Source organism: Tachyglossus aculeatus, chromosome 19 (genome assembly GCF_015852505.1).
Source record: "Tachyglossus aculeatus isolate mTacAcu1 chromosome 19, mTacAcu1.pri, whole genome shotgun sequence".
In the NCBI taxonomy this organism is placed as follows: Eukaryota; Metazoa; Chordata; class Mammalia; order Monotremata; family Tachyglossidae; genus Tachyglossus; species Tachyglossus aculeatus.
The window spans coordinates 27,032,424-27,175,457 of NC_052084.1; the positions used below are offsets into that span (position 1 = coordinate 27,032,424).

General features: G+C 48.4%; 4 protein-coding genes across 6 annotated transcripts in view; 3 read left to right on the forward strand and 1 right to left on the reverse strand.

Moving 5' to 3' along the window:
• Positions 1 to 7,606, reverse strand: part of LCA5 (lebercilin LCA5) — an 18,374-nt gene extending 10,768 nt beyond the window's left edge. For all 3 annotated transcript variants that reach the window (XR_005455067.1, XR_005455066.1, XM_038761312.1), the window contains exons 1-4: positions 7,290 to 7,606; positions 4,140 to 4,669; positions 2,212 to 2,349; positions 298 to 394 (exon numbers count right to left, since the gene is read on the reverse strand). Coding sequence is in view for 1 of the 3 variants with exons in the window: in XM_038761312.1 (XP_038617240.1) it covers positions 298 to 394; positions 2,212 to 2,349; positions 4,140 to 4,669; positions 7,290 to 7,509 (985 nt within the window). In the remaining 2 variants the exon portion in view is untranslated. The remainder of the gene's footprint in view (positions 1 to 297; positions 395 to 2,211; positions 2,350 to 4,139; positions 4,670 to 7,289) is intronic.
• Positions 7,607 to 27,738: 20,132 nt separating this feature from the next.
• Positions 27,739 to 51,031, forward strand: SH3BGRL2 (SH3 domain binding glutamate rich protein like 2). Its single transcript, XM_038761150.1, has 4 exons — positions 27,739 to 27,983; positions 40,447 to 40,632; positions 49,116 to 49,196; positions 50,253 to 51,031. The coding sequence occupies exons 1-4, from the start codon at positions 27,939 to 27,941 to the stop codon at positions 50,262 to 50,264; spliced, it is 324 nt and encodes a 107-aa protein (XP_038617078.1). The 5' UTR covers positions 27,739 to 27,938; the 3' UTR covers positions 50,265 to 51,031.
• Positions 51,032 to 58,702: 7,671 nt separating this feature from the next.
• On the forward strand, positions 58,703 to 82,739 carry UFL1 (UFM1 specific ligase 1). The gene is made up of 19 exons (XM_038761024.1): positions 58,703 to 58,781; positions 61,939 to 62,084; positions 63,409 to 63,437; positions 64,723 to 64,820; positions 65,374 to 65,488; positions 67,618 to 67,748; positions 69,466 to 69,524; positions 71,462 to 71,608; positions 73,330 to 73,505; positions 74,224 to 74,403; positions 74,981 to 75,101; positions 75,540 to 75,662; positions 76,118 to 76,238; positions 76,776 to 76,942; positions 77,163 to 77,293; positions 77,562 to 77,642; positions 78,177 to 78,262; positions 80,355 to 80,535; positions 81,999 to 82,739. The coding sequence occupies exons 1-19, from the start codon at positions 58,705 to 58,707 to the stop codon at positions 82,215 to 82,217; spliced, it is 2,388 nt and encodes a 795-aa protein (XP_038616952.1). The 5' UTR covers positions 58,703 to 58,704; the 3' UTR covers positions 82,218 to 82,739.
• Positions 82,740 to 100,525: 17,786 nt separating this feature from the next.
• On the forward strand, positions 100,526 to 121,219 carry FHL5 (four and a half LIM domains 5). The gene is made up of 7 exons (XM_038761160.1): positions 100,526 to 100,645; positions 101,106 to 101,277; positions 104,402 to 104,576; positions 107,200 to 107,369; positions 110,129 to 110,315; positions 111,226 to 111,383; positions 121,124 to 121,219. Exons 2-6 carry the CDS (start codon positions 101,119 to 101,121, stop codon positions 111,375 to 111,377), a joined length of 843 nt encoding a protein of 280 aa, XP_038617088.1. The 5' UTR covers positions 100,526 to 100,645; positions 101,106 to 101,118; the 3' UTR covers positions 111,378 to 111,383; positions 121,124 to 121,219.
• Positions 121,220 to 143,034: the final 21,815 nt, after the last annotated feature.

A 143,034-nucleotide genomic window follows, 5' to 3' on the forward strand; every position in this document is an offset into this window, starting at 1 on the left:
CACAATACGCGCTCAATAAATACAACTGAATGAATGAATGAATGAACGAACTCCTTTTTACCTAGATGGGGTGTTCTGAGGAGTATCCCGGGAAGTTCCTCCCGTCTCCCTCAGATTTTCTGTGCTCTCAAAGGAAAGACCCGAGACAAACTGAACCGCGATTTCACGCCTTTATCCTTCAAGCGAAGACGAGATTCGGGGGAAAGGGAGTGTTGCTTTCCCGATCGTTAAAACATGCTTTCCGACCTAAATCCGATCGCCGCCTGCTCCTACCGTCGGAGGATTCGAAACCGTTACCTCTTTTCCTCGGGGAGAGGTCGTGGTCCCTCTTGGGAGACGCTTTCGCCAGTCGGTTGGAGTAGATGTTTTTTACATCCAGTTCCCGCTCTTTTTCCTGAAAAGACGCCAGGGGAGGGGTCAGGAGAGGCAGCACATGATGATGATGATGATGATGATGGCATTTATTAAGCGCTTACTCTGTGCAAAGCCCTGTTCTAAGCGCCGGGGGGGATACAAGGTGATCAGGTTGTCCCACGGGGGGCTCACAATCTTAATCCCCATTTTACAGAGGAGGTAACTGAGGCACAGAGAAGTGAAGTGACTTGCCCAAAGTCACACGGCCGATAAGTGGCAGAGCCGGCATTCGAACCCATGACCTCTGCCTCCCAAGCCCGTGCTCTTTCCACTGAGCCACGCTGCACATGGCGAGAACCTGTCTCTGTGTCGTAGCTCGGCTCTCACAGGCGTCGATTTGTTGCTGAATTGTACTTTCCAAGCACTTAGTACAGTGCTCTGCACACCGTAGGCGCTCCACAAATACCACTGAATGAATCAATGGCAAGAATAATCACGGTGCTTACAACATGCCGATCCCTGGGTAGATATAATGCCATTATTATTATTATTATTATATACATAGATACACTTAGCATGTAGTAAGCCCTGAACGAGCACCATAATAATAATAATAATTACTATTACTATTACCATAGTGAACATGTTTCCTCATCCACAACAATCTCACAACCACTCCATCAGTGACAGGTATTTATTGAGCGCTTACTGGGTGCAGAGCACTGTACTAGGCGCTTGGGAGAGTACGGTACAATCGAGTGGGCAGACGGATACACGGACACAACATTCCCATCCACTCATTTATGAACTTCCCACCAACATATATAGATGACCCGGGAAAAAGGAAGGCTCCGGAAGAATCCCGGGGCCCCTCCTTGTCGGGAAAGAGGGCGTCTACCAATTCCGTTGCATTGTCCCCTCCCAAGCGCTTAGTACAGTGCTCTGCCCACAGTAAGCGCTCAATAAATGAGCGCTTGTCTCCCCCTTTTAGACTGTGAGCCCACTGTTGGGTAGGGACTGTCTCTATGTGTTGCCAATTTGTACTTGCCAAGCGCTTAGTACAGTGCTCTGCACATAGTAAGCGCTCAATAAATACGATTGATTGATTGATTGATTGAATAAATACCACTGATTGACCGACGAAGGGTTCCCGGGATTTAGAGAGGGGAGTCAGGGGGAGAGGGGGACTTTTTCCACTCCCCCTCTCCAATCAATCCATCCATCAATCGATCAGTTGTATTTACTGAGCGCTCACTGTTTGCTCCAATGGCGGAGCGGATAGAGCCAGAAGGTCACGGGTTCTAATCCTGGCTCTGCCACTCGTCTGCAGGGTGACCCTGGGCAAGTCACTTCACTTCTGTGGGCTTCTCATCTGCAAAATGAGGCTCGAGACGGTGAGCCCGGTGTGGGACAGGGACTGAGCCCAAGCCGACTGGCTTGAATCTACCCCAGCACTTAGTACAGTGCCTGGTACCTAGTAAGCGCTTAACAAATCCCGTAATTATTATCTGCCCAGTCCCATTTAAGCCCGTCCTTGGCTCAGGTTTCCCAGCGGGGAGACTGGGGGGTGGAGGGGGGTGGTGTTTGCAAGCCTGTTTGAGGCCCGGTTATATTTATTTTACAATAGGGGGTGAACCTTGTGTGAACAAGGAAGAAAGGCATTTTCCAGGTTGCTTCGGCCCTGGCAGGGGGAAGTTCAGTTTGCAGCCGATTCACTCACGTCGCTCGGAAAACAGGCTTCACGGTGGGGTTTTTTTCGGGAGAGCAAATACACCGAGATCCAGTTGAAAACGTGCCAGCATTTTCAGACCGGAGCAACTGCCCTGTTATTTTAACTCCCTATTCAACAGCACTTGCCTTGAGTTTTTGACAGAGCCGCTGGAGCTCCAGTTTGAGGGTTTTATTTTCCTCCTGAGCCGACTGGGTCTTCCTCTTTTCGGAGTGTAACTGTCGCTGGAAACTGCTATTGCTCAGCTCAAGGTTCTTAGCCATCTCCTACAAGCCACATATCCCCAGAAGAGAAAAAAAGGGTCAGTTCGGGAGCCTCCACGGATGGAAATGCTAATTTAAAAGAACGCTTCGAATAATGTTTTATTGACCTCCCTTCAAGGCCCGGCTGAGAGCTCGCCTCCTCCAGGAGGCCTTCCCAGACTGAGCCCCTTCCTTCCTCTCCCCCTCGTCCCCCTTTCCAACCCCCCCATCTTACCTCCTTCCCTTCCCCACAGCACCTGTATATATGGATATATGTTTGTACATATTTATTACTCTATTTATTTATTTATCTTACTTGTACATATCTATTCTATTTATTTTATTTTGTTAGTATGTTTGGTTTTGTTCTCTGTCTCCCCCTTTTAGACTGTGAGCCCACTGTTGGGTAGGGACTGTCTCTATATGTTGCCAATTTGTACTTCCCAAGCGCTTAGTACAGTGCTCTGCACATAGTAAGCGCTCAGTAAATACGACTGATGATGATGATGACCTCCACGACGGGTCCTAACTCCCGTTGGTCCATTGTTTATTTATTGCCCTGCTGCAGTGAGTGTGTTAGGGCTCTGCACACAGTAAGTGCTTGATAAATATAACTGAATGAGTGCCAGCGCTTAGAACAGTGCTTTGCACATAGTAAGCGCTTAATAGATACCATTATATATGAACGTGTGGACGGCCCGTGTCTCAACAGCCCCCACGTGGTTTGAGAAATTCACTCAATCGTATTTACGGAGTGCTTACTGTGTGCAAAGCACTGTACTACGAAATGCGCTGCTCTTAGCCTGGGGAGACCGGGGCTTAATCATCATCATCATCATCATCAATTGTATTTATTGAGCGCTTACTGTGTGCAGAGCACTGGACTAATCGCTTGGGAAGTCCAAGTTGGCAACATAGAGAGACAGTCCCTACCCAACAGTGGGCTCACAGTCTAAAAGGGGGAGACAGAGAACAAAACCAAACATACTAACAAAATAAAATAAATAGAATAGATCAATCAATCAATCAATCGTATTTATTGAGCGCTTACTATGTGCAGAGCACTGGACTAAGCGCTTGGGAAGTCCAAGTTGGCAACATATAGAGACGGTCCCTACCCAACAGTGGGCTCACAGTCTAAAAGGGGGAGACGGAGAACAAAACCAAACATACTAACAAAATAAAATAAATAGAATAGATATGTACAAGTAAAATAAATAAATAGAGTAATAAATATGTACAAACATATATACATATATACAGGTGCTGTGGGGAAGGGAAGGAGGTAAGATGGGGGGGATGCAGAGGGGGACGAGGGGGAGAGGAAGGAAGGGGCTCAGTGTGGGAAGGCCTCCTGGAGGAGGTGAGCTCTCAGTAGGGCCTTGAAGGGAGGAAGAGAGCGAGCTTGGCGGAGGGGCAGAGGGATTGGGGGCATTCCAGGCCCGGGGGAGGACGTGGGCCGGGGGTCGACGGCGGGACGGGCGAGAACGAGGGACGGTGAGGAGATTAGCGGCGGAGGAGCGGAGGGTGCGGGCTGGGCTGGAGAAGGAGGCAAGGGAGGTGAGGTAGGAGGGGGCGAGGTGAATAATAATAATAAGTGTCGGACAGTCACGGGTTCTAAATACCGGCTCCGCCACTACTTGTGTGATTTTGGGCAAGTCGCTTCGCCTCTCTGGGCTTCTGTTACCTCATCTGGAAATCGGGGATGCAGATCGCGACCGCGTCCAACCCGATCTGCCGGTACCCACCCTGGTGCTTAGGTCCGCAGTAAGCGCTGAACAAACAGCACCATGAGGATTATTATTATCACTCACCTTAACCCTCCTCTCGGTATCGTCTAACTTGGCCTCCGCCAAGGCCAGTTTCCTGGCCAGCCGGTCTCGTTCCGGGAGATGCCTGGCCTCGGACAGCTTCTTCAGCTTCTGCAGGGCTCGTTTCGTCCGGTACAGCTCGCACTCCGCCTCCTTCACCCTCCTCTCCGTGGCCCTCTCCTTCTCCTGCGACTTCCTCAGCTGCTCCCTCAGCGCCTTCGCCTCGTTGCCGTGCCGGGCGAGCAGCTGCGAGATCTCGTTCTCCGTGTCCTCGAACCTGTCGAGGGCTTTCTCCTGGCGGTACTGCAGCCTCTTCAGGGCCTTGTTCTCCTTCTGCAGCTCGGCCAGCTTGACCCGCAGCTCGGTCGCTTCGTTCTGCAGCTGCCCGATCCGCAGCAGCCGGGCGGACAGGACCCGCCTCGTGAGGAGATCGATCGCTTTCGGCGGGGGCTCTCTGCCGAGGCTCTGGGCCCGGCGACCCGGCCGGATCCCCCTCCCGTTGGCCGGACATTTCAAGGTGCTTTTCCTCGGAACTGCGCGGAATCAAAAAACGACATAATAATAACAGTTATTTGTTAAGCGCTTACTCTGTGCCAAGCGTTCGTTCATCCGGTCGTATTTATTAAGCCCTTACTGTGTGCAGGGCACTGTACTAAGCGATTGGGAAGTACAGAGACGGTCCCTACCCAACAACGCGGTGTTTTAAGAGTCGTCTCCCGTGGGGCTCACGGTCTTCACCCCCACTTTCCGGAGGAGGCAACTGAGGCCCAGAGAAGTGAAGTGGCTTGCCCAAAGTCACACAGCAGACGAGCGGCGGAGTCGGGATTAGAACCCCCAACCTCTGACTCCCAAACCCGGGCTCTTTCGCCTAAGCCATGCTGCTTCTCAATCATCATCATCATCAATCATATTTATTGAGCGCTCACTATGTGCAGAGCACTGTACTAAGCGCTTGGGAAGTACAAATTGGCAACACACAGAGACAGTCCCTACCCAACAGTGGGCTCACAGTCTAAAAGGGGGAGACGGAGAACAAAACCAAACATACTAACAAAATAAAATAAATAGAATAGATATGTACAAATAAAATAAATAGAGTAAAAAATATGTACAAACGTATATCCATATATACAGGTGCTGTGGGGAAGGGAAGGAGGTAAGATGGGGGGGATGGAGAGGGGGACGAGGGGGAGAGGAAGGAAGGGGCTCAGTCTGGGAAGGCCTCCTGGAGGAGGTGAGCTCTCGGCAGGGCCTTGAAGGGAGGAGGAGAGCTAGCTTGGAGGATGGGCAGAGGGATTGGGGGCATTCCAGGCCCGGGGGATGACGTGGGCCGGGGGTCGATGAAAATGTAGCGTGAGAGGGGCTTTTTTCTTCTCCCTCTCCCTTCTGGGTCGCCCCCATTTGCTCCCTTTATTCATCCCCACTCCCCCAGCCCCACAGAGCTTATGTCCCTATCTGTCATTTATTGATTTCTAGTAATGTCGGTCTCCCCCTCTAGACTGCAAGCTCACTGTGGGCAGGGACTGTCTCTGTTACATTGTTGTAGAGTCATTCATTCATTCATTCAATCACATTTATTGAGCACTTACTGTGTGCAGAGCACTGTCTCCCAAGTGCTTAGTACAGTGCTCTGCACTCAGTAAGCGCTCAATGACTGGCTACCAAATGTGGCAAAAGTTACAGCACTTCCTTCGGCCAAGTTGGCTCAATTTCTCTAGTTTTTCCTCTCGGGAAAGAATTTGCCAAGGTTTTCTCCATCACCGGCAGTTTCCAAAGACCTGTGAGGGATTTGTTTTCCCTTACTTCCTCCGCATCATCATCATCAATCGTATTTATTGAGCGCTTACTGTGTGCAGAGCACTGTACTAAGCGCAGTAAGCCCAAGGTACATATGAAGCAGGGAATAAGGGGGGAAATGTGCAAATTGGGAAAATCGTGACTTTGGGCAAGCGACTTCACATCTCTGTGACTCGGTTCCCTCATTTGTAAAATGGGAATTCAGTACCTGCTCTCCCCTCTACTTAGACTGTGAGCCTCAGGTGGGACCTGATTATTTTTGGTCTGCTTTAGTGCTTAGTACAGTGCCTGGCACTTTTGTAATGGGATTTCTTAAGCGCTTACTATGTGCCGGGCCCTGTAATAAGCTTTGGAGTAGATATGAGCTAATCAGCTTGAACACGGTCCATGCCCAAGCAGTGTGGCTTAGTGAAAAGAGCCCGGGCTTGGGAGTCTGAGGACGTGGGTTCTAATCCCGGCTCCGCCGCTTGTCTGCTCTGTGACCTTGGGCAGGCCACTTAACTTCTCTGGGCCTCAGTGACCTCATCTGGAAAATAGGGATTAAGACTGTGAGCCCCACGCGGGACAACCCGATTCCCTTCTATCTGCCCCAGTGCTTAGATCAGTGCTGGCACATAGTAAGCGCTTAACAAAGTTCATTTTAATTAATAAACACACACACACACACTCTTCACTGTTCAAAGTGCTGGGGTAGATACAGGCTAATAAGGTCGTCCCACGTGGGGCTCACAGTCTTAATCCCCATTTTCCAGATGAGGGAACTGAGGCCCGGAGAAGTGACTTGCTGAAGTCACACAGCGGACAAGTGGCGGAGCCGGGATGAGAACCCATGACCTCTGACTCCCAACGCCCGGGCTCTTTCCACGACGCCACGCTGCTTCTCTAGACCCCGAGCTCTCTAGACCCTGAGTAATAGTATTTTACTTGTCCGTATCTATTCTATTTATTTTATTTTGTTAGTACGTTTGGTTTTGTTCTCCGTCTCCCCCTTTTAGACTGTGAGCCCACTGTTGGGCAGGGACTGTCTCTAGATGTTGCCAATTTGTACTTCCCAAGCGCGTAGTACAGTGCTCTGCACATAGTAAGCGCTCAATAAATACGATTGATTGATTGATTGAGCTCGTCGTGGACGGGGAATGCGTTCGTTTGTTGTTGTATTGTACTCTCCCAAGCGCTCAGTACGGTGTTTTGGGTGCAGGAAGCGCTTGAATGAATGAATGAGGAGCGAGCACTCCGCTCACGCCAAGTCACGCCCACCTCACGGCCTAAACCCGACGATGCCCACGCATGCCCCGGGACGGGGTCTCGGCCGAGCCCACCCGCCTCCTCCGCGAGCGGGTGTCCGGCGGGCCTCACCCGCGTAAGGGCCGGGGGAAGCGCCCGGAGTCGCCCGCCTCTGGCTTTGGCCCTCTTTCTTCGGGCCGGTCCCGCCCGGAGAGGGGCAGGTCCGCAGGAAGGACCGGTCGGACGCGGCCGACGAGTTTTCGAAGTCGTCGGAAAAATAGGAGTCGCTCTGCGGCTCTCCGTCCGAGCTCCTGTCGGGAGGACCCTCTGGACTCCTGCCTCTGTCTCCCATGGTTGGCGGGGAAAACGGCTCCCTTTTTCAGGGAGTTTCGCGGAGGAGGCCCGGCTCCGCGAGCGACCCAGACGAGCCCGGAGGGCGCTTTAGTAGCTTCCTGAGTCTGGTTTCTTTGCGATTCCTTCTTCTCCTCATGCTCGGCGCTTCCGATTCCATGGCGAGAGTCATCCGGGTGACATTCTGCCTACGGTTTAGGAGACGGAGAAGATCAAAAAAAACCCCTGCAAACCCACCGTACCGTCTGTGAGAAGCGGGCTTTGGGAGTCAGAGGTCGTGGGCTCTAATCCCGGCTCCGCCGCTTGCCAGCTGTGTGACTTTGGGCAGGTCACTTGACTTCTCTGGGCCTCAGTTCCCTCATCTGTAAAATGGGGATTAAGACTGTGAGCCCCCCGTGGGACAACCTTGTATCTACCCCCAGCACTTAGAACAGTGCTTCGAACATAGTAAGCGCTTAACAAATGCCATCATTATTATGTCTGTCTTCCCCCGCTCTAGACTGTAAGCCCGGTGTGGAGGGGATCGATCAATCAATCAATCAATCGTATTTATTGAGCGCTTACTGTGTGCAGAGCACTTTACTAAGCGCTTGGGAAGTACAAGTTGGCAACATATAGAGACGGTCCCTACCCAACAGTGGGCTCACAGTCTAAAAGGGGGAGACGGAGAACAAAACCAAACATACTAACAAAATAAAATAAATAGAATAGATATGTACAAGCAAAATACATAAGTAAATAGAGTAATAAATATGTACAAACATATATACAGGTGCTGTGGGGAAGGGAAGGAGGTAAGATGGGGGGATGGAGAGGGGGACGAGGGATTGTCTCTATTGTTGAACTGTACTTTCCAAGCGCTTAGTACAGTGCTCTGCACACAGTAAGTGCTCGCTAAATACGATTGAGTGAACGAATGAATCCACTCTCTTTTCCTACCTCCCGCCCGCCCTCACGCCCTGACCCTGACAACCGGACGGCCACGGATCACGCTTCCTCGGACTCTCGGGGGCAGGAAGGACCACCGAAAACAGCGACTAAGTGCAAAAAGCTTCCTTTATATAGAGAACCTGATTCAGCAAGGCTAGAGGTGGTCCGTGTTCACTCTGTCTCCACGATGCAGCGCACAACCACAAAAACACTCACTGAGGTATTTGCTAAGCGCTTACTATGTGCCAAGTAGTAAGTAGCTCCCTTCAAGGCCCTGCTGAGAGCTCACCTCCTCCAGGAGGCCTTCCCAGACTGAGCCCCTTCCTTCCTCTCCCCCTCGTCCCCCTCTCCATCCCCCTCATCTTACCTCCTTCCCTTTCCCACAGCACCTGTATAGATGTTTGTACATATTTATTACTCTATTTATTTATCTTACTTGTACATATCTATTCTATTTATTTTATTTTGTTAGTATGTTTGGTTTTGTCCTCCGTCTCCCCCTTTTAGACTGTGAGCCCACTGTTGGGTAGGGACTGTCTCTAGATGTTGCCAATTTGTACTTCCCAAGCGCTTAGTCCAGTGCTCTGCACACAGTAAGTGCTCAATAAATACAATTGATGATGATGATATGTATATATGTTTGTACATATTTATTACTCTATTTATCTTACTTGTACATATCTATTCTATTTATTTTATTTTGTTAGTATGTTTGGTTTTGTCCTCCGTCTCCCCCTTTTAGACTGTGAGCCCACTGTTGGGTAGGGACTGTCTCTAGATGTTGCCAATTTGTACTTCCCAAGCGCTTAGTCCAGTGCTCTGCACACAGTAAGTGCTCAATAAATATGATTGATGATGATGATATATATATATATATGTTTGTACAGATTTATTACTCTATTTATTTATTTATTTATTTATTTAACTTGTACATATCTATTCTATTTATTTTATTTTGTTAGTATGTTTGGTTTTGTTCTCTGTCTCCCCCTTTTAGACTGTGAGCCCACTGTTGGGTAGGGACCGTCTCTAGATGTTGCCAATTTGTACTTCCCAAGCGCTTAGTCCAGTGCTCTGCACACAGTAAGCGCTCAACAAATACGATTGATGATGATGATATGTATATATGTTTGTACATATTTCTTACTCTATTTATTTATTTATTTTACTTGTACATATCTATTCTATTGATTTTATTTTGTGAGTATGTTTGGTTTTGTTCTCTGTCTCCCCCTCTTAGACTGTGAGCCCACTGTTGGGTAGGGACCGTCTCTAGATGTTGCCAACTTGGACTTCCCAAGCGCTTAGTCCAGTGCTCTGCATACAGTAAGCGCTCAATAAATACGATTGATGATGATGATATGTATATATGCTTGTACAGATTTATTACTCTATTTATTTATTTATTTATCTTACTTGTGCATATCTATTCTATTTATTTTATTTTGATAGTATGTTTGGTTTTGTTCTCTGTCTCCCCCTGTTAGACTGTGAGCCCACTGTTGGGTAGGGACTGTCTATGTTGCCAATTTGTACTTCCCAAGCGCTTAGTCCAGTGCTCTGCACACAGTAAGTGCTCAATAAATACGATTGATGATGATGATATGTATATATGTTTGTACATATTTATTACTCTATTTATTTATTTATTTTACTTGTACATATCTATTCTATTTATTTTATTTTGTCAGTATGTTTGGTTTTGTTCTCTGTCTCCCCCTTTTAGACTGTGAGCCCACTGTTGGGTAGGGACCGTCTCTAGATGTTGCCAACTTGGACTTCCCAAGCGCCTAGTACAGTGCTCTGCACACAGTAAGCGCTCAATAAATACGATTGATTGATTGATTGCCAAGCACTAGGGAATAATAAAGCAGACCCGACCCCTGCCCCTTGTGAAGTTTATAGTCTAAGGGGGGTGGGAGGAGTAAGTGGGTTCTAATCCCGGCTCCGCCGCTTGTCAGCTGTGTGACTTTGGGCAAGTCACTTCACTTCTCTGGGCCTCAGTTACCTCATCTGTAAAATGGGGATTAAGACTGTGAGCCCCACGGGGGACAACCTGATTATCTGTATCTCCCCCAGTGCTTAGAACGGTGCTTGGTACATAGTAAGCGCGTAACTAATACTATTGTTATCATTATTATTATTATTACCTGGTCCCTTTTCCCCCCTCTAGACTGTAAGCTCGTTGACGGTGGGGAATTTGCTGGTTATACCGTAGTCTCCCAAACGCTTAGTACAGTGCTCTGCACACAGGAAGCGCTCGATAAATACCACTGATTGGTTGATTATTTATTATTATCATTATTACAGTGCTTTGCACATACTAAGCGCTTAATAAATGCCATTATTATTATTATTATTACTATTTGGTATTGGTCTTAATCCCCATTTTACAGACGAGGGAACTGAGGCTCAAAGAAGTGACAAGTGGCGGAACCGGGATCAGAACTCACGTCCCCGGACTCCCAAGCACCGAGATGGGGGCAAAGTGAGGTCCCCCAAGAAGTGAAGTGACCCGTCCAAGGTCACGCGGAGCCAGGATTAAGTTCCAGATCTTCCGACGACGACCAGTCCCGAGTTCTTTCCCCCGCCAGGCCACGCTGCTTCTCGCTAATGATGGCGATGGTCCTGAAACCGCACCAGCGCTGGGCATCATCATCATCATCATCAATCGTATTTATTGAGCGCTTACTATGTGCAGAGCACTGTACTAAGCGCTTGGGAAGTACAAATTGGCAACACATAGAGACAGTCCCTACCCAACAGTGGGCTCACAGTCTAAAAGGGGGAGACGGAGAACAAAACCAAACATACTAACAAAATAAAATAAATAGAATAGATATGTACAAGGAAAATAAATAAATAGAGTAATAAATCTGTACAAACATATATACATATATACAGGTGCTGTGGGGAAGGGAAGGAGGTAAGATGGGGGGTATGGAGAGTGGGACGAGGGGGAGAGGAAGGAAGGGGCTCAGTCTGGGAAGGCCTCCTGGAGGAGGTGAGCTCTCAGCAGGGCCTTGAAGGGAGGAAGAGAGCTAGCTTGGCGGAAGGGCAGAGGGATTGGGGGCATTCCAGGCCCAGGGGATGACGTGGGCCGGGGGTTGATGGCGGGACGGGCGAGAACGAGGTACGGGGAGGAGGTTAGCGGCGGAGGAGCGGAGGGTGCTGGGTGGGCTGGAGAAGGAGAGAAGGGAGGTGAGGTAGGAGGGGGCCAGGGGATGGACAGCCTGGAAGCCCAGGGTGAGGAGTTTCTGCCTGATGCGCAGATTGATTGGGAGCCACTGGAGATTTTTGAGGAGGGGAGTGATATGCCCAGAGCGTTTCTGGACAAAGATAATCCGGGCAGCAGCATGAAGTATGGATTGAAGTGGAGAGAGACACGAGGATGGGAGATCAGAGAGAAGGCTGATGCAGTAGTCCAGACGGGATAGGATGGGCATGTAGTGAGCGCTCCCCGAAAACACCCTCACTACGACAACCCGGAAACCCATACCTGTCGGAGGCTCGGAGAAAGAGCTGCAGGGGAGATCCTCCTCCTCCTCCTCCTCTTCCTCGCCCGACCGGTCCCGCCGTTTCTCTCGGTTCCCTCGGCAGCGTTTCCTCGGGTAACGGGCTGCTGCTTGGCTACGGCCGCGGCCGAGAAGACTCTGAAAACAAAACGAAGCGGCAGAGCGCGAGGGCCGTAAGAGGCGGAGATGGGCAGCAGAGGTCAAACGGGACCGGGCGGGCGGGGAGGAAATTTTGAGGGCACAGTACAGTGCTCTGCACACAGTAAGCGCTCGATAAATACGATTGATTGCCTGCTGTGTGACCCTGGGCAAGTCGCTTCACTTCTCTGGGCCTCGGCTACCTCATCCGTAAAATGGGGATGAGGACGCCCCATCCCCATTTTAGACTGTGAGCCCACTGTTGGGTAGGGACTGTCTCTAGATGTTGCCAATTTGTACTTCCCAAGCGCTTAGTACAGTGCTCTGCACATAGTAAGCGCTCAATAAATACGATTGATGATGATGATGATGACTCTATTTTACTTGTACATATCTATTCTATTTATTTTATTTTGTTAGTATGTTTGGTTTTGTTCTCTGTCTCCCCCTTTTAGACTGTGAGCCCACTGTTGGGTAGGGACCGTCTCTAGATGTTGCCAATTTGTACTTCCCAAGCGCTTAGTACAGTGCTCTGCACACAGTAAGCGCTCAATAAATACGATTGATGATGATGACTCTATTTATTTTACTTGTACATATCTAATGTATTTATTTTATTTTGTTAGTATGTTTGGTTTTGTTCTCTGTCTCCCCCTTTTAGACTGTGAGCCCACTGTTGGGTAGGGACCGTCTCTAGATGTTGCCAATTTGTACTTCCCAAGCGCTTAGTACAGTGCTCTGCACATAGTAAGCGCTCAATAAATACGATTGATGATGATGATGATGTCTGTGAGCCCCACGGGGGACAGGGACTGGGCCCAACCTAATCTGCTTGGATCCACCCCGGCCCTTAGAACAGTGCCTGGCACATAGTGAGCGCTTAACAAATGCCATCGTTATTATTTTTATTATCCCGTCTTCTGGCAACAAGAGCTACAGGGGACAAGGCTGGAACCCGGGCTAGGAACTGGAGAGGCTCCAGTCAGCCAAGCGTATTTATTGGGCGCTTACTGTGGGCAGAGCACTGTACTGAGTGCTTATTTGCTTTGATGTCTGTCTCTAGGCTGTGAGCCCGTTGTTGGGCAGGGATTGTCTCTATCTTGTTGCTGAATTGCACTTTCCAAGCACATAACAAGCTCTCCTCCCAACCCATCCCAGCGTGGCCCAGTGGAAAGAGCCCGGGCTTGGGAGTCAGAGGATGTGAGTTCTACTCTCGACTCTGCCACTTGTCAGCTGTGTGACTTTGGGCAAGTCAGTTCACTGTGCCTCAGTTACCTTGTCTGCAAAATGGGGATGAAGACTGTGAGCTCCATGTGAGACAACCTGACTGCCTTGTATCTCCCCCAGCGCTTAGAACAGCGCTTGGCATAATATAAGCGCTTAAGAAATACCATCATCATCAACCTCATTCCACCCCATCCCACCATCTCCATTCCCCATTGTTGGGTAGGGACCGTCTCTATATGTTGCCAACTTGTACTTCCCAAGCGCTTAAGAAATACCATCATCATCAACCTCATTCCACCCCAACCCATCCTCTTCCACCCCATCCCACCATCTCCATTCCCCATTGTTGGGTAGGGACCGTCTCTATATGTTGCCAACTTGTACTTCCCAAGCGCTTAGTACAGTGCTCTGCATGCAGTAGGCGCTCAAAAAATACGATTGAATTGAATTGAATCTCCTACTTCAACGCACCCCACCTTCTCCCATACCATCCCTCATTCCACCCCATCCCCACCATCCTCTCCCACTCCATCCCATCCTACCCCATTCTCTCCCACCACAACCCACCCTCTCCTCTACCTCATCCCACCCCATCCCATATCCCATCCCACCCTCTCCTACCTCATCGCACCCCGTCCTCTCCCTTCCCATCCCACATCCCACCTCATCCCCTCCCTTCCCATAGACCTGCAGTGTGGCTCAGTGGAAAGAGCCCGGGCTTTGGAGTCAGAGGTCATGGGTTCAAATCCCGACTCCTCCAATTGTCAGCTGGGTGACTTTGGGCAAGTCACTTTTAACTTCTCTGGGCTTCAGTTCCCTCATCTGTCAAATGCGGATTAAGACTGTGAGCCCCACGTGGGACAACCTGATCACCTTGTAACCTCCCCAGCGCTTAGAACCGTGCTTTGCACATAGTAAGCGCTTAACAAATACCATCATATTATTATCCCACATCCCAACCCATCCTCTCCCATCCCATCCTGCATCCTACCCACTCCTACCTCATCCCATCCCACATCCCACCCTCTCCTACCTCATCCCACCCCATTCTCACCCTTCCCATCCCACCCCATCTTCTCCCATCCCATCCCACATCCCACCCCAGCTTCTCCCATCCCACCCCATCTTCTCCCATCCCATCCCACATCCCACCCCAGCTTCTCCCATCCCACCCCATCCTCTCCCTTCCCATCCCACATCCCAACCCATCCTCTCCCTTCCCATCCCACATCCCACCCCCTCCTACCTCATTCCATCCCATCTCACATCCCACCCCCTCCTACCTCATCCCCCCCCCCCCATCCCACCCCATCCCACCGTCTCCTACCCCATCCCACGGTCACGGGTCCAAATCCCCGCTCCGCCACTTGTCAGCTGGGTGACTTTGGGCAAGCCACTTCACTTCTCTGGGCCTCAGTTCCCTCACCTGCAAAATGGGGATGAAGACTGCGAGCCCCACATGGGACAACCTGATCACCTTGTACCCTCCCAGCACTTAGAACAATCAATCAATCGTATTTATTGAGCTCTTACTGTGTGCAGAGCACTGTACTAAGCGCTTGGGAAGTCCAAGTTGGCAACATATAGAGACGGTCCCTACCCAACAGTAGGCTCACAGTGTTTTGCACATAGTAAGCGCTTAACAAATCCCATCATTATTATCATCCCACCCCCTCCCCCTGTCTGCTGTGTGACCTTGTCCAAGTCCCTTCACTTGTCATAACAAATCCCATCATTATTATTATCATTCCATCCCCTCCCCCTGTCTGCTGTGTGACCTTGTCCAAGTCCCTTCACTTGTCATAACAAATCCCATCATTATTATTATTATCCCCTCCCCTCCCCCCGTCTGCTGTGTGACCTTGTCCAAGTCCCTTCACTTGTCATAACAAATCCCATCATTACTATTATCATTATCATCCCACCCCCTCCCCCCGTCTGCTGTGTGACCTTGTCCAAGTCCCTTCACTTGTCATAACAAATCCCATCATTATTATTATTATTATTATCATCCCCTCCCCTCCCCTTGTCTGCTGTGTGACCTTGTCCAAGTCCCTTCACTTGTCATAACAAATCCCATCATTATTATTATAATTATCATCCCCTCCCCTCCCCCTGTCTGCTGTGTGACCTTGTCCAAGTCCCTTCACTTGTCATAACAAATCCCATCATTATTATTATTATTATCATCATCCCACCCCCTCCCCCTGTCTGCTGTGTGACCTTGTCCAAGTCCCCTCCTCTGAACACGGTGGGCGGGGCAGGACCGCGTCCAGCCCGGCTACTTGGTCGGCGCCCCAGCGCTCAGTACAGTGCCTGCCCCTCAGTCAGCGCTGAACAAATCCCCTCGTTATATTAGCATCGTCATTATCGCCATTATTATCGTTATTGTCGTTGTTGTTTGTTGTTGTTGTTGGGCACCTGAGGGAGGCTCGGCGGGCGGGTGGGCCAGGGGTCAGAGGTCAGGGGGCGCCGACTCCATCCCCGTCTCCTCAGCGGCTCCGCGCCTCCCCATTGGCTGCCCGCCCGGGCCCCCGCCGCCCCTTCTCCCCTCCCATTGGTCCGCGCCGGACCGGAAGGGGCGGGACCCGGCCGGGGATTGGCTGGCGCCGCGGCGGGCGGCCTGGCGGGCGGGGCCCCTCAGCGCGGCCCCCTCAACCACCACCACAGCCGCCATCATCCCCATCACACAATAAGGAGGAGCCCATTGGCTAAGCGCCTGCCGTGCGCCAAACACTCTCCTAAACGCTGGGGATAGATCCAGGCTAATCAGGCTGGCCCCCCTTGGGGCTCCCAGTCTTCATCCCCATTTGACAGATGAGGGAACTGAGGCCCAGAGAAGTCAAGCGACTTGCCCAAAGTCTCACAGATGACAAGTGGCGGCCATTTTGCAGATGAGGTAGCTGAAGCGCAGGGAAGTGATTTGCCCAAAGTTGTGTCCCTTCTAATAATAATGATGGCATTTCTAGACTGTGAGCCCACTGTTGGGTAGGGACCGTCTCTATATGTTGCCAACTTGGACTTCCCAAGCGCTTAGTCCAGTGCTCTGCACACAGTAAGCGCTCAGTAAATACGACTGAATTTATTAAGTGCTTACGATGGGCAAAGTGCTGTTCTAAGCACTGGGGATAGATCCAGGCTAATCAGGCTGGCCCCCCGTGAGGCTCCCAGTATTCTTCATCCCCATTTGACAGATGAGGGAACTGAGGCCCAGAGAAGTCAAGCGACTTGCCCAAAGTCTCACAGATGACAAGTGGCGGCCATTTTGCAGATGAGGTAACTGAAGCGCAGGGAAGTGGAGTGTTTTGCCCAAAGTCGTGTCCCTTCTAATAATAATGATGGCATTTCTAGACTGTGAGCCCACTGTTGGGTAGGAAACATCTCTTTATGTTGCCAACTTGTACTTCCTAAGCGCTTAGTACAGTGCTGTGCACACAGTAAGCGCTCAATAAATACGATTGAATTTATTAAGTGCTTATTATGGGCAAAGCGCTGTTCTAAGCACTGGGGATAGATCCAGGCTAATCAGGCTGGCCCCCCTTGGGGCTCCCAGTCTTCATCCCCATTTGACAGATGAGGGAACTGAGGCCCAGAGAAGTCAAGCGACTTGCCCAGAGTCTCACAGATGACAAGTGGTGGCCATTTGGCAGATGAGGTAACTGAAGCGCAGGGAAGTGAAGTGATTTGCCCAAAGTCGTGTCCCTTCTAATAATAATGACGGCATTTATTAAGTGCTTACTATGTGCAAAGCACTGTTCTAATAGCTGGGGGTAGATCCAGGCTAATCAGGCTGGCCCCCCGTGGGGCTCCCAGTCTTCTTCATCCCCATTTGACAGATGAGGGAACTGAGGCCCAGAGAAGTCAAGCGACTTGTCCAAAGTCACACAGATGACAAGTGGTGGCCATTTTACAGACGAGGTAACTGAAGCGCAGGGAAGTGGAGTGATTTGCCCAAAGTCGTGTCCCTTCTAATAATAATGATGGCATTTATTAAGTGCTTACTATGTGCCAAGCACTGTTCTAAGCACTGGGGACGTTACAAGGCGATCAGGTTGTCCCACAGAGGGCTCACAGTCTTCATCCCCATTTTACAGATGAGGTAACTGAGGCCCAGAGAAGTGAAGTGACCTGCCCAAAGTCACACAGCTGACAATTGGCGGAGCAGGGATTCGAACCCATGACCTCTGACTCAAAAACCCGGGCTCCTTCCACTAAGCCACGCTGCTTCTCCAGTCTTATTCTAGACCGTGAGCCCATTGTTGGGTAGGGACCGTTTCTATATGTTGCCGGCTTGGACTTCCCAAGTGCTTAGTACAGTGCTCTGCACACAGTAAGCGCTCAATAAATACAATTGAATGAACGAATGAAGTGGCAGAGTGGGGATTCGAACCCACAACCTCTGACTCCCAAGCCCGGGCTCTTGCCACGAAGCCACGCTGCTTCTCATAGGATGAGGGAATTTGCTAGGCGCTTACTCTGCACCAGCGCTTACTACAGTGTCTGGCACAGAATAAGCACTTAAATACCATTATCATCATTATTATTATTATTATTATTATTATTATTATTACCAGGCACTGTATTAAGCCCTTGGGGTGATGATGATGGTGGTATCTGCACTGTACTAAGCATTGAAGTGATGACGCTGATGATGGTATATGTTAAGCACTTACTATGTGCCAGGCACTGTACTAAACACTGGGGTATGATGATGATGATATATGATAAGCACTTACTATGTGCCAGATACTGTACTAAGCGCCGAGGAATGATGATGATAATAGTATTTGTTAAGCACTTACTATGTGCCAGGCACTGTACTAAGTACTGGGGTGGTGGTGATGATGATGATGATCATCATCATCAATCGTATTTATTGAGCGCTTACTATGTGCAGAGCACTGTACTAAGCGCTTGGGAAGTACAAATTGGCAACATATAGAGACAGTCCCTACCCAACAGTGGGCTCACAGTCTAAAAGGGGAAGATGGTATTTATTAAGCACTTCCTATGTGCCAGGCACTGTACTAAGTGCTCAGGTGATGATGATGATGGTGGTGGTGGTATTTGTTAAGCACTTATTATGTGCCAGACACTGTACTAAGCACTGGGAATGATGATGATAATGGTATTTGTTAAGCACTTACTATGTGCCAGGCACTGTTCTAAGTACTGGGGTGGTGGTGATGATGATGGTGGTATTTGTTAAACACTTAATATGTGCCAGGCAGTTACTGTACTAAGCACCGGGGTGATGATGATGGTATTTAATAATAATAATGATGGCATTTATTAAGCGTTTACTATGTGCAAAGCACTGTTCTAAGCGCTGGAGAGGTTACAAGGTGATCAGGTGGTCCCACGGGGGGCTCACGGTCCCCATTTTACAGATGAGGTAACTGAGGCCCAGAGACGTTAAGCGACTTCACATGTGCTCTGCACATAGTAAGCGCACAATAAATACGATTGATTGATTGATTGACTTAAGTCACCCAGCTGACAAGTGGCGGAGCCTGGATTTGAACCTGTGACCCCTGACTCCAAAGCCCACGCTCTTTCCCCTGAGCCACGCAGTTACTCTATGCCAGGCACTGTACTAAGCACTGGGGTGATGATGATGATGACGATAGTATTTGTTAAGCGCTTGCTATATGCCAGGCACTGTACTTAGCGCGGGGGTGAACGCAAGCAGATCGAATTGGACACAGTCCCCGTCCCGCATGGGGCTCACAGTCTCAATCCCCATTTTCCAGATGAGGGAACTGAGGCCCAGAGAAGTGACTTGCCCGAGCGGCGGAGCCGGGATTAGAACCCAGATCCACATGACTCCCGAGCCCGGGCCCTTTCCACTAGGCCACGCTGCTGACTCCCGGCATCAGCACGTGGAATCGAAACGCTGGAAAATATCAAAGAGGACGGGCGGATTATGTGGTCTGGCACCCCAAGAGACATTCGAGGGAGAGTCACAGTCCTGAAGGGCTCTAATCATCATCATCATCATCATCAATCGTATTTATTGAGCGCTTACTATGTGCAGAGCACCGTACTAAGCGCTTGGGAAGTACAAATTGGCAACATCTAGAGACAGTCCCTACCCAACAGTGGGCTCACAGTCTAAAAGGGGGAGACAGAGAACAAAACCAAACATACTAACAAAATAAAATAAATAGAATAGATATGTACAAATAAATTAAATAAATAGAGTAAAAAAATATGTACAAACATATATACATATATACAGGTGCTGTGGGGAAGGGAGGGAGGTAAGATGGGGGGATGGAGAGGGGGACGAGGGGGAGAGGAAGGAATCATCATCAATTAATCATTTAATCAATTTAATCATTTAATCAGTTAATCATCATCAATCGTATTTATTGAGCGCTTACTGTGTGCGGAGCACTGTACTAAGCGCTTGGGAAGTACAAGTTGGCAACATATAGAGACAGTCCCTAATCCCTTTCCCAAACTACCAGCCGCTCGCCCACAGACACGGAAGGGCAGGGCCCCGCTTGATCCCGAGACTCGACGAGACGGAACAAAATCGTAGGTTCGGCCGTATTTGTTTCTCCTGCTGTCTTGGAATTGCTCCCGGGAAATTTCAGGACGGGGAAAGCGCCGGTCTAAATGCCGACGGGGTCAGATATTGAATCCCCATTTTACAGATAATAATAATAGTGATGGCATGTATTAAGCGATGTGCAAAGCACTGTTCAGGTTACAAGGTGATCAGGTTGTCCCACGGAGGGGCTCACGGTCTTAATCCTCATTTTACAGATGAGGTAACTGAGGCCCAGAGAAGTGAAGTGACTTGCCCAAAGTCACCCAGCTGACAGTTGGCGGAGCCGGGATTTGAACCCATGACCTCTGACTCCAAAGCCCGGGCTCTTTCCACTGAGCCACGCTGCTTCTCTTAAGCAGCAGATGAGAAGCAGCGAGGCCTAGTGGGTAGAGCTCCGCTATTTGTCTGCTGTGTGACCTCGGGCAAGCCAGTTAGCTTCTCTGTGCCTCAGTTCCCTCATCATCATCATCATCAATCGTACTTATTGAGTGCTTACTGTGTGCAGAGCACTGTACTAAGCGCTTGGGAAGTACAAATCGGCAACATATAGAGATGGGGATGAGGACCGTGAGCCCCATGTGGGACGGGGACTGTGTCCAACCCGATTTGCTTGCATCTAGCCCAGCGTTTAGAACAGTGCCTGGCGCATAGTAGGCGCTTAACAAATACCAATAATAATAATGATCATGATGGTATTTGTTAAGCGCCTGCTATGTGCCAACCACTGTTTAAAGCGCTGGGGTAGATACAAGGCAATCAGCTTGTCCCACGTGGGGCTCACAGTCTTAATCCCCATTTTACAGATGAGGGAACTGAGGCCCGGAGAAGTGAGGCGACTTGCCCAACGTCACACAGCTGATAAGTGGTAGAGCCGGGATTAGAACCCACGACCACTGTTATTAGGATTTTTAGATGAGGAAACTGAGGCACGGAGAAGTTAAGGGCCTGCCCAAGGTCACATAACAGGCAAGTGGCAGAAGGAGAATTAGAACCCAGATCCTCTGTCTCCCAGGCCTGTGCTTTATCCCCTTCCTTCCTCTCCCCCTCGTCCCCCTCTCCATCCCCCCATCTTACCTCCTTCCCTTCCCCACTGCACCTGTATATATGTATATATGTTTGTACATATTTGTTACTCTATTTATTTTACTTGTACATATCTATTCTATTCATTTTATTTTGTTGGTATGTTTGGTTTTGTTCTCTGTCTCCCCCTTTTAGACCGTGAGCCCACTGTTGGGTAGGGACCGTCTCTATACGTTGCCAACTTGGACTTCCCAAGCGCTTAGTACAGTGCCCTGCACACAGTAAGCGCTCAATAAATACGATTGATGATGATGATGATGATCCACTAGCCAACCAGGCTTCCCTGCCTGCCTTCCTATCGATCAATCAATCAGTGGTATTTATTGAATGCTTCCTATCTACAGAGCACTGTACTGAGTGCTTGGACCTAAGGAGCTAGGTCCGCAAGCCATCCAGTTAAAGGATTAATAATAAAACCGCCAAAGATAATAATAATAAAATAATAATAATAATAATAATATTTTTTTAAAAAGATGGTATTTGTCAAGCATTTACCCTGTTCCAAGCACTGTTCTGAGCGCCAATGTCATTCAGAGCATCTGGGAATCCGAAGCCTAAGATAGAAATCAGGCAGGAGGAGGTAGATATGAGGGTCACAAACCATTTCTCTTTTCCTCTTTCGCCTCAGACAATGGCGCCTTTGCCTTAGGTTGCTCACAATGTCAAACCTGACCCAGAAAACAAGCCCAGCTCTGGTTGCCATGGCAATTTCTGAACCAGCTGCGCTTCCTTCCCCACCACAGAGTGCAGAATTATGTAACCCAGAACCACTGACCTCCGAGTAAAACCTTCTTTTCTGGTTATTTTTCAGGCGGGCTGGCTTTAGAAGACTCCCGCGTGCGCCCGTGTTTCATCTACCCAGGGAGACGGGCGAGACAGGACAAAAAAAGCCTAGATAATTATCCTATCCCGGCTTAATGACCGCAACAGCCTCCTTGCCCACTTCCCTGGCTCCTGTCTCTCCCCCTCTGGCCATTCTTCATTCAGCCATACTTATCGAGCCTGCGGAACACTGTACTGAGCGCTTGGAAAGTACATTACAGCAAAAAAGAGAGACAATCCCTGCCCACAATGGGCTGACTTTCCCAAGCGCTTAGTACAGTGTTCTGCACCCAGCAAGCGCTCAATAAACGCGATTGAATGAATGAATGACCTCAGCCAAGTCTCTTCACTTCATTCATTCATTCAATCGTATTTATTGAGCGCTTACTGTGTGCAGAGCACCGTACCAAGCGCTTGGGAAGTACAAGTTGGCAACATTATAGAGACGGCCCCTACCCAGCAGCGGGCTCACAGTCTAGAAAGGGGAGACAGAGAACGAAACAAAACATATTAACAAAATAAAATAAATAGAATAAATATGCACAAAGAAAATAAATAAATAGAGTAATAAATTCATACACATATATACAGGTGACTTGATACAGGTCATTCAATCGTATTTATTGAGCGCTTACTGGGTGCAGAGCACTGTATTAAGTGCTTGGGAAGTACAAGTTGGCAACATATAGAGATGGTCCCTACCCAACAGTGGGCTCACAGTCTAGAAAGGGGAAACAGAGAACAAAACAAAACATATTAACAAAATAAAATAAATAGAATAAATATGCACAAATAGAATAAATAAATAAATAGAGTAATAAATTCATACAAATATATACAGGTGACTTGATACAGGTCATTCAATCGTATTTATTGAATGCTTACTGTGTTCCCTTGTCTAAAATGGGGATTAGGACCCTGAGCCCCACGTGGGACAGGGACCATGTCCAACCCGATTAACTTGTACCTATCCCAGCGCTTAGTACAGCGCCTGGCACCTAATTAATACTTAACAAATACCATTAAAAAAAATGAGGAAGCCACCAGAGAGCACGGTTACTGTGGCATGAGGATTTGGAGCGGCTGAGACAGTGTCAGGTTGGCTTTTCTGTGCCCGAAGAGAGGGGATAATCTTTGCCAGCGCTTAGAACAGTTCTTTGCACGTAGTAAGCGCTTAACAAATGCCATCATTGTTATTATTATTATTCGCTGGGCTTTGTTCATTTTTTTATTGCATTATATTTATTGAGAGCTTACTGTGTGCAGAGCACTGGACTAAGCGCTTGGAAAGTACAATTCGGCAACAGAGACAATCCCTACCCATCAACAGGCTCACAGTCACCTCTGTTCAATCCCAGGCCTCATCTAATAATATAAATAAATGATGGTATTGGTAAATGATGATCATTTACCAAATAAGTGATGGTATTTGTTAAGCGCTTACTGTGTGCAAAGTACTGGCTCAGAGGCAGACCCGTCAAACATCCCCTCCTCTTTTAAGAGGGAAAATTGGCCAGGCCAGTCTTAGACGTCTCCCTTAATCATCTGGAGTGAAGTGTAGTGAACTTTAAAATCGCTGGCGCCTGAAAGGAGGTTTTGTCTGATTCAACTGAGACTTCACCCAATCAACCAATCGTATTTATTGAGCGCTTACTGTGTGCAGAGCACTGTACTAAGCGCTTGGGAAGTACAAGTTGGCAACATATAAAGACAGTCCCTACCCAACAGTGGGCTCACAGTCTAGAAGGGGGAGACAGACAACAAAACCAAACATATTAACAAAATAAAATAAATGCAATAGATATGTACAAGTAAAATAAATAAATAAATAGAGTAATAAATATGTACATACATATATACAGGTGATATATTTCCCATGAGGGGAAATCTCGGGGTTTGCTTCAACCTGAAATCTCACCACGCTCTAGGGTTACTTGATCCAGGTGTCTTCTTCGGCTTTCCGTCGATCCCGCTCAGAAAACAGGGCTGCCACTGGGAGGGGGGAGTCTATGTGTGTGTGTGTTTTCGTTTATTGTTAATTATGATGATATTTGTTCAGCGCTTACTATGTGCCAAGTGCTGTTCTAAGTGCTGGGGTAGATGCAAGGTCATCAGGTTGTCCCACGGTGGGACTCAGTCTTCACCTGTATATATGTTTTGTATGTATTTATTACTCTATTTATTTATTTATTTATTTATTTTACTTGTACATATCTATTCTATTTATTTTATTTTGTTAATATGTTTGGTTTTGTTCTCTGTCTCCCCCTTCTAGACTGTGAGCCCGCTGTTGGGTAGGGACCGTCTCTATATGTTGCCAACTTGTACTTCCTAAGCACTTAGTACAGTGCTCTGCACATAGTAAGTGCCCAATAATAAATACGATTGATTGATTCACCCCCATTTTCCAGATGAGGGAACTGAGGCCCAGAGAAGTGACTTGCCCAAAGTCACTCAGTTGACAAGTGGCAGAGCCGGGATTAGAACCCATGACCTCTGACTCCCAAGCCCACGCTCTTTCCACTGAGCCATGCTGTTGTATTATATTCTCCCAACTACTTAGTTCATTCATTTATTCATTCATTCAATTGTATTTATTGAGCGCTTACTGTGTGCAGAGCACTGTACTAAGCGCTTGGGAAGTACAAGTTGGCAACATATAGAGACGGTCCCTACCCAACAGTGGACTCGCAGTTCAGTGCTCTGCGAACAGTAAGCACTCAGTAAATACGATTTAATGAATGCTTTGTACACAGTAAGTGCTCAAGAAATAGGATTTGACTCAGTGTTTCATTCATTCAATTGTATTTATTGAGCGCTTACTGTGTGCAGAGCACTGTACTAAGCGCTTGGGAAGTACAAGTTGGCAACATATAGAGATGGTCCCTACCCAACAGCGGGCTCACAGTCTAGAAAGGGGAGACGTGTGTGTGAGTTTAGTTTTGTATTCTCCCAAGATTTTAGTACAGTAAGTGCTCAAGAAATATGAGTGTGTGTGTGGGGGCATTTATTGTTGTACTGTTGTGTTGTATTGTTTTCTTTCAAGTGCTTAGTACAGTGCTCTGCCCACAGTAATAATAATAAATGCTTAGAACAGTGCTTGGCACATAGTCAGTACTTTTAGACTGTGAGCCCACTGTTGGGTAGGGACTGTCTCTATATGTTGCCAACTTGTACTTCCCAAGTGCTTAGTACAGTGCTCTGCACACAGTAAGCGCTCAATAAATACGATTGATTGATTAATTAATGCCATTATTATTATTAAAAATAATAATGATGGTATTTGTTATGCACTTACTACATGCCAAGCACTGTTCTAAGCGCTGGGATACAGCGTAATCAGGTTGTCCCCCGTGGGGCTCACAGTGTACCTCCCCATTTTCCAGATGAGGTCACCGAGGCCCCCGAGCAGTCACCCAGCGGACAAGCGGCGGAGGCGGGATTCGAACCCACGTCCCCCGACTCCCAGGCCCGGGCTCTTTTCCGTAAGTGCTCAGGAAATCTGACTCGTGTGTGTGTGTTTATTGTCGTACTGTACACTCCCCCAAGCGTTTAGCGCAGTGTTGTGCGCACGGGATGTGCTGAAGCACTTAGGCTGGGGTGGGGGGGGCTGCTGGGGGGAGGGGCCTGATTGAGAAGGGGCGGGGCCTGACTGATAAGTGGGCGGGGCCTGATTGGAAGGGGAGGGGCCTGAGGGGAGGGGCAGGGCACCAATCAATCAATCAATCGTATTTATTGAGCGCTTACTGTGTGCAGAGCACTGTACTAAGCGCTTGGGAAGTGCAAGTTGGCAACGTATAGAGACAGTCCCTACCCAACAGTGGGCTCACAGTCTAAAAGGGGGAGACAGAGAACAAAACCAAGCATACTAACAAAATAAAATAAATAGAATAGATATGTACAAGTAAAATAAATAAATAAATAAGTATGTATAAACATATATACATATATACAGGTGCTGTGGGGAAGAGAAGGAGGTAATATGGGAGGGGATGGAGGGGGGGAACGAGGGGGAGAGGAAGGAAGGGCATGACTGTGAGCCCACTTGTTGGGTAGGGACCGTCTCTATAGGTTGCCAACTTGTACTTCCCAAGCGCTTAGTACAGTGCTCTGCACATAGTAAGCTTGCTCTAAATACGGTTGATGGATTGCTTGGCGAGAGGGAGGGGGCGGAGCCTGACTGAGAAGGGGCGGGGCCTGAGCGAAGGGGCGGGGCCTGGCGGGAGGGTGGGGCCTGAGGGGAGGGAGGAGCCTGAGGGGAGGGGCCTGACTGAGAAGGGGCGGGGCCCGAGGGAAGGGGCGGGGCACGACGGGAGGGAGGGGCCGGAGAGGGAGGGGAGGGGCCAGGCTGGGAGGGGCGGGGCCTGACCAAGAAGGGGCGGAGCCTGGGGGAGGGAGGGGCATGACGGGAGAGAGGGGGCGGAGCTTGAGGGGACAGAGGGGCCTGACGGAGAAGGGGCGGGGCCTGAGTGAGGGGGCGGAGCCTGACTGGGAGGGGCGGGGCCAGAGGGGAGGGAGGGGTCTGAGGGAGGAGGGGCGGGGCCTGACTGGGAGGGGGCGGAGCCTGACCGGGAGGGGCCCGAGGGGCGGAGCCCGACGGGCAGCTCCTGAGGGACAGGGGGCGGGGCCTGAGGGGAGGGGCTGACGAGCAGGGGGCGGGGCCTTCAGCGATGGGCAGGGCGTCCTAGGGCGGGGCTTGGGGCTGGGGGGGATTGGGCGTGTCCGGCGGGGGGCGGGCTCGATCGGCTCCGGGACGGGCTGGGGGCGCGGCCCTGGGGGCGGGGCCTGCGGGGGGGACGGGGGGCGTGGTCTTCAGGGCTGGGGGCGGGTCCGGGGGGAGGGGCCTGCGGGGGACGTGGGCGGGGCCTTCGGGGCTGGGGGCGGGGCCTTCGGGGACGGGGGCGTGGTCTTCGGGGCTGGGGGCGGGGCCTGCGGGGGACGTGGGCGTGGTCTTCGGGGCCGGGGGCGGGGCCTGCTGGGGACGTGGGCGTGGTCTTCGGGGCTGGGGGCGGGGGCCTGCGGGGACGTGGGCGTGGTCTTCGGGGCTGGGGGCGGGTCCGGGGGGCGGGGCCTGCGGGGCTGGGGGCGGGCCCGGGGGGCGGAGCCTTGCCCCGGAGTTTGTTCTCGGGCTCCGGGCGGCGGGGCGCACAGCCTGAGGGCGACCCACCTGCGCTGTGCCCTGTGCTGCCGGCTCTGCTCCGCCCTGCCCTGCGCCGTGCCCTGTGCTGCCGGCTCTGCTCCGCCCTGCCCTGTGCCCTGTGCTGCCGGCTCTGCTCCGCCCTGCGTCCTGCCCTGCGCTGTGCCCTGCGCTGCCGGCTCTGCTCCGCCCTGCCCTGCGCCGTGCCCTGTGCTGCCGGCTCTGCTCCGCCCTCCGTCCTGCCCTGCGCTGTGCCCTGTGCTGCCGGCTCTGCTCCGCCTTGTGCTGTGCCCTGTGCTGCCGGCTCTGCTCCGCCCTCCGTCCTGTCCTGTGCTGTGCCCTGTGCTGCCGGCTCTGCTCCGTCCTGCCCTGCGCTGTGCCCTGTGCTGCCGGCTCTGCTCCGCCCTGCGTCCTGCCCTGTGCTGTGCCCTGTGCTAACGACTGTGCTCCGCTCCGCCCTGTGCCCTGTGCTGCCGGCCCTGCTCCGCTCCGCCCTGTGCTGTGCCCTGTGCTGCCAGCTCTGCTCCGCCCTGCGTCCTGCCCTGCGCTGTGCCCTGTGTTAACGACTGTGCTCCGCCCTGTGCTGTGCCCTGTGCTGCCGGCCCTGCTCCTCCCTGCCCTGCGCCGTGCCCTGCGCTGCCGGCTCTGCTCCGCCCTGCGTCCTGCCCTGTGCTGTGCCCTGTGCTGTGCCCTGTGCTGCCGGCTCTGCTCGGCTCCGCGTTGTGCCCTGCGCTGCCGGCCCTGCTCCGCCCCGCCCTGCGCTGTGCCCTGTGCTGCAGGCTCTGCTCCGTCCTGCGCTGCGCTGTGCCCTGCGCTGACGGCTGTGCTCCGCTCAGCGTTGTGCCCTGTGCTGCCGGCCCTGCTCCGCTCCGCTCCGTCCTGCTCTGCGCTGTAGGCTCGGCTCAGCCCTGCGCTGTGCCCTGTGCTGCCGGCTGTGCTGTGCCCTGTCCTGCCGGCTCTGCTCCGTCCTGCCCTGCGCTGTGCCCTGTGCCCCGCGCTGTGCTCGGCCCTGTGCCGCGATGGTCATCCGAGTGTTCATCGCCTCCTCCTCCGGCTTCGTGGCGGTGAGTGCGCCTGCCCCGGGCGGCTGATCGATCGACCGGTCGATCACAGATAGATAAACAAGATACACCTTCTAGACTGTGAGCCCGGCGTTGGGTAGGGACCGTCTCTAGATGTTGCCAACTGGGACTTCCCGAGCGCTTAGTACAGTGCTTTGCGCGCAGTAAGCGCCCAATAAATACGATGGAATGAATGAATCAATGTACTTCCCGAGCGCTTAGTACAGTACAGTAAGCGCTCAATAAATACGATTGAATGAATGAATGTACTTCCCAAGCGCCTAGCACAGTGCGGTAAGTGCTCAATAAATACGATTGAATGAATGTACTTCCCAAGCGCTTAGTACAGTGCAGTAAGCGCTCAATAAATACGATTGAATGAATGTACTTCCCAAGCGCTTAGTACAGTGCAGTAAGCGCTCAATAAATACGATTGAATGAATGAATGTACTTCCCAAGCGCTTAGTACAGTGCTCTGCACGCAGTAAGCGCTCAATAAATACGATTGAATGAGTGAATGAATGAACTTTCCAAGCGCTTAGTACAGTGCAGTAAGCGCTCAATAAATACGATTAGAATGAGTGAATGAATGTACTTCCCAAGCGCTTAGTACAGTGCAGTAAGCGCTCAATAAATACGATTGAATGAATGAATGAATGTACTTCCCAAGCGCTTAGTACGGTGCTCCGCACGCAGTAAACGCTCAATAAATACGATTGAATGAGTGAATGAATGTACTTCCCAAGCGCTTAGTATTCCCAAGCGCTTAGTACAGTGCAGTAAGCGTTCACTAAATACGATTGAATGAATGAAATACCACCGGCTCCCGGAACGGCCCCCCGCGCCCCCGGATTCATTCAATTGCATTATTAATAATAATAATAATAATAATGACAATAATAATAATAACTCTGCTACTTGGTAATATGTTGCCGACTTGTACTTCCCAAGCGCTTAGTCCAGTGCTGTGCACACAGTAAGCGTTCAGGAAATACGATGGAATGAATGAATGAACGGTGGGCGCTTCCTATGCGTTTGGTAATGGGATCGACGAAGCGCCGAACTCTGTGCCAAGCGCTGGGTAACCCCCCCGCCCCCCCCGGAGCTCGCCGTCTCCATCCCCATTCTACAGGTGAGGAAGACTGAGGCCCTGAGAGGTGCAGCGACTCGCCCAAGGGCACCCAGCAGCCGCGGGGCGAGGCCGGGATTCGAACCCGGGACCTTCCGGCTCCCAGCCCCGGGCTCCGTCCGCTCGGCCGGACTTAGGGAGCGCCGACTGGGTGCGGAGCACTGCCCTAAGCGCTGGGGACCGAAGGTCCTGGGAGAGGACACGGTCCCTGCCCCCAACTCCCCTCACCCCCTTCCCCTCCCGCCCATGGGGCAGGCAGTGAGGCAGTCCGTCCTATTTAGTGAGCGCTCACTGTGTGCAGAGCGCTGCGCTAAGCGCTTGTCCTCCTCCCCCTTCCCCACCGGGGTCTTCCCTCATCTCCCCTCATCCCCCCTCTCGGGTCTCCCCTCACACCCCCCTCGGGGGTCTCCCCTCATTCCCCCCCCCCCCCCGGTCTCCCCTTATCCCCCCACCGGGGTCTCCCCTAACCTCCAGGGTCTCCCCTCACCTCCTCAGGATCTCCCTTCATTCCCCCCAACCCCGGGTCTCCCCTCATCCCCCCTCTCGGGTCTCCCCTCACCCCCCCCTCGGGGGTCTCCCCTCATTTCCCCCCCCCCCCGGGTCTCCCCTCATCCCCCTCCGTGGTCTCCCCTCACCTCCTCAGGATCTCCCTTCATTCCCCCCAACCCCGGGTCTCCCCTCATCCCCCCCTCTCGGGTCTCCCCTCACCCCCCCCCCCCCGGGTTTCCCCTCACCCACTCAGGGTCTCCCCTCATCCCCCCCCCGGGGTCTCCCCTAACCTCCAGGGTCTCCCCTCACCTCCTGGGGATCTCCCTTCATCCCCCCCCACCCTGGGGTCTCCCCTCACCCCTCCGGGGGTCTCCCCTCACTCCCTCCCCCCCACTGGTTTCCCCTCACCCCCCCGGGGGTCTCCCCTCATTCCCCCCACCCAGGGTCTCCCCTCATCCCCCTCTGGGGTCTCCCCTAACCTCCAGGGTTTCCCTTCACCTCCTCGGGGTCTCCCCTCACTCCTCCGGGAGTCTCCCCTCATCCCACCCCCCCCACCCGGGGTTTCCCCCACCCACTCAGTGTCTCCCCTCGCCCCCCCCAGGGTCTCCCCTCACCCCCCCACCCCCCCGGGGATCTCCCCTCACCCCCCCCAGGGTCTCCCCCCCCCATCTCCCTCCAGGGTCTCCCCTCACCACCCCCCCCCTCGGAATCTCCCCTCATCCCCCCAGGTCTCCCCTCACTCCCTCTCCAGGGTCTCCCCTCACCTCCCAACCAGGATCACTCCCTCACCCCCCCCCCCCCCCAGGGTCTCCCCTAACCCCCCCAACTCTCCCCAGAGTCTCCCCTCAGCCCCCCGGGTCTCCCCTCATTTCTATACCCCCGCCCCCCAGGGTCCCTCCACATCCCCGGGATCCCCCTCTCACCCCCCAGGGGTCTTCCCTCACCCCCCCCCCCCCACACACACACATACACATTTTGGGAGAGGAATTAAACCATTCATAGCCCTGGATAGACTCTTAGACTTCCAGGAATTTGCAAATGCTCCACACAAGAAACGAACTCGAGGCCTCTAATTTTAATGCGAAGAGAAAGTGAGAGAAGATAGTAGTGATAATAATAGTGGTATTTGTTAAGCGCTTTCTGTGCGCCAGGCACTGTACTAAGCGCAGGGGAGGAGACAGTCCCTGTCCCACGTGGGGTTCGCAGTCTCAATCCCCATTTTACAGATGAGGGAACTGAGGCATAGAGAAGTGAAGTGACTTAACCAAGGTCACACAGCAGACGGGTGGAGGAGCTGGAATTAGAACCCATGACCTTCTGACGCCCGGGCTCTGTTCACTTCGCCGGACTTAGGCCTCCAAACCTCTTGACGTCTTGTCAGTCAGTCCTATTTATTGAGTGCTTACTGTGTGCAGAGCTCTGTACTAAGCGCCGGGGAGAGAGAACACTAGAACCGACACATTCTTCCCAGGCCAGGGGTTGGGTCCAGAGGGTTCTTCCCGGCCCCACAGCACTTACGTCCTTATCTGTAATTTTATTTGTTTGTCTCCCTTCCTCTAGACTGGAAGCTCATTGTGGGCAGGGAATGTCACTGTTTATTGTTGTCCTTTCCCAAGCGCTTAGCACAGAGCACTGCACATAGTAAGCGTGCAATAAATACGACTGAGTGAATAAAAAGGGGATACAGGGGGTGCAGAACCCCAGCAGAAATGGGGTTCTGTCAGCTCCATCCCCGTGCCTGCCCCTGAAGTGTGGGACGGGGACGGCACGATTGGCCTGTCTCCCTCCCCCCCAGCGCTTAGTACAGTGCCTGGCGCACAGTAAGCGCTTAACGAATACCACTATTAATATTATTCTGTAATAATAATAATTTTGGTATTTGTTAAGCGCTTACTATGTGCCAAGCACCTTTCTGAGTGCTGGGGAGGATACAAGGTGATCAGGTTGTCCCATGTGGGGCTCACAATCTTAATCCCCATTTTACAGATGAGGGAACTGAGGCCCGGAGAAGTTAAGTGACTTGCCCAAAGTCGCGCAGCTGACGAGCGGCGGAGCCGGGATTTGAACCCGTGACCTCCGTAGACCTTTAGACTTGGTACTAACCTCTCCGCTTCGGTAACCGCCTCGGAGACGCGGGTGTGTTTACCGTCCAGACGGTGGAAACTTGAAGAGGGAAGGGATTATCCTGAATCGACCGATCGTACTTCTGGAATGCTTAGGATGTGCAGAGCGCTGTACTATCAATCAATCGTATTTATTGAGCGCTTACTGTGTGCAGAGCACTGTACTAAGCACTTGGGAGAGCACACTGCAACAGAATTAGCCCCTAACGAGCCTACAGTCCAGAAGCGGGAGGCAGACATTAATCCAAAGTCGATCGGGCTGGGAAATTCACTCCCAACCTCCATTCCAAGCCAAGGGCCTCGGTTTTCAATCGCGGGTATTTATTGAGCGCTTAGTGTGGGCGGAGCACCGTGCTGAGCTCTTGGGAGAGTACGGTATAATAAATATGTGTGATCCCTGCCCTCAAAGAGTTTAAACTCCAGAGGGGTAGACAGGTATTAAAATAAATTCCTCGTAGGAGGAAGCAAGAGCATATAAATATACGTATTTAAGCGAAACGTGGGCGAGGTGGGAATGCCAGAGTGGTTGGGTGACGCAGAAGTGCTGAAAAGGAGGGCGAGGCGATGAGATCCATCTGGGAAGGGCTCATAGAGGAGACGTGATTTCAGAAGGGCTTTGAATGAATCGATCCATCATCATCATCATCATCATCAATCGTATTTATTGAGCACTTACTATGTGCAGAGCACTGTACTAAGCACTTGGGAAGTACAAATTGGCAACATATAGAGACAGTCCCTACCCAACAGTGGGCTCACAGTCTAATCGTATCGATAACGTCCTCCCCAGGTTCTCAGCGCTTGGATTTCTCTAAGACGGTGCCAGAATTGGGGTCCCGTAATCCTGGCAGGGCTATAATTCTATTTATCTATTTTGATGAGATTGATGCCTTGTTTTGTTTTAATAATAATAATAATGATGATGGCATTTATTAAGCGCTTACTATGTGGAAAGCACTGTTCTAAGCGCTGGGGAGGTTACAAGGTGATCAGGTTGTCCCGTGGGGGGGGCTCACAGTCTTAATTCCCATTTTACAGATGAGGTAATTGAGGCACGGAGGAGTTAAGTGACTTGCCCCAAGTCACACAGCTGACAATTGGCGGAGCCGGGATTTGAACCCGTGACCTCGGACTCCAAAGCCCGTGTTTCGTTGTCTGTCTCCCCCTTCTAGTCTGTGAGCCCATTGTTGGGTAGGGGTTGTCTCTATCTGTTGCCCTGAAATTGTACTTTCCAAGCGTTTAGCCCAGTGCTCTGCACGCAGTCAGCGCTCAATAAATGCGATCGATTGATTTGTGTTTTAGTCTTTTAGACTGTGAGCCCACTGTTGGGTAGGGACTGTCTCTATATGTTGCCAATTTGTACTTCCCAAGCGCGTAGTACAGTGCTCTGCACACAGTAAGCGCTCAATGAACACGATTGATGATGATGATGACTTGTGTCCAGGTCCTCAGTGACGGCCAAGGATTCCCAACCCAAGCGCTTAGTCCAGTGCTCTGCACACAGTCAGCGCTCAATAAATGCGATCGATTGATTTGTGTTTTAGTCTTTTAGACTGTGAGCCCACTGTTGGGTAGGGACTGTCTCTGTATGTTGCCAATTTGTACTTCCCAAGCGCATAGTACAGTGCTCTGCACACAGTAAGCGCTCAATGAACACGATTGATGATGATGATGATTTGTGTCCAGGTCCTCAGTGGCGGCCAAGGATTCCCAACCCAAGCGCTTAGTCCAGTGCTCTGCACACAGTAAGCGCTCAATAAACACGATTGATGATGATGATGATTTGTGTCCAGGTCCTCAGTGGCGGCCTAGGGTTCCCAACCACCCATTTTTTTGCTCTGCGGTCTTGAGGATTAGTGTCGGAGTATTTGTCTTCCGAGGCTTTCCATTCTTCTGTTTCCATCCCTGCAACTTCCTCTTGGGCTGGGTGGATCCGATCCATCTCCTCAGATGGCCTTTTGGTTTCCTCCCTTCCTCGTTCTTCCTTCCCTCCCTCTCCGCCTCCAACACCTAATCAGGTCGTTGTTATGTCTCGGGGCTGTCATTGCTCACCAGCTCTCCTCCAGATCCTCCTCCTCTCTGCCCTGGCAAGAGTAATAACCGTGAGATTTGTTCAGCGCTTACTCTGCGCCAAGCACTGAGATAGATCTCCTCACCCTGGGCTTCAAGGCTGTCCATCCATCCCCTCGCCCCCTCCTACCTCACCTCCCTTCTGTCCTTCTCCAGCCCAGCCCGCACCCTCCGCTCCTCCTCCGCTAATCTCCTCACCGTCCCTCGATCTCGCCCGTCCCGCCATCGACCCCCGGCCCACGTCCTCCCCCGGGCCTGGAATGCCCCCAATCCCTCCGCCCACCCGCCAAGCTCGCTCTCTTCCTCCCTTCAAGGCCCTGCTGAGAGCTCACCTCCTCCAGGAGGCCTTCCCAGACTGAGCCCCTTCCTTCCTCTCCCCCTCGTCCCCCTCTCCATCCCCCCATCTTACCTCCTTCCCTTCCCCACAGCCCTGTATATATGTATATATGTGTGTACATATTTATTTATTTATTTTACTTGTACATATCTATTCTATTAATTTTATTTTGTTAGTATGTTTGGTTTTGTTCTCTGTCTCCCCCTTTTAGACTGTGAGCCCACTGTTGGGTAGGGACTGTCTCTATATGTTGCCAATTTGTACTTCCCAAGCGCTTAGTACAGTGCTCTGCACATAGCAAGCGCTCAATAAATACAATTGATGATGATGACTCTATTTACTTATTTTACTTGTACATATCTATTCTATTTATTTTATTTTGTTAGTATGTTTGGTTTTGTTCTCTGTCTCCCCCTTGTAGACTGTGAGCCCACTGTTGGGTAGGGACCGTCTCTATATGTTGCCAATTTGTACTTCCCAAGCGCTTAGTACAGTGCTCTGCACATAGTAAGCGCTCAATAAATACGATTGATGATGATGATGATGATAGATCTAAGACTATCGGGTCCCACAAGGGAGCATAGGAGGGAGGGATGGGAATTGAATCCCCAACCTTCCCCATCCCCGCCGCCTTACCTCCTTCCCCTCTCCACAGCACCTGTATATTTGTTTGTACGTATTTATTACTCTATTTATTTTATTTGTACATATTTATTCTATTTATTTTATTTTGTTAATACGTTCTGTTGTGTTGTCTGTCTCCCCCGTCTAGACTGTGAGCCCGCTGTTGGGTAGGGACCATCTCTAGATGTTGCCAGCTTGGACTTCCCAAGCGCTTAGTACAGTGCTCCGCACACAGTAAGCGCTCAATAAATACGATTGAATGAATGAATGAATCCCCGTTTTGCAGATGAGGGAACTGAGGCCCGGAGAAGTGAACCGACTCACCCAAGGTCACACGGTAGACAGGTTGGCGGAGCCGGAATTGGAACCCAGGCCCTCTGATTCCCAGGCGTGTAGTACTACGACTAATAATGATGGTATTTGTTCAGCACTTACTGTGTGGCAAGCACTGTTCTAGGCGTAGATCCAAGCTGATCAATCAATCAATCAATCGTATTTATTGAGCGCTTACTGTGTGCAGAGCACTGTACTAAGCGCTTGGGAAGTACAAGCTGGCAACATAGGTTGGACGCAGTCCCTGTCCCACATGGGGCTCGCGGTCTTAATCCCCTTTTCACAGGCGAGGGAACGGAGGCTCAGAGAACTGAATTGACTCACCCAAAGTCACACAGAAGAATGGCGGGGTCGGGATTAGAACCCAGGTCCTCCGACTCCAAGGCCTGTACCCAGAAGGCCACGCCAGTTCTCTACCTCTGGTGGGAAACTGGTAACTTTTCCCAGGACGCTACATGGGCCTCCCAAATTCCGTCTCCCTTCTACAGCCTCCGGGGGAATGATAATAATAATAATAATAATGGCATTTATTAAGCGCTTACTATGTGCAAAGCACTGTTCTAAGCGCTGGGGAGGATACAAGGTGACCAGGTTGGCCCACGGGGAGCTCACAGTCTTCATCCCCATTTTCCAGATGAGGCAACTGAGGCACAGAGAAGTGAAGCGACTTGCCCAAAGTCACACAGCTGACAGTTGGCAGAGCTGGGATTTGAACCCATGACCTCTGACTCCAAAGCCCGGGCTCTTTCCCCTGAGCCCCGCTGCTTCTGGCTCGGTGGATGATCTGGATCTCAGTCACTCAGTGGTATTGATTGAGCACTCGCTACGTGCAGAGCGTTGTACTGAGCGCTTGGGAGGGCACGACGGAATTAGCAGACACGTTCCCTGCCCCGAACGGGCTTACCATCCAGGGAGGGGAAGACGGGTGTTAGTGGAAGTAAATAATTTATAATACATGTGTGGGGGTGCGAATCGCAAAGGTCCAAAGATCACAGTTTCAAGTGCACGGTTTATTTACAGTTTAGGGAGAGCTCTGAACTTTGTCCCCTGCAATCAAGTCAGGATGGCCGGCTGTGCTTAATGGGCAAATCGCCCCCTTTCCTTGTCTCACGGCTAAAAATCGCTTCCCCCCTCGCGTCGTTTTATTAATGGACCAAGTTTACGTTAATCTCAGCGTGGCCCACCTCTTTGGATTACGATTATCCCACACTCTCCATCCCTGAATAATCAGAATGATAGTGGTATTTGTTAGCTTGTACTAAGCGCCGCGGTCCCTCCGAGGTCCCACCTGGAGCTCACCGGCTAAGTAGGAGGGAATTTTGTTCCCCCTTCGATGACAAAGGCAGTCTGCGGGATCCTCTGGGAGATTATCGGCCCCTTACTGACCATTTTATAGGTTATTAGATACGAGATAATCAGGTCCCACACGCGGCTCACCGTCTAGGGCGGATTTTTTCCCCCTTTGATGACAAAGTCGGTCTACGTGACCCTCTGGGAGATTACTAGCCCTTTCGTGACTGTTTTAGAAGAGGCAGAGAAATCTTGCTTTGCACAGGGTGATGCCATCATCATCATCATCATCAATCGTATTTATTGAGCGCTTACTATGTGCAGAGCACTGTACTAAGCGCTTGGGAAGTACAAATTGGCAACATCTAGAGACAGTCCCTACCCAACAGTGGGCTCACAGTCTAAAAGGGGGAGACAGAGAACAAAACCAAACATACTCACAAAATAAAATAAATAGAATAGATACGTACACCTCTCTTTTCCCTCCAGGAACATGCCTAATTGTCGCGTGTAATGCACACCTCTGTCGGTAACTAGATTAAAGGAGTGCTTGGTTTTCCAATTCACTCAATCGTATTTATTGAGCGCTCACTGCGTGCAGACTAAGAAGCACTAAGATAGGAGGAGGCGAGGTGATTGACTCCTTCAGAGCCGACGGTGAGGAGTTTCTGTTTGATGAGGAGGTGGATGGGCAACCCCTGGATGTTTCTGAGGAGTTGGGAGACGTGGACTGAATGGTTTTTTGTTTTTTTTTTTTGGAAAATGATCCGGGCAGCAGAGCGAAATGTGGACTGGAGTGGGGAAAGACAGGAGGCTGGGAGGGCAGCAAGGAGGCTGAGGCGGTCATTGAGGCGGGAGAGGAGAATAATAATAATAATGGCATTTGTTAAGCGCTGGTACTGGCATTAACGTGGCAGCAGTTTGGATGGCGAGGAAAGGGCGGATTTTAGCGACGTTGTGAAGGGCGAACTCGCAGTATTTGGTGACAGGGTGAATTTGGGGGTTGAATGAGAGAAACGAGTCGCGGACGGTGCCAAGGCTACGGGCTTTTGAGTCAGGGAGGATAGTGGTGTTGCCGACAGTGACGGGATATAGAGGGAGAGGACAGAGCTTAGAAGCAAGGTTGCGTTTGGGTTAAGCCTGATTCCACACTCCCTAAACCTGAATAATACGTTCCAGTAGACTGTCCCATTTTCACATTCATGAATTAATTACGATTTAAATAATCTATTTTATAGTTTACTGTGACACGCTGAGTACTGTACCATTAAAAAAATCTATTAAAGGTCAGTAGATATGGTCCCGATCCAGGAAGGGACACACACAGAAAAAATTTTCCAAAAGCACTACCAGAGGGCCTAATGACTCAGCAACGTGGCTTAGCGGATAGAGCCCCAGCCTGGAAGTCAGAATAATAATAATAATAATAATAATGGCATTTATTAAGCGCTTACTACTGTTCTAAGCGCTGGGGAGGTTACAAGATGATCAGGTTGTCCCACAGGGGGCTTACAGTAAATCCCCATTTTACAGATGAGGGAACGGAGGCACAAGCTTAGAGAAGCAGCGTGGATCAGTGGAAAGAGCCCGGGCCTTGGAGTCAGAGGTCATGGGTTCAAATCCCGGCTCCGTCACTTGTCAGCTGTGTGACTTTGGGCAAGTCGCTTAACTTCTCTGGGCCTCAGGTACCTCATCTGGAAAATGGGGATTAAGACTGTGAGCCCCCCGTGGGACAACCTGATCACCTTGTCACCTCCCCAGCGCTTAGAATAGTGCTTTGCCCACAGGAAGCGATTAATAAATGCCATAAAAAATGCCATAAAAAAGAGAAAAAGTAATTTTTGTGGGATGGCTATTGACAGAATTAATAATCATGGTATTTGTTAAGTGCTTTCAATTTGCCAAACGCTGTCCTAAGCAATGGAGTTAGATAGAATATCATCAGGATGGACACAGTCCCTGTCCCACGGGGGGCTCGCACCCTTATCCCCATTTTGCAGATGAGGTCACCGAGGCACAGAGAAGTGAAGTGACTTGCCCAAGGTCACAGAGCAGACAGGTGGCAGAGCCGGGATTAGAACCCGGGTCCTTCCGACTCCCGGGCTCTGGTCACTAAGCCACGCTGCTTTGTAACCATTAGACAGGTTTTGATGCTGAATTAGATTCATTCAATCGTATTTATCGAGCGCTTACTGTGTGCGGAGCAATTAGATTGTAGTCCCCAGGGAAGACCTCTTTTTCTACCCGTTCCTGGGGATCAACCTTTCTTGGATCTCTGTTCTCCTCGAGTCCTCCGGCCTCAAAGACAATGAAGCTGGAAATTCCAGATGCCTTGGCCGCACCCCATGGCTCGAGCCGAATGGAATGGAATTGAGTCGGTCTAAATTTTTGACCCAGAGGAAGGCAGGGCTCAGCCGCCTCCAGGAAGAATGGCTTTCTGCCATCGGCTTTGGCTTTAAGAAGCCCAAACCGGTTTAGCCTTTGCAGATTAAACCGGGAAACGGTAGGTGACTTTAAGTTCAACTTGGGTGAATCAGTCCATCACGGGTATTTCTTAATAATAATAATAATGGCATTTGTTAAGCGCTTACTATGTGCAGAGTACTGTTCTGAGCGCGGGGGACTCACAGTTGTCCCACGGGGGACTCACAGTCTTAATCCCCATTTTACAGATGAGGTAACTGAGGCCCAGAGAAGTGAAGTGACTTGCCCACAGTCACACAGCTGACAAGGGGCGGAGCCGGGATTTGAACCCATGACTCCAAAGCCCGGGCTCTTTTCCACTGAGCCACGCTGCTTCTCCTTTCTTGAGCGCTTACTGTGCGCAGCGCACCGTATTAAGGTCGTTGTCTCAAGACTGTAAGCTCGTCGTAGGCAGGGAATGTGTCCGTTTATTATCCTGTTGTACTCTCCCAAGCTGTTAATACAGTGCTTTGCACACAGTAAACGCTCAGTAAATACGATCGAATGAATTAATAAATTCACTCTATCCTCTCTTGCCAGGACCTTCTTTGGGCCCCCGTAATTTCCCTTCCGCTCCATGTCTTGCCACTTGCCACTCAGAGAATTATTTACCGGTCTACAATATTGCTGAAATTATTCGCTGAAATCTTGGGGATGTTTTCTCATATTGGTCTAGACTGTGAGCCCACTGTTGGGTAGGGACTGTCTCTATACGTTGCCAACTTGTATTCCCAAGCTCTTAGTACAGTGCTCTGCACACAGTAAGTGCTCAATAAACACGATTGATTGATTGATTGGTCTGGGTTGGCTTTTCCACGACACCTTCCTTTTTTTTCCCCCCCGTCCTTACCCCCTCACTTCCCCCCACAGATTTTGTGTCCCTGCTAGTGACCTGGTGACCGAAGGGTAACTCACTCCTAGTGCAGTGGTGGTAGAGAACCCAGGACTCTGGCCATCCTTGAAACCCTACCCCATCATCATCGTCATCATCAATCGTATTTATTGAGCGCTTACTATGTGCAGAGCACTGGACTAAGCGCTTGGGAAGTACAAATTGGCAACACATAGAGACAGTCCCTACCCAACAGTGGGCTCACAGTCTAAAAGGGGGAGACAGAGAACAAAACCAAACAGACCAACAAAATAAAATAAATAGAATAGATATGTACAAATAAATAAATAAATAAATGAATATCCCCTGGTGAAGGGAGAGAGGGAACAGAGAGAGAGTCAGAGAGGAGGGAAGTGTGTGGGAGAGAAGGAGGGAGGGGAATGGGAGAGATTCCTTCTCATCCCTCCTGCCGTGACTCCCGGAGGTCACCGAGAAGTAGCAAAGCCCCCCCAAAAAACCATCCAATCCGGGACTCATTTACGAGGAAACTTTCGGCTTTCGGACCCGTGGCTTATCTTCTTCCACATTTTCCTGGACGAAATCGGAGCTATACACTGATTTGCCGGCTCATCCTGGGCGGGGAACGTGTCTACCGACTCCGTGGTTTTGTAGTCCCCCCCCGCAAGCGCCCACAGTAAGCTGTCATTAAGTACAGTGCTCTGCAATAAATACGATTGAACGAATTAACACCTTTTTTTTAAAAATGGTCTCTTCAGATAAAGAAGAAGCAGCAGGATGTGGTCCGGTTCCTGGAAGCCAACAAGATTGAGTTTGAGGAGGTGGACATCACCATGTCAGAGGCCCAGAGACAGTGGATGTACCGCAACATCCCAGTGGAGAAGCAGCCAGCGCAAGGCAACCCTCTTCCTCCCCAGATCTTCAACGGGGACCAGTACTGCGGGGTGAGAAGAATCTCCCATTTCTTTTTCTCTTCAGTTTTCCTTTTGCGTTACTGAGCGCTCGCTGTTTGCGGAACACTGTCCCGAACGCTTGGGAGAGGCCAGTACAGCAGAGCGGGTAGACACGTTCCCTGCTTTCAAGGAGCTTACAGGCTAGTGGGGGAGACAGACATTAAAATCAGGGGCGGGGAGGAGGAGTAACACTTGAAAGTGCTCAATAAATACCATTTATGGATGGACCCCAAGTGCTTAGTACAGTGCTCTGCATTTAGTGCTCAATAAATGCCATTTATGGATTGATCCCAGGCTCTTAGTACAGTGCTCTGCATCTAGTAAGTGCTCAATAAATGCCATTTATGGATTGATCCCAGGCTCTTAGTACAGTGCTCTGCATCTAGTAAGTGCTCAATCAATGCCGTTCGTGGATCAATTAGTCTCCACCCATTCTCCCAGCAGAGTATGCCCTCATTTCCTCTCCTCTCCCTCCCTCCTGCTTCACCCCTGTACTTGGATTGGCACCCTTTCTCCCTCAGCCCCCCGCCACTCAAGTCCACATCTAGAATTTATTCACATTCACGTCCGTCTCCCCCTCTTGACTGTGAGCTCATCGTGGGCAGGGAACGCGTCCACCGACCCTGCTGTACCACCCTCTCCCAAGCGCCCAGGCCCGTGCCCTGCCCGCGGTAAGCGCTCAATCGATAGGACCGATCGGTTTTCTGAGGCGGTGGGAGGGAGGGGCGTATTTGTGCAGGCGGGGACAGCTGGCGCGTCATTAGACTGGGAGCCCACTGTTGGGTAGGGACTGTCTCTAGATGTTGCCAATTTGTACTTCCCAAGCGCTTAGTACAGTGCTCTGCACACAGTAAGCGCTCAATAAATACGATGGATGATTGATGAAAGAGGGATGGGGAGCTACATCTCGTCCGCCAGACTAGACCAGGCTCTTAGCTCCTTTCCTTTCGCCGACGCTGGCGGCAGTCCCGTTTCGGGATGTAGCCAGACTTCCCTCCTCTAAATGATGGGAATAATTTGAATTTGGAGAACACGGCCTATTTTTCGCTCGCTCCGCTTTCTCCTCACACGATTCCCCGAAGGCAGGGAGGAGCCAAGTTTGACCTGTGTCCCACCAGCGAGGAAACACTCTTGTCTCGCACAGGTTTGCCATCTGCGACCTTCGCTCTGGGCGTCCGCACAGTGGATCTCCGGCACGTGATTTGGCTCCGAGAGCGAGGGCCGGTGATTAGGGAGTTGAAAATAATAAGAGTAACAGGAATAAGAATGCTGTGGTATTTAAGTGCTTACTAAGGGCCAGGCGCTGTGCTGAGCACCGGGGTAGAAACAAGACAATCAGGTCAGATGCGGTCCCTGTCCCACACGGGCCCCCCAGTCCGAGCGGGAGGGAGAAACGAGGGTTTTATCCCCATTTGACCTGTGAGGAAACTGAGGCCCAGAGAAGTGAAGTGAGCATTTGGATTTGCCCCCTTTATTCTCCCCTCCCTCAGCCTTACGGCATTTATGTCCACATCCGTCATTTATTTATGTAGATGAACATCTCTCTTCCCATCTAGAATGTGAGCTAGACAGGGAACGTGTCTACCAACTCTCTTCTCCCAAGCACATTGTACAGTGCTCTGCACTAAGTAATACTAATAATAATAATGATGGTATTTGTTAAGCGCTTACTATGTGCAAAGCACTGTTCTGAGCGCCGGGGAGGTTACAAGGTGATCAGTAGCCCACTGTGGGCAAGGAATGTGTCTGTTTCTTGTCGGATGCTCCCAAGCGTTTACTACAGCGCTCTGCACACCGTAACCGTTCAATAAATTACAGTTGGCTGCCCGATGGTTGAAGCATCTGGAGCCGGGGTGTCTCCGGGGACGGAAGGGGATTCATTCAGTCGTATTTATTGAGCACCTACTGTGTTCAGAGCACTGGACTAAGCGCTTGGGAGAGTATAATAGAAGAAAAACAGGATTCTGTCTGCCCCTGGTTTGCTGTCTGCTCTTCCCACTCCCACGTTCGGCACTGTCTCCTCCGGCACTTAATCTCTTTGAGCCAAACAAGGGTTTTATTCATTCACCTGTTGCCCGGCAGGTTGGGACTCAAGAAAGAAGCCATCAGATGGAAACGGGGGCTTGTTGGGAGGCTGTGAAGCGGGATGAGATTGTTGCCAGATGATCTGTTTCTTTCCCCCGCCCCCAGACTCCTTCTTGGATACAACGGTGTGGACGTAGCAGTGAGAAATAACTCTAATAATTAATGGTATTTAAGAGCTTACTCCGTGTCAAGAGCTGTCGTAAGCCCTGGGGTAGGTAGAAGTTAATCGGGTTGGACGCAGCCCCCGTCCCACGTGATGCTCTCAGGCTGAGGAGGGAGGGCGGGGACGGTCTTAATCCCCATTTTACAGATGAGGAAACGGAGGCACCGAGAAAAGTGACTCGGCCAGGGTCACGTTGCAGGCCCTTGGCAGAGCTGAAGTTAGATCCCGGGCCCTAAGAAGCTCAGACAAACGGCATGGCCTAGTGGAGAGATCTGGGAATCAGAGGAGGACCTGGGTTCGAATCCCGGCTCCGAGTCACTTCTCTTCGCCTCGGTTACCTCATCTGTAAAATGAGGATTAAGTTTGTGAGCTCCACGGACTCTGTCCGATCCGATTAGCTTGTTCCTTCCCCAGGGCAGGTCACTTCACTTCGTCATCATCATCGTCATCAATCGTATTTATTGAGCGCTTACTGTGTGCAGAGCACTGTACTAAGCGCTTGGGAAGTACAAATTGGCAACATAGAGAGACAGTCCCTACCCAACAGTGGGCTCACAGTCTAAAAGGGGGAGACGAAACCAAACATGCTAACAAAATAAAATAAATAGAATAGATATGTACAAGTAAAATAAATAAATAGAGTAGTAAATATGTACAAACATATATACAGGACAATGATGGCGACAATGGACAACAGGTCTCTCTCGTTGCGGGTCTCTGACAAGATTTGCGAGTTTCAAAGCGGGGCTGGAAACTAGCAGCTTTCTGATCTATACAGCCAGCGCTCGGCAAATACGACTGACCGACCAGCGGCCGCGGCGGGATTAGAACCCAGATCCCCCGGCTCCCATGCATCCAGTCGTGCTGACCGAGCGCTCACGGTGTGCCGAGTGCCTGGAAAGTACAGTTCGGCAAGAGAGAGAAGCAGCGTGGCTCAATGGAAAGAGCCCGGGCTTTGGAGTCAGAGGTCATGGGTTCAAATCCCGGCTCTGCCACTTGTCAGCTGGGTGACTTTGGGCAGGTCTTCTTTGTGCCTCAGTGACCTCATCTGTAAAATGGGGATTAAGACTGTGAGCCCCCCCGTGGGACAATCTGATCACCTTGTAACCTCCCCAGCGCTTAGAACAGTGCTTTGCACATAGTAAGCGCTTCATAAATGCCATTATTATTATTATTATTATTATCAATCCTGACCCGACAGCGGGCTCGAGAGGCGGATGGTTCTGTGACACAGATATCCTGGCGCCTACCGAGAGCTGGGTTTTCCTACCGCTTTATGAAGACTGTTATGGGGGGGTCTGCATGTTCAGACTTGCCCTTCCTAAGCAACAATTCCCTGAGCCTGGAGAGCCAGCAGGCCGGGAGCCTGACTACCAAATGAACACCTTGTTGATTGCCAGCGCAGCCTTCCCGGGAGGGAGAAAGACCTGGGTTTCTAACCCTGGCTCGGCCGCTTGTCTGCTGGGTGACCTAGGGCAAGTCCTTCGCTTCTCTGGGCCCCAGTGACCTCATCTGTAAAAGGCTGGGTTCCAGGGGGCCTTCCCAGACTTCCAGGAGGCCTTCCCAGACTTCCAGGAGGCCTTCCCAGACTCCAGGAGGCCTTCCCAGACTTCCAGGAGGCCTTCCCAGACTTCCAGGAGGCCTTCCCAGACTTCCAGGAGGCCTTCCCAGACTCCAGGAGGCCTTCCCAGACTTCCAGGAGGCCTTCCCAGACTTCCAGGAGGCCTTCCCAGACTGAGCCCCTTCCTTCCTCTCCCCCTCGTCCCCCTCTCCATCCCCTCATCTTACCTCCTTCGCTTCCCCACAGCACCTGTCTATATGTATATATGGTTGTACATGTTTATTACTCTATTTATTTTACTTGTACATATCTATCCTATTTATTTTATTTTGTTGGTATGTTTGGTTTTGTTCTCTGTCTCCCCCTTTTAGACTGTGAGCCCACTGTTGGGTAGGGACTGTCTCTATGTGTTGCCAGTTTGTACTTCCCAAGCGCTTAGTACAGTGCTCTGCACATAGTAAGCGCTCAGTAAATACGATTGATGATGATGATGATGATGGGTTAAGGCCGGGAGCCCCGTGTGGAACATAATAATAATAATGATGGTATTTGTTAAGCTCTTACTGTGTGCCAAGCACTGTTCTAAGCACTGGGGTAGATACAAAGTTATCAGGTTGTCCCACGTGGGGCCCCCAGTCTTAAACCCCATTTTACAGATGAGGTAAAGTTAAGTAACTTGCCCAAAGTCACGCAGCTGACAAGTGGCGGAGCCCGGATTAGAATAATAATTAATAATTATAGTATTTGTTAAGCGCTTCCTACGTGCCAAGCACTGTTCTAAGCACTGGGGTAGATACAAGGTCATCAGGTTGTCCCACTTGGGGCTCACGGTCTTAATCCCCATTTTACAGATGAGGTAACTGAGGCGCAGAGAAGTAAAGTGGCTTGCCCAAAGTCACACAGCTGACAAGTGGCAGAGCCCGGATTAGAATAATAATTAATAATTATAGTATTTGTTAAGCGCTTCCTACGTGCCAAGCACTGTTCTAAGCGCTGGGGTAGATACAAGGTCATCAGGTTGTCCCACTTGGGGCTCACGATCTTAATCCCCATTGTACAGATGAGGTAACTGAGGCACAGAGAAGTAAAGTGGCTTTGCCAAAGTCACACAGCTGACAAGTGGCGGAGCCCGGATTAGAATAATAATTAATAATTATAGTATTTGTTAAGCACTTCCTATGTGCCAAGCACTGTTCTAAGGGCTGGGGTAGGTACAAGGTCATCAGGTTGTCCCACGTGGGGCTCCCCGTCTCCATTTTACAGATGAGGCAACTGAGGATCAGAGAAGTTAAGTAACTTGCCCAAAGTCACACAGCTGACAAGTGGCGGAGCCCGGATTAGAATAATAGTTAATAATTATAGTATTTGTTAAGCACTTCCTACGTGCCAAGCACTGTTCTAAGCGCTGGGGTAGATACAAGGTCATCAGGTTGCTCCATAAATATGACTGAATGTGTATCAGAGATAGCTATGAAGATTATTTATCCTATTCCCTCAAGGAGGCCCAAAAACATCTGGTCGCATGAACAAGACCGAGGTAGTGGTACCTTTTTGATTTCTTTGGTTGTGGGAAAGCAATCAAGACCTCGGGGAAGACAGCGAAAGCGGGTCTTGAGTGACAGAAATTGCCTAGCCCACACTCTTCTCTGGAAGTAGTGAAACTCCCAAGTCATCTCCCCCTTGTCTCAACGGAGGGAAGGAGAGTGATGTCAGGAGATGAAGAATTAACGTGACGTGCTTTCAGAAAAAGTGCCTTGGAATAAAAATAGCTCTCCCATCTGTGCTCCCGGCCTCCCCATCCGACAGATGAACGGCCTCAATCCCGTATTTTGGGTCAGTTGACGTTTCAGCCGGCCAGGATCGTGTCTAAGGCCTCCCCTGGGGCTTCGTCGATGACAGGCTTCACTCTGTCCTTTGCCCGTCCTCCTGTTTCCACACAAAAAATGTCCCTCTGAGTCCCGGGCCCGTGCTCTAGCCAGCAGCTGGGCCGCCTCTCAGTCGTCATTTACTTTTAGGGCTTTTAGCTGGGATGTCGTGTAGGGGGTAATCATAATTGTGGTACTTGCTAAGCGCTTCCTATGTTCCAGGCGCTGGACTAAGCGCCACGGCGGATGCAAGCTAATCGGGTTGGACTCAGTCCCCGTCCCCGGTGGGGCTCACCCTCTCCATCCCCATTTTACCCCCCTTTTAGACTGTGAGCCCACTGTTGGGTAGGGACTGTCTCTATGTGTTGCCAATTTGTACTTCCCAAGCGCTTAGTACAGTGCTCTGCACATAGTAAGCGCTCAATAAATACGATTGATGATGATGATGATTTTACAGGTGAGGGAACCGAGGCCCAGAGAAGTGAAGCAACAAGGCTTCCCATGTGGGGCAGGGACTGTGTCCAACCTGATTACCTCGTATCTCATCCCCCTCTCCATCCCCCCCATCTTACCTCCTTCCCTTCCCCACAGCACCTGTATATATGTTTTGTACATATTTATTACTCTATTTATTTATTTTACTTGTACATATCTATTCTATTTATTTTATTTTATTATTATGTTTGGTTTTGTTCTCTGTCTCCCCCTTTTAGACTGTGAGCCCACTGTTGGGTAGGGACTGTCTCTATATGTTGCCAATTTGTACTTCCCAAGCGCTTAGTACAGTGCTCTGCACATAGTAAGTGCTCAATAAATACGATTGATGATATGTTTGTACGTATTTATTACTCTATTTTATTTCTACATATTTATTCTATTTATTTTATTTTGTTAATATGTTCTGTTTTGTTGTCTGTCTCCCCCTTTTAGACTGTGAGCCCACTGTTGGGTAGGGACTGTCTCTATATGTTGCCAACTTGGACTTCCCAAGCGCTTAGTACAGTGCTCTGCACACAGTAAGCGCTCAATAAATACGATTGATTGATCGATTGACCTCCCCAGGTGCTTAGTACAGTATCTGGCACACGGTAGGTGCTTCACAAATACCTGGGAGTCAGAAGGTCATGGGTTCCAATCCCAGCTCTGCCACGTGTCTGCCGTGTGATCTTGGGCAAGTCACTTCACTCCTCCGGACCTCGGTTGCCTCATCCTTAAAATGAGGATTAAGACTGTGAGCCCCGCGTGGGACAGGGACTGTGTCCGACCTGATTTGCTTGGATCCACCCCAGTGCTTAGTACAGTGCCCGGCACGTAGCGCTTAACAAATACCATCATTACTACTGAATTAAAATAGTAATTAAAAAATAATATTAAAAGAAGAGAGAACTGGGATATCAGCTGAGGGGAGGGTGAAACGTACTTGACTGACCCCGAGGTGGTGGAGTTGGAAAGGAACAGCAGGTGGGTATCAGGATTTCTGTTTTTTCCGGGGACTGCAGAGGAATTAGAGTAGGAGGGACAGGATATTGATTGATTCATTCACTCAATCATATTTATTGAGCGCTTACTGTGTGCAGAACATTGTACGAAGCGCTTGGGAGAGTACAGCCGAACATCAGACACAATCCCTGCCCAGAACAAGCTCACAGCAGTCAGTCAGTTGTATTTATTGAGCGCTTACTGTGTGCAGAACATTGTACGAAGCGCTTGGGAAAGTACAGTAGAACATCAGACACAGTCTCGGACCAGAACAAGCTCACAGCAGTCAGTCAGTTGTATTTATTGAGCACTTACTGCGTGCAGAGCGCCGTAATAAGCGCTTGGGAGAGCACGATACAACAATAAACACATTCCCTGCCCACAACAGTAATGATAATGGTATTGGTTAACTTGTGTGCCAGGCACTGAACTAAGCACTGGGGTGGTTACAAGTAAATCGCGTTGGACACAGTCCCCGTCCCACACGGAGCTCACAGTCTCGAGTCCCCTCTAGGCTGTAAATTCGTCGTGCGCGGGGAATGTGTCCGTTTATTGTTCTTCTGTACTCTCCCGAGTGCTTAGCACAGTGCTCTGCACACGGTCAGCACTCAGTAGCTACGATCTATCGATCGATCGATTGCCTATGGGAACTCGGGCCTGGAATTTTTGTGTGTCGAAAAGAGAAACGTAGGTTTCTTCATCCCTACCGCTCATTCTCGGGACCCTGGCCAAGGCGTAGCCTCGTGAAAGCAAGTGAAACCCAGAGGGAAACAGGACGGGGGGTTTTTCCCACCGAAACCAGATCGCGGAATTGTTCCAAATGCCAACCTGTTTGAGGTATGTTTTAGGCCTGCGGATATAAAACCAGCAGAGATGCAGATTAGCCTGGGGATGCCACCTGGAGAGTTTCTTGGCTACGGGAGGGAGAGTCAAGCAGAGGCCTTCCCATTCCCATTCCTAGCTCGGGCAGCGGCTAGCGGGCGGAAGGCAACCGGCTACAAGTCAAAACTCACCTGCGCAGCGGCCCGGGAGAGAGTTGAGGGTGGAGACTCGAGTTCAGGCGGCGATGGTAAACCGCCTTTCGCATTTTGACCAAGAAAACTCCGTGGATCCACTACCGGAACGATGGCAGGTGGAGAGCGGGGCGTCCCGGGAGAGTCGTGCCCGTGGAGTCGCCGCGGGTCGGACCCGACTCGGCGGCCAGAGACGAGAGCTCCCTTAGAAAATTCCCTCCTCCGAATGACCGAATTTTGATGTGTGCTTTTGAGGGATGGGAGAGAGCATTTTACTTGGACTGATTCTTCTCTAACCTATTTTCTAGGATTATGACGGCTTCTTTGACTCTAAGGAAAGCAACACAGTCTTTTCATTCCTGCGCCTGAAACCCAGATTGGCGTCCAAGGTGAATCAGTCAATCAATCAATCGTATTTATGGAGCGCTTACTGTGGGCAGAGCACTGTACTAAGCGCTTGGGAAGTGGCCTCTGAGCGCCCCAAACCACCTTGTATTAGCAGTAGAAATAGTATTTATTCAGCGCTTAGTCTTTGTAGAGCCCTGTGCTAAGCCCTGGGAAGAAAATCCACAGGTGAAAGACACCATCCTGGCCATCCAGAGGCTCACAATCTAAACATAAGGTCCAGAGTCCGTTAAGTCTTTTGTTTTTTTTTTATGGAATTTAAGCGCTTACGATGTGCCGGGCATGTACTAAGCGCTGGGGTGGATACGAGCTGATCAGGTTGGACGCGGTCCACGTCCCACACGAGGCTCACAGAATTAATCCCCATTTTACAGATGAGGTGACTGAGGCCCAGAAAAGTAGAACGACTTTGTCTCTATATGTTGCCAATTTGTACTTCCCAAGCAGTTAGTACAGTGCTCTGCACATAGTAAGCGCTCAATAAATACGATTGATGATGATGATGATGATGACTTGTCCAGGGTCACACAAGAGGCAAGTGATGGAGCCGGGATTAGAACCCAGGTCCTTCTTCCTCCCAGGCGTGTGCCCTGTCCACGAGGCCACACGGCTTCCCTGATGTAGTGGTCCTCTAGTCCGTCAGCCCGTGCTCTCAACTCTTGTCGTACTGTATTTTCACAACCACTTATTCGTTCATTGTCGTATTTACTGAGCGCTTACTGTGTGTACTGAGCGCTTGGCAAGGCAGCAGTAAAGAGAGACGATCCCTGCCCACACCGGGCTTGCGGCTTGCTCCGCGCACGGTAAGCGCCCAGTAAGTACCGGCGAATCATCATCATCATCATCATCAATCGTATTTATTGAGCGCTTACTATGTGCAGAGCACTGTACTAAGCGCTTGGGAAGTACAAATTGGCAACATATAGAGACAGTCCCTACCCAACAGTGGGTTCACAGTCTAAAAGGCCGGGGGGGGGGGGGGGCGAATGACCGAGATGGGGAAAATCCCTGACGTCCTCCTGCGTGTCTTTCTTCCGTAGGCCGAGCCCTAGGAGAAATGCCAGGCCGAGGACGGACGCCTGCTTTGAAGAGCCAAACGGTCCCTGAACGCCAACCCCCGGCTCCCCGAGTCCCCGTGCCAAGCCGGTCTGCAGCGCCGAAACTCAGCTGGGCCTTGCGGGGGGCTCCCCGAAGGCGCGGGACGCGGGGGGCTGTAAGAGATGGCTGACGCAGGGCGGCTTCTTCCTTCTTTCCCGTTTCCTCCCCGGGCCACGGGATTCAGGGATTAGCCCGCGCCCCGCACCGCTGTTCTCTCTCCCCACCCCGGGACCGGCAGAGACGGGGTCGGACGATCAAACGGTCCACCACCCGGTGACGTGCGGAGCACTGTGCTAAGCGCTCGAGAGAGTCCACTCCAACAGGATTGGCGGACGCGTCCCCCGCCCATGATGAGCGGGGGCTAGGGAAGCGGCAGGGCCTAGCGGAGGGAGCCCGGGGCTGGGAGTCGGAAGGACCTTGGGCAAGCCACTCTGCTTCCTCGGTGCCTCTGTTTCCTCGTCTGTAAAGCGGGAGTTGGACGGTGGGACGGGGGCCGCGTCCAACCCGATTCGCTCGTATCCGCCCCGGCGCTTGGCGCAGAGGAAGCGCCTGACAAATGCCGTTAGCAAGCGTCGTGTCTGCCGTCGTGTCTGCCGTCGGGATGGCAGATCCCGTCTCCCGTCAGCACGGCCGCCCGCACCTGGTTTCACCATCAATCAATCGTATCGATTGAGCGCTTACTGTGTGCAGAGCGCTGTACTGAGCGCTTGGGAAGTCCAAGTTGGCAACACGTAGAGACGGTCCCTACCCAACGGTGGGCTCACAGTCTCACTCGTCGGCGGGCGTGGGATTTTTCCCAACGCCCGAAGGGGAAGACGCTCTGGTTTCAGAGGGCCGACATCCCCCGGGAGCCTTCGAGACCCCCCTCGCCAGCCGCCCCGACGTAAGCCTGCCCGCGGGGCCCGGGCCCTTTCCGAGCCAGCCGTGTCGACCCGACGGAACCGGAGCGATCTGGGAGAAGAGTCGAGGATCCTTTCCCGCCCGGGGTCCGCTCGGCCGTTTCCCCGTCCTCCCCTCGACGGGCGTATCCCGCGGATCGGATCTTGGAAAGGAAAACCGGCTCGCCTGGAATGGGAGAGAGCCCGCAGCCGGGGCGGCGTCAGACGCCAACAGCTTGCCGCCCACGTTTTGTTTTCGGTGAAGCCCCGCGCAATCTGCCGCTTTGGCCCCCCGGGAGAGGAATCTGTTTTCGAGAGGAAGGTTCGGGTTGGGGAATGTTTGGCGTCGCTACCGATGAGACGCGTTAAATGTTTATCATTAGCACGACGCGGCTGGATGTCTGCCTTGTCCCGTCTAACCGTCCTTTGTTCCAGTTCGTTTTTTTAAAAAAAACTCCGAGGGCTTCCTGGGAATGAGTTGGCTTCTTTTTATTCATCCGGCAACGCGAATGAGGCGGCGTTGAGAGGAGAGTCGGCGGAGCGTCTTAAACAGGGGAGACTGAGGCCGATGGCTCGTACAGCAGCCCGTTGCGGGCAGGGGATGTGCCTGTTAAATTGGCATTGGGACTTTCCCGAGTGCTTATGGTGCTTGTTCAATGCTTGGTACGTGCCAGGGGTGGACGCAAGCAAATCGGGTGGGACACACGCGGGGCTCACAGTCTCAATCCCCATTTTCCAGATGAGGTCACCGAGGCCCAGAGAAGCGAAGCCACTCGCCTGAGGTCCCACGGCGGGCAAGTGGCGGAGCGGGATTAAAACACGGGCCCGGGCTCTATCCACTAGGCCCACGCCTCTTCGAAGGGATACGTCCCTGAATAGGACCTTCCCGTGAAGAGCCGTGAGGCTTCCTGGATGGGAATTCTCCAGTCCCGACGAAGAGATTGGATCTCCCTTTCAAGCTCCGCTGTCACGAGAGCTTGGGAAGTCCTGGGGAAATGTGATCCCCCCCGCCCACCCCCGTCTCTCTTCCGCGGAAAAGCAATATAAGCGCATCCTTACGGTATTTCCCAAAGGGTTACCCTACCCCGATGGGATTTATCGCTGCTCGGCCCCTGGGCAGTGGCTTTGCATTTCTTGTTAAGAGGGGTAACTTCAGGAGCTTTGCAGTGACCGTGAACAAAGCTGGCGGGTCTAAGTAGTTAAAACGTTATTTATTAAGCGCTTTCGTCGTGCAAAGCGGTATATAACTTGCTGGGAAAGAAGAGGAAAAGGGGGCTTAGTCAGGGAAGGCCTCTCGGAGGCGAAGGGCCCTCAATAAGGCTCGGAAGCGGGGGAGAGGAATTTTCCGTCGGATAGGACAGACCTACATCTCTCAACTTGTACTTCCCAAGCGCTTAGTACAGTGCTCTGCACCCAGTAAGTGCTCAAGAAATACGATCGATTGATTGATAGGAGGAGGGAGGGCTTTGCAGGCCAGAGGCGGGCCGCGGGCCGGGGGTCAGCAGCGAGATAGGCGAGGTCGAGGTGCAGTGAGAAGGTTGGCAACGGTGCCTTGCACATAGTAAGCGCCCAATAAATGCTATCGTTATTATTAGAGGAGGGAAGTCTGCGGGCTGGGCTGCAGCAGGTGAGGTAGGAGGCTTGCCCTCAGGCTACTGCCATTTCAGAGTCTCTTCCCCAACCGCGGCCCAGGTTGGCAACAGCAGCGGAAAGACGGCTAAATTCAAAGTTTCGCCAATCCCCTCCGCCGGTTATGGAATAATGAGGGGGAAACACGCTCGATCATGTTCCAGCTTTTAGTGTCCTGGGATGCAGAGGGGAGTCTATTTTTCCTTTTTAGTTACGGTTGTTGGTAGTGGGCTGTTTTTATTCCCCGTCTGGAATCCGAGTTCCCCAGGAGGGCGATTCGGCGCTGCGTGTTTATCTGGCAGCCAGGCTTACCATCTGTTTCCTCTGCTAATTCACGGCCTAGCTTTCCTTCCAGTGCACACTGGGTTGGGTTTCGCCCCACCAGTAATAATAATAAAAATAATGGTGATGGTATTTTTTAAATGCTTACTATGTGCCAAGCACTGCGCTAACTGCTGGGGTAGTAATAATAATAATGATGGCATTTATTAAGCGCTTAGTACGTGCAGAGCACTGTTCTGAGCGCGGGGGAGGTTACAAGGTGATCAGGTTGACCCACAGGGGGCTCACAGTCTTAATCCCCATTTTACAGGCGAGGCCCAGAGAAGTGAAGTGACTTGCCCAGAGTCACCCAGCTGACAGCTGGTGGAGTTGGGATTTGAACCCAGGACCTGTGACTCCAAAGCCCGGGCTCTTTCCACTGAGCCACGCTGCTATGTGCCGGGCACTCTACTAAACACTGGGGTAGATACAAGCTAATCAGGTTGGATGCAGTCGCCGTCCCACGTGGGACTGACGGTCTTAATCCCCATTTTGCGGAGGAGGAAACTGAGGCACAGAGAAGTGAAGTCCCACAGCACCTGTATATATGTATATTTGTTTGTACATATTTATTACTCATTTATTTATTTATTTAATTTGTACATATCTATCCTATTTATTTTATTTTGTTAGTATGTTTGGTTTCGTTCTCCGTCTCCCCCTTTTAGACTGTGAGCCCACTGTTGGGCAGGGACTGTCTCTATGTGTTGCCAATTTGTACTTCCCAAGCGCTTAGTCCAGTGCTCTGCACACAGTAAGCGCTCAATAAATACGATCGATGATGATGAAGTGAGTAGCCCCAGAGTCGGAGCCGGAATTAGAACCCAGGACCTTCTGACTCCCGGGCGCCTTCCACTAGGCCACGCTGCTTTGAATTTTGAGGTGGGAACTCGCTGGAGGTAACTAAAGAAAACAAGGTGAGGGGAAAAAAAGAGGATAAAAATCAAAACGGAAAAATGGAGTCCAACCCGTTTTCCCCGGGGGTCTCTCTTCAGGGGTCCAGTCCATAGTCCCAGCGAGGAGAGCAAGCTAATTAGCCTTCCGACTCGTTAAGAGGCTGACATCTAGAGAAGCTCCGAGTAGACACTATGTAATATCCACCAGGACATTTTCATCCTTTCACCCCCAAAAGGCCAGCCTGCCCCTGCCCCCCCAAATAGCCAAAATGGTAATTGTCCTTCCCAAGCGCTTAGTACAGTGCTCTGCACGCAGTAAGCGCTCAATAAATAGGATTGATTGTTAAGCACCTACTATGTGCCAGACACTGCCAAGATCAGGAGAAGCAGCGTGCTCCGTGGAAGGAGCGCGGGCTTTGGAGTCAGAGGTCATGGGTTCGAATCCCGGCTCCGCCAGTTGTCAGCTGGGTGACTTTGGGCAAGTCACTTCATCATCATCATCAATCGTATTTATTGAGCACTTACTGTGTGCAGAGCACTGGACTAAGCGCTTGGGAAGTACAAATTGGCAACATCTAGAGACAGTCCCTACCCAACAGTGGGCTCACAGTCTAAAAGGGGGAGACAAAACCAAACGTACTAACAAAATAAAATAAATAGAATAGATATGTACAAGTAAAATAAATAAATAGAGTAATAAATATGTGCAAGCATATATACATATATACAGGTGATGATTCACTTCTCCAGGTCTTCCTCAGTTCCCTCATTTGTAAAATGGGAATGAAGCCTGTGAGCCTCCCATGGGACAACCTGATTACCTTGTACCCCCCCAGCGCTTAAAACAGTGCTTGGCACATAGTAAGCGCTTAATAAATGCTATTATTATTATTATTATTATTATTATTATTAGCAGTGTGGCTCAGTAGAAAGAGCCCGGGCTTGGGGGTCTGAGGTCATGGGTTCTAATCCAGCTGCAATTTCTCAGCTGTGTGACTTTGGGCAAGTCACTTCACTTCTCCAGGCCTCCCTCAGTTCCCTCATCTGTAAAATGGGGATGAAGCCTGTGAGCCACCCCCGCCGTGGGACAGCCTGATTACCTTGTACCCCCCCAGCGCTTAGAACAGTGCTTGGCACATAGTAAGCGCTTAATAAATGCTATTATTATTATTATTATTATTATTATTATTATTAGCAGCATGGCTCAGTAGAAAGTGCCCGGGCTTGGGAGTCTGAGGTCATGGGTTCTAATCCTCGTGCAATTTCTCAGCTGTGTGACTTTGGGCAAGTCACTTCACTTCTCCAGGCCTCCCTCAGTTCCCTCATCTGTGAAATGGGGATGAAGCCTGTGAGCCCCCCATGGGACAACCTGATTACCTTGTACCCCCCGCCCAGCGCTTAGAACAGTGCTTGGCACATAGTAAGTGCTTAATAAATGCTATTATTATTATTATTATTAGCAGCGTGGCTCAGTAGTAAGAGCCCGGGCTTGGGAGTCCGAGGTCATGGGTTCTAATCCTGGTGCAATTTTTCAGCTGTGTGACTTTGGGCAAGTCAGTTCACTTCTCTGGGCCTCAGTTACCTCATCTGTAAAATGGGGACGAGGACTGTGAGCCCCTCGTGGGACAAACCGATTACCTTGTATCCTCCCCAGCGCTTAGAACAGCGCTTGTCACCTGGTAAGCGCCGAACAAAAACTGTCATTGTCAGTGAACTGGTCCAGGGAACACGTCATAATAAGGAGAGAGAAGCAGGGTGGCCTAATGGCTAGGAGTCAGAAGGATCTGGGTTCTAATTCCAACTCCGTCACTTGTCTGCTGTGTGACCTTGGGTGAATCGCTTAACCTCTCTGTGCCTCAGTTTACCTCTACCTGCATAGTGGAGCTTAAGACCGTGAGCCCCATGAGAGACGGGGACTGTGTCCAACCCGATTAGCTGGTATCCACGTACAGTGCCTGGCACATAGTAAGCGCTTCCTACAGTGTCTGGGACATAGTAAGTGCTTACTACAGTTCTCAGCATTCATTTATTCATTCAATCATATTTATTGAGCAATTACTGTGTGCAGAGCACTGCACTAAGCGCTTGGAAAGTCCAAGTTGGCAACATATAGAGACGGTCCCTACCCAAAAACGGGCTCACAGTCTAGAAGGGGGAGTCAGACAACAAAACAAAACATGTAGACGGGTGTCAGAGTCGTATTAATAATTGTGGCATTCGTTGAGTGCTTATTATGTGCCAGGCACTGTACTAAACGCCCGGGTGGGCCCAAGCAAATGGGGTTGGACACAGTCCCTGTCCCACGTGGGGCTGCCAGTCTCAATCCCCATTTTACAGATGAGGGCACGGAGGCACAGGGGAGTGAAATGACTTGTCCAAGGCCGCGCGGCAGAGGTGGAATTCATTCCATTGTATTTATTGAGCGGTTACTGTTATCGACAAGTAGGGTGCAAAATAGGTTAATCGGTGTAAATCGGCCGCGGGGTTCTTGTACCCAGGGTGGTGACGCAGAGAGGAAAAATGACTCGGAGACGTGAGTTCAGATAGAGCAGGAAAGAAGGAAAGTGGCCACCTGCCCGTTCACCTCCCGGGAGAGGGACGAGTGACAAGCAGCCCCGATCCCAGCCGCTTCTTCCTCTTTTATTGGGTTCCAAATCCGAGCTACACAAAGGATTCCTGGGAGTAGTGCCCTACGTGAGGCCTTGGCATTCCAAGATCCCAAGTTAAAGTCCAACCGTTTGTTTGTCATGGTTTGGTTAGGGTTAAAATCCCCGTTTCCAAGATGTTATCGGGAGATAATGGTCAACGCAGGATGGGGACACTCCAGGCGGAGAGGGGCCACTTTGGTTTATAATAATAATAATAATAATGGCATTTATTAAGCGCTTACTATGTGCAAAGCACTGTTCTAAGCGCTGGGAAGGTTACAAGGTGATCAGGTTGTCCCACGGGGGGCTCACAGTCTGAATCCCCATTTTACAGATGAGGTAACTGAGGCAAAGAGAAGTGACTTGCCCAAAGTCACACAGCTCACAATGGACGGAGTCGGGATTTGAACCCATGACCTCTGACTTCAAAGCCCGTGCTCCTTCCACTGAGTTACTTTATCACAGGTGGGCGGGGCTAAGAAAGGGGCGTGGCCCAGGGCGGGTCATTGTCGAGGAGGAGGGCGCATGCGCCCCCAGGAAGGGGGCGTGGCCTGGTCGGGGGGGGCCGGAGTCTCCTCGGAGGAGGGCGCATGCGCCCTTAGAAAAGGGAGACGAGTCATGGGCGGGGGGCGGAGTCTTTTCCGCAGGGGAGGGCGCATGCGCCCCTAGAAAAGGGGCGTGGCCAGGGCGGGGGCGGAGTCTCCGCGGAGGAGGGCGCATGCGTCCTTAGAAAAGGGAGCCGTGTCATGGGCGGGGGGCGGAGTCTTCCCCGAGGGGGAGGGCGCATGCGCCCCTAGAAAGGGGCGTGTCCCGGGCGGGGCGGAGTCGTTCCCGCGGGGGAGAGCGCATGCGCCCCTAGAAAGGGAGCGTGGTCTGGGCGGGGTTATCCCCGGGGAGGAGGGTTGGGGAGGGACCGTCTATATAGGTCCCCTCCTCCCCTGCCTTACCTCGTTCCCTTACCCACAGTACCTGTGCATGTGTATATATGTCTGTACGTATTTATTACTCTATTTATTGATTGATTTTACTTGTACATATTTATTCTGTTTATTTTATTTTGTCGCCCCGTCTCCCCCTTCTAGGCCGTGAGCCCGCAGTCGGGTAGGGGCCGTCTCTAGATGCTGCCGACTTGAACTTCCCAAGCGCTTAGTCCAGTGCTCTGCACACAGTAAGCGCTCAATAAATACGATTGGATGAATGAATAAATAGAAAAGGGGACGTGTCCTGGGCGGGGGGCGGAGTCTTTCCCGCGGAGGAGGAGGGCGCATGCGCCCCTAGGAAAGGGGAATGTGTCATGGGCGGGGGGGCGGAGTCTTTCCCGCGGAGGAGGGCGCATGCGCCCCTAGAAAGGGGCGAGGCCTGGGCGGGGTCATTCCCGGGGAGGAGGACGGCGCATGCGCCCCATAGAAAAGGGGACGTGTCCTGGGAGGGGGCGGAGTCTTTCCAGCGGAGTAGGGCGCATGCGCCCCTAGAAAGCAGGGCGTGGTCTAGGCGGGGTCATTCCCAGGCAGGAGGAGGGCGCATGCGCCCCTAGAAAAGGGGACGTGTCATGGGCGGGGGGGGCGGAGTCTTTCCCGCGGAGGAGGGCGCACGCGCCCCTAGAAAGGGGGCGTGGTCTGGGCGGGGCCATTCCCGCGGAAGAATATTACTGTATTTATTTATTTGTACATATTTATTCTATTTATTTTGCCTGTTAATATGTTTTGTTTTGTTGTCTGTCTCCCCCTTCTAGACCGTGAGCCCAATGTGGGGTAGGGACCGTCCCTATATGTTGCCAACTTGTACTTCCCAAGCGCTTAGTACAGTGCTCTGCACACAGTAAGCGCTCAATAAATACGATTGAATGAATGAATGAAGAGTAGGGCCCCTAGAAAGGGGGCGGGGCCATTCCGGCGGAGGGCGCTTGCGCTCCTAATAGGGGGCGTGGCCTGGGTTTAGGGCGCGTGCGCGAAGAGAAGGGGGCGGGTTTGGGGGCGGGCGCGCGCACGCACGGGCGTGCGCGGTGACGTCAGGGGGCCCGCCATGGCGGAGGGCTGGGAGGAGATCCGCCGCTTGGCCGCGGACTTTCAGCGCGCGCAGTTCGCCGAGGCCGCGCACAGGTGACCTCTGACCCCTGACCCCTGACCTCCCCCCCCCCCCCAGCCCTCAGCCGGCGCTTTTACCTCAGGAGCCCGGCCCGGGTGGGGTCGAATGCAGGCCTATGTACTGAGCGCTATCATCATCATCAATCGTATTTATTGAGCGCTTACTATGTGCAGAGCACTGTACTAAGCGCTTGAGAAGCACAAATTGGCAACATATAGAGACAGTCCCTACCCAGCAGTGGGCTCACAGTCTAAAAGGGGGAGACGGAGAACAAAACCAAACATACTAACAAAATAAAATAAATAGAATAGATATGTACAAGTAAAATAAATAAATAGAGTCATCATCATCAATCGTATTTATTGAGCGCTTACTATGTGCAGAGCACTGGACTAAGCGCTTGAGAAGCACAAATTGGCAACATATAGAGACAGTCCCTACCCAGCAGTGGGCTCACAGTCTAAAAGGGGGAGACGGGGAACAAAACCAAACATACTAACAAAATAAAATAAATAGAATAGATATGTACAAGTAAAATAAATAGAGTCATCATCATCAATCGTATTTATTGAGCGCTTACTATGTGCAGAGCACTGTACTAAGCGCTTGGGAAGTACAAATTGGCAACAGCTAGAGACAGTCCCTACCCAACAGTGGGCTCACAGTCTAAAAGGGGGAGACAGAGAACAAAACCAAACGTACTAACAAAATAAAATAAATAGAATAGATATGTACAAGTAAGATAAATCAATAAATAAATAGAGTAATAAATATGTACAAACATATATCCATATATACAGGTGCTGTGGGGAAGGGAAGGAGGTAAGATGGGGGGATGGAGAGGGGGATGAGGGGGAGAGGAAGGAAGGGGCTCAGTCCGAGAAGGCCTCCTGGAGGAGGTGAGCTCTCAGCAGGGCCTTGAAGGGAGGAAGAGAGCTAGCTTGGCGGAGGGGCAGAGGGAGGGCATTCCCGGCCCGGGGGATGACGTGGGCCGGGGGTTATCGACAAGTATCGACAAGTAGGGTGCAAATCAATCAATCGTATTTATTGAGCGCTTACTGTGTGCAGAGCACTGGACTAAGCGCTTAGTGCAAAACAGGTTAACACGGTGTAAATCGGCCGCAGGGGTCTTGTACCCGGGGTGGTGACGCAGAGAGGAAAAATGAGTCGGAGACAGGAGTTCAGATAGAGCAGGAAAGAAGGAAAGTGGCCACCGGCCCGTTCACCTTGGCCGGGACCGTCTCTCTATGTTGCCGATTTGTACTTCCCAAGCGCTTAGTCCAGTGCTCTGCACACAGTAAGCGCTCAGTAAATACGATTGATGATGATGGAGAAGGACGAGTGACAAGCAGCCCCGATCCCAATATCACTGTGTCTTTTATTGAGTTACAGCAACATGGGAGTCGGGCATTTGGGAATTTCAGGAATGGGGACCGGCAGGATGTTACAAATTATCTTTGTTCTCCGTCATCATCATCATCATCAATCGTATTTATTGAGCGCCTACTGTGTGCTGATCACTGGACTGAGCGCTTGGGAAGTACAAATCGGCAACATCTAGAGACAGTCCCTACCCAACAGAGGGCTTACAGTCTAAAAGGGGGAGACAGAGAACAAAACCAAACGTATTAACAAAATAAAATAAATAGACTAGATATCATCATCATCAATCGTATTTATTGAGCGCTTACTATGTGCAGAGCACTGTACTAAGCGCTTGGGAAGTACAAATTGGCAACATCTAGAGACAGTCCCTACCCAACAGTGGGCTTACAGTCTAAAAGGGGGAGACAGAGAACAAAACCAAACGTATTAACAAAATAAAATAAATAGACTAGATATCATCATCATCAATCATATTTATTGAGCGCTTACTATGTGCAGAGCACTGGACTAAGCGCTTGGGAAGTACAAATTGGCAACATAGAGAGACAGTCCCTACCCAACAGTGGGCTCACAGTCTAAAAGGGGGAGACAGAGAACAAAACCAAACGTATTAACAAAATAAAATAAATAGACTAGATATGTACAAGTGAAATAAATACGTTTAACTTCTCAATGCCTCAGTTTCCTCCTCTGTAAAAGAGGGGATGAAACTCCTGTTTGCCCTCCTCCTTAACCTGTGAGCCCGTGAGGGATAGCAGCTGTATCTGATCTCATTATATTGTACGTCCCCCAGCGCTTAGCTCATTCATTCATTCATTCATTCATTCATTCAATCAATCGTATTTATTGAGCGCTTACTGTGTGCAGAGCACTGTACTAAGCGCCTGGGAAGTCCAAGCTGGCAGCATGTAGAGACGGTCCCCACCCAACAACGGGCTCACAGTCTAGAAGGGGGAGCTCGTAGTAAGCGCTTATCAAATTAACTTAAAGGAGCCGGGTAGCCTAGTGGAAAGAACCCAGACCTGGGAGTTCTGAGTTCTAATCCTCGCTTGCCTTTTGTGTGACTTTGGGCACTTCTCAGGGTCTGTTTCCTCATCTGAAAAACGGGAATTAAATCCTGTTCCCGCTTAAACCGGGAGCCCCAAGGGACTCTGTCCCACCTGATTAATTTAAATGCACCCCAGTGCTTAGAACAGTGCTTGACACACAGTAAGCAATTAACAAATGCAACAATTATTAACAAGCACCCCAGTTGTTAGTAACAGACAGGGATTTCTGTTTCTGAACTCCCGTCTCATCCTCAGGTGGAGGACAAACCTGTAATTTACTACAGTTCTCTAGACCGTAAACTCACTGTGGGCTGGGAATGGGTCTCCCAACTCCTTTATATCGTGTTTCCCAAATGCTTATTACAGTTCTGTGCGCTCAATACATGCTCAGTTGATTTGGAAGCAGAGGGGAGAACATCATTTCCCTGCTACCTTAACCCCATAACCACAGTTGGGATTTAACCCTCATTTTGTCAAAAACCTGCAGTTTGCTCCAGTCAACCTTCTCCGGGGGAAAAGGATGAAACCAAAGCTGTTACTGGAGTACAGTATCGGGCCGCCAGCTGTTGGTATTTTATTTAACGAAGGCGAATGTGTTGTTAAAAAAAGAAAGGAAAACTTCAGTGCCGAGGCTATCATATTTGCGTAGTATGTAACTTCAGTGCCATATTTGCATAGTATGTGAGCATTCCCCCTCTTTTTTCCCCCCTCTCTTTTCTCTTTTTCTCTCTTTCAGGCTGTCCGAACGGAACTGCATCGAGATTGTTGCTAAATTGGTTGCTGAGAAGCAGTTAGAAGTGGTTCACACCCTCGATGGAAAACAGTACGTGACCCCAGCTCAGATTAGCCGAGAGATGAGAGATGAGCTTCACGTGCGTGGGGGTGAGTCTTTCCAGGAACTTTCCTCCTTCTGGTTTTGGTTTTCTTCTTTTTAATGGTCTTCGTCAAGCATTTCCCTTGTGCCAGGCACCGTACGAAGCGCCGGGGTACATAAAAGCTAATCAGGTTGGACACAGTCACTGTCCCACGTGGGGCTCACGGTCTTAATCCCCATTTTTACAGGTGGAGGTAACGATAATCAGCATCATTTGATGGAGAGAGCCTGGATCTGGGGGTCAGAAGGACCTGGGTTCTAATCCTGACTCTGCCACGTGTCTGCCGTGTGACTTTGGACAAGTCACTTCACTTCTGGACCTCAGTTCCCTCATCTGTAAAATAGAGATTAAGGCCGTGAGCCCCATATGGGGCAGGGATTGTGACCAACCTGATTAATTTGTATCTCCCCCAGCGCTTAGAACAGTGCTGGACACAAATTAAGCGCTTAAGTGCTATTACTATTATCCTCATCGTTACAGATGAGGGAACTGAGGCCCAGAGAAGTGAAATGACCAGCCCAAGGTCACACAGCAGACAAGTGGCGGAGTCAGGATTAGAACCCGGGTCCTCTGACTCCTCCTTCCATCAGGCCTCGCTGCTTCCCGTGACCAGATGCCTGTGAGCCCGTTGTTGGTAGGGACCGTCTCTATATGTTGCCAATTTGTACTTCCCAAGCGCTTAGTACAGTGCTCTGCACACAGTAAGCGCTCTATAAATACGACTGAATGAATGAATGTCACAACGAGGCCTTGGGGATAAGCTGTTACCCTAATTTTCATTATCAATATCATTGAGGTACGTGATTGGAAAAGCAAGTTTCCACCGTTTCATATTCTTCGGAAAAGAAGGACCTTGTTAGTATACATTTTTCACGAGCACTGAATGATAGCTACGCAAGAAGCAGTGTGGCTCAGTGGAAAGAGCCAGGGGCCTTGGACTCAGAGGATCTGGGTTCTAATCCCAGTTTTGCCTTTCACCTACAGTGACCCTAGGCAAGTCACTTAACTTGTCTCTGCCCAGTTTCCTCACCTGAAAAATGGGGATTGAATCCCTGTCGTCTCAAACTTAGAACGTGAATCCTGTCTCGGGTGGGGTCTGTGTCTACCCCAGCGCTTTCTACAGTGCTTGGCGTATAGTAAGCACTTAATAAATGCCATTATTATTAATTGCCGTCGAGTTGTTTCCCATCCATAGCGACGTATTGTCAATATTATCATGAGCAGTACCGTTAATAATAAGAATGTTCCCTACTTTTCAAAACATTTCAGGACGGTCTCACCGGTATTTTCTTTTAAGTAACGTTTAAATTCTTTTTACCTTTCCTTTAAAGGTCGAGTTAACATTGTTGACCTACAGCAGGTAATATTTTTGGAAATTCTGCATGTAGAATTAAATATGTCTGTATATATGCACGTGTATTGTATATATTTATATCTGTTTGCATTTATTGTCCGAGTAAGCTGTCGGTAAAACTGAGATAAAACATATTGAATCTATAGCAGTTTTGACATTTTTTGTTATTCAACCTATGTGATGAGTCTCTGATTAAACTTGACTGTGAGCCCACTGTTGGGTAGGGACTGTCTCTATATATTGCCAACTTGTACTTCCCAAGCGCTTAGTACAGTGCTGTGCACACAGTAAGCGCTCAATAAATACGATTGATTGATTGATTAAACTAGCATTATTTTTTCACTTCTGTATTCAGTATTGTGAAGCTGTTTCATTCATTTATTCATTCAGTCATGTCTATTGAGTGCTTACTGTGTGCAGGGCACTGTACTAAGCGTTCGAGAGAGTACACTAGAACAATAAACCGACACGTCCCTTGCCCACAGCGAAGCTTCCTAATTCCTGTTTTGATTTTTCAAGGGTGTTCCCTCCGAAGAACGCAAGCCGTGATCACGTTTCCGTTTCCTCCCAGATTTTTATTTGTATTCCAGTGCTATGGACGGAGACCCCGAGGGGGAGGGATTAAAAATGATTTGCGCTGGATCACCCAGTTAATCATCATCAATCGTATTTATTGAGCGCTTACTATGTGCAGAGCACTGTACTAAGTGGGAAGGAACACAGGTGACCTGCCTCCCAGAGCCCAGCACTCAGTCAGACCAGGTGGACTCAACTAAAACACGATGGGCGTTGTTTTCAGCGTAGCGTGCAGTACAGGAGAAAGATGATATAAAGTATGCAGTAAAAAGGATCTAAACGAAGAAAGAAAGAGGTTTATTCCCTCAACTTCCTCCCTTTAGTTCTCCTAGCCTAATTTCTGTGGTGTCTAGTGGGCCAACCGCAAAGCCTTCGTGGTGCAGGGTGGCTGAGCTGTTTGCAGAGGCATTCTCATGTAAGGTAATTTGGTGAGTGTGTTTCCTATGGGGGAGTGCACCTTAATGCCGGAATAAAATATCAGCGAATTTAAAGACAGCAAGCCTCTCCAAGAGGCAGGAGTTAAAATGTTCAGACCCCAATAAAGCGTACCCCCTGCAAAAACTCTGTAATCGCTCTTCCGGAGGCTACTCTGCTGCGTTTCTTTCAAGGAAACAGGACTTGAAGCCGCACAGGTAGAGCCTGCAGAAGATAGTCCGAATGGGTTGTTGAGGAGCTTCGAAATCATGTGAATTTAACACTGCGAGTGTGTTTTCAGATAATCAACGTGGACCTGAGTCATATTGAAAACAGAATTGGTGACATCATTAAGTCAGAAAAAACCGTTCAGCTGGTGTTGGGCCAACTCATAGATGCGTAAGTATCAGATTCAGGAGCTAATGGGATTTTAGTTTATATTCTGTATAATTGCATGAGGCTGATTTTTCTCGTTTGTTCTAACCCTCTTACTTCCTCTAATTATGTGTTGTGAGACTCATTCTGTTCTAACGGATGACTAAATGGCAAATACAGCATTTATGCCAGCATTCTTCGTTATTGTTTAGTCCGTTGATGAAACCGATTGTGACCCTCTAGTGAAATCAACCAACGTATTCGATGCATTGTCACCTGATAAAACAATCCTGCCCTCGCTATCGTAGCAGTGAGCAAACCTTATTTCACTGTAACCTTGGAAGAAATGGGGACTATCTACCCCCAGTAAAACTCTACAGAGAATGTAAAAATGGAGGAAAAAGTAAAAGTTGAAAAGCCCGACACTTCTGAAGCACGCTTTTTGTACCCTTCAAGTGGAATTGGAACTGGTTTATTGTTAGGGAAAGGAGTCTCTGTGGTTTTTGTAGCAATTTAGCAATTCCGGGCAAGTGGAGAATAAAGCAGCGCACTCTTTTTTGGGCCAACTTCCTTTTAGGACCTATCTGGACCAACTGGCAGAAGAAGTCAACGACAAGTTGCAGGAAACGGGCCAGGTGACCATCTCCGAGCTCTGTAAAACCTACGATCTCCCCGGAAACTTCCTGACAGAGGTAAAGCCCCTGGAGAGTGGATCAGCTCTGATACAAAAACCAGGGATTGTGGTGGGAGGACCTGCTTTGGTTCGCGTTTGTATCCCTCGTTATGTTTTGGAGTTTGTTATATCGTACTCTTATCAAGCGCCTAGTACAGCGCTGTCCACACGGTGTTCGATAAATATAATTGAATGCATGACCAGAGTGCCCTTTTACTTTCCTGCTGAACGGTCAGTGGTTGACCGTTAGAGAATTGGTTAGAGCAGCAGCGTGGCTCAGTGGAAAGATCACAGGCTTGGAAGCCAGAGGTCATGGGTTCTAATCCCAGCTCCGCCACTTGTCAGCTGCGTGACTTTGGGCAAGTCACTTCACTTCTCTGGGCCTCAGTTCCCTCATCTGTAAAACGGGGATAAAGACTGTGAGCCCCAAGTGGGACAACCTGATTCCCTTGATTCTCCCCCAGCTCTTAGAGCAGTGCTTGGGACATAGTAAATGCTTAACAGTTACCATTATTATGATTATAATTATTGACGAATGACCAGATGCGGTCGACAACGGGCCGGGGAGTACAGGGCACTCAACTGCTTCCTCCAGTCATGGCAGGAAGTCCCTTGAGGGGACACACTGGATCACTCGGAGCCTCCCATCGAGGACGATAGATGGAGGAGCCCAGTCAATCAGTCAGTGGTATTGATTGCACGCTTACCTTGTGCAGAACACTGGACTAAACACTTAGAGAAGCAGCGTGGCTAGAGCACAGGCCTCGAAGAACTAAGCGGGGAAGGGTGACTCTTCGGCATGCCTGGGAGAGTGGAATAGGACTCTGTTTGGGGGGATGAGTCCAAGGTGAAGGGGAGGCATCATCAGTCAATAAATCAATCGTCGGTTTTGGGTTTCGACTTTCTGCCAAACACTGCTGCGCATCAGGCGGCCTGCAGAGAGGTGTTCTCCCTGAAACTCCTCCAGTACTGAGGATTAAGATGCAGTCAGTCATACTTTTTGAGCACTTACTGTGTAGTGAGCGGTTGTGAGAGTACAGTGTAGTAATAAACAAGCACATTCCCTGCCCAAAATGAGCTTTAAAGTCTAGAGAGGGAGAGAGGCATTAATATAAATGAATAAATGACAGATCTGGACGTAAGTGCTGTGGGGCTGGGAGGCGGGGCTGAATAAAGGGAACAAGTCAGGGCGATGCAGAAGGGAGTGGGAGAAGCGGAAAGGATGCCCTCCCTCTGCCCCTCCGCCAAGCTCGCTCTCTTCCTCCCTTCAAGGCCCTGCTGAGAGCTCACCTCCTCCAGGAGGCCTTCCCAGACTGAGCCCCTTCCTTCCTCTCCCCCTCGTCCCTCTCTCCATCCCCCCATCTTACCTCCTTCCCTTCCCCACAGCACCTGTATATATATATATATGGTTGTACATATTTATTACTCTATTTATTTTACTTGTACATTTCTATCCTATTTATTTTATTCTGTTGGTATGTTTGGTTCTGTGCTCTGTCTCCCCCTTTTAGACTGTGAGCCCACTGTTGGGTAGGGACTGTCTCTATATGTTGCCAATTTGTACTTCCCAGGCGCTTAGTAGAGCGCTCTGCACATAGTAAGCGCTCAATAAATACGATTGATTGATTGATTGATTGATTGATTGAAAGGAGGGCTTAGGGGAGGCCATTTGGAAGAGATGGGCCTTCAATAAAGCTGTGAAAGGCCTAGTGGATAGAGAGCAATTGTCGGTAACAACAATAATCATAGTGGTATTTGTGAAGTGCTCTACCACATGCCAAACACTGTGCTAAGCGCCGGGTTAGATAATTGTAAAATCAGATCAGACATGGTCCCACCCAGTCTGAGAAGGGGGAAGAATGGCTCAGAGAAGTGAAGTGACTCACCCAAGGTCACACAGCAGGTAGGCGTCAGAGCGGGGATTAGAACCCAGGTGTCCCGACTCGGGGCCTGTGCTCTTTCCACTGAGCCGTGCTGCATCTTCTGCATCTTCACCAGGCCTCAGTCTAGGCCTTGGCTCCCTCGGGGGTGAAATGACCTGGGCGGGAAGCGGTGGAGATGTTTAACTGTCACCATACATACTGAGTGTGCTGGAGAGCGGTCTTTTCCCCCCACGTAACCTTTAATCTCTTCACTGTTTGCCCCCAGGCGATCTCCCAGCGTCTAGGGAGAATTATCAATGGACAAATCGACCTCGATAACCGCGGGGTGATTTTCACCCAGGCTTTTGTGGCTCGACACAAGGCACGGATCCGTGGGCTCTTCAGCGCGGTTACCCGGTGAGCCGTGGGGTAATTACAGAATGTCCGCCTTGTACGCAGCCATCGCTTGGGTCGCGGAAATTACTTTCTACAACATGCTCGGGAAGGCTGTGATGCTTCAGTGTTCCTGTATTTTCAGCTCAGTCGTAGGTTGCCGGATATCTAGGCTCCTAGGCAGCCTGGGCTAATGGTTTTTTAGAGATTAATTGGAGAGTTAATGAAGAATGTTTATTAGAGAAGCAGCATGGCCTAGGAGTCTCTGCTCCATCCTCTACATCCTAATCCCCCTGACCTCTCTGCTACCTTCCACGCTGTCACCCCCAACTTGTCTATCAAATCTATGGTAATAATCACAATTATGGTATTTGTTAAGCGTTTACTGTGTGCCAAGCACTGTTCTAAGCGCTGAGGGAGCTACAAGGTAAACAGGTTGTCCCGTGTGGGGCTCACAGTCTTAATCCCCACTTTCCAGTTGAGGTAACTGTGGCGCAGAGAAGTGAAGTGTCGGAGCAGGGATTAGAACCCATATCCTCTGACTCCCAAGCCCGGGCTCTTGACACTAAGCCACGCTGCTTCTCTAGTGTCAATCAATCAATCAGTCGTATTTATTGAGCGCTTACTGTGTGCAGAGCACTGTACTAAGCGCTTGGGAAGTACAAGTTGGCAACATGTAGAGACAGTCCCTACCCAACAGTGGGCTCGCAGTCTGAAAAGGGCGAGACAGAGAACAAAACCAAACATACTAACAAAATAAAATAAACAGAATAGATATGTACAAGTAAAGTAAATAAATAAATACCTCTCCCAGTGCTTAGTTCAGTGCTGTGCACACAGTGCACTTAATAAAGAAGCAGCATGGCCTAGTGACGAAAGCCCGGGCTTGCAGAGGATGCGGGTTCTAACTCCGGTCCGCCACTCGTCTGCTACGTGACCTTGGACAAGGGACTTCTCTGGGCCTCAGTGACCCCATCTGCCAAATGGGGATGAAGTCCGTGAGCCCCATGAGGAACGGAGACCGTGTCCCTACCCCAGTGCTTAGAACAGTCCTTGACACATCTTCAAATGCCGCCGACTCCACGGACCCCTTACCCCCTTCAGAACGTCCCATCTTCTGTCATGAGGCCGTTCTGATCTGTGTATCCGTGGAGTTTTCTCGGTGGAGGTACGGAAGCGGTGTGCCATTGCTTTCTCGCAGTAAAAACCCGAGTCTCTGTCGTCGTCTTTGATCAACGGTTTGATCAAACGTCAAATCGACTTTGTCCGACGCTTCTGGGGCATTTTGGGGAGCCTTGTAGGGCACAGCTCTAAGCTTCATCGGCGTACGTAAACTCTCCTGCCATGGTAAGGTGTCGATTTGTAGGAGAGGCGTGACCCATACTAAGCACTGAACAAATACCAGCGTCATTATTATCATTATTTTAAAGATTCGGGTAAATAAACTCAGAGCTCTCCTTTTGTGTCAAGGCGGAGGGGGAGAGAGAGCGAGAGGTGCCAATCCAAAAACAGACTCAGAAATAGTCTTTGACAGGGTGTCTTGGAGTCTGATGTCATTCATAAAGCAAACCCCGGTAACATTTGGAAACTGTTCATTTTTTTGTGTGTGTTTGCATGCATTTAATCGTTTGATATGGTCAAGAAAGATTCCAGTACTTGCAGACTTTAGAATACATTCTTCAAACACTTTAGAGGGTCTTGGTTTTCATGTCTCTCTCTCTTTTTTCCCCCCTTCCTAAAGGCCTACACCAATAAATCCTCTGATTACCCGTTATGGATTCCAGGAGCATTTGCTGTACTGTGAGTTGGATTCCCGTCGGGTATAGTTAGATAATTAGCCGATCCAAAGATTGGCAGTGCTTGGTTTTAATCGTCTGAAGTTGGGTTTATGCCTTTTTTAAAAAAAATGGTAATCGTTAGGTTCTTATTATGTGCCAGAGACCGTCCTAAGCTTTGAGGTAGATATAAACTAGTCATGTTGGATGGAGTCCATCCACGTCCCACGTGGTACTCGTAGTCTTAATCCCCTTTTTACAGATGAGGTCACTGAGGATGATGATGATGATGAGGCCCAGAGAAGTGAAATGACTTGCCCAAGGCATCGGTAAAATGAGGGCCGTGTGGGGGCAAAGGGTGGGTTCTGGCTTCCACCGTGCCCCTCTCTGCCCACCCCCATGCTAGGAAGGGCAAGTGTCTACACAACTCCCCGCCCCTAGAAGAGTGCATCATGGTAAGGCTGCAAGGTCCGTAACCCTGCTACCGAGTGTCCTCGGGACATTTGGGGTTCCCATGGGCCTTCCTCCCCTGCTTGAAAGAACTTGGGGTGGTTGGCTGAGAATCAGCAGATCAATCAATCAATCGTATTTATCGAGCGCTTACTGTGTGCAGAGCACTGCACTAAGCGCTTGGGAAGTACAAGTTGGCAACATATAGAGACAGTCCCTACCCAGCAGTGGGCTCACAGTCTAGAAGGGGGAGACAGAGAACAAAGCCAAACATATTATCAAAATGAAATAAATGGAATAGATATGTACAAGTAAAATAAATAGAGTAATAAATATGTGCAAACATATATGCATATATACAGGTGCTGTGGGGAAGGGAAGGAGGTAAAACGGGGCGATGGAGAGGGGGGCGAGGGGGAGAGGAAGGAGGGGGCTCAGTCTGGGAAGGCCTCCTGGAGGAGGTGAGCTCTCAGTAGGGCCTTGAAGGGAGGAAGAGAGCTAGCTTGGCGGATGGGCAGAGGGATTGGGGGCATTCCAGGCCCGGGGGATGACGTGGGCCGGGGGTCGACGGCGGGACGGGCGAGAGCGAGGCCTAAAGGTGAGGAGATTAGCGGCGGAGGATCGGAGGGTGCGGGCTGGGCTGGAGAAGGACAGAAGGGAGGTGTGAGGTAGGAGGGGGCGAGGGGATGGCAAGATGGCAGATGGCAAGACCACCTCTTAGTTGGGCATTCAGGGACCCTGGGCTTGTCTCGGATGCGGAAACCATCGTGAGCTAGTGGCGGCAGTGGGGGCCCAGGGGTCGGGACCTGCGTTCTAATCCTCTTGCCTGCCGTGTGACCTTGGGCGAGTCACCTCTCTGGGCCTCACCTTCCTCCTCGGTCAAACGGGGATTCGATGCCTGCCCTCCCTTCTCGTTCACTGTGAGGCCCATGTGGGACAGGGACTGTGGCCATCCTGATTGTACCGCTTCGACCCCAGGGCCTGATGCAGTTCTCGGCACAAAGCCAGCGCTGAACAGACGGCACAAATAGTATGATTATTATTGACCCCAGGCTGATGGCACTTGCTCTGGCGAGTGGAAAGGGTAACAACAACAACAGGGTCGAGCTGGCTAGCTTGTGAGTCTGCAGCGTAGCCTAACGGTTAGAGCACGGGCCCGAGCCTCAGAAGGACCTGCGTTCTAATCCCGTTCCGCCGCTCGTCCCGCTGGGCAAGCCACTTCACTTCTCTGAGCCTCAGTTACCTCATCCGTGAAAGGGGGCTAGAGACCCCCCGGCCAGCAACAGTACCGTGGCGGTATATCGATTTCCCCAGTTGAGAAGGTCGACCTTTCCGTGATCCCTGGGCAGTTTAAAATTGCAAGACGGTCGGCGTATAGGTTCCCTCCTGCAGCAGGAGACTTTGGAAGGGGACGAGACCCGGATGAAAAGGAGAGGAAGGAATCGCGGGATGGGACGCCCATTTGCATTCACCGTGCCTTCTCTGAGGGTCTCCCGGCGTGTTTTTCCGCAGCCGTCCTGGAAGAGCTGGTGGCCGGCGGCCGGCTGAAAGGAGCGGTGGTCGGAGGGCGGAGGGACACGGCCTTGTTCGTGCCCGACATCTATTCCAGAACACAGAGCAACTGGGTGGACTCCTTTTTCAAGCAAAACGGCTACTTAGGTAACTCCTTTTTTCTTTCTCAAAAGCCCCTTCCTTCCTCTCCCCCTCGTCCCCCTCTCCATCCCCCCATCTTACCTCCTTCCCTTCCCCACAGCACCTGTATATATGTTTGAACGTATTTATTACTCTATTTATTTTACTTGTACATAGCTATTCTATTTATTTTATTTTGTTAGTATGTTTGGTTTTGTTCTCTGTTTCCCCCTTTTAGACTGTGAGCCCACTGTTGGGTAGGGACTGTCTCTAGATGTTGCCAATTTGTACTTCCCAAGCGCTTAGTACAGTGCTCTGCACATAGTAAGCGCTCAATAAATACGATTGATGATGATTTAGGTATTCAAGAGCACACTGACATGTTGAGTGTCTGCGACTGAGTACCTCGCTCAAGACTGTGAGCTCTTTACGGGCGGAGAACGTGCCTGCTAATTCTGTTGCGTTGTACTCTCCCAAGCACTGGGTAGAGTGCTCTGTACATAATAAGCGCTCAATGTAACCGATCGATTAAATCCGATTCATATTTGCATTGAGGGCCTCGTCGTTTTAGCGATCCCCATCTTTTGTGTATTTTCTAAAACTCAGAATGTAATTCCGTGTTTTCAGATTACTCCGTAAAGGTGGAAAAGGTTCCAGAAGCACTTCTTGTAACCTTAACCCTCGTCCCCCTCTCCATCCCCCCCGTCTTGCCTCCTTCCCTTCCCCACAGCACCTGTATATATGATTGTACATATTTATTACTCTATTTTATTTGTACGTATCTATTCTGTTTATTTTATTCTGTTAATATGTTTGGTTTTGTTCTCTGCCTCCCCCTTCTAGACTGTGAGCCCACTGTTGGGTAGGTACTGTCTCTATACGTTGCCAACTTGTACTTCTCAAGCGCTTAGTACAGTGCTCTGCACACAGTAATTGCTCAATAAATATGATTGATTGATATTTTGAGACTACTAGAAGAAATTTCAGACTGAGTGGAGAAAAGAACAAGAGGGCAAAGCTTTGGTTCTTTCCTTCTGGACTGTAAGCTCATTGTGGGCAGGGAACATGTCCATCAACTCCCTTAGAATTGTACTCTCCCAAGCATTTAGTTCAGTGCTCTGCTCACATTAAGCGCTCGATAAATACCGCTGATTGATTTTTCTGCATTACCTTTGGATGACTTAGCTGCTGTGATCTCCCATAGGGCGGTGATTGGGTTTTGCCACTGCGGCCTTTTCCACCGATGAAAACCTTAGTGTAGAATGGAGCCGTTTTCTTGAGAAGAGTTAGTTTTATTATGCGTAGCACATGCCCTAACCGGATTTGAAGTCACTCTCTTCTCGCCAAGAAGCAATGTGGCCTAGTGCTTAGCGTGGGCCCGGGAGTTAGAGGACCTGGGTTCTAATTGTGCCCCTGCCACTTGTCTCCCGTGTGACCTTGGGCAAGGCATTTAACTTCTCTTAGGTTCATTTGTAAAATGGGGATAAAGAGCGCGAGCCCCATGTGGGACAGGGACTGTTTCCGACCCGATTATCTTGTATCTTCCCCAGCGCTTAGTACAACGCCTGGCACATAGTAAGCGCTTAACAAACACCCCTATTATTACTATAACAGAACGACCCCTGTTAAAATTTTCCTTTCTAAGATCGCCACATATGGCATTCGCGCCCAGTAAGACTTCTGGCCGCGTCGAGCCTCGTCGGAAAGGGGTTCCGACTTAACCCGAACGTTTTGTGCCGGCTTCCTAGAATTCGATGCCCTGTCCAGGCTGGGCATCCCGGACTCGGTGAACTACATAAAGAAACGGTTCAAGGCGGCGAAGCTCCTGTTTCTGAAGGCGGCCTGCGTGGGGCAGGGCCTCGTGGACCAGGTCGAAGCTTCCGTGGAAGAGGCCATCAGCTCTGGAACGTGGGTGGATATCGCGGTAAGCTGTCCTCCCTCGCCAGGGACTCATGCAGCCCAACTTGAAAATCCTCTCCCGTTTCTGAGGCGCTTAAAAACGCTTTTTCGAACATCAGCTTGAATCACCAGTCCGAAAGAAGGCGCGTTCGGTCATTGGATCGTATTTATCGAGCGCTTATTGTGTGCGGAGCACTGTCCTAAGCGCTTGGGGGCATATAATGGAATAATCGACACATTCCCTTCCCACAGCGAGCCTACAGTCTAAAGGGGGAGACAAACATTAATATAAATATATTACAGTTACGGACGTAAAGGCTCTGGGGCTGGGAGAGGGGGCTGAATAAAGGGAGCAAGTCAGAAGAGCGTGGGAGAAGAAGAAAGGGGGCTCAGTCAGGGAAGGCCTCTGGGAGGAGAGGTGCCTTCAATAAGGATTGAATGAGGGGAAAGTCATTGTCGGCTATGAGGAGGGAGGGTGTTCGAGGTCAGAGGCAGGATGTGGGCGAGAGGTCGGCGGCGACGGAGACAAGGTGGAGGCAGAGTGAGAAGATTGGCGTAAGAGGACTGAAGCGGGTGGGCTGTGATGTAGGAGGAGGGTAGCCAGGTGAGATAGGCTCACTGCCCTGAACACATCAGCCCAGTGGATTTTTCTCACCAGCGAGCCATCATCTGGAAACATTCGAGTGCCCCCTCCTACTTTTCCCTCCGTGGTCCCGTAACGCGGCTCGCGGTTGTGATTGCAGCCTCTGCTGCCCAGCTCCCTCTCCGAGGAGGACGTCGGGATGTTACTTCAGCAAGTGATGAGAAGCTTCAGCAAACACCCTGCGGGACGGGTCTGTAGCAACACGATTGTGGTCAGTGAGAAGTTCCTAAGTAGCTGTTTGGGACTGTTCGACGAGCTGATGCACCAGAAAGCTGAAAAGGTAAAGCGCGCCGGTTTGTCTGTTATCCGCCAGCCGTGCCACAGTTTACCGGCTGTGACGGTAATGCTTTTTGTGTTTTTAGGGAGTTGGAAAATCTCTTACTTTGTACCAGAAAGTTTGAATTTTGTAGTCATATTAATAATAATAATAATTGTGGTATCTGTAAAGCGCTTAAGCCTTAAGAACTTGGCAGCACGTGCTTTCAGAATTCAAATTTTCCCCTCAAAAATGATGCTAGAAAAGAAAACCCATCGATTGCCATCTTTCCGTTCAGTGTCGTTGGCTGGGGAACCGAACTTTCCCCATTTCAGCACAGGGCTCCTCACGTGGTAAGCGCTCAGGAAATACCATTGATGGATTGATTGCTTAAGGCTGCAGATGAGCCATTCGTCGGTGCCCGCTTCTTCTCCGGACAGGGGTGGTGTAGAAAACCCGGGACACCTTTTGGAAGAATCACTTTCATTTTGACTTAAGGATGTTGCTTCGGGAAAGTTGCGCGGCGACGGTTTTGTTTGCCGAATTATAACGAGGCAGTCGTTGACGTCCCGGTGTCGAACCCGAGGCCGTTCTGTTCTAGGAAATGAAGAGCAGTCCTGTTCGTCTCATCACCGAAGAAGATCTGAAGCACGGGCCTAGCTTGGAGGGTAGCACCGGCAATAAAAAGGACAAGAAAGATGAACGGAGGAGGAAAGCAACAGGTAGCGTTTTAGAGTGGGCCGACCGTTTGGGGAGCCCTCAAGGGGTGGGGGCGTTGTGGGAGGGCAGCGTCGGTCACTCCTGGACTGGGCAGCAGTCATTTGGGCTAGTATTTGGGAGATTCGGTATTATGGAAATATATGGATTCGAAGCAGTTGTCTTCATCGCCGAAACAGCAGCAAAAGTCCCATTATTCTCATCTCTAAATTAACGTAATGAAATTTTGAACAAATGCTTTCTTTTGAGTCTCTTGTTCAATCAAAAATTCCAAAGCAGTCCAACACCTTGTTGACTGTTGACTTGGTTTCCCCCCGTAGGTTTTCGTCTGCCATCCGCTTAGCCGTTGGACGACCTCTGTCTTTTTCGCGGGGCCCGGGGGGAGAGGGAGAACAGACTGCGCGTGGTGTGGTTTACGTTCCGAATTCTTGCGTTTCCTTCAGAGGGAAGTGGGAGTGTCAGAGGAGGTGGTGGTGGAAATGCCAGAGAGTTCAAGGTCAAGAGAAACAAGAAGAAAGGAAGAAAAGACGAGGATAACGACGAGGAGTCACAGTCAGTTTACACGGGTCTGTAGCTTTGCTTTTATCTGTTTCATCGTGAATAGCCAGACCGCTATTTTCCCAATGTATTATACCCAACTTGGGGTTTTAAGAGACACGGTGTGGCCTAGTGGAGAGAGGATGGGCCTGGGTGTCTGCTTGGTGATCTTCTCTGGGCCTCAGTTCCCTCATCTGGAAAATGGGGATTAAGACCGTGAGCTCCATATGGTACAAGGATTGTGTCCAACCTGATTATCATGATCTATCTCAGTGCTTAATTTGTCACCCGGCACATAGTAAGCGTTTAACAAATACCTTAAAAAAGATGTATGGAAGATTGCGTGAAGCAATTACTCTTTTTCGGGGGGGATTCTCTGACCGCTTCTCGGGTGGTTGTCAGCTCTTTAATGCATCGGTGTCGCTAGAAAGGACAATAATGACTTTCGTGGTTCGTCATGAGTTCTTTCTACCGACTGTTACAGGAAGGAGCAGGCAGTCGGAAACAACGTTCATGTCCCTGGAAGAGATCGAGGATGTTTTGGGGCGCCATGTAGAGGACTGCCCCGAGGAGCTCCTCACAGAACTCGCCGAACACTTAATAAGGCAGGTATATTCGGCTCTTCTTCCCAAAGCCGAGGGCTAGATTCAGTGTGACCGTCACGGAAGCAGGTGGGGCCCAGCGGGAAGATCTCAGGCTTGGGAGTCAAGAGGACCCGGCTTCTAATTTTGGCTCTGCCACGGCATCTGCTGTGTGACCCTGGGCAAGTCATTTCGCTTCTGTGTACTTCAGTTACCTCGTCAAAAAAAGTGGGGATGAAATACCTTTTGACACAGTAAGCTCTTAACAAATACCATAAAAAGAATGTGACATCGTCCTCTCCGACCTCATTTTCTTTACAGGATTGTTCTATTGTAACGTTTCTGTCCCCCAGAGGATCTGGATAGACAAATGAGTTAAAGCAACTTGATATCCTAAGCGCTTAGTACAGTGCTGTGCACACAGTAAGCGCTCAATAAATACGATTGATGATGATGATATCCTATTTTGAGCGAACCTTTCGAATGCTAAGATCCCCTGACTTACTTGTCCGGAAAAACAAAATGACGCATAACTTGACTCTAAATTATTTCTGTTCCCAGACCCTTAAATAAGAGCTACCTGGAAGTGGTGAGATCAGTATTTCTGTCTTCAGCTTCTTCTGCTTCTGGAGCCAGTAGAAAACGGACGATCAAAGACCTGCAAGAAGAGGTTTCAAACCTCTACAGCAATATTAGATTATTTGAAAAAGGAATAAAGCACTTTACGGGTACTTTATATTTCTGTACTCTATACATACTTAGCTCATTCCGGGCAGGGATTGTGTCTGTCTATCATATTGCACTCTCCCAAGCGCTCAGAACAATAATCTCCTCAACTAAGCGCTCAGCAAATACGATTGAATGAATAAATGAGTATATATGTATGTATACTGAATTCCCCTCACTTTTCCAGAATATGCACTGTACACAAAATGATTTGTTTTACAGATGACACTCAAACCAGCCTTTCCAAACACTTGCTGAAAACAGTGTGTACGGATATCACCAACCTGATTTTCAATTTCTTAGCTGCCGATTTAATGATGGCAGTGGAAGACACCTCCGCCATAACGAGTGAGGTACGTTGCCCCCTCCCCGCTTCGGTAAACCGAAGAGCCCGCTTGGGTTCGTCCTCGTGCCGGGGACCGGGTGATACAAAAGAAACAAGAAGTTGGACAGTAAACGTAAGGAGGGTATCTTGTCACGCGTCCAGAGGTTTGTTGAAACCGCACGTTCAGAATCGAAAAACGAACAAATTGGGGTGACTAGGCCTACTTGGGTATAAATTGTAGGCGGGGGGAATAGATAAGGAAGGCGGAAACATGTCTGTTGTGATTTTCCTCGTAGGTGAGAAAAAGGATTTTAAGCAAATTGCCAGAGGAAATCAAAGGCCCTCTGACCAAGCTCCATAATTCTCTCAATGAAAGGGTAAGTGAGAGAAACGGGAGATTCCACTCGGGCCATCTGGGAAGTAGCTAGCATCTTCCCACCGGTACAGGGGGAGAAATTCAGCGACTTAGCGGGTTCAGTGGCCAAACCTGACCCAGAGTTCGAGTCTCCCGCCTCCCATGGCTCAATCATTCATTCATTTGTTCACCTCAACGGTCAGCGGGGAACTTAACGTTCACATTGCAGAGATGTTATAAAGGGTGCGGGGCCGTGGGTCCCAATCACAAGAAAAAAACCTGCTTCCTGTCTGCTTTTTGGAGAACGGTGGCAGCTGAGTAGTCACCTTTGTGGCTCCCTCTCTCCAAGCTCCCTCCCTACATTCGTTCATTCCGTCGTATTTATTGAGCGCTCACTGTAGGCAAAGCACTGCACTAAGCGCTTGGGGGAGAGTACGCTGTAACAATGAGCAGGCTTGCTCATTAAAACAGTCACCTGTCTCCAGCCACTAGTGTCACACCTTGAAATGGTTTAAAAGGGCAGGAAGTGAACCTTAGTACCGTACTGTCTTCACAGAGCTTGGAAGACTTCCTTTCTTGTCTGGATTCCGCGGCAGATGCTTGTGATGTAATGGTGAAAAAGGGAGACAAAAAGAAGGAAAGGTAATCTGGTTACCGGGAATGTTAAGTGATGAGGTGTTTTGTTTTTTTTTAATTAACCCCGTACCCGATTAACAAATACCATTAAAAAATCCCATTTCTCTTCCGTCCCTCTTACATTTGAGTAGGCAGAAAAGAAATTGTAGATAGCTGATCTCAGATTTTATTAAATCTCTCTGAAATATCCTGAGAGCCAATAAACTTAGATTGCATTTATCTCAGGAGGAGGAGCTAATTTCCCAGATAAAGTCCCCCTGAGAAAATACTCTCAGGATCAATATTCCCCAAACTGAATTATCTCAAAGTGATCCTCTTGCCTACCGTCATCATCAACAATAATATTTATTGATATTCCTACTGCTATTCCCCAGACTGAACCATCTCAAAGTGACCCTCCTGCCCACCCCCACCAACAATAATGATATTTATTGAGCTCCTACGATGTGCAAAGCACTGTACAACGAGCTTGGGAGAGTACGGTGCAACAGAATTGGCAGGGAAGTTCCTTGTCCGCCCCGAGTTTACGGTCTAGAAAATGGGAGAGGCAGACATGAATAAAAATGGATAATTTATAATATTTAAAGATTTGGACCTAAGCTGCTATGGAGTTGAGGGTGGGGCGCGTATCAAACGCCCAAAGGTATTAGGCCGATAAGTACGTATGCAGGGCTATGCCTCGGGTGATTGGAGCGATAAGTTTCACACCCGGAATTGAATTTGTAAGCGAGCATCCTGTACCTCGTTGGGCCGTTCAGATTATCTGCCGGATCTCCGGGTGAGAATCGGGGGCTTGATGAAATATTGAGTCAGAGTGAATCACCACAGTCCATTATCGGTGAGAGGGTGGGTGGAGGAGAGTGATTTGGGCAGGAATTACTGCAGAAAGGCCCTTCTGGGAGCTGGGAAGTTATAATTACAGAAGAGGATGAAGAGGTCCTCCTCAGAGTCACTATTTCCAGGACCACCCGTAGATAATCCGCAATCGAGAAGAGGAGACATTTCCCCAGCCCCTGGGAGCTTCCTCCCTACAGTTTCCAGCTGTCTCCGGCAAGGGTTCTCTTGTTGACCATTCCGTTTCCGTTCTTCCCGGTCCCTGAATGACATCAAACCCCGAGATGAGCAAACCCTGATGAAGCGGAAGACTCGTTTAGGCGGTGCATAGTGTTATATTTTTCGAGCCCGTTAAAACCCACGAGGAAGGGCTCGAGAGGATGCTCAAGGTAGCTGGATCGCAAGCGTGGGGTCAGTGGTCAGGATTACAGGTCCTCGGCCGTCCTCCTCCCCAATCCAGGGGGAAAATGGGGGTTAGAAACCCAGGTTGTTCTGACTCCCAGCGCTTAGAACAGTGCTTTGCACATAGCACTTAACAAATGCCATCATCATCGGGCTCTCTCTAGATTCTTAGATGAGTGATCCATGCTGGATACCTAGAGGGAGAGATGGAGGCTCTGGGGGTGGGCCATTAGCTGGTCCATCCTTAACCATGAGGTGTGTGCAGAGCACTGCACTAAGCACTGGGAGAGAATATACAGTTGGCAGTTTGACACAGTCCCTGTGTAGATCCTTAGCTGACTGGGTTTTAAAGGGATTAAAGTGTGCATGCGAGGAATAAGGATATCATGAAATGATATTCTCGCTCTTCCAGAGAGCCGGGATGTCATGGATTCACTTCCTCTTCGCTCGGAGAGGGTCCGGTAGGTTTCCCAACAAGCCTTAGGGCAGTGCTTAAAACCAGTCATCAGAGAAATCCTGCCAGTAACTAGAAGGAACAGACATAACCCCTCTAGACTGGAAGCTCGTTGCGGGCAGGGATCGTGTCTACCAACTCTGCCGTATTGTACTCTCTCTCTCGAGGGCTTCGTACAGTGCTCTGCACAGAGTAAGCACTCACTATATACCATCGATTGATTGATTGACCAGTAGCCAGGAGGGTAACCATCTCATAGCTCCGTCAGAGACGGAGTCCCGGGCTGGACGGGCGGCGGAGCCGACTCCGCAATGGCACCGCCCGATGCCCGGCGTTCCCGAGTTGGTTTGGGAGAGGATCTTAAATGGACCCTCTTGATTATTATTTTTCTTGGTTTGGCTTCCTTAGGCAGGTGCTGTTTCAACACAGACAAGCCTTAATGGAGCAGCTAAGAGTTTCAGAAGACCCCGCTCTTATTCTGCACCTAACATCCGTCCTGCTGTTTCAGTTCTCCACCCACTGCATGCTTCACGCACCTGGAAGATGCGTCCCCCAGATCATCAGTTTCCTCAGCAGTAAGATCCCCGAGGTACGTCTTCTCTGTGTGGTTTCTGAGGAGTCGTGGCTGTGCATTTTAACTGGGGGCCCCGCGTTTGTTTAACTCCCAACAGACCTCAAAAGGCATAGACGATAGCACTGAATATGCGGCACGCTTCCTTTATTTTCTGAAGGGCCCATTCACCTCCGCGTCAATCGGTCGAGTTTAAAGCGCTCGATCAGCTCACCCTCTCCTACCTCACCTCGCTGATTTCCTACTGTGGCCCTGACCGCACACTTGACTCATCTACCACCAACCTACTCACCATACCTCGATCTCGTCTCTCTCACTGCCCACCCCTTGCCCGCGTCCTCTCACTGACCTGGAACCTCCTTTTGTATACGACAGACCACCGCTTCTCCTCACCGTCAAAGCCATATTAAGATCGGATCTCCTCCAAGAGGCCTTCCCCAACTAAGCGCTCATTTCCCCCATCCCTCTTTTGTCATCTTAAGCGCTTGGATATGAGTCCAAGCACCTCCGCGGTCCCACAGCACTCACGTATACGTCTGGAATTTATTTTAATGTCTGTCTCTTCCTCGCAACTGTATTCTGGTGGGCAGGGAATGTGTCTACCAACTGCATTGTTTTGTGCTAAGTGTAGAGAAGCAGCACGACTCAATGGAAAGAGCCCGGGCTTTGGAGTCAGAGGTCATGGGTTAAAATCCCAGCTCCGCCAATTGTCAGCTGTGTGACTTTGGGCAAGTCACTTCACTTCTCTGGGCCTCAGTTACCTCATCTGTAAAATGGGATGAAGACTATGAGCCCCATGTGGGGCAATCTGATCACCTTGTATCCTCCCCAGTGCTTAGAACAGTGCTTGGCACATAGTAAGCGCTTAACAAATGCCATCATCATCAGTGCTGTGCACATAGTAAGTGCTCAGTAAATACCATTGATTGAGGTATTTTACTGTCTAGTGAAACCCTGATAGACTGTGATCCCCCTTCTAGACTGTAAGCCCACTGTTGGGTAGGGACTGTCTCTATATGTTGCCAACTTGTACTTCCCAAGCGCTAAGTACAGTGCTCTGCACACAGTAAGCGCTCAATAAATGCTATTGATGATGATGTTGCCAACTTGTACTTCCCAAGCGCTTAATACAGTGCTCTGCACACAGTAAGCACTCAATAAATATGATTGATTGATTGATAGGCATTTGTAAGCAAGGGAATTGAGACTCGGAGGAAAAAGCTTAGAGGTGATAACGAATTGGTACGGCAGAGGTCTTTTCTCCTTGTAATCGGGCTGCTTTGGTCCTCTGTTACTGACCAGCACTGCAGTGTTATTAAATTGCCCATCGAATTAGCATTTTCCTCCAGATTTTAGGTCGCAGAACTCCTCAAGATGGCTTTGTTCGTAGTTTTCACGTTTTACAGTGAACGAAAGGAATCTTCCTCACTTGGAAGCTTCGGTCCTTCGGCTAACACCCCTTTCCCTCTTCGCCTTGGCAGGATCAACACTCTCTGCTGGTCCACTACCACGGGCTGGTGGTGAAGCAGTTGGTCAGTCAGAATAAGAAGGCCGGGCCGGACGGCGCCCCGCCAAATTCCCAGGAGGAGAGAGAGCAGGAAGAGACCTCCAGCGCCGTGCGGAAGGAGCTCCAGGAAACCTCGACAGCTGTCAAGGACCTGGTCCTCAAACCAAGGAAGTCTTCGGTCACAGAAGAGTAAAGCATCTCATAGAATTTAAACTTTGCTAACGAGTCTGGGGGGAAGAGGAACAAAGATAAAGGTGACTTCAAAAGAAACCAAAAAAAATCATTTATTTACGGTTACTTTAAAGCCGGTTCTTGTCAAAATGAATTCGTCAACTCTCGCAGGCCGTCTCTTGGTTCTGGCATTTAAAAGCTGATGGCGTTATTCAGAGTTTGGGTTTTCTGGACCTGGGTTTCTTTTCCAGCTTCCTTTTTCTTTGAAATAAAAACAATTCGGAATCCAAAAGTTTATCATTTTCCCGTCAGTTGCTGACTGGCTGGCCCTTCTTGTTTTTTGTTCCCGGTAAAGTAACTCTGCTGTATTAATTGTATTAAATATACAATTTTCCTATAACTTAATCATAAGAACATAAAATGGGTGGTGTGTCTTTGATACAGAAATTTTTCAAAACATGTATTTTGGGTAAGAAATAAGATTTTCCCGTGCCCCTGACAGTGCCTCTTATTTGGGAATAATAAAAAAAAAAATGCCTTCCAACACAGCAGCTCGAAGTATTTTTTTAACCTGTCGGAAGCGTAAATTGCACTTTGACCAAATTGACTTACTCCGTTTTCAGTTCTTTTCCCTTCTGAGTAAATCTCTGCCGGAAGATGTGGTGGTTTAACAGTTGATGTCCAGCCTTTTAAAGAAGTCGTCACCCATTCCGGAGAGCAAGGAATTTTGGTGATTGGAGGTTTTGTTGTGTTTTTGGGTCGAGACAGAAATAGAGATGTGGAAACTATTGAAACCCCTTCAGAAATGTAGAGAAACCACATCCGCATGCCGTTTCTAGGCCTAGCGATGGATTAGATTTACTTGGAAATGAGGTTCTGAAAATTGTACCATATTTTGGAGAGGAGAGAAGCAGCCCGGCCTTGCGGATAGACCGTGGGACTGGGCGTCAGAAGGATCTGGGTTCTAATTCCGACTGCCAGTTGCTTGCTCTTTGATCGTGGGCAAGTCACGTCACTGCTCTCTGCCTCAGTTTCCTCATCTGCAAAACGGGGATTAAATCCTGCCCCCTCCTGCTTAGACTCTGAGCCCCAGGTGGAACAGAAACTGTGTCCAACCTAATGGATCTGTACCTGCCTCGGTGCTTAGAACGGTGTTTCACACACAGAAAGTGCCTAACAAATACCATTAAAAAAAAGAAAGTAGAATATTTGTGGTGGTCATTAAGGGCCATACTGTAGTGCAGATGATGTATCGATTTTGGATAAATTGGAATATTGAAATTTGGTGTAAAGAAATATTGGTACAGATAGTAGTAAGATTGAAAGGGGAAAACTTGGAATGAGAATTGAATCTGGAACTCTCTTCTCCTTGAAGGGCTTTTCAGAGTTAAGTGAAATGGGATTAGGCTGAGAAACTTTGTCAGCCATTCATCTTAAGGAGTCTGTGATAAGAGGACAGCCGCACACAAAGGAGAGATTTAAATGCTGAGTATTAATAATAATTGTGGTATCTGTTAACCGCATACTACGTGCCAGGCACTGTACTAAGCGCTAGGATGGCTAAAAGCAAATCGGGTACTACAAATTAAATATATTAAAAATGGGTTTTTTTTGTTCATCCTTGCTTGTTACATTGATCTTTTGGTTCAGATGGTCTTTAAAATAAAATTTCCATTATATTAAGGGGTAACAATGCAAACGCTGCATGTCATCTCTACTATAGCCTGGCTGATGGGGCTAGAAGCAGATTCATTCATTCAAGTGTATTTATTGAACTCTTACCGTGTGCAGAGCACTGTACTGAGCACAATTCAGCAGCAGAGACAATCCCTATCCGACAGCAGGCTCACAGTCTAGAAGGGGGAGACGGATCATGAAAAAATATATATATATATATATATATATATATATATATATGTGTGTGTGTGTGTGTGTGTATATATATATGTATATATATACACTTCTGTATATATGTATATATATATACATCTGTATATATGTATATATATATACATCTGTATATATGTATATATGTACATATTTATTACTCTATTATTTATTATTACTCTATTATTATTACTCTATTACTCTATTTACTTATTTATTATTTATTTTACTTGTACATATCTATTCTATTTATTTTATTTTGTTAGTACGTTTGGTTTTGTTCTCTGTCTCCCCCTTTTAGACTGTGAGCCCCCTGTTGGGTAGGGACCGTCTCTATATGTTGCCAATTTGTACTTCCCAAGCGCTTAGTACAGTGCTCTGCACACAGTAAGCGCTCAATAAATACGATTGATGATGATAAAACAAGTAGACGGGCATCAATAGCATCAAAATAGAATGATATTGTCACCCTGGGACGTCCATATGTAACAGGGAAGGCCTGGCTGTCTACTTTGTCTTTGCAATTGTGTTTCCCTTAAAGGGACTGGGAAGCTTTAGGCGTATCCCAAGGATTGGGAAAGCAACAGGAGGATAGTTGTTGGAAGTAACTCAGATTGTTATGAATAATTATTAAGAATGAATTAGGAGTAATCGTTAAATATTACTGTGAAAGAGCTATTATTCCGCACATTATCAATTGTATCTGGCTCTATGATGCTGCTGCCTCACAGTTCTACGGTTAGGATTATATTTTCTTAGGTTCCGGTCCGTGGGATCACACTGACTTCCAGGCAGGTCCAGAGAGGGGATCGTCGCCAAACCGTCTCCCGGAGAGCCCGTCTTCAGCCTTGGCCGTGGACGTGACGACATCGGAGAGGGGGACTTGTTTCTACCAGACCCCCTGGTTCAACGTGACCGGTGCTTCTCGACACGGGTGACGTCGCCGATCTGTTGGCGCCTTCAACCCCGGGCGGTTGTGGATACGTGGACGCTTCTGATGAATGTACCAAGCAGTTGACGAGAAGCCCACGTCGCAGGAGGAGTTTGGGGCCGGTTTCGAGGTCTCCTTTGAGAAATGGGAAAGCTTCCCGTTCCCTGGGCTGCAAAGACTTTTGCTTTTAGCTGGAGGTGTGTTAGGGAGGGGTTTGGTCTCTGTCCTGCTGCCGCACAGCTCTGTCCACGCAAGAGCAGCGGGCAATCCAGCCGTCTCCGGCCCTTTTCCTCAGCGGTCATCATCATCATCAATCGTATTTATTGAGCGCTTACTATGTGCAGAGCACTGTACTAAGCGCTTGGGAAGTACAAATTGGCAACATATAGAGACAGTCCCTACCCAACAGTGGGCTCACAGTCTAAAAGGTGCAGTGTGCAATGTGCTTACAGTGTGCACAGCAGTGTACTAAGCACTTGGGAGAGTACAAGACAGTAGTTGGTAGAGATGTTCCTTGCCCACAAGAAGCTTACAATATTCATTCATCCATTCAATCATATTTATTGAGCGCTTATTGGACTAAGTGCTCAGGAAGTACAAGCTGGCTCGCTCTGTTTCCCCCTTTTAGACTGTGAGCCCACTGTTGGGTAGGGACCGTCTCTATATGTTGCCAACTTGTACTTCCCAAGCGCTTAGTACAGTGCTCTGCACACAGTAAGCGCTCAATAAATACGATTGAATGAATGAATGAATACAAGGCAGCAACATATAGAGACGGCCCCTACCCAACAGCGGGCTCACAGTCTAGAAGTGGGGGGGCCGGTAATAATAATTATAATGGTATTTGTTAAGGGCTTACTACGTGCCACTCACTGTACCTTAGTACAGTGGTAATAACAATTAAGGCAGTTGTATGACCTGAGTATTTTCAAATACTGCTGCTTCATTTGTATTTATTTATCCAATCGATCACTCAGTGGCGTTTATTGAGCGCTGGGGTGGGGGGGTACAAGCAAATTGGGTTGGACACAGTCTCTGTCCCATGTTTTACAGGTGAGGTAACAGGCCCAGAGAAGTTTAGTGACTTGCCCAACGTCACCCAGAAGACAAGACCCCTTCTGCATCACCCTGACTTGCTCCCTCCAAGCCCCACACCACTTATATCTTATATCTTCTAGACTGTGAGCCCGCTGTTGGGTAGGGACCGTCTCTATGTGTTGCCGACTTGTACTTCCCAAGCGCTTAGTACAGTGCTCTGCACACAGTAAGCGCTCAATAAATACGATTGATTGATTGTATCCCTCGCTGTATTTGAGCCAGTAACCCTTCATCTCCCTCCAAGGGGGGTTCCCCCTTTCTTACAATGAAACTTCCACCTCTTGCTTGGATTCCCCCCTGTGGTCTTCTGACTCTGTCATGTGAGCCAAACTCCATTTTAACCCCAAACTTTTGAAAATATCATCACAAGGGTCATTCACTTAAGCGACTCTATCATAAAATGCTCAATTGAAAGAAAGCAGTCCTTCCCCTTAGTCTCCGCGGGGAAGGTATGGCCATGACACTTTTAGACTGTGAGCCCACTGTTGGGTAGGGACCGTCTCTATATGTTGCCAACTTGTACTTCCCAAGCGCTTAGTACAGTGCTCTGCACACAGTAAGCGCTCAATAAATACGATTGATGATGATGATGACCATAATGCATCAACCGATGGTGTCTGTTGAGCACTTTGTGCAGAGCACTGTACTAAACGTTAGAGCTAGTAGACATGTTTCCTGCCCTCAAGAAGCTTACAGTCTTGTGGGGGAGGCCAGCGTTGGCTAAAACGCATTACAGGTAGGGAATAAATCATTGAGAAGAAATCGTTTATATTAATGTCCCTCTCTAGACTGTAAGTTCCTTGTAGGTAGGGAACGGACCAATTAACTGTTGTATTCTCCCAAGTACTTAGTAAAGTGCTTTTAGACTGTGAACCCACTGTTGGGTAGGGACTGTCTCTATATGTTGCCAACTTGTACTTCCCAAGCGCTTAGTACAGTGCTCTGCACACAGTAAGTGCTCAATAAACACGATTGATTTGCACACAGTAAAGGCTCAGTAAATAGGATCTGCTAAGTGCTCAACAGATACCATTGTTTGACTCACAGCTTGATTCTTTGAATACTATTAGTTGAATCAAAGAGCAGCCTTAATAACAATTAAGGCAATTGTATGACCCGAGTATTTTCAAATACTGCTGCTTCAGTTGTATTTATCCAATCGATCAATCAATGGCATTTATTGAGCGCTTACTATGCACGCTGCACTGTCTCGACATGAATAATAATAATAATTGTGGCATTTGTTAAGCACTTACTATGTGCCGGGCATCATCATCATCATCATCAATCGTATTTATTGAGCGCTTACTGTGTGCAGAGCACTGTACTAAGCGCTTGGGAAGTACAAGTTGGTAACATATACAGTCCCTACCCAGCAGTGGGCTCACAGTCTAAAAGGGGGACTGTATTAAGGCACTGTATTAAGTGCTGGGGTGGATACAAGCAAACAGGACTAGACACAGTCCCTGTCCCACGTGGGGCTCAGAGTCTCAATCCCCATTTTGCAGATGAAGCAACTGAGGCCCAGAGAAGCAAAGTGACTGGCGCATGATCGCACGGCAGACGAACGGCGGAGTCGGGTTTAAAACGCACGACCTTCCGACTCTGGAGACCACGCTGTATTCACCGCGCCGTCGCTGGAAGAGGGGGCAGGGTGAGTACCCTAACTGCTTAGGGGGTGACAACTGCCGAGACGCTGTAGCAGGAAGGGAAATAGGGTGGGGAGAGGACGGATTAATCAGGGAAGGCTTCCCGGAGGAGGCGTGAGCTTAGTAGGGCTTTGAAGTTGGGGAGCTCGTAAGTACCATCCAAGGCGGCAGTGCAGAAGACTGCATTTTTTTTAATGATATTTGTTAAGCGATTACTGTGTGTCGGGCACCTCTCTAAGCGCTGGAGTAGATAATAATAATAATAATAATGGTATTTGTTATGTGCTTACTATGTGCCATGCACTGTTCTAAGCACTGGGGTAAATACAGGATAATCAGGTTGTCCCATGTGGGTCTTACAGTTTTACAGATGAGGGAACTGAAGCACAGAGAATCAATCAATCAATCGTATTTATTGAGCGCTTACTGTGTGCAGAGCCCCGTACTAAGCGCCTGGGAAGTACAAGTCGGCAACGCAGAGAAGTTAAGTGACTTGCCCAGAGTCACACAGCCGACGAGTGGCGCAGCGGAATTAGAACCCATGACCTCTGACTCCCAAGCCCCGGCTGTAGCCACGCCGCTCCTCAACGTCGCCCACAGAGCATTTGGAGCAACGTGTCTCAGATTGGATCCAGAAGCCTTACTCTGATCTTACGGCCCTCTCTTTTTGAAAAAAAAAAACATTAATGAGCTTTCTGGTTCCAAGCCAGCTCTTCTGCAGTGGCTTCTGCAGACTATTTCCCTTTAAGGACGTCCCCCGGGGCACTCGTGTCTACAGTTCGCCACTAAAATTGGACAAGGGATGGTTATCCAGCAGAGAAAGAGTCGGCTATTAGGTCGTCGCGAAGCAAACGGACCCTCTGAACCTGGTTTTCACGGTTGGTCATCGGGCGAGTGGCACTGGCGAGGACTGGGAAACCGCGTGAGTCTTGCTGGAATTTCTTTCCTTGATCTGAACCGCCTCCATGTGTGAAAACGGTAACTTACAGTGGTAATTGCGGTGTTTGTTGAACGTTTGAGCTGCGCCAAGCACTGTACTAAGCGATGGGAGTAGAAACAGGATGATCAGGTCCCACCTGGGGCTCACGGTGTAAGTAGGAGGAGGAACAGGGTTTGAATCCCCGTTTGCGGACGGGGAAACGGAGGCGCAGAGAAGTGAAGACGGGCTCGAAGTCGCAGGCAGTTGGTGGAGCCGGGATTAGAACCCAGGACTTCTGACTCCCGGGTCTGTGCTGTATCCACTAGGCTCTGCTGCTTCTTGTCATCCTTTCTGAGATTCTCGATTCCCTTTCCTGGCCCAGAAATAAGGTTTGGAAGCCACCTCGGTTCAAGGTTTTCTGCTGGAATTTAAGCACTTTCCCAAGAGCTTAGTACAGTGCGCTGCACGTAGTAGCCACTCAAATACGGCTGATTGATTTTATTCATCTCGGCACTTATCTACATTAATTTATTTTAATATCTGTCTCTAGATAGAAGGCTCTTCGTCGGCAGGGAACATATCTACCAACTTTATTGTACTGTAATAATAATAAGAAGAATGATGGTATTTAAGCGCATACTACATGCCGAGCACTGAGCGCTGGGTTAGATACAAGGTTGCTCTCTGAAGCGCTTAGTACAGTGTTCTGCACATCATAAGTCCTCAATAAATAACCTTGATTGATTGGAATTTGGTGTTTAGGTCAGAAAGTAGCAGCGTTAAAGGAATGTCTGTCTCGCTTTCCGTGTTTGTTCATCATCATCAAAGGTATTTATTGAACGCTTATTATGGATGGAGCACTGTACTAAGCACTTGGGGAGCGCAATACAACATGTTCCCTGCCCACAATGAGCTTACAGTCTTGCGGGGGGGGGCTCTTGGTTCTGTGAGTGTTGAAAACAGGATTCCTTCAGAGTACCCAAGTGCTTGGAGAATCTTAGCTTAATTATTTGAATGTATAAGTTAATCATTGAGGAGTCTTAATAACAAACAATGAAAGACCTTCAAGTAGTTTCAGTTTCTGTCAGCTTCAAATTAAAAGGAGTTAGAGTTTGTCGAAAAAAGTCTGTTGGTTTTTTTCCCCAGCAGCAGTAATCCTATATAATGGTTGGCTCTCCTGAATCCCACTTATATTAGACGCAGATTATCCCATTTCCTCTGCAGACTCCCTACTGGCATCGTACTTTGAGCAAGGAAACCTTACCAGCAGCGGTGAGAAAAGATGTGTGAAAAGATGAATCCTGTGAGTTTTGATTAAACTCTCCTCTGCTGTATTCACTTACACTTTTTGTCATTCATTTTCAGTTTCCAAAATGTCAGTCCTTGAAAAAATTCATGAATTATTGGATAGTTTCCCCCATATGATGTGCAAGCATCATTGTTTCACAGGGTTTAAGTAATCGATGAATTGAATTTATTGAGTGCTTACTATTTTTAGACTGTGAGCCCACTGTTGGGTAGGGACTGTCTCTGTATGTTGCCAATTTGTTCTTCCCAAGCACTTAGTACAGTGCTGTGCACATAGTAAGCGCTCAATAAATACGATTGATGATGATGATGTGCAGAGCACTGTACTTAGGGCTTGGGAAAATGCAATACAACAGCTCAGGTAGACATGTTTTCTGCCCACAAAGAACTAACATTCTATATTCTAAATGTTCTAGAAATGTTTTGATATTTGCTCACTTGTGGAGAATATGGAAATGTCCCAAGTGTGTGTCATTAAAAATGGTTTCCAACATATTCAGTATTTATTGAGCACTTATTGTGTGTAGAACACTGTACTAAGCGCTTGGGAGAGTACTATATAACAATAAACAGACACATTCCCTGTCCACAGCGAGCTTACAGTCTAGTGGATACTGTATAGGGTTTACCTGAAGCTGTATTCGGTCTCTCAGTTGAGAAGGAAACCAGGGTTATCTGTTTTCTTGTTTATTCCCTATTTTAATTCTGTTATAATGACTAGCTAACCCACCTGAATCTGTAGCCTAGTGATTTTTGTCACTTTATTAACCTCTCATCTTGAGTTCAGTCTGCTTCAGTTTTTGGAAGTTAAAGTAGAATAAACTCTTAATATTCTATTTGGAAAAAATCGGATTCAGGTTATTATTATTACTGTAATATTTGTTAAGCACTTACTATGTGTCAAGCACTGTTCTAAGTGCCGGGGTAGACACAAGTTAATCAGGTTGGACCCAATCCCTGTCCCACGTGAGGCTCAGAGTCTAAGTAAGAGGGAGGAGGACTGAAACCCCATTTTACAGTTGAGGAAACTGAGGCACAGAGAAGATAAGTGACTTGCCCAAGCAGGCACATAGTGGAGCCGGGATTAGAACCCAGGACCTCCGACTCCCAGGACCGTGCTCTTTCCTCTGATCCATGCTGCTTCTCCTGATGGATACAACGGGAAGGTAGACGGTTTTGCTCTTTTACGTCTTTGGTGTCTGCTTTCTTTAGACTGTGAGCCCACTGTTGGGTAGGGACTGTCTCTGTGTGTTTCCAACTTGTACTTCCCAAGCGCTTAGTACAGTGCTCTGCGCACAGTAAGCGCTCAATAAATACGATTGATTGATTGAAAACTCTCTGAAGGTGCTTTGAATTTCCCACTGGAATTTCGAGTCAGAAGCTTGCTGGTCAGATGCCAATAAGACCGTTTTCACTTCAGTATTTTTCTTCCTCCAATTTTGAAATGCGGAGAAGGGACAGAGAAAGAAACGCCTAACGGGCCACGTCCTCTCCAGGCTGTGCAGTTTTGGTTTCTTCAATCACCAGTTTTCCCTTCCCCTAGGAAGACTGTGTCGCTGGGAAGGATGAATTCCTGAAACTAGGATACAGTCCTGCCTAGGATCAGCGAACAGTGGCACAGAACTTGCTGAGATAATACAACTGTAGTGGTATTTGTTGAGCTCTCACTATGTGCCAAACGCTTGGGTAGATTCATTCAATCATTTATTCAGTCGTATTTATCGAGTGCTTATGTGATACGTTTCAATCAGGTCAGAAACAATCCCCGTCCACGCAAGGCTCATAGCCTGAGTGGGATGGGAGAACAGTAAGCACTTAATAAACACCATTATTCATCATCATCATCATCAATCGTATTTATTGAGCGCTTACTATGTGCAGAGCATCATTGCTGCTACCAGTATAGTGCTGTGGAGTGGAGTATAGTGGAGTATACCAGTATACTACCAGTATAGTGGAGTGGTGGCCATCTCCCCTGCCTCAGCTTGAAACTTGGTAAACACCCTCCAGGCACTGTACTAAGCGCTGGGATGGACGCCGGCTAATCAGGTTGGACACAGTCAGGGTCCCACGTGGGGCTCACGGTTTTAATCCCCATTTTAAAGATGCGGTAACCGAGGCGCAGAGAAGGGAAGCGCCTCGTTGAAGGTCCCGCGACAGACAAGCGGCGGAGCCGGGGCTCCATCCACTAGGAATTGAGAATTTGGACGTGGTCCCTATCCCTTGGGAGACTCGCAAGTTTCACACAGATTCCTAGGTTAGATTTTCACTCCCTCACCCCCACCAGTCAGTCAGTTGTATTTACTGAGCACTTACTGTGTTGGGACAGTAAAATATAGCAATGTAGCGGAAACATTCCCCGCGGTCCCCGTCCTCGCTGAGCTCAGTCGATCAATCAATCGTATTTATTGAGCGCTTACTGTATGCAGAGCACTGCGCTTGGGAAGTACAAGTTGGCAACATCTAGAGACAGTCCCTACCCAACGTTTAGGTAGGAGGGAGAACAGGCACTATCAGAATTTCTGCACATCTTTGTATCCCGATTTCTCTCCAACATCCTGCACGTCGGCCCTCAATCTGACTCTAGACCTGGAATTTTAAGCGACCCATTTAGAAAATGATCGCCTGGAGCAAAATCTTCTTTAGCGCTCAGAACAGTGCTTTGCACATAGTAAGCGCTTAATAAATGCCATTATTATTATTATTATTAGCGTATTCATTCAAAGCGTGAAGTGTGATTTCTGAGCTCCCTCGGGTTGGGCTTAGAGTCTCTCGCATCAGAAATTGCTTCGGCTTGATAGCCATTCCTCTCTACCTCCGTATTTTCTTCCAAGGGAACAGGCTCTCTACTCCTGGAAAAGAACTATCTCCCCTTCGGCAGTTTCCTCTTCAATCATGGGCTAGACGAGTAACTCAGAAGAGCCTAGGTTTCATTTATTCCAGGAAATGACCCGGAGGAAACCACCGTTTTCGGAGGCGCGGAGTCAGGAAATTGGAAACCGGCCCTGGTCTGAGCCTTGGAGTGAAAAACTTTCACATGCAGAAACAGAAGGAGGGTCCTACTTCATCATCATCAATCGTATTTATTGAGCGCTTACTATGTGCAGAGCACTGTACTAAGCGCTTGGGAAGTACAAATTGGCAACATATAGAGATGGTCCCTACCCAACAGTGGGCTCACAGTCTCAAAGGGGGAGACAGAGAACAAAACCAAACATACTAACAAAATAAAATAAATAGAATAGATATGTACAAGTAAAATAAATAGAGTAATAAATATGTACAAACATATATACAGGTGTTGTGGGGAAGGGAAGGAGGATGTGGGGGATGGACGAGGGGGAGAGGAAGGAAGGGGCTCAGTCTGGGATGAAGACTGTGAGCCCCCCGTGGGACCACCTGATCACCCTGTAACCTCCCCAGCGCTTAGAACAGTGCTTTGCACATAGTAAGCGCTTAATAAATGCCAACATAATTGAAAAACAGCAACAGGTTTTTCATCCCATTCAATTGCAGAGAGATTATCTGAGATTCCCCTTCTCTCTTTTAGAGAGAGAGAGAGAGCCAGCTTCAGGGTACCAGATTGCCAAGCATAGGAATTGGAGGGCTTTTGTTTTAGACTGTTTTAGACTCCCCCTTTTAGACTGTGAGCCCACTGTTGGGTAGGGACTGTCTCTATATGTTGCCAATTTGTACTTCCCAAGCGCTTAGTACAGTGCTCTGCACACAGTAAGCGCTCAATAAATACGATTGATTGATTTTGTTGAAGCTCTCAGCATTAAAAGTTGGAAAATATTTCCTGGAATCTGGGAATCGTATTCCAGCCCCAGCCATGAACTCTCTCTTTTCATCCCCACTAGACTTGTGGGCAGGGAACGTGACTCCCAACCCTGTTATCCGATGCTCTTCCCAGCACTTGGGTAAGTGCTCAATAAATAAGACCGGTCTTTGAACACAGCTTAAGCTCATAAATCCATTGTGCGCAGGGGATGTGTCTGTTGTACTCTTCCAAGCGCTCAGCGCAGTGCTCTGCACGCAGTGAGCACTCAATAAATACGATCGACCGACGGCTGTGTCAAAAAGAGCCTTTTCGAGTCCAACCTTGCTTTTCTCCCTCAGTGATGGGGCGGGAGCGGAAGAGAGAAAAGACGAATATACTTTGCTCCTTTTCCCGTAGATTCCTGATCACACTGAAAAGTAACCCCTTCCGAAAGGAAGAATCCCCTCACGGTTTTCCGGGTCCGGAGGATAAGCTAACCGAGCGGAATGCCAGAATCATGGGAATGTTGCTCAGGTCCTCCCCGGAGACCGTGGAGTTGTGACCTGGGTATAAGCGGGGCCGTCCGCTTCCGACCATATGCGGACTGTAAAACGGCCCCAGGGACAAGGAGCAAAATTCCAGTTCAGCGCTGCGGTGCTTATTTGATTATTTGCCTGGAGTTCATTTTGGTTTTGTTGGCGTACGGCCGGGAGAGGAATTTACAGTGGATGTGGAAGACTTGGGCTTTTTTTTTTAAATGGTGCTTGTTAAGTGCTTCATTCATTCACTCATTCAATCGTATTTATTGAGTGCTTACTGTGTGCAGAGCACTGTACTAAGCACTTGGGAAGTACAAGTCGGCAACATATAGAGATGGTCCCTACCCAAAAACGGGCTTCCTATGTGCCAATTCTAAGTCCTGGGGTAATAATAATAATAATAATGATGGTATTTGTTAAGCGCTTACTATGTGCACAGCACTGTTCTAAGCGCTGGGGAGGTTACGAGGTGATCAGGTTGTCCCACAGGGGGCTCACAGTTTTAATCCCCGTTTTACAGATGAAGTAACTGAGGCCCAGAGAAGTGAAGTGACCTGCCCAAAGTCACCCAGCTGACAGTTGCTGGAGCCGGGATTTGAACCCGTGACCTCGGACTCCAAAGCCCGGGCTCTTTTCCACTGAGCCACGCGCTGATCAGGTTGGACCCAGTCCGTGACCCACCTGAGGTAACTGAGGCACAGAGAAGGGAAGTGATGATGATGATGGCATTTGTTAAGCGCTTACTATGTGCAAAGCACTGTTCTAAGCGCTGGGGGAGGTTACAAGGCGATCAAGTTGTCCCACAGGGGGCTCACAGTTTTTTTAATCCCCGTTTCACAGATGAGGTAACTGAGGCACAGAGAAGTGAAGTGACATGCCCCTTCCTTCCTCTCCCCCTCGTCCCCCTCTCCATCCCCCCCATCTTACCTCCTTCCCTTCCCCACAGCACCTGTATATATGTTTGTATATATTTATTACTCTATTTTACTTGTACATATCTATTCTATTTATTTTATTTTGTTAGTATGTTTGGTTTTGTTCTCTGTCTCCCCCTTCTAGACCGTGAGCCCTCTGTTGGGTAGGGACCATCTCTATATGTTGCCAACTTGTACTTCCCAAGCGCTTAGTCCAGTGCTCTGCACACAGTAAGCGCTCAATAAATACGATTGATGGATTGATAGTAGTAGTTACACTTGAAGGAATCCAAATCCCCAGGGATTCCAGTCATTCAATTGTATTCACTGAGCACTTACTGTGTGCAGAGCACTGTACTAAGCGCTTGGAAAGTACAATTCAGCAACAAAGACAATCCCTGCCCACAGCAGGCTTCCATAATTTCAGCCTGTCACCTCCAGGTAGGTAGATTTTAGCAGCTCCAAAGCATCTGCACAGGTTAGCTACACTCAGTCAATCGTGTTTATCGATCACTTACTGTGTGCAGAGCACTATGCAAAGCACTTGGGAGAGTACAATACAACAATAAACAGACACGTTCCCTGCCCACGATGAGCTAATGCTCATAAGGAAGCAGCGTGGCTCAGCGGAAAGAGCCCGGGCTTTGGAGTCAGAGGTCATGGGTTCAAATCCTCGCTCCGCCGCTTGTCAGATGTGTGACTTTGGGGAAGTCACTTCACTTCTCTGTTTCTCTGCCCCCTCTCTGTTTCTCTCTCTCTCCATTTCTCTATTTCTTCCTCTCTTTCTCTGTCTCTGTTTCTCTGCCCCCTCTCTGTTTCTCTCTCTCTGTTTCTGTTTCTTCCTCACTTTCTCTGTCTCTGTTTCTCTCTCTCTCCGTTTCTCTGTTTCTTCCTCACTTTCTATGTCTCTCTTTCTCTCTCTCCATTCTCTATTTCTTCCTCTCTTTCTCTGTCTCTGTTTCTCTGCCCCCTCTCTGTTTCTCTCTCTCTCTCCGTTTCTCTGTTTCTTCCTCACTTTCTCTGTCTCTCTGTTTCTCTCTCTCTCTCCATTTCTCTATTTCTTCCTCTCTTTGTCTCTGTTTCTCTGCCCCCTCTCTGTTTCTCTCTCTCTCCGTTTCTCTGTTTCTTCCTCACTTTCTCTGTCTCTCTGTTTCTCTCTCTCTCCCCGTTTCTGTTTCTTCCTCACTTTCTCTGTCTCTCTGTTTGTCTCTCTCCATTCTTTATTTCTTCCTCTCTTTCTCTGTCTCTGTTTCTCTGCCCCCTCTCTGTTTCTCTCTCTCTCTGTTTCTCTGTTTCTTCCTCACTTTCTCTGTCTCTCTGTTTCTCTCTCTCTCTCCATTTCTCTATTTCTTCCTCTCTTTCTCTGTCTGTTTCTCTGCCCCCTCTCTGTTTCTCTCTCTCTCCGTTTCTCTGTTTCTTCCTCACTTTCTCTGTCTCTCTGTTTCTCTCTCTCTCCATTTCTCTATTTCTTCCTCTCTTTGTCTCTGTTTCTCTGCCCCCTCTCTGTTTCTCTCTCTCCGTTTCTCTGTTTCTTCCTCACTTTCTCTCTCTGTTTCTCTCTCTCTCTCCATTTCTCTATTTCTTCCTCTCTTTCTCTGTCTCTGTTTCTCTGCCCCCCGTTTCTCTCTCTCCATTTCTCTGTTTCTTCCTCTCTTTATCTGTGTCTCTGTTTCTCTCTCTCTCCATTTCTATTTATTTTACTTTGTTAATATGTTTGGCTTTGTTCCCTGTCTCCCCCTTCTAGACTGTGAGCCCACCGTTGGGTAGGGACCGTCTCTAGATGTTGCCAACTTGGACTTCCCAAGCGCTTAGTACAGTGCCCTGCACACAATAAGCGCTCAATAAATACGATTGATTGATTGATTCTCTGGCCCTCAGTGACCTCATCTGGAAAATGGGGATTAAGATTGTGAGCCCCACGTGGGACCACCTGATTACTTTGTATCCTCCCCAGCGCTTAGAACAGTGCTTTGCATATAGTGCTTAACAAATACAAAAATTATTATTATTTCAATCCTATAAGTAATTTTACCCGGAGTTTCTTCCCAAGGGCAGGCATCTGACGGGCCTGCTCCAGCGAGGATGGGCGAGGGAGTCCTTTACTACCGGGGAAGAAATTAAAGGCCACCTCCATCTAGTCCCAGGGGAAGAATTGAGGTTCCCACCCTATTTAGAGTTAGAGTTAGACTTCATAGGGGCTCTGGGAATTTGGGGACTTTCCACAGCCTGGGACAGTTCAGCGGGACGTTCCCTGTTGGTTCCAAGTTAAGCATTCCTGCCCGGCCTTGGGGGGGAAATGGAATGAAAACAGCTTTCCCTGAGAGGCCAGGTTGGGGATCCACCATCTTGAGTCTTCCACATCGATGCTCGGGGCGGATCCCAGCTCAGGCAGAGCGCTCGGCGACGATGCTGTAAAATGGCATTTGGACACCTCCGTCAGTTGGGATTGTGCTTTCTCCCTTTCTGAGCTCCGTCTTTTCTCCTCGAAACGAGGGCCGTGAGACCGGCGGCCCTGTCGGTCCCACGGATCAGCGTGTGCAGGAATGCAGACGGGTATTTTTAACGGCTTCAAGAGAGGTTAAGAGCCAGGCCGCCCCCTTCCAAATCTTCGGCAACCTTTCGAGGGCATTTGCGTCAGCTGGGGAATGACATCTTCTGGTAAATTAATCAAACGTGGGACTCCTTGTTCTTTACCGATGGCAGATGGTTTGGGTTGGGAATGTTCCGGCCTGTATTTTTCCTCTTTCCGAGGGCTCGAGTCCCACTCAAAATGCGTAGCGCCGTCTTTTGCTCCGAGTAAAGAATTTAGAGATTTCCCCCCAAGTCGTCGCGGGCCCTGGAGTCCTCTGGACAGTCCCTGAATCCAATTCTAGAGCTGGACTCTGGTTATGGAGCACCCTGGATGCTCCTTGATTCCGAGGGTGGATGGGGTGAAAGAAAACTTCGGGGATTCTGCTTTGCGTTAAATAGAGTGTGTCAGAGACAATTTTATTACTTCTAGCACGAGTAGGGAGTGGTGGTTGAAGGGCTGAATTTCTTCTGCCGGTCAAGCCAGCTCTACCTCCAGGAATTTAGCTTCTTTCTGGTTCAACATCCTAGCTTCGCACGTGATTGAAGAGGCCTAGAGAAGCAGCGTGGCCAAGTGGATAGTCTGAGCCTGGCTCTACCATCTGTCTGCTGTGTGACCTTGGCAAGGCGTTTAACTTCTCTGTGCCTCCCTTACTTCGTCTGTAAAATGGGGATTGAGACCGGGAGCCCTAGATGGGGCAGGGACTGCATCCAACCCGATTATCTTGTATCTACCCCAGCACTTAGTGCTTATGGCATTTGTTAAGCGCTTACTATGTGCCAGACACTGTATTAGGCGCTGGGGTGGATACAGACAAATAGGGTTGGACACAGTCCCTTATCCCATATGGGGCTCAGAGTCTTGAAACCCGTTTTTACAGATGAGGTAACTGAGGCACGGAGAAGTGAAGTGACTTCCCCAAGATCATCATTTATTGAGCGCTTACTGTGTGCAGATCACTGTACTAAGCGCTTAATCACACAGCAGACAAGTGGCGGAGCCCGGATTAGAACCCATGACATTAGAATATCCCTGCCATGTAATAAGTGCTTAACAAATACCGCAATTATCATTATTACTGTTATATTACTACTACTAATAATAAGAGCAAAACTCACTGTATGTACCTTAATGTGCACAGCAGTAAATTCTGCACTAATCACTGAAGTGACTCTTGTTCAATCAATCAATCGTATTTATTGAGCGCTTACTGTGTGCAGAGCACTGTACTAAGCGCTTGGGAAGTATAAGTCGGCAACGTATAGAGACGGTCCCTACCCAACAGTGGGCTCACAGTCTAGAAGAGTTTGTTCCTTTAAACAAGGTGGTTGGGAGACAATCAAATAGTCTTAGAAACTAAACAGCTCAGCGGGAACGGTTGGATGAAAAGGGGGAAATGCCAAGACCACCGTGCTTCCACACTGGCTTCCCGGGGCCGGACACTGGATCCGTAACTCTCTGACTCCCCCGATTCCAAGGGGAAGCTTTTCTTCAATCCTCAAGTGACTTCTATTCTGCCGCCGCGTCAATGCTTAAGGAGTCTTTGTTTCCTGTTTCTAGTTAGGCTGCTCTCCCGGCTGCATTTTTGTAATTCCATTCCCTAGACTGAGACGTTGGTGATAAATAAAAAAAAGAGATTGGGGCCCAACGGGCCTCTTTTATTCATTCAATCGTATTTATTGAGCGCTTACTGTGTGCAGAGCACTGTACTAAGCGCTTGGGAATTACAGGTTGGCAACATATAGAGACGGTCCCTACCCAACAACGGGCTCACAGTCTAGAAGGGGGACTTGCTTGGTTTCACAGCCGGCTTCCCGGAGCCCCACGGGAGCTTGACCCCATCTTCGGGTGGAGGAAGGGGCCGTTGGCTGGAGGAACGGGAACTTGCTCCCTAAAATGGGCCGAAGCAAAGGCTTCCAGGACAGAGTCAGGGTTGGTCCTCCTGGGGATTGTTTGGACCCCTTCATCAGCTCCTCACCCGCTGAGGTGGACCAGGTTTGAGATGATGATGATGGTGACATTTGTTAAGCGCTTACTATGTGCCAGACACAGTGCTAAATGCTGGGGTAGATACAAGCCCACTTTTCGACTGTGAGCCCACTGTTGGGTAGGGACTGTCTCTATATGTTGCCAACTTGTACTTCCCAAGCGCTTAGTACAGTGCTCTGCACACAGTAAGCGCTCAATAAATACGATTAAGGAGGCCTTCACCTCCTCCAGGAGGCCTTCCCAGACTGAGCCCCTTCCTTCCTCTCCCCCTCATCTCCCTCTCCATCCCCCCCTCTTACCTCCTTCCCTTCCCCACAGCACCTGTATATATGTATATATGTTTGTACATATTTATTACTCTATTTTACTTGTACATATCTATTCTATTTATTTTATTTTGTTAGTATGTTTGGTTTTGTTCTCTGTCTCCCCCTTTTAGACTGTGAGCCCACTGTTGGGTAGGGACTGTCTCTATGTTGCCAACTTGTACTTGCCAAGCGCTTAGTACAGTGCTCTGCACATAGTAAGCGCTCAATAAATACAATTGATGATGATCAGTCATGTCATCCTTTTTTTTATAATGGTATTTGTTAATCACTTACTATGTGTCAGGCACTGTACTAAGCCCTGGGGTAGATACGAGCCATCAGGGTGAACACAATCCGGCCCCATTTGGGACCCACAGCTTTAATCTCCATTTTACAGGCGAGGAACTGAGGAACAGAAGTGACTTGTCCAAGGTCTCACAGCAGACAAGTGGCGGAGCGGGATTAGAACCCAGGATTGTGCTCTTTCCACTAGGAAACATTGCTCTTCTAGCCCCCTCAAGTTTCCACAGAAGCCTCCTTATCCTACTGTTCCGAGGTCAGTACAGTGCCTCGCACAAAGTAAGTGCTTAACAAATAGCATACTAATTATTATTTGGGGAGTAGCGATTCAGTTTCTTTTCAGCTGCACACGCTTAATGCCAATCTTTATGCCCATCTTGAGCCCCTTCCTTCCTCTCCCCCTCGTCCCCCTCTCCATCCCCCCCATCTTACCTCCTTCCCTTCCCCACAGCACCTGTATATATGTATATATGTTTGTACATATTTATTACTCTATTTATTTATTTTATTTGTACATATCTATTCTATTTATTTTATTTTGTTAGTATGTTTGGTTTTGTTCTCTGTCTCCCCCTTTTAGACTGTGAGCCCACTGTTGGGTAGGGACTGTCTCTATGTGCTGCCAATTTGTACTTCCCAAGCGCTTAGTACAGTGCTCTGCACATAGTAAGCGCTCAATAAATACGATTGATGATGATGATGATGATGATGATCTTTATGTCATTTCATTCCCGAGCAGATTGGACATCACGATGACGAGTGATCGCTTTGATTGCCATCACTGCACAGAATCTCTCCTGGGCAAGAAGTTTGCCTTAAAGGACGACGCTGCTTATTGTGTCCCGTGTTACGACGGTCTTTTTTCCAACTTCTGCGAGGAATGCCACAAAGCCATCGAATGCAGCTCCAAGGTCTGTCCCGTCTGGGCCCCGAGGCGTGCTTACTGTGTGCAGAGCACTGTACTAAGCACTTGGGACAGTTCAGTGTGACCTTAGTAAGGCTTTAAGGGTGGGGAGACGTGGACTGAACGTTTTTGGAGAAGTGAAGAGTGAAGTGGAGTGGGGAGAGATAGGAGGCTGATGCGGTAATAAAGCGGGACGGGAGAAGAGCTTGGCTCCTCTGTGGGAAGCAGAATCTTCTAAACTGCTACTCCCCTGGGCCTCTCACGAGATAAAATCGCAAGATTTCAAGTCGACACAACCTCTCTGACATCCCAGGGCCCTAAATAATTTCCATCATAAGCGATGCGGAAGTCGATTGCAACGGTTCAGGAGACGCTGTGTTTATTTTGGGGGTTTGGATTCCTACTCCCCGGTTTTGTCAATAAGAGGCCTTAAAAGGAGTTGGTTTTGCCTAAATCCCGTTATCTGAGGAATGATGGTGTAATTGCCAGATGGAATCCTTAATTCGAATCCTTAGAGGGGGGCTGTCCCCGATGGAAACTTTGAGGTGGGGGTAGGTGGGAAGTGGAATTAGCCTGGTTTTCTGTGAATATGTGATTGGCTTCCCCTATTCAGGGTTTGGGGCTGAGGTGTGTGTAATTATGTGAAGGGATAAGAAATATTTATTTCTTAATCTTAATCTTAATTTCTTCATTATGTGAAGGGATAAGAAATGCCAGTCCAGGGTCAAAACTCTGTGTTTGAATGAAGGCGTTTCATTCTGTTGTAGTTTCTGAGCACTTACTTTGTGCAGAGCACTGCGCTAAGCGCTAGACTGTTCTGATCCCGGCTCTGCCACTTGCCTGCTGTAACTGCATGGGCAAGTAACTTCAATTCTCATCTGCAAAATGGGGATTGAGACTGTGTGCCCAACGTGGGACAGGGACTGTGCCCGAACCAGTTTGCTCGTATTCACCCCAGCACTTAGTACAGTGCCTGGCACATAGTAAACACTTAACAAATACCTCAATTATAATTAGCCGTCTATTATTATTGCAGCCCAGAGCTTATAGTCTCATTCAGCAACTCCAGCGGCCTCAGACTTTTCCAGTCGAGCTTCTGGCAAGCTGGAATCACCCTCCTCCCCAGGCCAGACAAAGGGGGGAAGAGAGATTCCCCTTGTTTCGGTGGGGGGGAGGCCGGGGGAATTTGGGGGCACGGAGAGGGATCGTCGTCACCGACGTCGATGGTACTGAGCGGACACTGACCATACGTGGAAAACTGTACTAAGCTCCTGGGGGAGTGCATTAGAGTGAGTTGACGCAGTCCCAGTCCTCAAAGACTTTACAATTAATGATGATGATGGTGGTACTTGCTAAGCGCTTACTCTGTGCCAAGCACTGTTCTAAACACTCGGTAGCTACAAGGTCATCACGTGGGGCTCACAGTCTTCATCCCCGTTTTACAGATGAGGTAACTGAGGCACAGAGAAGTGAAGCGACTTGCTCAAAGTCACACGGCTGATATGTGGCGGAGCCGGGATTAGAACCCATGACCTCTGATTCCCCAGCCCGGGCTCTTTCCACTAAGCCACGCTGGTTGTTGACTCTCTTCCTCACCTCAGCCCTTCTAATGCTCCCTGGCCCTACACAAAGTCACACCTACATGCACAATGTCTCTCTGTCTCTATCTCCCTCCCCATCTCCCTCCTCACTTCCCTCATCTCTGTCTCCTCCCTCTTCATCATCATCATCAATCGTATTTATTGAGCGCTTACTATGTGCAGAGCACTGTACTAAGTGCTTGGGAAGTACAAATTGGCAACATATAGAGACAGTCCCTACCCAACAGTGGGCTCACAGTCTAAAAGGGGGAGACAGACAACAAAACAAAACATATTCCCTCTTCCTCAAACTCTCTCACACTTTCTCACTGTCTCTCCCTCTCTCTCTCTACTCAGGGCATTCATTCATTCAGTCGTATTTATTGAGCGCTTACTGTGTGCAGAGCACTGTACTAAGCGCTTGGGAAGTACAAGTTAGCAACATATAGAGACGGTCCCTACCCAACAGCGGGCTCACGGTCTAGAAGGGGGAGACAGACAACAAAACAAAACATATAAACCAAATAAATAGAATAAATATGTACAAGTAAAATACAGTAATAAATATGTACAAACATATATACATATTCATTCGTTCACATTTAGCCTCAAATCTCCAACCTGGGTGTGTTGATCCCCAATCAGTCAACGGTATTTATTGAGTGCTTATCGTGCAGAGCACTCTACTAAGTGCTCAGAAGAGCACAACAGTAGACACAATCACTGAGAGACAGAGAGAGAGAGCGCAAATGAGGGAGACTGAAGGAGGCAGCTCAGGCCTGAAAGACTTGATCCCATCATCATCATCAATCGTATTTATTGAGCGCTTACTGTGTGCAGAGCACTGTACTAAGCGCTTGGGAAGTGCAAATTGGCAACATATAGAGACAGCCCCTACCCAACAGTGGGTTCACGGTCTAAAAGGGGGAGACAGAGAACAAAACCAAACATACTAACAAAATAAAATAAATAGAATAGATATGTACAAATAAATAAAATAAATAAATAAATAGAGTAAAAAAATGTACAAACATATATACATATATACAGGTGCTGTGGGGAAGGGAGGGAGGTAAGATGGGGGGATGGAGAGGGGGACGAGGGGGAGAGGAAGGAAGGGGCTCAGTCTGGGAAGGCCTCCTGGAGGAGGTGAAGGCCTCCTTAATCGTATTTATTGAGCACTTACTGTGTGCAGAGCACTGTACTAAGCGCTTGGGAAGTACAAATTGGCAACATATAGAGACAGTCCCTACCCAACAGTGGGCTCACAGTCTAAAAGGGGGAGACGGAGAACAAAAGCAAACATACTAACAAAATAAATAGAATAGATATGTACAAGTTAAATAAATAGAGTAATAAATAAATAGAGTAATAATAAATAAATAGAGTAATAGCCAAGTCCCACTCGGCTTCTCCGTGGAGGACCGTTTCCCTGACTCCTTTCCCCTGAGCTGTGGGCACTTCCGACCGACCGACCGGTGGTGTTCTCGCAGGGAGCAGGCTTGGCGAGCCATCGCTCCGAATTATTAACGCCGACTGTCCGTCTCCTAGGATCTGGTCTACAAAGGCCTTCACTGGCACGAGGGCTGCTTCAACTGTGCCAAGTGCGGCCACTCTCTGGTGGAGAAGCCGTTCGCTGCCAAGGACGAACAGCTGCTCTGCACCGAGTGTCACGCCGGCGAGCACTCTTCCAAGTGCTCCCACTGCGGGCGCACCATCATGCCCGGTAAGGTGGGCGAGACCCCTCTCTCAGGGAGACCGCTTCCTTTCTTCTCCGTGAAATGTGAGGGCTTGGCTATGGTTGTACATATTTTTATTTATTTATTTTACTAGTACATTTCTATCCTATTTATTTTATTTTGTTGGTATGTTTGGTTCTGTTCTCCGTCTCCCCCTTTTAGACTGTGAGCCCACTGTTGGGTAGGGACTGTCTCTATGTGTTGCCAATTTGTACTTCCCAAGCGCTTAGTCCAGTGCTCTGCACATAGTAAGCACTCAATAAACACGATTGATTGATTGATTGATTGATTGGCTAATTGCTCCCCCCTTTCAACCGGCAGCTCGCTGTGGACAGGGACTGTGTCTGTCAGAACAATCGACAGACACAGAAATCTGTTCTATTTATTTTATTTCGTTAGTGTGTTTGGTTTTGTTCCCTGTCTCCCCCTTCTAGACTGTGAGCCCACTGCTGGGTAGGGACTGTCGCTATATGTTGCCGACTTGGACTTCCCAAGCGCTTAGTCCAGTGCTCTGCACATAGTAAGCGCTTAATAAATACGATTGATTGATTGATTGATTGATTGGCTAATTGCTCCCCCCTTTCAACCAGCAGCTCGCTGTGGGCAGGGAATGCGTCTGTCAGAACAATCAACAGACACATAAATCTATTCTATTTTGTTAGTGTGTTTGGTTTTGTTCCCTGACTCCCCCTTCTAGACTGTGAGCCCACTGTTGGGTAGGGACTGTCGCTATATGTTGCCGACTTGGACTTCCCAAGCGCTCAGTACAGTGCTCTGCACACAGTAAGCGCTCAATAAATACGATTGATTGATCCCCTGCACACAACGAGCTCACAGCCTAGGCGGGGAGACGGATGCTAATATAAATAAATCAATTCTAGATACGTACATAAGTTCACTCGTTCAGTCGTGTTTACGGAGCGCTCGCTGTGTGCAGAGCACTGTACTGAGCGCTTGGGAGAGACAATAGAATAGCAGACGGACACATCCCCTGCCCACAACGAGCTTACAGTCCCGAGATGAGCGGACAGTGTTATTTCCGGCTGATTGGGGAGAAATTCCAAGGGGCCGAGGGGGCAAGACGAAACCTCTCAGGAAGGTCTTCGGCTAAGCCTGAGAACTGCTCAGACCATTCCCAGAGAAGAGAGGTGCACAAAGTCCCTCTGTCAGGGAGCGTATTGGACAGTCAGAGATGTGAATTAAAGCCATCCATTGCCTCCATCGTCATCATCAGTGCTATTTATTGAGCACTGACTGTGTGCAGAGCACTGTACTAAGTGCTTTGGAGGGTACAAGAGAAACAACATGACTTAATAGATGGGCCTACGAGTCAGAGGACCTGAGTTCTAATTCAAGCTCTGCCACTTGTCTGCTTTGTGACCTTGGGCAGTTAATAATAATGATGGCATTTATTAAGCGCTTACTATGTGCAAAGCCCTGTTCTCATTTAGCTTCTCTGTGCCTCACTTACCTCGTCTGCAAAATGGGGCTTAGTCCTGTGAGCCCCCTGAGGAATATGGACTTTGTCCAACCTGTTTAGCTTGGATGTTGCCAACTTGTACTTCCCAAGCGCTTAGTACAGTGCTCTGCACACAATAAGCGCTCAATAAATACGATTGATGATGACTGATGATCTACCCCAGTGCTTAGTACAGTGCCTGGCACATAGTAAGCACTTAACTAATGCCATAAAAAAAAAAAATACAGCGGAGTCAGTAGACACATTCCCTGCCCACAGTGAGCTTATAGTGAGCCCACTGTTGGGTAGGGACTGTCTCTATATGTTGCCAACTTGTACTTCCCAAGCGCTTAGTACAGTGCTCTGCACACAGTAAGCGCTCAATAAATACGATTGATTGATTGATTATAGTCTATGGGGGAATTATAACCAGGAACCAATCAATTTTATTTATTTATTGAGCACTTACTGTATAGAGAGCACTGTACTAAACATTTGGGAAAGCACTGTAGAGTTGTGAGACCCAATCCCTGCCCTGGGGGAGTTTACAATCTAGTGGGGGAGGCAGGCATTAAAATAATCTACAGATAGAGGACATAACAGGGTAGTAATTATCTTTTAGACTGTGAGCCCACTGTTGGGTAGGGACTCTATATGTTGCCAACGTGTACTTCCCAAGCGCTTAGTACAGTGCTCTGCACACAGTAAGCACTCAATAAATACGATTGATTGATTAATTATGGTATTTGTTAAGTGCTTATTACGTGCCAAGCACTGCTGTAAGCGCTGGAGTAGATAGATACAAGGTAAACAGGTTGGACACAGTCCCTGTCCCACATAGGGCTCACAGTCTTAATCCCCATTCTACAGATGAGGTAATTGAGGCCCAGAGAAGTGACGTGACTTGCCCAAGGTTAGAAGCCACATCCTCTGACTCCCAAGCCTGTGCTCTGGCTGTGGGGGTGGGCTAGGTATCAGTGCTTAGGGGGTCAGGCCCAAATGCACAGGGGCAACGCAGGAGGGAAGGAGAGAAAGGTGGGGAAATGAGAAGTTAATCCGGGAAGGCTTCCTGGAGGAAAAGTATGAGAAACACTGAATTGGGCCAGATGAGGCTGGTTGGACCTGAGGTAATGGGCTGCCAATTTTCTCAGGTTCTCGGAAGATGGAATTTAAGGGGAAATTCTGGCACGAGACCTGCTTCGTGTGCCAACGTTGCCAAAAGCCGATTGGGACGGAGCCTTTGATTTCCAAAGAGCACGGCAATTACTGCGTGCCGTGTTTCCAGAAGCTGTTCGCTCACCACTGCGTTTCTTGCAAAAAGGTAAATTACTGAAGTGACTGGAGGGGACCTGGGTTTCGATGGAATAAGAGGGGCTGGGATAGGGATTAAATTGAGTATGGGGCTGGGAGTCAGAAGGACCTGGGTTCTAATCCCCGCTCCTCCACCTGTCCGGTGAGTGGCCTTGGGTAAGTCACTTCACTTCTCTGTACCTCAGTTACCTCCGTTGTTAAATGCGGATTAAGGGTGTGAGCCCCATGTGGGACAGGGACTGATTTGCTTTTATCCACCCCAGCACTTAGAACAGTGAATAGCTAGCACTTAACAAATAGCCAAACTATTATTTCTCTGTTTCTCAATGTCTTCGTCTGTAAAATGAGGGCTAAATACCTGTCCTCCCTCACCCATACACCGTGAGCCTCAAATCAGACAGAGACAGTGTCTGATTTGACTGTATTGTGGTGTGCAATAAATACCATGGATTAATCTACCCCAGCACTGAGCGCAGTGCCCGAGAACTAGTAAGGACCAAACAAATACCGCATCTTTATTATTAAAGCCTAAAATTTCTCTCCAGGCATTTTCATTTAGCCTTCACAATGAGTGTTCATTGGCTCTAACTGAACATTTTCTCACTTTCATATCCTTCTCACTCTGATAGTGTTCAAAACAAATCAGAGAAACCCTGCAGCTTGCTGTGGCTGCCCCCGAGCACCTCAATCTCGTTTGGATTTGAGGCAGTTACTGCAGATTGTTTTTGCTGTCTAGGCAAGATTTAAAGAAAGGTTTAAAAAATATATATTTTCCGCTTAGAGAAAAACTTTCTCTGCCAGATATTGGAGATTTCTGAAAGAAAAAAGAAATGATGAAAGTTCTAAAGGGCAAGCCAGATGCCTGGCTGCATTAATTTAGTATGGAGATGTGGGGAGACATTTCGTTATATATGCCAGGAATGGCATATATAAATTAAAGGCTCCGTTCCAATCGGCTTGATGTACGATTGATGATGAATGGTCGTTTTCAAGAATCAGTGTCAGGAAGAATGTATGCTGCCTTTTTTTTTTTTTAAAGCGGTATTTGTTAAGCACTTACCATGTGTCAGGCACTATAATAAGCACTGAGGTACCTGCAGGTTGGACACAGTCCGTATCCCACATGGGTTTCACAGTCATAATCTCCATTTAAAGACGAGGAAACTGAGGCACAAGGAATTGAGTGACTTGTCTAAAGGCACCCAGCAGGCAAGGGTGGAATTAATTGATCAATCATATTTATTAAGTACTTGCAGAGCACTGTACCAAGCGTTTGAGAGAGTGCAATACAACGGAGTTGGTAGGCATGTTTCCTGCCCACAACGAACAATCTCCAGAGGGGGAGACAGACGTTAAATATAAATAAATTGTGTCTATGTATATCAGGTTGCAAGGGTGACGCAGAAGGGAGTAGGAGAATAGGAAATATGAGGAAGAGGGGAAAGCCTCTTGGAGAAGATGTGCTTTTAATAAGGCTTTGAAGGTGGGGAGAGTGATTATCGGGTATGAAGAGGATGGGCACGCTAAGCCAGAGGCAAGATGTGGGCGAGGGGTCAGCGGCAAGATAGGTGAAATCGAGGTACGGTGAGTAGGTTGGCATTGGAGGAGCAAAGTGTTTGGGCTGGGCTGTAATAGAAGAGTCGTAAGGTGAGGTAGGAGGGGGGCAAGGTGACTGACTGCTTTAAAGCCGATGGTGAGGAGTTTCGATTTGATGTGGAAGTAAACGGGCAACCACTGGAGGTTCTGGGGAAGTGGCCTGAATGTATTTGTAGAAAAATGATCCGGGCAGCAGAGTGAAGTCTGGGCTGGAGTGGGGAGAGACAGGAGGCAGGGAGGTCAGCAAGGAGGCTGTTGCAGTAATCTCCTGACTGTACGTTCATTATGGGCAGGGAAAGTGTCCACTAACTCTATTGTACTCTCCCAAGCACTTAATACAGTTCTGCACATAGTAAGTGCTCAGTAAATACCACTGATTGATTGGTTAATCAAGTTGGGTTAGGAGAAGTGTTTGAATTAACATGGAAGCAGTTTGGATGCAGAGGACAGGACGGATTTTAGCGATGTTGTGAAGGTGGAACTGACAGGATTTGGTGACGGATTGAGTGTGTGGGCTGAATGAGAGAGATGAGTCCCGTGGGCTTGTGAAACAGGAAGGTTGGTGTGCTGTCTACAGTGATGGGAAAGTCGGGTTTGGGTGGGAAAATACGTAGTTCCGTTTCAGACACGTTAAGTTTGAGGTGTTGGTGGGACAGCCAAGTACAGACGTCCTGAAGGCAGGAGGGAATGTGAAGCTGCAGAGAGGGAGAGAAGTCAAGGCCGGAGATGGGGATTTGGGAATCATCGCAGAGAGATGGTAGTTGAAACCACAGGAGTGAAGAAGTCTTCCAGGGAAGGGGATCCAGAACTGAACCTTGAGTAAAGGGTGGAAGGCAGAGGAGGGGCCAGTTAAAGAGTTCGAGAATGTGCGGCCAGGGAGATAGGGAGGACAGTTTCGGTGAAACCAAGTTTGGATGATGTTTCCGGGAGAAGGGGGTGGTCCACGGTGTCGAAGGCAGCTGAGAGATCTGGGAGGGTTAGGATGGAGTAGAGGCCATTGGATTTGGCAAGAAGGAGATCATTGGTGACCTCTGAGAGGGTGGTTTCTGTGGAGTGATGGGGAGGGAAGCCAGATTGGTGAGGAAGCTAGGCATTGGCAGGGGGCTGAGGGAAGCTGGCCTCCTAATCGACAGCAATCTTACACTTTCCTCTCCTCTTCTGGGTTGCTGTCAGGAGATAACCACGGGAGGAGTGAACTATCGCGACCAGCCGTGGCACACGGAGTGTTTTCTGTGTGCTGCCTGTAAGAAGCCACTTTCAGGACAACGTTTCATTTCCAAGGACGAATGCCCCTACTGCGTGGAGTGCTTCAGCAGTCTGTTTGCCGAAAAGTGTGCGTCCTGTACCCAGCCCATCACTGGTGAGTCTGGTTTTCCCCTCCGACTGAAGTTCTGACCGGCCCGGTTTCAAATTGCTGTTTCTGGCGGGTTTCCCTGTCACCATCAGCTCCGCCGGGGACCCTTCGAAGGTGTGGGAATTTGAGTCCAGCCCAAGAATCTACATTCTCCCACCACCAAGACTTCATTCATTCATATTTACTGAGCACTTACTGCGCGCAGAGCACTGTACTAAGTGCTTGGGAGAGGACAGTTATCTAGATGATAGACACGTTCCCTGCCCGCGACAAGTTTACAGTCTAGAGAGGGGGAAGACAGGCATTAATAGAGCCTGTTGTTTGGTAGGGATTATCTCTATCTGTTGCTGAATTGTACTTTCCAAGCGCTTAGTAAGCAAAGCGCTTACCAACCGTGAGCCTCATCAGTCCCACGGACTAAGTGCTCAATAAATATAATTGAATGAATGAATAAATAAATTAAAAATATGTATATTAAGTGCCAGAAGGGGGATGAACAAAGGGAGCAAGTCAGGGCGACACAGAAGGGAGTGGGAGAAGAGGAAAGGGGGGTTTAGTCAGGGAAGGGCTCTTGGAAGAGATGCTTCAATAAAGCTTCGAAGGTAGGGAAATCGGAGGAGGGAGGCTACCCAGGCCAGAGGTAGGAGGTGGGCGAGGGGTCAACGACGAGATCAAACCTCAATGGATGGGTTCCAAGACGGCAGGTTGAGAGGCACAGAGTTGGCCGGGCTCCTTTCCTTCCAACAAGGCCTGGCCCATCCAGGCAGACCGCTCCCGTTTTTGGGGTGCCTGGTTGGAAATCCTGAGAGGGTCAGGTGGCCCGAAGGAAGAGAGGCCAGAGGCAGGCCGCGGGGCACGAGGCGACTCCATTTTGCCGCGGGCAATGCTGACCTTTTTGCCTCCATTCCTTCCCCAGCTTTCGGGGGAGCCACGTTCGTGTCGTTCGAAGAACGCCGGTGGCACAGAAACTGTTTCAACTGCGCGAAATGTGGCATCTCCCTGGTTGGCCAAGGTTTTCTGACTCAGCAGGGTGGCGTCTTCTGCCGGGATTGCGGGTCGGAAGCTTAATTCAAGGTCGGTGTAGGGGCTCTATCCCATTCCCCGTCAACTAAACCCAGTACCTTTCCTGGACCGTGGTGTTGGGAGGGAAGTCCTTGGTCCCTGAGGCAAGAGAAGCAGCGTGGCCCAGTGGGAAGAGCACAGACCTGGGTTCTAATCTCCTCTGCCACTTGTCTGATGTGGGACTTTGGGCAAGTCACTTAGCTTCTTTGGGTCTCAGTTCCCTCCCCTGAAAAATGGGAATTAAGACTGTGAGCCCCATGTGGGACGCGGATGATGTCCAACCTGATTAGCTCGTATCATCATCATCAATCGTATTTATTGAGCGCTTACTATGTGCAGAGCACTGTACTAAGCGCTTGGGAAGTACAAATTGGCAACATAGAGAGACAGTCCCTACCCAACAGTGGGCTCACAGTCTAAAAGAGTGGGCTCACAGTCTCAAAGTATCTACCCCAGCGCTTAGCACAGTTCCTGGAACACAGTCTGTGCTTAACAAATACCATAAAAAAAAAGCACAAGGGAAAACTGCTGTGGGATTACCCCACTTTCAAGCCACTTTAAATCCCCCAGTGGTATTTACTGAGCACTTAGCGTGTGCAAAGCACGGTACTAAATGCTTGGGAGAGCACAATCCAACAGAGTTACCATCAATCGTATTTATTGAGCGCTTACTGTGTGCAGAGCACTGTACTAAGCGCTTGGGAAGTACAAGTTGGCAACATATAGAGGTGATAGACAAGATCCTTGTCCACAAAGAGTGTACAGTCTAGAGGGAGACCAGGGGGAAGTTGAGATTCAGCCTGGCCTAGCGGATAGAGCACGGGCCTGGGAATCAGAAGGACCTGGGTTCTAACCCCGGCTCCGCCACTTGTCTGCTGTGTGACTTTGGGCTTCATTGGGCCTCAGTTACCTCGTCTGTAAAATGGGGATTGAGACTGAGAGCCCCATGTGGGACAGGGATTGTGTCCAACCTGATTAGCTTCTATCTACTCCAGTGATTAGAACAGTCCTTGGCACATAATAAGAGCTTAACAAGTTTGTTTCTTATGCCGTCAAGTCACGTCTGACCCATAGCGACGCCAAGGATATGTCTTTCCTAGAACGCCCTACTTCCATCTGCAATCGTTCTGGTAGTGGATCCGTAGAGTTTTCTTGGTAAACATACAGAAGTGGCTTAACAAGTACCATAGTTATTATTATTTTTAAATCGGGCCATCGCAGACAAAACTGCACCTTTCTTCCTAAATTCCCTGTTCCTCTCTGTGGACTCAGGAGTCAGAGCAGACACAGTCTACGAGGTGGATGACCGGCATGGACGGAAACCCACAGTTCCCGTTGCCTTCTCCATGGACTTGCCTGAGCCCCAAGCCAGCGTTGGAGTCACTTAATAATAACTGTGGTATTTGTTAAGCGCTTACTATGTACGAGGCATTGCACTAAGTGCTGGGATGGAGGCAAGCAAATCAGGTTGGACACAGTCCCTGTCCCACCTGGGGCTCACAGTCTCCAATCCCCATTTTACAGATGAGGTCGCTGAGGCCCAGAGAAGTGAAGTGACTTGGCCAAGGTCTCGCAGCGGAGGCAGAGCCGGGATTAGAACCCAGGACCCAAGCCCTTGCTCTTTCCACTGCGCCATGCAGAAGGAAAGTGGGTTTTTCTGCAGCAATAGGAACAGAGTCAGGAGACGGGTAATCATAACAACCATAACATAACAATAACATAACAATCATAACATTAGGAGAAGCAGCGTGGCTCAGTGGAAGGAGCCCGGGCTTTGGAGTCAGAGGTCATGGGTTCAAATCCCAGCTCCACCACTTGTCAGCTGGGTGACTTTGGGCAAGTCACTTAACTTCTCTGGGCCTCAGTTACCTCATCTGTAAAATGGGGATTAAGACTGTGAACCCCCTGTGGGATAACCTGATCACCCTGTAACCTCCCCAGTGCTTAGAACAGTGCTTTGCACATAGTAAGCGCTTAATAAATGCTATCATTATAACAATAGCAATAATGATAATAGTATTAAACACTTTCTAGGTACTAAGGCACTGTACTAAGACTCGACTTTAGTACTCTAGTGTGTAAGCCTGTTGTGGGCAGGGATGGTGGCTCCCGACGCTGTTGTATTGTCTTCCCCTAAGCGCTTAGTACAGTGCTCTCCACACAGAAAGTGCTCACTAAATACAACTGATTGGAGTAGATTCAAGATAATCAGATTAGGCACAGTATCCATCCCACCCAAGGCTCACAGCCTAAGAGGGTGGCCAAAGAGGAATTTTCTCCCCATTTTACAGATGAGGCACCTAAGAAGTGAAGTGACTAGCCCAAGGTCACTAGGCAGATAATTGGCAGAGCTAGGATTAGAACCCCGGCCCTCTGACCCCCAAGCCCGTGCTCTTTTCATCAGGCCATGCCGCTTTCCTAGCAGCCACAGTTAATGTTCCTGCAATGGCTTTTCCCCCATTTCTCTTTCAGTTCTCTCCACTGCTTGAATAATTGAGAAGCAATTGAGTAGAGAAGCAGCGTGGCTCAGTGGAAAGAGTCCGGGCTTTGGAGTCAGAGATCAGGGGTTCGAATCCCGGCTCCGCCACGTGTCTGCTGTGTGACCTTGGGCAAGTCACTTAACTTCTCTGGGCCTCAGTTACCTCATCTGTAAAATGGGGATTAAGACTGGGGGCCCCCCGTGGGACAACCTGATCCCCTTGTAACCTCCCAGCGCTTAGAACAGTGCTTTGCACATAGTAAGCGCTTAATAAATGCCATCATTATTATTATTAATTGAGGTTTCCATTCCACCTTCTCCCCGCCACGTGAAATACTCCAAGCCCAGGATGGGTATAAAGTGCTCCTTCTTTCCTCAGAGAGCCCGCACCCCAAGATTTCACGTGGCCCAGACCCCGCTTCCGGGGAAGGTAGGAGACTTAAGAGCACGTTTTGCCCCTGCAACAATTTGCTTTTTCCTGAACCCTGAGTTCCTGAGGACGGGAATCGCGTTGTCCGGCAGCGGTGAGCCACGTCAGCCAAGGCGGTTGGCAGGGTCACCCCAGAAACGTGTCCTGGCGGGCAAAGCGCTTACCAACCGTGAGCCTCATCGGTCCCACGGACTAAGAATGCCACTGAAGGGGGGAAACCTGTCAGTTAATCATATTTACTGAGCGCTTACTGGGTATAAAGCACTGTACTAGGCACTTGGGAAAGTACAATAGAACAATATAACACATTTCCTGCCCACAACAAGCTTATAGTCTAGAGAGGACAACCTGCAAACTGAAGACAATGTACCACCTGTGATCTGTCAAGAACCAATATATATATATATATATTTTTTTTTAAGTGGTATTTGTTAAGCGCTTACTATGTGTCATACCAAACATACTAACAAAATAAAATAGATATGTACAAGTAAAATAGAGTAATAAATATGTACAAACATATATCCATATATACAGGTGCTGTGGGGAAGGGAAGGAGGTAAGATGGGGGGGATGGAGAGGGGGACGAGGGGGAGAGGAAGGAAGGGGCTCAGTCTGGGAAGGCCTCCTGGAGGAGGTGAATCAGGCCAGGCATAGTCCCTGTCCCACATAGGACTCACGGTCTTATCCCCATTTTACAGGTGAGGTAACAGAGACACAGAGAAGCAAGCTGACTTGCCCAAGGTCACACAGCAGACAAGTGGCGGAGGCTGGATTAGAACCCAGGTCCTTCTGACGCCCAGGCCCCTGCTCTACCCACTAGGCCACGCTGCTTCCCTGCCAGCTACTGAATGGGAAGCTGGGGGGTAGGATAAGCATTTTGGAGACATCATCATCAATCGTATTTATTGAGCGCTTACTATGTGCAGAGCACTGTACTAAGCGCTTGGGAAGCACAAATTGGCAACATATGGAGACAGTCCCTACCCAACAGTGGGCTCACAGTCTAAAAGACAGAGGGGGTGAAATGCAATCCCCCAAATGCAGGCAGCAGGGGACTGTTAGGACAGCACTGAAAACTTTATTTTCTTAATTTTCTTAATATGTTTGGTTTTGTTCTCTGTCTCCCCCTTCTAGACTGTGAGCCCACTGTTGGGTAGGGACTGTCTCTAGATGTTGCCAACTTGGACTTCCCAAGCGCTTAGTACAGTGCTCTGCACACAGTAGGCGCTCAATAAATACGATTGATTGATTGATTGATTGATTGATTGACAGCACTGGTGTGGAGCCAACAGTCCAGTGGGCTCCATTCTGCAGACGTGCTGAAGCAATGGCTTCTTAAATCAGCATGGTCCACTGGAAAGAGCACAGGCCTCAGAGTCAAAGGACCTGGGTTCCAATCCTCATTCCACCCCTTGTCTGCTGTGTTACCTTGGGCAGGTCACTTCACTTCTCTGGGCCTCGGTTTTTTCAGCTGTGAATTGGGCATTAACTACCTGTCCTCCCTCCCTGTTAGCAAGCTCCTTGTGCGGCAGGGATTATGTCTGATCGGACTGCTCTTAGCACAATACTTGGCTGGATTATCTCAGCTCTTAGTACAGTGTAAGCGCCTAACAAATACTGCTGCTATTATTAATAGCACAGCGCTCTGCACACAGTAAGCGCTCAATAAATACGATTGATTGATTAATAATACAGATCAGGCAGGCTCACCAACAGAGGCGGGTCTCAGATGGGACATACACATTAAAGCAGCAAGGATCAACCTTCAAATGCAAACAACATGGATGGAAAGCAGCGTGGCTCAGTGGAAAGAGCACAGGCCGGGGAGCCGGAGGTCATGGGTTCTAATCCCGGCCCCGCCGCTGTCAGCTGCGTGACTTTGGGCAAGTCACTTAACTTCTCTGGGCCTCGGTGACCTCATCTGTAAAATGGGGATTTAAGACTGTGAGCCCCACGTGGGACAACCTGCTCACCTTGTATCCCCCCCCAGCGCTTAGAACAGTGCTTCGCACATAGTAAGTGCTTAACAAATGCCATCATTATTATTATTATTAAATGTTGATAGCGTGTCCTACCTTTTTATCTATGAGATGGATCTTTCTTGGTATCTTCAAAAACAAAGAACAACTTCGTATCTGTGCTGTGTGTGAGGGAGAGAGAGATTCAGTTTTCCACTAGATGGCAGGAAACTTTTGCAGTTTGTACAGTTTTACTGTAAAAATTCCACATCCCAGTAATTATTCATTCACCCAATCATATTTATTGAGCGCTTACTGCGTGCGGAGCACTGGACTGACATCGACGGCTTGTAGGTTTTGTCTTATCCCTCAACACGGCTCCTGTTTTCACCCTCCAGCGCCCAGGACCGTCACCTCCGAATTGGGCAATTTCTACCATCCCGAGGACTTGAGGCAGTCATTGAACCGTAAAGGCGATGGGAAGCAGTGTGGCCTAGGGGATAGAGCCCGGGAGGCAGAGGTCCTGGGTTCTCATCCCATCATCATCATCATCATCATCAATCGTATTTATTGAGCGCTTACTGTGTGCACAGCACTGTACTAAGCGCTTGGGAAGTCCAAGTTGGCAACACATAGAGACGGTCCCTACCCAACAGTGGGCTCACAGTCTAAAAGGGGGAGACAGAGAACAAAACCAAACATACTAACAAAATAAAATAAACAGAATAGATATGTACAAGTAAAATAAATAGAGTAACAAATATGTACTCCTCCTAATTCAGAGAGACAGACACAAAATAATTTGCAGAGAGGTGGAAGAAATGCTTAGAAAGTAGAGTTTATAAATCAATATGGACAAAAGAACCACAGTGCAGAAGAAAGAGGATGGGACAGGGGAGACGAAAGATTAATCGGAGATGGGGGATTTCCAAAAGGCTTTGAAGAGTTGAGGCCTGGAGGATTTGAAAGGGAAGGGAGTTCTTGGCAGGGGAAAGAGGGTGAGCCAGGGGTTGAAGGTGGGAATGTGGTTAACTTGGGAGGAATGGAGAGTGTAAAGCTGGGGTGTAGTAGGAGGAGGGAGTGGAAAGGTAAGAGGGAGCGAGCTGATAGAGTACCTTAAGTCAGTAGTCTGGAGTTTCTGTTGGATGAGAAGAATTACTAATCACCGGGGATTTTTGAGGAGCAGAGAGCTCTGTGCAGAATGTTTTAGAAAAATAATCCGGGCAGCAGCGTGAAGTGTGGGCGGGAGAGGGAAGAAGCTGGAAGATCAGCGAGAAAGCTGAAATAATAGTTTAGCCAGGATATGACAAGCCTCTGTTTGGATGGAGAGGAAAAGGCAGATGTGGGAGCGACAGAGAAAAGCTATCTACAGATGGTATATCCGTAGTTTTCCTCCGAATTTGTGGAAGACCTCCTCTGATGGTGAAGTTCACCCATACAGACATGCGCGTGGCTAAAAAAGTCAGCGTGGCACACACCGTCCCAGCCACACTGGTTAAAAGCCAGAGGAAGAGCAAGTATAAAGCAGGAAACAGTACAAACTGGTCTGAGTGAAACTGAACCCACAAACAGATTGTGTCCCCCAAATATAAAAACAAGATATGTAAATAAAAGCATATATACATACTTGAAAGTTGAATATGGATATTACATGCACCAGTGTATAATGTCGGCAAGTACTAAGTGTGGGCTCGTGAGACTGTGATGTTGTGAGCCAATTGGGGAAGACTTCCTGGAGGAGGTGGCATTTTCAGAGCGCTCTAATGATAGAGTTATAGTCTGACATATTTTGTGGGGCAGGGAGTTCCAGGGGAACAGCGAGAGTGAGGAGCGGAGGGGGGAGAGGTAGAACAGTTAGGAACAGCTCAAAGGTTGAGGAATGAAGATGAGGAGATGCTGATTTGTAAGATGGAGATGGCCGAAGAACCTTGAATCCAATGGTAAAAAGTTTCTTCTTGATGGGGATGAGAGATGGGTGTCATTTAAGCACTTAGTACAGTGCTCTGCACACATCATACGATTGAATGAATGAATTTGGGGGAAGAGATGCATGCTGAGTGATGCTGCAAGAAGATAATAATGATGGTGTTTGTTAAGCACTTACTATGTGCCTGGCAGTGTACTAAGTGCTGGGGTGGAAACGAGCAAATTGGGTTGGACGCAGTCCCTGTCCCTTGTGGGGCTCACAGGCTCAATCCCCATTTTCCAGATGAGGTAACTGAGGCCCAGAGAAGGGAGGCGACTTGCCCAGGATCACACGGCAGACAAGTGGCACAGCTGGGATTAGAACCCGTGACCTTCTGATTCCCAGGCCTGTGCTCTATCCACTGTTCCTCTAGGACTGGGTTGGTGGTGTTTTCTACAAGAGATGGGGAAGATAGGAGGAGGATTGATTTTAGGAGGGAAGATGAGAAGCTCCGTATTGGAAAGCTGACTTTGAAGGAAGAAACCAGGAGAGCAGTGGCAGGGCCTAGTGAAAAGATCACGGGTCTGGGACTCAGAGGGATCTGGGTTCTAATCCCGCCTCTGCCACTTGTCTGCTGTGTGGCCTTAGGCAAGTCACTTCACTTCCCTATGCCTCACTTTCCTCATCTGTAAAATGGGGGTTGAGACTGTAAGCCAACCTGATTGGCTTACATCTACCCCAATGCTTTGAACAGTGCCCGGCACCTAGTAAGCATTTAACAAATACCATAAAAAAAGAGAACTCTATGTAAAACCAAATGGCCAGAGAGGGAGGAGAAGAACAAGGAGAAAACTGTAAAGTAAAACCAGGACTAAAAAGGGGGAATGGCCCAGGGTCAAAGCTGTGACCCCCATGTGGGATAGGGACTGTAGCTGACCTGATTAACTTGTATCTTCCCCAGTGCTTAGAGCAGTGCTTGACAACTACTAAGTACTTAATAAATATAATGATCATAATAATAACAATAGTAAAGGCAGCTGAGGGGTCAACAAATAGGAAAGAGGCCATTAATGTTTAGCAAGGAGAAGGTCATTGGTGATTTTGGGGAGGGCAGTCTCAGTGGAGGAAAGAGCAGAAACTAGATTGCAGGAGATCAAGAATGGCATTGGAGGAGAGGAATGGGGGCATACGACCCAGTGGAGGAGTTTGTGCAAAAATGGGAAAAGGGAAATGGGACAATAGCTGAAACTAGTTATTACTTACACATTCAAGGGACTGTAGCCTTTTTCCACCCATCTTTTTCTCCAGGATTTCTCCTCTGTCATCCTGAATGCTTTTCACTCTGTCTTTCTCACTGTCTGGCTCATCATCTCACTTCTCCCTCCCACTGACTCTTTTAGCTTTCTCCCTTACAACCTCCTCCTCTTCACTTGTCTTCCCATCCCTTCATTTATTCACTCAGTAGTATTTATTGAGCGCTTACTGTGTGGAGAGCACTGTACTAAGCACTTGGGAAAGTACAACATCTCTCCCCCTCTGACTCTCCCTTTTCTCCTCTGTCCTTGTTCCAGCCTCTCTCTCCTCTCCATCATTATCTCTTCCTGTCTTCTCTCTTCACTACCTCCATTATAATAGTAAGCACTTAATAAATGCCATCATTATTATTCTCCTCTCCCTCAGCTGCAGAGGAGATAAGGAATTCTGGGGCTCATTTCTGATCCTGGAGGCTCTCCTGCAAACCAGTGCCTTTGCTCTCTGCCCCAAATTTTCCTGTCTCGTCTGTTTGGGGTTAAGATTTACCTCCCCATAAAGAGAACGAAAGACCACAATAACATACCGTAGGATTTTATCATCGAGACGAGGGCGGGTGACGGACAATCATATTGGTGTAGGATTTGTCATCCTGAAATCCCAGCTCTGTCCGTCAAGAGGACGTACAATCAGTGCCCGGCTTTGAATGCAATTATGAAGAGTGCCACTTTTCAGTCTTTGCCCTCTGAGTCCTGCGTGGTTCTAGAAAGCCACGTCATCAGAACGAACGCTTCAACATCTAGAGATGGGCTGGGGTCACCAGTCTTCATTTTCTCCGGGTAACCCAAGTGCAGCAGGTGAGACAGTCGGGGAATGAAAATGTTGAATGTTTTGTTTCATTTATTCCTGCCAGTCAGCTGGGGGAGGCTAAATGCTAAAACCACCATTGTTTCCTCGCATTTAGAGCAGGAGCTCAGAGCTGCAGAACAAGGATGGATTGGTTGGAAAGACAGTCTCTATAGCAGCAGCTCCTACTTAACCTTTTCAGGCTCTAATTTCTCCTCTGCTATTTCCGTCCCCACCAGACTAGCCCTTGGAAAACCCATGATGGACTCCGGATCTGTTTTTGTCGATGGGAAAGTTTTCTTCCTTTCTCCTCAGCCCCTGGTGAACCTACCCACCCAATCAGAGCCGGCATGGCGGCTGCTTCTCCTGTTCTTTTTTAAGCATTTACTACGTACCAAGCACTGTAATAAGCTCTGGGGTAGATACAAAGGGATCAGGTTGGTCACAGTTTCTGTCCCACATGGGGCTCACAGTCGAAGTAAAGAGGGAGAAAAGGTATTGGACCCCCATTTTACAGTTGAGGAATCTGAGGCCCAGAGAAATGAAGTGATTTGCCCAAGGCCACCCAGCAGGTAAGTGACAGAGCTGGGATTAGAACCCAGGTCCTTGAAGTTGCTGCCACCATGATAAGCCCACCCAACTAATAATAATAATAATAATCGTGGTATTTGTTAAGTGCTCATGACTGTTCTAAGAAATGTGGTAGAGCCATGATTAGAACCCATATATTCTGATTCCCAGCCCCATGCTCTTTCCTCTAGGCCACAGCTGCTTCTCGTACCAACCGGAGGAATTAGTTTCTTCCTTTCCATGGGTGGAGATTTGCAGTTTGGAAAGTACCGGTTTCATTGATTAACTGATTTAACCCTTGTTTGACAGATCGGGTGACGGCGATGACCCTCTCAAGGGTCTCCAATAATCTCCTTCTTGCCACATCCAACGGCCTCTCCGCCATCCTATTCCTCCTCGACTTCTCAACTGCCTTTGGCACTGTCGGCCACCCCCTTCTCCTGGAAACATTATCCAACCTTAGCTTCACTGATACTGCCCTCCCTGGTTGTCCTCCTATCCGCCTGGCCGCTCATTCTCAGTCTCTTTCACGGGCTCCTCCACTGCCTCCCACCCCCTAACTGTGGGGGTCCCTCAGGATCCAGTTCTAGGCCCCCTTCTATTCTCCGTCCAAACCCACTCCCTTGGAGAAATCATTTGCTCCCTTGGCTTCAACTATCATCTCTTTGCGGATGATTCCCAAATCTACATCATCATCATCATCATCAATCGTATTTATTGAGCGCTATGTGCAGAGCACTGTACTAAGCGCTTGGGAAGTACAAATTGGCAACATATAGAGACAGTCCCTACCCAACAGTGGGCTCACAGTCTAAAAGGGGGAAACAGAGAACAAAACCAAACATACTAACAAAATAAAATAAATAGAATAGATATGTACATCTCCAGCCCCGATCTCTCTCCCTCTTTACAGTCTCACATTTCCTCTTGCCTCAGGACATTTTTACCTGGATGTCCCGCTTGCATCTCAAACTTAACATGTCCAAAAGAGAACTCCTTATCTTCCAACCCAAACCCTGTCCTTCCCCTCACTTTCCCATCAGTGTAGACAGCACCTCCATCCTCCCTTTCTCACAAGCCCACAGCCCTGGCCTTATCCTCGACTCATCACTGTCATTCAACCCACATATTTAGTGTCACCAAATCCTGTCAGTTCAACCTTCACGACATCAATAAAATCCATTCTTTCCTCTCCATCCACGTTACCACATTAATCCAAGCACTTATCCTATCCCACCTTGATTACTGCATCAGCCTCCTTGCTGACCTCCCTGCCTCCTGTCTCTCCCACTCCAGTTCTTAAGCTGCCTGGATCATTTTTCTACAAAAAAGTTCAGTCCATGTTTCCCCACACCTCAAGAACTTCCATCCACCTCTGCATCAAATAGAAACTCTTTACCACTGGCTTCAAAGCAGCCCATCACCTTGCCCCCTTCTACCTCACCTCGCTTCTCTCCTATTACAACCCAGCCCACACACTTCAATCCTCTAACGCCAACCTCCTCACTAGACCTCCATCTCATTTATCTTGCCACCAACCTCTCGCTCACATCCTGCCTCTGGCCTGGAATACCCTCCGTCTTCATATCCAATCGATGATTCCTCTCCCCACCTTCAAAGCCTTATTAAAAGCCCTTCTCCTCCAAGAAGCCTTCCCTGACTAAACCCTCATTTCCCCTTCTCCCACTCCTTGCTTAGTAACCCTTGCATTTGGATTTGCACCTTCTATTCACTCCTCCCTTGGCCCCACAACACGTATATACAAATCCACAATTTATTCATTTCTATTAATATCTGTTTCACCCTCTAGACTGTAAGCTTGTCGACCAACTCTGTTATATTGCATTCGCCCATGTGCTTAGTACAGCAAGTGCTCAATAAATACAATTGATTGATTGAGGCACAGAAAAATGAAGTGACTTACCCAAAGTCACAAAACAGGCAAGTGACAGAGTGAGGATTAGAAGCCAGGTCCTCCACTAGGCCACGATACTTCCCTTTCATGGCTATCAAAATGAAAAGAAACCTTTAGTTAGGATCATTTATAATATAATGTTTAAAAGACTTGGTCCAGAAACCATTAGAGAGAATCAGTGAGACCTGTGTTTAAAAAATCACCAGGCAGGGTGAGCTCAATACTCTTTCTTCCTCCTCCGTCTGGAAATTTTTGAAAATTATTTCAACACTTCTAACTCTTCAATCCTGATCCTGCAGAAAGCCAACAAGGCTGTTGCTCTCTAAGAGTAAAGGGAAACTCCTTACTTCCCTAAAGGTGGGGAGAGGGAACTTTATCAAGGTCCGAGGAGGTCAGTGGTTCATTCCCTTCTTCTAAGTTCAAACCTTGTCAGCCATTCAGGAGGTTGCTTGGCTTCAGGTGGGTAAAGGGGTGATGTCCTTGGTGTCCCACCAGGCCATTACCCACCCTCTCTCCCCCTCTCCCCTCCCTCTGTTCTCTCCCTTTTCCCCCCTCCCTCTTTCCTCTCCCCTCTTTCCTCCCTCATCATCCTCTCCTCTCTTCTCTCCCCTCCCTCTCTCCCCTCTATTTGTTCTCTCCTCTCTCCCCTCCCTCTGTCCCTCTCTCCCCCTCTCCACTCCCTCTGTCCTATCCCTTTTCCCCCTCCCTCTTTCCTCTCCCCTCTCCTCATCCTCTCTTCTCTCTCCCCTCCCTCTCTCCCCTCTATTTGTCCTCTCCCCCTTCCCTCTCTCCTCTCCCTTTTCCCCCCCCCTCTTTCCTCTCCCCTCTTTCCTCCCTCATCATGCTCTCCTCTTCTCTCCCCTCCCTCTCTCCCCTCTATTTGTTCTCTCCTCTCTCCCCTCCCTCTGTCCCTCTCTCCCCCTCTCCACTCCCTCTGTCCTATCCCTTTTCCCTCCCTCTTTCCTCTCCCCTCTCCTCTCTTCTCTCTCCCCTCCCTCTGTCCCCTCTATTTGTCCTCTCCCCCTTCCCTCTCTCCTCTCCCTCTCTCCCCTCTATTTGTTCTCTCCTCTCTCCCCTCCCTCTGTCCCTCTCTCCCCCCTCCACTCCCTCTGTCCTCTCCCTTTTCCCTCCCTCTTTCCTCTCCCCTCTCCTCTCTCCCCTCCCTCTGTCCCCTCTATTTGTCCTCTCCCCCTTCCCTCTCTCCTCTCCCTTTTCCCCCTCCCTCTTTCCTCTCCCCTCTTTCCTCCCTCATCATCCTCTCCTCTCTTCTCTCTCTCCCCTCCCTCTCTCCCCTCTATTTGTCCTCTCCTCTCTCCCCTCCCTCTGTGCCTCTCTCCCCCCTCCCCTTCCCTCTGTCCTCTCCCTTTCCCCCCTCCCTCTTTCCTCTCCCCTCTCCTCGTCCTCTCCTCTCTTCTCTCTCCCCTCTATTTGTCCTCTCCCCCTTCCCTCTCTCCTCATCCTCTCCTCTCTTCTCTCTCTCCCCTCTATTTGTCCTCTCCCCCTTCCCTCTTTCCTGTCCCATCTCCCTCTCTTCTCTCCCTTCCCTCTCTTCTCCCCTCCCTCTCCTCTCAGCTCTCCTCTTTCCTGATCTTTATTTCTGACTCAGAAAGTTGGGAGGCTTCACAGCTTGTTAAAGGATGAGGAGGAACATCAGGCTAAAAACAGTATTTGGTCTCCCTCCTATTAGACTGCGAGCCCCATCTGGGACAGGGACTGTGTCCAACCTGATTAACTTGTATCTACCCAGGCACTTAAAACAGTGCTTGACACATAGTAAGCACTTAAACACTATAATAATAATAATGATTGTTATTATTAATACGAAGGAACCCTCCCAGGTAGCACTTATCGGGAAGAACAGATTGTGAATATGGATGTAGAAACAGTGAAACTGTTGCTTAGTGATTGAGTGATATGCACCAGCATAATTGAACGTTAAGGGTAAAAAAATGCAAAATCATCACTTCAGTAGGCAGCATCAAAAAGCAATAAAAATCTTCCCTAATATCCTTTTTTATGGAATTATATAAGCTCTTACTATGAGCCAGGCACTGTATTAAGTGTAGTGGTAGATACAAACTAATTCATTCATTCAATTGTACTTATTGAGCACTTACTGTGTGCAGAGCACTGTTCTAAGCCATTGGAAAGTACAATTCGGCAACAAATAGGGACAATCCCTACCCAACAGTGGTCTCAAGGTCTCAAGACAGACAAGAAAATAAAGCAAATCGAGTAGACAGGCATCAATAGCATCAATATAAATAAATAGAATTATAGATCTATGCGGTCCATGTCAAACGTGGGGCTCCCAATCTTAATCCCCACTTCACAGGTGAAGTAACTGAGGCCCAGAGGACTTACTTGACTTTCCCACGGTCACCCAGCAGACAAGGGATGGAGCCAGGATTAGAACTCAGGTCCTCTCACTCCCAGGCCCGCACTATTTCCGCTGGGCCACGTTGCCTCTCTTTTCCCCCACCTTGATGTTTCTTCTCCATCAAACTCAGAGGCCCTACATGCCCAGAGGGCCGGTTCATACGAAAATAATGAACACAGCACAGGCCAAAGAGGGAGCTCCCTTGAATAGCCCGAACGAGAAGGAGCTATTCAAAGGAGACTCAAGCAGCGCCATTCCTCTTTCAGGGAGAAGGAAAAAGGGAGAAGAAGGGAGGGGAGAAGGTAGAGGAGAGAGGAGACCCACTCACCGCCTCCATGTCTTCCTTACCCTTTAACAAACTGTGAAAATTCCCAACTTTCTGAGTCAGAAATCAAGATCTAGACTGTGAGCCCACTGCTGGGTAGGGACCGTCTCCATATGTTGCCAACTTGTACTTCCCAAGCGCTTAGTACAGTGCTCTGCACACAGTAAGTGCTCAATAAATACGATTGATTGATTGATCAGCCACGAGGAGAACTGAATGGAGGAGGAAGGGGAAAGTAAAAGAGAGGGAGAGGAGGGAGGGAGGGGAATCAATCCTTTGTATTAAACATTTATTGTGTGCAAAACACTGTACTAAGCGCTTGGAAGAGTACAATAGTCAGCCATGCATTCATTCGCAATTATCGACCACTTACTGTAGGCCAGGCACCGTACTAAGTGCTGGGGTAGATACAAGCTAATCAGGTTGGACACAGTCCATGTCCCATGTGAAGCTCATAGTTTTATCCCCATTATACAGTTGAGGTAACTGAGACACAGAGAAGTGAAATGACTTGCCCAAAGTCCCCCAGCAGACAAGTGGCCGAGTTGGGATTCGAACCCAGATCCTCCTCCCTCTAGACTATAAGATCCTTGTGGGCAGGGAATGTGCCTACCAACTCTGTTCTGTTGTACTCTCCCAAGCGCTCCGCACACAGTAAGCCCCCAGGGAATACAATCGACCGAATAATAGATCAGCACAGTGGCAGCGCCAGAATTCTCTACATTTGGAAAGGTCACATTTTTACATCGCGGGGAAGAAAATTACAAACCATAAAGAAATTCACAAATTCCATTTCTTCGCACATCACAAGTGTCAAAGCACCTCGGTCTGAAAAATGAGTCATTTTACGAAAAATCGCAGTAACAGCCATCCCGCCGTTTCTTTGTTTAACGAGGGATTTGCTCTTTTCAATCTCAAACTGGTTATCCTTTAAGCCGGTGATTTAACAGCCTTTCTATACCCCAATTTTGCAAGGCCCGACAAGTACTGCTCAAAATTCTGAATTAAGTTCCGCTAAGCGAATAATTGGGAAAGAACGAAGCTCCACACTAGGATATTATTACGGGTTTCCATGTTTCCTGACACTCCTGAATTTGACCAATTTTATCTTTCCAGATCAGCCTTTGTGACAGCAAAGTATCACAGAGAATCCGTGGCGGTTGAAATTCAGACTTTTAACTGATATGCTGAAGTTAGAGGGGAGGGTTAGTGGTTTGACATGATCCCTTCCTAACCGTGAGGTGGTTATCCGAAATGGCAATCATGATATGGCCTGGTGTTGTCAATGGAGATGGAGTGCTTGGTCTGGAGGATCACGGGACGGCACTTTATCGAAGCATTTTTTTTCCCGACGAACAAAAGACAATGTATTTGTGAGAGTTATTTGTGAGAGTTATCCCAGCCCCCCCACCACACTGGGTTGTTGGGTGACCCTGGGCAAGTCACTTCACTTCTCTGGGCCTCTGTTCCTCAACTGCAAAATGGGGATACCCATTCTCTCTCCCCTTAGACAGTGAACCCTGTGTGGGACAGGGAATGTGTCCAACCTGATCATTTTCTACTTACCCCAGTTCTGAACACAGTGCCTGGCACATAGAAAATGCTTAACAAAAACCACCCCAGCGCTTAGAACAGTGCTTGGAACTTAGTATGCACTTAACAAAACCCACAATTATCATCATCATCTTTACTACGTCATAATTAATTGAGATTTTGAGAACAAGGAATTCACCTCCCCGGGGAAGGGGAAGCAGCATGGCGAAGGAGTCAGAAGGTCATGGGTTCTATAATCCCGGCTCTGCCACCAGTTTGCTGTGGGACCTCGGGCAAGTCACTTCTCTGGGCCTCAGTTCCCTCATCTGTAAAATGGGGATAAAGACTGTGAGCCCCCCGTAGAACCACCTGATCACCTTGTAACCTCCCCAGTGCTTAGAACAGTGCTTTGCACATAATAAGGGCTTAATAAATGCCATCATTATCGGTATTATTATTTCACCTGCCTGCTGTCATTCAGCACCACCGCTGCAGTGTGCACTGCATACTTCCCAAGTGCTTAGTACAGTGCTCTGCACACGGTAAGCGCTCAATAAATACGACTGAATGAATGAATCGAGCACTGCATCCCTCTCAGAGCCCCAATAATGATAATCATGCCAAGCACTGTTCTAAGCACTGGAGTAGAATCACGGTAATCAAGTTGGACACAGTCCCTGTCCCACATGGGGCTCCCAGTCTAAACCTCCATTTTACGGATGAGGTGACCAAGGCTCAGAGAAGTAAAGTGACTGGCCCCAGGTCACACAGCAGACAAGGGGCAGGGCCAGGATTAGAACCCATGTCCTCTGACTCCCACATCTGGGCTCTTTCCATCATCATCAACATCATCAATCGTATTTATTGAGCGCTTACTATGTGCAGAGCACTGTACTAAGCACTTGGGAAGTACAAATTGGCACATATAGAGACGGTCCCTACCCGACAGTGGGCTCACAGGCTAAAAGGGGGAGACAGAGAACAAAACCAAACATACTAACAAAATAAAATAAATAGAATAGATGTGTACAAGTAAAATAAATAGAGTAAAAAATACATACAAACATATATACATATATATTTCCACTAGGACGTGCTTCCCATGCTCTGGAGGACAGCCGTCCTCTGCTGAGTGGCCATGACAGATGGGAAGGGGGTGAGTCATGACCATTTCTGGCTTAACCTGTGCTCATTTAATCAATCAATCGTATTTATTGAGCGCTTACTGTGTGCAGAGCACTGTACTAAGCGCTTGGGAAGTACAAGTTGGCAACATATGATTTAATATTTAATAATTCAATTATTAGAGACAGTCCCTACCCAACACTGAATAATAATAATAATGATGATGATGGCATTTATTAAGCGCTTACTATGTGCAAAGCACCGGTCTAAGTGCTGGGGAGGTTACAAGGTAATCAGGTTTTCCCACGGGGAGCTCACAGTCTTAATCCCCCACTTTACAGATGAGGTAACTGAGGCCCAGAGAAGTGAAGTGACTTGCCCGAAGTCACCCAGCTGACAATTGGTGGAGCCGAGATTTGAACCCATGACCTCTGACTCCAAAGCCCAGGCTTCTCTTCTGATTTCTGACTTCTCCGTTGACCATTTTGCCTCCTCTCCAAAAGGCAGAAAGCCCCATTTAAAATTCTGCTCCGTCTACATTCCTCACCTTTCCAGCGGCACCTGTTTAATTCAGAGTTAGAATGTGATTTAGCTGCAAATAGTATGTCCTGAAAAAGGAAAAAAAAAACCAACCTGCTAATTTATCCCACAGTGCTGCTTGTTTTTCTAATGAAATAAAACCCCATCCGAAGGGGCATTTGATGTTAAGAAGCGTCTGAGAGGCAGGTGGAGAGCACGGGCCTGGAACCTGGGTTCTAATCCCACCTCCGCCACGTGTCCGCTGTGCGTCCTTGGGTATGTCGCTTCACTTTTTGGTCCCTCTGTTTCCTCATCTGTCAAATGGGGATTAAGATTCCCCGCCCTATTTGGGACAGGGACTCTGTCCAACCTGCTTATCTTGTATCTACCCCCAGTGTCTAATACAGAGTCCGGCAAATAGGAAGCACTTAATAAATACCATTAAAAAGAGGCCACCCAGATGTAAGCTGATGCAATCGATTATGGATTCAGCCTAAGAAAGATTTTGAATGCTAAAAGAGATTTCTGCTTTTGCTATCATTCGTTCAGTGCTCTGCGCGTAATGATTGTTCAATAAATATCACTGATTGGTTATTGCTATGAGCTTTCCTAGCCATGATTCTGAATAATAAATTGACTGGTTTTCCTTGCTTCCTCTGACTTTAGTTCTTATGATTCATATTTTCACCGGATGCCCTTCTGTTTCTCTCAGAAAACCAGGGTGCGAAAGTTGCATTCTGGCTTCTTTCCGTAGTCAGATTTAGCACCACCGAGAAGTACATTTTACGCTTTATGCACAATTGAGGAAGAAAAAAAAAGGCACAAGATAATAACCTTGAATCCGTGAGGTGCTTTTGGTTTTCAAAGCTCTAGGAAAGCTTTGTGTGCTCAGCTTATCCTGGGCATCCTTGGGAGATAAAGGGAGAGGCAGACCACAGGATTTTTCTGGGTTGGTGGGGAGAAACATTTTGTACAGAAGGAGGAGGGGAAGTCTTGAGACGGGGATTAGCTTCTTCCGCTGACCACCTCTGGTTTGAACAGGCGTGTCCCAAGCAATTTGGAAAAATGTGCAAAATTCCCCAGAACCGGGAACGTTTAGCTGAGCCAATCCACCTGCCTGGCTCTAAAACCACAGATAATAATAATTATGGTCTCTGTTAAGCGCTTACTATGTGCCAGGTGCTGTACTAAGCGCTGGGGTGGATACAGACTGGGTTAGACCCAGTCCCTGTCCCACAGGAGGCTCACAGTCTTCATCCCCGTTTTACAGATGAGGGGACTGAGGCACAGAAAGGTGAAGTGATTTGCCCGAGGTCACACAGCAGACAAGTAGCAGGATTAGAACCCATGACCTTCTGGCTCTCAGGCCCGTGCTCTCTCCACCACATCACGCTGCTTTTAACAAATCAGGGTTGGCTGCACGTCTAAGCACTTGGATCTGTGACTTTTGGACATTTGATATTTTCCCCAGCCCCACAGCGCTTAGGTACATATCTTTTAATTATATGTTATAAATTATTTATTCATCCTAATGTCTGTCTCCCCCTCTAGCCTGTGAGCTCCTTGTGGGCAGGGAAAGCGTCTACTAATTCTGTTGTACTCTTCCAGGCGCTTATTACAGTGCTCTATACATAGTAAGTGGTAACTAAATCATCATCAATCATCAATCGTATTTATTGAGTGCTTACTGTGTGCAGAGCACTGTACTAAGTGCTTTGATTGATTGATTGGGTAAACTGGCACACAAAGGGATTTAATCAGTGGTATTTATTGAGCATTTACTGTGGGCAGAGCACTGTCCTAGTGGAAAGAGCCTGGGAATCGGGACCTGGGTTCTAATCCCCGCTCTGCCACTTGTCTGCTTTGTGACCTTGGGCAAGTATCTTAACTTCTCTGTTCCTCAGTTACCTCGTCTGTAAACTGGGGATTAAAAAATGTGAGCCCCACGTGGGGCAACCTGATTACCCTGTATCTACCCCAGCGCTTAGAACAGTGTTTGGCACATGGTAAGTGCTTAACAAATACCATAATTACTAATATTATTTTATTATTATTACTGAGCTTTTGGGAGAGTACGATATAGCAGGGTTTTTTAACGGTATTTATTATTAGTAGTAGTAATAATAATGGCATTTATTAAGCGCTTACTATGTGCAATGTACTGTAATTGTTCAGCGCTTACTATGTACCTGGCTCTGTACTGAGCTCTGGGGTAGATCCAAGCTAATCAGGTTGGACGCAGTCCATGTCCCACATGAGGCTCACGGTCTCAATCCCCATTTTCCAGATCATCATCATCATCCATCGTATTTATTGAGCGCTTACTGTGTGCAGAGCACTGTATTAAGCGCTTGGGAAGTACAAATTGGCAACATATAGAGACAGTCCCTACCCAACAGTGGGCTCACAGTCTAAAAGGGGGAGACAGAGAACAAAACCAAACATACTAACAAAATAAAATAAATAGAATAGATATGTACAAATAAAATAGAGTAATAAATATGTACAAATATATATACATATATACAGGTACAGATGAGGTAACTGAGGCCCAGAGGAGTAAAGCGATTGTCCAAGGTCACACAGCTGACCAGTGGTGGAGCCGGGATTTGAACCCAGGTCATCTGACGTACAGGCTCTTTCCACCAGGCCATTCTGCAGGAGATGGGAAACTAACACTGTTCAATTGACCTCTACCTCCATCGCCGCTGAATGCACTGTTTCTCGTAGTTTTGGTTTCCTATTTCTTTGACCCCTATTTGACAGCGGGTTCGGGCAGGATCGTGGTCTGAGTTTCAGCACTACCACCAAAATCAACAGGTCTCGGGTGCAAGTTGATGCCAGGCAGTGAACTCGAGAAACTTTATCTCAAGAAGGAAACCTTGACGAATGCAATATTAGGAAGTCACACTTTTGTCATCTAGTTTATCACAATTACAACAGTCATGGCCTGGGAGCCGAGGCAGAAAGCCTTTTATTAAGCCAGAGAACCCGGAGCAGCAGAAATCAAAATGACCACGAAGTACAAACTCCAGAAGAAAACTACTTCCTTCTTCCTCAGGTTTAAACCCACAATAATGTCCAAAACACGGTAAGTCTGTGATGCAAACATTCCGCTCATTGTGAGCGGAGAATGTGACTGTTTATTACTATATTGTACTCTCCCAAGTGCTTAGTACAGTGCTCTGCACACAGTAAGCGCTCAACAAATACAGTTGAATGAATGAATAGTAGTTTCCAGTCTGTCCAGTTGTTAAGAGACTGTTCAAAAACGGCCACTTAACCCAAGAGGGCTAGAGTTTAAAATCCCTTCAGGCCCAGATGTCCTAATGTGATGGGATTCTTTCGCCCAAATGAGAAAATCATCATCATCATCATCAATCGTATTTATTGAGCGCTTACTGGGTGCAGAGCACTGTACTAAGCGCTTGGGAAGTACAAATTGGCAACATATAGAGACACTCCCTACCCAACAGTGGGCTCACAGTCTAAAAGGGGGAGACAAAACCAAACATACTAACAAAATAAAATAAATAGAATAGATATGTACAAGTAAAATAAATAGAGTAATAAATATGTACAAACATATATACATACATCAGTCAATCAATCAATCGTATTTATTGAGTGCTTACTATGTGCACAGCACTGTACTAAGCGCTTGGGAAGTACAAATTGGCAACCTGTAGAGACAGTCCCTACCCAACAGTGGGCTCACAGTCTAGAAGGGGGAGACAGAGAACAAAACCAAACATATTAACAAAATAAAATGTACAAGTAAAGTAAATAGAGTAATAAATATGTACTAACATATATACATATATACAGGTACTGTGGAGAAGGGAAGGAGGTAAGATGGGGGGATGGAGAGGGGGATGAAGGGGAGAGGAAGGAAGGGGCTCAGCAGCATGGGGCTGGCTACTCAAGCCACGTGTATTCCACAGTCAATTTCTCAATATATGTTTTAGCAACTACCTTCTTAGAACATTCCAGTTCTTTAAAATATGAAATCACTGGGAAAGTATTAAAAGCAGGCACGGCTCATCTTTTTTTTTAGACTAACCGTGCTTACCTCAGGGGCCGCTGAACGGGATTACAGACTGCGGCAAAGGCGAAAAATAGCCCTCAATAAAACCACTGACAGTAGTAAAGAGTAATCAAATCCTTCAGTTTGAGCTTTTATCCTCCTTCCTAAATGCTGAAACCCTTTTGGCCACACGTAATCTCTCTGTTCTTGCCTAGTCCATCAGGACCCTGCTCCTCCAAAGAAAGGAGGGCAGTGGTGGGTAAGAACTTAACAAATATCACCATTATTATTATTATTTGTTGCTTAGTCCCACCGCCCTCCCCAAGCTCTCAGAAAACTGTTCAGGTCATGTCTCCCCTCTCCTCAAGAAACTGCAGTGGTTACCCACACACCTCCATAGCAAACAGAAACTCCTCACCATCACCTTTAAAGCAGTCAGCCCCCTTGCCCCTTCCTCCTTCACTTGGCAACTTTCCTACTACTACTAGTAATAATGTTGGTATTGATTAAGCGCTTACTATGTGCCAAGCACTGTTCTAAACCAGCCCACACACTTCTCTAATGTCAACCTCAATCTCCCTCCACAAATCCAACAGACAATGACTCTTCTCCCCTTCCAAGCCCCATTGAAGGCCTCTCTCCTCCAAGAAGCCTTCCCTGACTAAGCCCTCCTTTCCTCTTCTCCCACTCCCTCCTTGGGTAGGGACCGTCTCTTTATGTTGCCAACTTGTACTTCCCAAGCGCTTAGTACAGTGCTCTGCACACAGTAAGCGCTCAGTAAATACGACTGAATGAATGAATCACCCTGATTTGCTTCCTTTATTCACCCTCAGGCCCACAGCATTTTTATGTACAGATCATCATCATCATCATCATCATCAATTGTATTTATTGAGCGCTTACTATGTGCAGAGCGCTGTACTAAGCTCTTGCGAAGTACAAATTGGCAACACATAGAGACAGTCCCTACCCAACAGTGGGCTCACAGTCTAAAAGGGGGAGACAGAGAACAAAACCAAACATACTAACAAAATAAAATAAATAGAATAGATATGTACAAATAAAATAGAGTAAAAAATATGTACAAACATATATACATATATACAGGTGCAATAAATTACAGATCCATAATTTATTTATTTATATTAATTTCAGTCTCCCCCTCGAGACTGTAAGCTGGCTGTGGGCAAGGAACATGTCTGTTATATTGTTGTGCCGCACTCTCCCAGGAGTTTAGTACAGTGCCCTGCCCTTAGTATGCGTTCAGTAAATGTGTGATTGATTTGGCTTTGGATGCCTTGCTTCCCATGGGGGATTTTCCCAGGTTTGTCCCTGTCGAGGGAAATGATGAAGCAGATATTGGTGAATTGAAAGTTTGTCAGAGGGACAGTTCTCTCCAACCTGTGTGCACAGCAGGGGCACAGAGTAGGTGCAAATGAAGTGATATTTTGGTAACATTTCTGGGGGAGAACTCAACAATCTGGTGGCATGGTTATCACCGAAGCAGCAGGAAAAACCTCCATTAACCCCCGGGCTTGGAAATCTCACTGAAAATAAAGCTCTGGAAATGTTAAGCTATTCTTAGCTCCGAAAGAAATGATGATAGCTTTTATAGCAACAGAATGGTCATGCTGCCATAGTTACCCTATTACAGACGATCCTACCTTACTCACAGCTGAAATGTATAAATTAAAGACTGCAAACAGGTGTCATTGTGCTGTGCTTTAAAGTTTAAGAAACTCATAGGACACTTCTGGTATTCTCACTCTTTTAGTTGTTATATAGTTGTGCATTTATGTCTTATATTAGAATCTATCTCTAATCCCGGCTCCGCCACACGTCTGCTGTGTGACCTTAGGGAAGTCACTTCACTTCTCTGGGGCCGCTGTTCCCTCATCTGTAAAATGGAGATTAAGACTGTGAGCCCCTTGTGGGACAACCTGATCATCTTGTAGCTACTCCAGCGCTTAATACAGTGCCTTAAGTGCTTACCACATAGTAGTAATAATAATAATGGTATTTGTTAAGCGCTTACTATGTGCTGAGCACTGTTGTAACCGTTGGGTTAGATACAAGAGGTTATCAGATTGTCCCACGTGGGGCTCACAGTCTTAATCCCCATTTTACAGGTAAGGTAACTGAGGCCCAGAGAAGTGAAGTGACTTGCCCAAGGTTACAGAAGTGACGGAGCAAGGATTATAATAATAATAATGGCATTTGTTAAGCGCTTACTATGTGCAAAGCACTGTTCTGGGGGGGATACAAGGTGATCAGATTGTCCCACGTGGGGCTCACAGTTTTAATCCCCACTTTCCAGATGAGGTAACTGAGGCCCAGAGAAGTTAAGTGACTTGCCCAAGGTCACACAGCAGCCATGTGGTGGAGCCGGGATTCGAACCCACGACCTCTGACTCCCAAGCCCGGGCTCTTTCCACTGGGCCACGCAGCTTCTCTATAGTGTTATAGTGTTGAACTTCTCTATAGGTGTTATAGCGAACTCTCCCAAACGCTTAGTACAGTGCTTTGCACATAATGAACGCTCAATAAACACGATTTAAATGGGTGAATGAATGACTGGCCAATCCGCCCCCCACGCCCCTGCCCACCTGGACCCACCCCCCCCCTCCAAAGAAGGGCTGTAATTAATTAACAAGGTGATAACAAGGTGTCAACGACCCCCATTAACCCTTAAGGGCTTGTTAGGGCAGCTCGCCCATTCATACAACAACTCGCCCATTTACACCAAGACAGGACTTGATAATTGAAGCTCAGAACTTGTGGATTCCCCCCAGCTGGGACCCTCTGAGTCTCCCCCTACAATCAATCAATCGTATTTGTTGAGCGCTTACTGTGTGCAGAGCACTGTACTAAGCGCTTGGGAAGTACAAATTGGCAACATATAGAGACAGTCCCTACCCAACAGTGGGCTCACAGTCTAGAAGGGGGAGACATCAACATCAACAGTATTTATTGAGCGCTTACTATGTGCAGAGCACTGTACTAAGCGCTTGGGAAGTACAAATTGGCAACATATAGAGACAGTCCCCACCCAACAGTGGGCTCACAGTCTAAAAGGGGGAGACAGAGAACAAAACCAAACATATTAACAAAATAAAATAAATAGAATAGATATGTACAAGTAGAATAAATAAATAGAGTAATAAATATGTACAAACATATATACAGGTGCTGTGGGGAAGGGAAGGAGGTAAGATGGGGGGATGGAGAGGGGGACGAGGGGGAAAATTACTTCATTTGACATTTGTGATATTTGGACATGTCTGCATCATCCCCCCACTTCCACCCCAACAGCACTTAGACATCTAGCTGCTAATTATCTAGTTGCTAATTAAAGCAACAATGGCTGCAGGAGTATTTTATCCCAAAAGAATTAGGAAAAGACAGTCAGAGAAAGTACGACTGCAATCAGCATCCATAAGTGAAATGAAATGTGTAGGCCTTTGGCACATCACCCAAATGAACAGGGCAAGTCCAATACGCCTAAAGCTGATCCTGAGAATTCAATCACGTCAGGAGCAGAAGAGGCAATGTTCGGAAATGCTCTCCGTTGCCGTTATACTATATGTTAAGATATTATTACTCTATTTAATATGCATTATTACTGTTACGTCCTTTATAACACGTACATCCGAGCGGCGTGATGGAGAAAAACCCGCCTCAGACATCTGTGGTGTGATTTCAGGCCAGCCACTTGTCTCCTCTGGGCCTTAATTTCCCAGAAAAGTGTTTACTGCAAAATACTCCACGGGAACTCGGGGAGGGCTGTGACTCACAGAGGAGCTAGGGCAATTGGTATTATTCAAAGGCAACACTCCACTGTTCTCTGTTTATAGCCTGCCTAAAAATATACCGCACTGGAATCAGCGGAGGCCATGGAAGAGAATGACAGAAACGGCGAAGAGAGTCATTAAACTGGAGACTCGAATCTCCCAGGATTTAAGCCTAATTCAACCCTGGATTCTTCTCACAGTGATTAGACTGTGAGAAGTCCAATTCTTTTAGACTGTGAGCCCACTGTTGGGTGGGGACTGTCTCTATATGTTGCCAACTTGTACTTCCCAAGCGCTTAGTACAGTGCTCTGCACACAGTAAGCGCTCAATAAATACGATTGATGATGATGATGATGATTGTAAGACATGATAAGGCAAGCCCCAGGAATGGAAGCATGGCCCACCAGAGAAATCCACTTTCAGTTCCTGGCTTTAGAATAGATAATAATAAAACAGTAATAATGATGATAATAATTACATTAGAATTATGTAATCGAGAAGCAGCGTGGCAGTGGAAAGAGCCGGGGCTTGGGAGTCGGAGGTCGTGGATTCTAATTCCGCTTCTGCTCCCTGTCAGCTGTGTGACTTTGGGCAAGTCACTTCACTTCTCTGGGTCTCAGTTCCCTCCTCTGTAAAATGGGGATGAAGCCTGTGAGCCCTATCTATTACTACAGTTATTTATTTATTTTACTTGTACATATCTATTCTATTTATTTTATTTTGTTAGTATGTTTGGTTTTGTTCTGTCTCCCCCTTTTAGACTGTGAGCCCACTGTTGGGTAGGGACTCTATATGTTGCCAACTTGTCCTTCCCAAGCGCTTAGTACAGTGCTCTGTACATAGTAAGCGCTCAATAAATACGATTGATGATGATGGGACACCCTGATTACTCTGTATCTACTCCTGCGCTTAGAACAGTGCTTTGCACATAGTAAGCGCTTAACAAATGCCATTATTATTATCATTATCAGGCGAAATGAGGGATTAGTTAAAAAAAAAGGCCAAAAGTTCATCTCATTTTAACCGGAATAAAGCAGGACATTTTGCTGATAATTTGCGGTAATATAAATAGCTCTCATTACACTGTGGTAATTTCACTATACAAGTTATCTTTTTCAAGTTTCCTTCCTTCAAAGTCAGATTTCTCCTCTGTCTATAATTAGCCAAACTGGTAACTTTTCCTATATCACAGAAATAGGCTTCACACTTCCTTAAAAGCGTGAAACTGCTTTCAACTAGCTGCACTTTATTGAAGAAAGACATGTTTCTACCTCATTTTGCTGTTTTGCTAATTTATTTTTGTGCTAAACTTTTTAAGGGGAAATCACGGTTTTCAACATTTTGTCCTTGATCTGCTTTCCATTTGTCATCCACATTGTCATTAGGCTGTCAGCTTACCCAGTTTTTCCCTGCCATGCCTTATTTCCGCCTTGAAGTCTGGCCCTCACCATATTTGCAGCTAAGTGGGAAGTCCAGTCAAGTCAGGGACAGTAAATAATAATAGTATTTGTTAAGGGCTCACTATGTGCCAAGCGCTGTTCTAAGCACTGGGACAGATACAAAATAATAATAATAATAATAATAATAATAATAATAATAATAATAATAATTATGGCATTTATTAAGCGCTTACTATGTGCAAAGCACTGTTCTAAGCCCTGGGGAGGTTACAAGGTGATCAGGTTGTCCCACGTGGGGCTCACAGTCTTAGTCCCCATTTTACAGATGAGGTAACTGAGGCACAGAGAAGTGAAGTGACATATCCAAGGTCACACAGCAGACAAGTGGCCAAGCCAGGATTAGAACCCAGGTCCTCCTGAGTTCCAGGCCCGAGCTCTATCCAGAGGAAAGGCAGGCTGAGTGACTCTTTCATCCCCTCCCCTATAGAAGCAGCGTGGCTCAGTGGAAAGAGCCCGGGCTTTGGAGTCAGAGGTCGTGGGTTCAAATCCCGGCTCCCCCACTTGTCAGCTGTGTGACGTTGGGCAAGCCACTTCACTTCTCTGGGCCTCAGTTCCCTCGTCTGTAAAATAAGGATGAAGACTGTGAGCCCCTCGTGGGACAACCTGATTACCTTGTACCTACCCCAGCGCTTAGACCAGTGCTTTGCACATAGTAAGCGCTTAACAAATACCAACATTATTATTATTATTATTATTATTATTTGGAAAGCCCATGCAACATTATAACACTCATCCGCTACTGATTACGTTGGCCGAATTACATTTCTTACTCATGTGCCCTGAGAGGACTCCCTGAATCCGGTTGCACAATTACAAACACAGTGGACAATTACAGTGAGAGGGGGAGATTTTTCAGGCCTTGAAGAAATGAGTCCCTCCCCTTTTGTCGCTGTCAAAATGGTCAAATGTACCCAACTGCCTTCAGAGACAAAGGTAAGACAACTCACTTTGGATGGCTCAACGCGTCTTATTCTTCTTCCCCTGTAAAAGAGTTCTCTACAAAGAGTGGAGATGCTTTTTCTCCCCCCATGCTCCCGCAGACATTCATTCGGGGGGGTCCACCCCTCTAGCCAGATTGCTCCTCCCAACATCCTCCAAGGACCCCTTTTTTATGGTATTTGTTAAGTGCTTACTATGTACTGAGCACTGGGGTAAATACAAGCCAATCAGATTGGATAATAATAATAATGATGGCATTTATTAAGCACTTACTGTGTGCAAAGCACTGTTCTAAGCGCTGGGGGGATACAAGGGGATCAGGTTGTCCCACGGGGGGGGGGCTCACAGTCAATCCCCACTTTACAGATGAGGTAACTGAGGCACAGAGAAGTTAAGTGACTTGCCCAAAGCAGACCATGTAAGGCTCACGGTCTTAAGCCCCATTTTCCAGATGAGGGAACTGAGGCCCAGAGAAGTGACTTGCCCAAGGTCACACAGAAGAGAAGTGGCGGAGCTGGGGCTAGAACCCCGGTTCTTCTGATTTTCAGGTTATGCTCTATCCACTAGGTCATGCTACTTCTCTACTTTAGTGGTAGCATTTGGAAAGTGCTTACTCTGTGCCAAGCACTGTACTAAACACTGGGATAGACTAAACACTAAACTCAAAGGCCAGAAGTGAGAGTCCCAACGGTATTTTTTATGGTGTTTGTTAAGCATTTACTATGTGCCAGGCCTGTACTAAGTGCTGGGGTAGATACAAGCTAATCAGGTCGGAAACAGTCCCTGTCCCACCTGGGGCTCACGGTTGCAACCCCCATTTTATCGATGGGGGAACAGAGAAGTTAAGCGACTTGCCCAAGGTCACGCAGCTGACAGATGGAAGAGCTGGGATTAGAGCCCAGATCCTCTGTCTCTCAGGCCCTTACTCTTTCCATTAGGCCACACTGCTTCTCAATAACAGCGTCCAAACTGGATCCGGGCAACAGGAGGCCAATAAGCAAGAATGCTATTCATCTTTTTTATGTCCCCTTCCGCTGGCCCAAAGCAGAAATAGAAGCTTCTGGGGGAATCATGCTCTTCCTGCTTCTCACCTCCCGGCTCGTGTGGGGCAGAGTGTGGATTTTCAACTTTTTTTCCCCAATCCTTCCGTAGCTCCAAGAGTCACCCCCACTAATACATCCCCTCTGATGTGGTATCTCCCAGAAATTATGATGTTCCTGGAGGCCTGTAAACCTATAGCACAGTGTTGGATGGACCAGAACAGTCTGGCAGAAGCTCAGGGAGATGGGATCCAGACAGATCTGTTCACAGGGGTGGGGAGTGATTTCGCAGGCGGAGAATTACTGGGATGGAAGCTTCCAATACCACCCGCTTGAAGATCAATCGATCGGTCAATCAGTGATATTTACTGAGCGCTTACTACGTTCAGAGCATTGCAGTAAGCCCATGGGAGAGTACAGCATAACGGAAGTGGTAGACACACTCCCTGCCCACGATGAGCTTTGGCCTTGGTAGAAAGAAATTTGCTTTTCCGTGAGACAGACAACTCTGAACAAGTTTTCCCTGGTGAGTCATTTATCACCCTCTTTGTCTTTTAAGGCTTCCCATCTTCCCACCTCTTCGAGGAGGTTGCACGAATTCCAGCAGCTTTAAAAGCCTCTGAGCCTCCCGGGCATGAATAATTACATGAAATTACCATTTATTTTCTGTCAATTATTGGGTCTACAGAGTCTTGCCTAACTTTCCAAGTCAGAGGAATCCCTGGAATTCGGCAATTCCGTGGGCCATTTTGATTGATTATATTCTGAGCTAATCCGTTCACCACCCTGGGCCTCGGTATTCATACCTGCAAAATGGGACCATCTTGCATTCTCCCCCACCCCTGTGCCACCCGACCAATCTCCTGTGGATAATGTTAAAGTGCTTCAAGAGCGAAATAATCATCATATGTTGCCAATTTGTACTTCCCAAGCACTTAGTACAGTGCTCTGCACATAGTAAGCGCTCAATAAATATGATTGATTGACTGATTGATCATAATGATGTGTGGTATTTGTTAAGCACTTGCTATGTTCCAGGACTGTACTAAGCGCTTGGGTGGATACAAGCAAATTGGATGGGTGACAGTCCCTGCCCCACATGGGGCTCACAGGCTCCATCCCCATTTTACGGATGAGGCAACCGAGGCACAGAGAAGTTAGGCGACTTGCCCAGGGTCACACAGCAGATAAATGGTGGAGCTGGGATTAGAACCTGTGACTTTCTGATTCCCAGGCCCGTGATCTATTCACTAAGCCACGCTGCTTCCTGCAAGCACTTAGTACAGTCCTCGGCACATGTTGTGTGCTCAATAAATACCATCAGTGGCACTTATTGAGCCCTTACTGTGAGCAAAGCACTGCTTGGGAGAGTACAATCAAACAAGGGGGTGTTGGGGAGTCTCCCAAGCTGTTTCTCCTTGAGATGTCCTTGCAAACCACCAAAGCTTGAGCAGTTGGGAAGACGCCACATCAGAAATTGTTAGGTCTGGGGCTTCAGTCGGAGGGCTTCTATGGGGATTTTTCAATAGAGATTGAGGAGGGTTTTTTAGCTCAAATTTTTATGTGGCCAGTGGCATTGCTAAAGTTTTGCAGGCCTAGGAGATGTCTGGTGGTTTTGGTTTTTTGTGTGTTCCTGACAGTGTAAGAGTGATGCTATCTCATTTCTTCACGTCGCTGGGGGAAGCATTGCAGTTTGGCAAACAGCCACTTTTCCCACCTTCTTTTTCGTATAAAAGCGAAGGGAACTCAAGCGGAAAGGCCTTGATTTGCTGGATGTAATGGAAACACTAGAAAATTCACAGATAGACTCCGGGCTGGAATTGACGTCGAAACCACCCACGTATGAAGACGGATTTAATATCTGTCTCCTCCGGCAGACTAACTCTGTGGGCAGGGGTCGAGTCTGTCAACTCTCTTGTAGTGTACTTTCCTAAGCGCTTAACACAGTGCTCTGCACACAGTAAGTGCTCCGTAAATACCACTGACGGGTTAAAGATGAATCCAGATTTCGTTGTTTTACACGTAATCAGCCGTAACGGGGGACAGTAATAGCAATAGTTGCTAGTACGAATGGACAGTAAACGCTCCAGAAGAGGAAAACAAAGCAATACATTCCCCACCCACAAGAAAACTTACTCTATAAAATATAAAAACATGTACATATGTACATATATTATAAAATGTAAATAATCTGAAGCCATAAAAATACACTCTAAAATAAAAATATAAAGTATATATAGTATAAAGTAAAAATGGAGTAACCCAAATAAAAGTTCAATTATGTGCATACATGTATGGCACCTCGTGGAGAGATAGGTCATTATCAGTAGTATTTATTGAGCACTTATTGGGTACACAGCACTGTACTAAGCGCTTGGGAGAACACAGTACAACAGAGCTGGGAGACATGCTCCTTTCCCACAAGAGTCTGACAGTCTAGATGTGAAGACAGACATTAATATGATTTATATTTAATTTGCCATATAAGAGGAAGAGGAGTCAGAAGACCCGGGTTCTAATCCTGACTCCACTCGGCCCATGGCCTTGAGTAAGTCACTTGACTTCTGTGCCTCAGTTTCCTCATCTGTAAAATGGTGATTGAATACTTGTATAGGTGCTCAGTATGTTCAGTGCTCAATAAATACCACTGGTTCTCTCTCCCCCTAAGACTGTGAGCCCCACGTATCTGTTCAAATTGTATTATCTCTACCCAACACTTAGCACAATGCCTGGCACCTTAGTAAGCACTTAATAAGCGTGTCAAATATTATTAATAATAGTTTTAATTGGATTCGTGTTTAAGTTAATAATAACAATTAGGGTACTTGTCAAGCACTTACCAGATGCCACGCACTGTACTAAGCACTGGGGTAGATACAAGACAGCATGGCCTGGCGGTAAGAGCACAGACCTGGGAATCAGAGGATCTGGGTTCTGATCCCCACTCTGCTACTGCTCACTGTGGTCATGCAATGTGTCTACCAATCAATCAATCAATCGTATTTATTGAGCGCTTACTGTGTGCAGAGCACTGGACTAAGCGCTTGGGAAGTACAAGTTGGCAACATATAGAGACAGTCCCTACCCAACAGTGGGCTCACAGTCTAAAACAATCCTTATATTGTTCTCTCACAAGTCAGGGAGGGAGGAGGGATGGAGAATAGA

Coding starts and splice junctions, on each gene's coding strand:
- FHL5 (XM_038761160.1), top strand. CDS start 101,119: ATGACGAGTGATCGCTTTGATTGCCATCACTGCACAGAATCTCTCCTG. Junction 104,577..107,199: donor CGGGCGCACCATCATGCCCG/GTAAGGTGGGCG, acceptor CAATTTTCTCAG/GTTCTCGGAAGATGGAATTT. Junction 110,316..111,225: donor CTGTACCCAGCCCATCACTG/GTGAGTCTGGTT, acceptor TTCCTTCCCCAG/CTTTCGGGGGAGCCACGTTC.
- UFL1 (XM_038761024.1), top strand. CDS start 58,705: ATGGCGGAGGGCTGGGAGGAGATCCGCCGCTTGGCCGCGGACTTTCAG. Junction 69,525..71,461: donor CCAGGAGCATTTGCTGTACT/GTGAGTTGGATT, acceptor GTTTTTCCGCAG/CCGTCCTGGAAGAGCTGGTG. Junction 77,294..77,561: donor CCTCCGCCATAACGAGTGAG/GTACGTTGCCCC, acceptor TTTTCCTCGTAG/GTGAGAAAAAGGATTTTAAG.
- SH3BGRL2 (XM_038761150.1), top strand. CDS start 27,939: ATGGTCATCCGAGTGTTCATCGCCTCCTCCTCCGGCTTCGTGGCG. Junction 27,984..40,446: donor CCTCCTCCGGCTTCGTGGCG/GTGAGTGCGCCT, acceptor TGGTCTCTTCAG/ATAAAGAAGAAGCAGCAGGA. Junction 40,633..49,115: donor ACGGGGACCAGTACTGCGGG/GTGAGAAGAATC, acceptor CCTATTTTCTAG/GATTATGACGGCTTCTTTGA.